A 144,179-nucleotide genomic window follows, 5' to 3' on the forward strand; every position below is an offset into this window, starting at 1 on the left:
ATCAACCATTGTACGTAACACCCATTCCCCTCTTTAACGACTTATGGCCCTGAACGTATTGTAAATAAATAAATAAATAAAGGAAGTATCTTTTTACGGAATTCCGGTGGATCGTCTGCCAGGAAAGCACCCTGATGATTGTAGTGGTGATGATGAAATGACTTACAACATTAAAGCTTGAAGAAATTTCGTGCATTCGGAAAATTTAAAATAGCATATAAGAAAAAAAAAACAACCTTGTTTCTTGTGTCGCTTTCTTTCTGGACAAACTGGTCTCGCAACCGTCTGGTCCACACCGGCGTGTTCCTTGTGGCTACCCTGGTCGTGATAAGGTTCCGACGAGCTCCGCCTGTCTCACTCCTGCTGGCGTTGCAGGCACCTCCACTCATGTCGTTTAATACCTGACGCTATAGTGCAGAAAACGAAACGAACTTTTCGTCGAAGGAACAGGCACAGAAGGGAACGTCTCAAACTCAGCTACGTGTATATTTCCCACGCATCCTCTATATACTCATAGAGTCACTCACGACCACCTTCTACGTAGATGGTGGTTGAGAACAACGAACACGGTTTACTGCCTCAGCTCGCAGCTACAAAAAGAGGCCATGTGATTCGGAGCCGATTATACACCGTTAATGTTTTTTAGCATAGCCACGCGTATGGCCTGGCAGAGCACAGGTGGCTCGCTGAGTTCCGGGCATTGTTAAGGTTCGTCTATTCCCGTCATCTCAGCAATTCGGCACGAGCCACTACGGAATGCGTGTCGAGGCACTGCTTTTCACAAGCCAAAATAGAATGCCTACGTCTTGGCATCCACTGCATGAGCAGCATTTAAATATCGTCATAGCGGAGATCGCAAAGCTTGATCATGCACTCTTGGGGTTCGCACTGTTTACATTGTGCCCACAGCTCCGCCATGAAGTTTTGGGAAGGAGAGTCTGAAAAAAAAAAGGTCCACTTTTATCCTTATAATTCCATCGAGACGAAGAGGCTTTTTTCTTAGTGACGTTACGTTCGAGTATCCTTTAGGCTCTCTAGTGTCAGTATGTTGATGTGAAGTGAGAAATGTTCCTGTCCAATATCATTGCGCCAACCCTTCAAAGGGGTACTTCGGCGTTTTCTTCATAGTCCCCGATTTGCCTAAAACCTTGCTAAACACAGCAACAAAAATCGCTTAAGTATTAACCCAAATATTTGGCCAAAATAACTTTTTTTTCGCGAAGTTATATAATTGACACTTTTGATCTTCATCTTGTTTTTCAAAGTGAAAAGTTCTACTGGCAACATTGAAACAGTGACGCCATGGGAACGCAGAGGCTCAGTTTTTGGGCTATAGACTTTGTTCCCAACTGAGTACTAACAGTTCGATGGTGTCAAATGAATACTTTGGAAGGTCACTCCAACTCCCGCGCAGAAACACGAGACAAATGCTCGGCATAGTTCACTTTTAGACAGCCCGCTTGAACCGCAAGCCTGCCATCCCGTGACGTCACGGCAATGAAAAGAAGCGCGGGTATATTCGAATATTTGTTTTGCCGTCATCTTGATTTGTCGATTTGATTATAACTATTTTGAATTTAAACGAGTACACGAGAAGAGTATTGCCATGTTTATGTCGAGGTGTCCTTGCTCTCGACACTTTAACAGTGCCGCTTTGTTTAATGTATTATTAAAAATGAAATACATGAATTTACGGCGCCTTATCTTGCACAGACAGCAAATGTTAAGTTTTCTTTTTTTAAACTAATCTATGGAATCGAATCTATCATGATCATCCTGTTCAAATCTACTTATTTCCTTCCACTAAACTTTGGGTAATATTTATATACCTTGGTTTTTTGCGCGTGAGGGAACCAAGCGGTATTTGAATATTTCAGTAGTGACCGTACAATGGTGTTCTATACGAAAAGCTTAAATTTATATTGTTGAATTAACAGCGCAAATACGACAGGAAGGAGAGACAAGGAAGACAGGATAGAGCGCTGAACTAACAACTGACGTTTAATGAAAAGGAGAAAAAGGAAGAAGAACCGAAGAATGCTTTTAAAACATGCATAATGAAAACCCGCAAAAACATATGCTATAGACGCTTTACACACGCGCCAAATTACAGCCGCCATTGATGACCTTCAGTTGTCTTTCCCAGATGCCAAGCAACTAAAGCGGGCGTTGACGAGCCTCCACAAAGGTCAGTGCTGTAAAGAAAGACACAGCAGAACCTAAAAGGGCAATAACCTGCCCTGCTGTGGTAATGATCAAGTGAAGTAATTGTTATAAAAGGTAACAAAAACTGAAGGTCACTTATGGCGGCACCCATGCACAGCTGATGCAAAGCGTCGATAGCTTGAGTTGCCTGAAAATGAATCGACTTGTTGAAAACGATTGAGTCCTGGGACGACGTGAATAGAAATTCCGGTAGAAAAAAGAAAGAGGAAGTTTACGTTTAAAATATTCACAGATTCTAGCCCACCAGATGATCGTGATGCAGTTAAATTTATAATCAGATATTAGCGCGTTTCAACATTTGGAGCGGTAACGTGAGCTCTCGTCTTTGACTTTGGCAAATGACTGGTCCTTTCCTACAAGTTGTTTACTTGGCGAACCGTGTAAATCAAGGTTTGCAATTTACCGTGGTCCTGAAGAAATATTGACAGGGTAAATGATATCATTCTCACATGATTGCGATAACAAACTCTCCCCTTTTTCGACAGCGCCGCGAGGCAACTCAACTGCGCGCTTGTTTATCGTTCAAAGCTTCATAATGCCGACATAAGATGGAGGGCAGGCAGCGAAATCCGCCGTTTGTGACTCGTTAAATAAGGCTAATGCCATTACCTCATAAAGCAAACAGCTAAAAAAAAAAAACAACAAAAAAAGGCGCTAATTGCGACGTGCCTCAAAATGCTAGCTGTTTTGTTTCTCCGCGTTCGCATCTGGGGCACCCGAATCACGGCCCACCAAGAGCGGCACTATATGTCAAAATAAGGTTTCTGGTCCACGTTGTTCTGTCGGACCTGCTGTGACACGGGTGGACGCGTGTAGCAACGTACTCCAGTTACATCTCCCTCAATTACCATTGCATCGAGAGTCATTACGTGGCCGGAGCCGAATCGTTGTCCGCATTCGATGCTACCCTTCGGTCACATCTGCGTCCTCGTTCGAGTACAATCGCCAAAGCAGACAACAAACAAAATAAAAAAATGATAAGAACAGAACCGTTCCGTGTAATATCAACCCATATAGTGTACACTGCACCTGTAACTATTTCGCGCGAAGCGTTATTGGGGAGGAGATCGAACAGTCACGCCTCTGGCGGCACGCTTCAGCTGTGGGGACAACAAACCGAATTTTCTTGTTTGTTTTTGATCAGCAATATCGATGGTGACGATTCGAATGGCCGCTCCTCGTGCAACCAAAGCACTGGTAAAAGTGAAGCGCTTGTGTCCAGACCGTACATGACGAGGTTCAATTTCTTTGTTATCCTGTGTTAGTAAACACCGGACTGTGGGGACAACAAGCTCAATAAAGCTCCCCCTATAGTTCGATCTCCTGCCCAATAATGGCTCTGTCTGAACGTATTTCCTGGGAACCTGCGGTGCAGAGATTGAAATGGAGGACAGTCATTATGAGCGTAAGTAACGCAGTGTGCGTTTTATTATGTTCACCTTACAGTGACATACAGGCTAAGAGATGTGTTCGAGGGAAAGGAAGGCTGGGAAGCAGGAAGCAGACGGAAGGCAGAAGAAAAGTGGAAGTTTCCTCCACACATCTCTGGCATTCCCGTCTGCTTCTTTCTCCTCCTCCCTTCCTTTCCCTCGAAAACTTCTTCGGCTTGCTTTCCGGCTAATGCTTTAAGGGGGGACATGGGTCTTCGGAGCCAAAAACGTCCTAGAACTGAATTCTTTTGAAAATGGCGATGGCTGTTGTTCTTCTGAATTTACCAGGCCTCTAATTTTGTGGATGAATATGTGGGCTATAAATCAATTAATAATGCCTATCCGGGCTGAATGTGTATTGAAGTTGATTCTGAAACGTTGTTTTCAGAAGACACAATTTTTGGACTCGTTGAAAACTTGCAGGAGGGATATCTAAGCATCCAGAGCAGATAGAAATATAACCTTTCCTGAAATGTGTAGCTAAATGTGTGAAGCATACAATGTGGAGAGCAGATTTTCTAATATAAGTCTAGAAATTTTTCTATTTGATTTTTTGTTTTATTAATTGTTAGCTATGCATTGAGCCGTGAACTTTAATGTGAGGTAAAATCACTAATAGTGGGTTTATCTTAAAAGTACTTCCAACATTGTATGCTGTGCACTTTGTAGTATCTAGCCATGTGTTAAAAAGGATATTTTGTTGAGCAGTTTTTTTCCTATCATTCCTCTAAACAAAGGCAGGCAAGTTTTAATTACCTTGAGGACAATCCTACTTACTGAGGAAATGACCAGATATTTGAGATCAGCACAAAAAGCTGAACAAGCTTGTGCAGTTTCGTTGGGTTTGGTCATAGAATAAGAAAAAAAGCTCCAAGACCAGTGTTCCCCCTCCCTTAATAGGTCTCCTGCGCTGAAGCTTTGAATAAACTGTGGCGCCCTCACTTTGGGTAGTACAATCTCACCTGATTGGGGCTTGCACTTCTTGCGGCGCCTTCGCTACGCTCTTTTAAAATTTTTTTTTTAGTACTGAGGAACTAAAAAACACAATGTGAACGTCCAAAATCGGCTAAACTCAACGCCGCAAGACAATCGAAAGTATCAGATGCATGCCACCCTTGTTGTTTAGCTTTACTTTATTTATTTTGTAGAAAACAACGATGGGTTGCGCGACCATGCAGGCCCGTAGGTCACCGTTGAAACGCCACCCCCGTTAGGGTACGCGTCTTTTATCTCTGCGTCGTGACGTCAGAACATCTGACGTCCCCCCCCCCCCCCCCCCCAACGCGTGCTTTGCTTTTCCTCTTTTGCTTTTTAAGTTTTGGCTCACGTTATTTTCGTGTCTGCTTTGACCAGGGCTTCGACGGCGTTCAGATTTTTGTCGTTTCTTTCCATTTTCCTCGCGATCGCGTTGCTTACCAAAATAGGCACGCTTCTACATGTGTGACAGTTTCAGACGCTGAAGTTTGAACTACCCAAAAACAAGTCCTAACAGGTCCCGTTTCGCAGCGCCCCCTGGGCAACGCAAGAGGCCTATCTGACTGGCTGCGGGCAAATATTGAGATGCTCGGAACTCACCATGCCCTGCCTTTCTTAGGCTGTCAGTGACTATACAGTATAGATAGACTTAACTCTCTGACGTCACAAAAATCTGGCGTTGTATCTGTCGTCACTGCGCATGCGCAGACGCTTCATTTAACGCGGATCTGGTTTCTGCGCACCCGAACTGTGACAAACACGTTGGGTTTAGCTTGTAAACAATGACTAGGTCTATGGTACTTTCTAGCGGCAGTCTTGAATGAAGCGATTCACAACGTGCGTCCCTGAATGAACGGATGGATGGATCGATGCTAATGGCTGTATCCTTTATAATGGGCGGTAGCGTGCGCCACCTAGCCTTGAAACGAAAAGTCAATGATTCTCCCTTGGCCCCTCCTGAGCTATTTGTTTCCCCTCTGTGGTTTCGTGATTATCACGAGGCGGTGTGGGATATCACAAGAATGACCTTCGGGGGGTCGGGCAAAAAAACAGAAAAATTTCACCCCCCACCTCTTGCCCTCGGCGAGTGAGTCACCAATTTTCCTATGGTCGAACCTAGTCGGGGCTAACCCAGCACCGGGCCCACTGGGTTACATGGCTGAGAATTTGGGCCGGAGCCTTGCACGAAGGCGTCCCAATTTTCCTTCGTCCCGCCTGTCCCCAAGTGTGTTAGTGAGTTACACATCATTAAATTTTCCCTAGATAATTTCCACCAGTCTTTCTATATCCTCTTTGTCAATGAAATACATTCATTCTTCCATTCTTCCATTACCGTATGCAAACATCACGCTCCGGCTAAAACCGCCCCCTCTCCTTCCCCACACCCCCGGTAGTGCTTGAGCAAGCCCTCTGCACCTTAAAGGGATGGTGAACTAAAATCTGGATTCCACAAAACATGCGGCAAAGCGTGCAACGGGATGCTAACAACACAAAAACATCACTCATACAGAAATATCTCGAACAGATGACTGTATTTTTCAAGAAAAGGAGGCGCATTTGACACAAATGTTCACGTCATGTTTTTCCGTGAAGGAGAGGGAACGGCCTCGCGTCTTCTCCGCCTCGCAGCCTTGAGGGGGCGAAGCGAAGAGAGGAGGGAACGAGATACCTTGACGTCACGCGCCTCGTCGGCCCCGTTCAATCTTGACCTCTTTTTCCGAAAATACGGCCGTCCATTTGAGATATCGCCTTACGAGTTGTGTTGTAGGGATTGTAGCGTCCAGGCGGGACGCTACAATCCCTGCATTGTTTTTCTGAAATCCAAATTTCGGTTCACCATCCCTTTAACACCACAAGTTCTATTGTCTTGTCTTCCCCTTACGATGCGGCACAGCGCGTATTCATTTCCTCATACTTTGTTCTATATATTTTAGCCCTCAATTCTCCTGTTCTAGCCTCAAATAACAACTAACTTCCGTGAATCACCAAACCAGTGCTCCGTCATCATTCCGTGTTTCAGATTTTTTTACTTCCCTTTCCATAGATAGAGTCTGGTCTGCCTCGGCACTTGACTGTTGGTATTTGAATTACATTTTCGCTTTCTGTTTGTTATTTTGTGCACGCACTGTGGATGCATAACTGCTTATATACCTTTCTCGCCCATCGTGTATCCTAAATTGTGTTTAGCCTTTGTTGAAATTTCAACTTACTGATCACCTCTTTAACCTCGAAAGATGCCCAGGCGATGTCTCCCTCCACACCTTAAATTGGTGTATTTCCATGCGCCACCAGTGCTACTCTGCCCACATTCCTCTGCCCTGTCTATAAACTCGACTGGACCTCAGATTTGATGTCTAATACCGTATTGCCAAAACACAACCCCGACACCATGACTCCTTTCCATACGGATATGTACGTAATGCGTTACAAGTACCGAGTTACTTCTACCTAGTTATAGTTTTGGTGGCGAGTAACGTATTTTGTTACTTTTTTTAGAAAAGTAACGAGTGACGTACTTAGTTTCTTTTAAGGCCAATGAACGAGTAACTGTATTTCGTTACTTTTGAGGAGTAACGTGTACAACAACGTTTTAACGACCTCGTTTAAATTCTAACCTGAGTATGCGTCTCTTGCGACAAAGGCAGATAAATAACCCGATAAACAGCTAAACAGTATGACAGTATAGGAACGTTTAACGCTGAAAATGTCTGTCCAACTCTACAGCTGGGAATGTCCATCACCCAGCGAACACAACAAGGCTCGTTGGTTGACGCTTCTAGAAGAGTGTGCAGACCGAATGTAGACCCGGAGGTTGCAACGCGGGAAGGTACGTAACCCATTGTCAACTTCGAACTTTAGAAGCAGAGAGAACAGACGAGAGAGAGAGGAAAATCCCAGATTCGGCAGGTCTTCCTGAAGCACAACACTGCCGTCCAATCGAGAGTGTCAGTAGAACGACTCTTCAGCGTCGCCGGAGACTCAAGGAAGCGGAAAGAACATAACTGATGAAGACTTCGAGAGGCAGCTACTGCTTAACTGCAACGACAACTTAAAAAACAAAAACAACAACAACAACAACAACAGTAAACCATTAAATAAAACCAATTGTGTATTTGGTCCTCCAACTAAAGAGAAATGTAATTCGTTATATTTGAGGTAAAGTAACGCGTTCGTTTTGAGAATCACGGTAAGGGATTAACATATTAAGTTACTTTTTGAGCGAGTAGCGATATGTAGTTACTTTTTGGGGGTAACGTGTACATGTCTGTTTTCATATTCCTCAAACAACTTAATATTTATGTAATCTTATAGTGCCCTATGCTTCCTAATTACTGCATTTTCTTTCTGTTGTTCTTAGTGTTGTTTTCCCCCATTCAGTCATACTCATATATATTTATGCTTCTCTACGTGCTCTAGTAAAACGCCTTGCATTTTGAGTGGGTGCCCCTTCTTATCGTTTTCATCATTATTCCCAATTTTTCGCTACTGAATTTCAGGTCCAGTGTGTCTCCTTCCTCTCCAAGGATTTTAATCAGTTCCTGTAACCTATCCCGGCTATCTGGTGACAGTGCAATTTCGTCTGCGTAGAACCATAGCTGGTATAACTTCGTTTACCCTCTCTCCATCTGTGACAAATCAAAACCGAAATTGCACTCTCATAATTTCGTTCCAGATTCTACTTAGGTATACCATAAAAAAAAAAAAAAAAAAAAAAAAAAAAAAAAACAGCAGTGGTGATTGAGAATAACACTTCCTGAGCCCTCTTTTTTATTTCTGGCGGTTTTGTTATTTCTGCTTTCTATGTTATAACAACCGTATTATTTGTGTATATTTGCTGTAAAAACCGAACCAAAATTGCATCTAAATTTTACTTTCTCAGCTGCACCCAGAGTATTTCCCGACTCAGATTTTCGTACGCCCTTTTAATGTCTTGAAATGCTATCCACATAGGTGTTTTTACTAATCTGTACCACATCTATACATCGAGTGAGGACGAATGACTTATCATCTGATCTTCAATTTGTGCGAAACCCGTTTTGCAGCCCACTTAAAGTGTTTTTGCTCATTCTTCCACCTTTTTTACGACCTTCATTCCTAATCTGTACATGACCGAAATTTCTGTTATTGGGCGGTATGATGTTAATCTATTCTTATTTCCCTCGCCTTTATATAGTAATCTTATTTTGCTTCGTTTGCAATCATTGAGTACCTCTCGCCCCAGTAGTTAATCAGTTGCCTTTGTTAACTTTATTTTACTTTTTGTTCCTAGTTTCTTGACTAGATTCATTCCTATGCTATCTGGCCTGTCGCCGTTCCAGTAGAATCTTTACTTTCTGCTCTGTCCCCATTCCCTCGTGGTCGTCTCAGTTGTCCCGTTAGTGTTCTAATTGTGTGGCGTGTTGATATCTTGCCTTGATTGTCCGTATAATAAATTTCTTTGCCTCCTCGCCATCTACGCGTATCCCCTCGTGTGTGTAACCCTCCCGTTTTTCTCCCCAGCGCATTACTGTGCTCCCTGAACCTCTTTGCTGCGTTCCGATCATTTTGATTTGCCACCAGTACAGGAGTGGTTCAACCGATCTTCGACTGGATTAGAGCAGATTTATATATTTTTCTTTACTGAAATTCATCCAACTTGCATACTCCCTCAGCGGGCGTGTCCCACCTTTTCTTCGCCCATCTGTGTTCCCTTGAGGCCTCTTGTCGCCCTGCTATGGCCACCATCTCTATCCCACCAGCTTTTCGGTGTGTGTTTCCTTCTCCTTGTTCCTCAACGTTGTTTTAAACTTTTCCAACTTTTAAAAGTATTTGCTAAAATCATTACGCGTACATTCTCTCTCTAATTTCTAGTTTTATAAATACGACAGTCTCCCATTCGTTCTGATGCTTCCTATAGTTAAGCGTCCTTTAGGACCGAGTTACTTTGTCATTCAAGAATTTGTATCTGTGGTTCTGCTGTACCAAACATTATGCTAAGTCGGTTATGATCATTGTTTAAGCTTCTCACGCCATCCTCATTTATTTCCGCGCGTCCTTAGTTGTTCTACAGTTTGATAGACATTAGAGTGTAATCAATTGGCGAGTGCAAATTGTTTCTCTTCCACGTTATTTTTCTGTCGCATTTTAATTGGGCGTTAACAAACACTAGATCAAGAGCATCGCGTCATTCGCGTAGCATCCTTTTTGTTCAATCTGTACATCCGTCGAAGTCTTCTAAGTTTCCATCCGTGTCTCCTAAGATAATTATTTTCCGAATAGTGACAAATTTGCAAACATCTTTGGAAATACAAGTCAAGTTTTGTGCATTTTACTCTCTCAAATCAGTTCCTGTTTTCAGATAGCCCTATGAGCGTGTCTAAACCTTTCGTATTACTTTTTTTCATATGTGTTATCTGCAGCTTTCCCTCACCCTGCCCCAGCCTTGTCCTTTTGCTACCATCCCCAATAAGCCTCCTTTTCGTTCCCCTTCCCATCGATTGCATCCCGCCCAAAAGTCATCTACCAAGTAGTGTGGCTCCTCCACATACCCAAGATCCGTTTCTGCCAATTCATACAATACAAAAGCTTTACCAATTAATTTTTCAGCAATCTCTTTTCAGTTTATTAAATTTCTGCCCCTTCGCATATTTTAAGTCCCATATTGAGTTAATTACTTTTCCTTATTTTGCAAGACTTCCTCCCACCCTCCCTACTGACATTTGAACCCTCAGCTACCCGAGGGCTCTGCGAGCTCCTAAAAAATCTTTGAGCGACAGCCCATCCTCCGCCCCACCCGCATCGCCGTCATTTCACCACAGCGGATGCCGTCTCGATGAAAGGGGGGGGGGGGAGGAGGGAGAGGTCGGACTCTCTTGATATACCCGAAGACATATGTGAAGTCATATACTTGATATGACTTCATATCCGCCCTTAGGCTCAGTCTTTTCATGGTGCTGTTAGCCTCCTGGACTGGCCTCTTTGAATCTACTCGTCGGCCCCTGACCACCGGCAAGGTGAACATTACAGTGTGCACCATCCCGGGGGTTATTACGCTCAACTGCTTCCTCCTCGATGATTGCGGACAAGTCCCTTCCTCTTCTACCTAAGACGTCACTCAATCCCGCATCTACCACCACAAGGTTTTTCTCCCCCTTGTTCTTAAGGGCGACAAAGGACTCAAGGACTCAACATTTCTTACTGCCGTGGGCATCACGTCCTTCATCCCCTTCCCTTGGATGGCTGCCACCTTCACTCCTTATCTAACCTGACCTTGCTGGCGATCCCCGCTGTGCACATAGGCACATCAGAGCTCCCTACCAGCAACACTGTCTGCCCTCCTTTCTTTTTGTTGTTCCTGCTTCGCAAGTTTGGGAGCTGTCATCCTGGTTTTGATTATGTACAGTGTTGCCCGACTGCACTGGACTGTGAGTTTTCTTATCAGTGGCCAGTGGCAGCCTAAAAGGTGCAATTCTGGACGTTGGTGGGGTCTGAATTGCTGGCAACAAAGAAAGAAAGGAAAGACGTTTATAAATCTCTGCATTGGGAAATGAGAGCGCAGCTCTTGAGAAGAAGGAGGGAGGGAACGGAGTGGAGGGTATGCCCCTCCTCCTCCTCCGTACCCTCTCCACCCTCCCCCCCTCCTCTTGCCGTCCTACTCCTCTTCCATCCGTCCTTTCCCCTTCTCCTCCAATTCAGTTTGCCTGCTAATTTTAGCGGAGAAAATGACGCCACATGACTTGGTGTTACGTCACCTATAAACGAATTTAATTTCTCCGCTAGATTTGGTAGCAATATTGACGGCACGTGACCTCAACACAGTTCAGTTCCTCGCTAAATTTAGTGGAGAATTGAATTGGTGTTGAGGTAACGGGACGTCAATTCTCCCGCCAAATCTAGCGGAGAAGCTGAATTTGTCCGCTAAATCTAGCGGAGAGACTGGTTATCCCCGCTAAATTTAGCGGGGAGTTGAATTGGTGGTAAGGTCTCACGACGGTCAGTTTTCCTGCTAAATTTGGGGCGGTTATGGTTTCACCAACGGCAACGCCAACGCCGCGAGGCTCAGAAACGGGCGCCTAAGAGCTGCGCTCTAAAAGAAGCATATCAAATGTATCTTTGGTTAGTCCGTGCGCGACAGAAGAAAATCAAATGCATCTGGAATGTGTCTTTTATGGCGATTTTTTACGACGCCATACACTCAGCCGTGTGAATCTACAAAGGTAATAACTGTTGAATATATATGACCGCACAAGTTAGCCGAAAGGTATGGGTGCTCATTGCTTACAAGAAATTGAACAGGTCTCACCAATCGAACCTATTGTACGTACGTGTTGCGTTATGCAAACAGGATTTTTTTAGGAAGAGTTGAAATAACAGATCGCATCCAATGTAGAGTGTCGCTGACACTCACTTTACGGCAAGCGGACGAGCTCCGAACTTGTTTTAGGAGAGCTTGTTTTTTGCACAGCACTAAAGCAAAGAAATAGAGAAGTCTGTTCCGGCCCGTATTCCGCTCCGATCAGCATTTTTCTCGAAGACCGCTAAGGCTTTCTGAAGATTATCTCAGCCGAAATAATCCTCGAAGAACGTCGAATGGCATGTGCCGCGCACCAGTCGACGTTCGCTTCTTTCGTTCGTTCCCTGCGAAGCTCGACCAGACTGCAAGGCCTGCTATTCCCTTATTCTCATGGAGAACGATAACTGAATTAGGGTCGCAATAAGGGCTGCTTCATTCATACTTAGTATAATCGACACAGCGCACAAAAAACGAAAACGAAGTAGATGAGTTCACACATGACTACGCTTATCTTGAGTGCACCCCTCTATTTCGTCTTTGTTTGTATACGATGTTACAATATCAGTAAGGAAGATCATACAAAACGTACAAGCATCTTGAATAGGCGAATAAAGTAAACACTTTAGGAGACGCCTGCGAACTCCAATTTCAGATAAGCTGAAGTGTCGCGCTGGCGGAGTTTCAAATGCCCAAAGTGGCAGAAATTTATGGCTAATAGAAGTGGCGACAGTCGCAAAATGGCGGCGACCGGTGGGCTCTTTTTGGAAAGGTCTTTTGCTTCCGACGTTTCCATGCTATCCTCCGTATAAGTCTTCCCCGCGAGGGAACCTCTCTGACAACCTTAACCTTTCTAGTCGGCGACGGACTGGTTGTGACGGGCCTAAAATAATTCCCTAAAATAACGGCTTGTAAACAGCCTTCTCTACATCCATGGGGCGTCATCATTCTAAGATAGCGCCACGCTGCATTCCTGATGTGTCACTATAGCCGTTGTGCCATTTGTAAGCTGGCAGCAGCGCTTCAACGGCAGAGTATGTAATACTTCAGAAATGTGGTTTTAAATAAAATACAGGAAGCGAGAAATGAAACATACTACTTTAGTTCTAAATTACAGTGGAACAATTTCTCTGAGATTGTAATACAATGCTCAATTTACTCATTTTTCTCAGTATCGTCTATTTTAGCCCTGCAGTACAAAACAAGGCCGCTCTTGCGTACAGATTATACTGCGCCATGGTGGCTAAAGGGATAGGTGTGCTATGCCTTCGTCGATTTAATCCAGAGATCTAAGACGAAAGAAGATGACTCAAACATCAAATCTGATCAAAATTTCTGCCAAGAACCGGCTGCCTTTTGCCGCGCTGCCGCATGTGCTGGAATCATCTTTGATGGTGGTCAGCAATACTCAGTTGCCTGCAGCTGCTAATCGATTTCCCACCTATTGCGCTTTGTTTTATTTATTCTAACGATCTTCCGCTACTACAACAGATTGAGGCTTTCATAAGAGCCTTGGCGCGCAAAATAAATGAGAGAATCGAGCAGTTCGACCGAGGAACGACCTGTCACATGATGCTGTCCTCTTAAAATATGTATGAAGCCTTCGTAGAATATTTCAGTATCACGACTGATAACATGGATGTACCGGGGCCCTCTGACTAAACGAAAGTTCATAATAAAGCTCGCAGAATACTGGCCTGTTGTCAAGATAGCTACCGGAGGGTATTTCTTTTCTTGGTTTGGAGGCAGACTTAGTCCTCTGGTGGAGAGAAGAGAAAAATTAACCCGTAAGGTTAGGTGACCGGGATCACCCTGGCGGAGACTGAATGCGTGGAATATTATTTCCCCCTTTTAGACGTCCTTCATCACGTAAAGCACGTTGAAGTTCTTACAACTATACGCACTCGTACAGTGCCCTTCGTAATTTTCTGATTTCACTTTCGTATTGAACGACGGCAAGCAAATCCGACTTTGTAAACGGTGAAAGAGAAAATGTGAGATTCGGTGGCATAATTTGACATTGTGGAGTAGTAACTTATGCAGTGCCATCTGAGACTTAGCTTGGGGTGGCTTCAGAGATTTCAAATGCTTTATGTATCTCCGAACTGGAGAAGGAAGACGGAGCCAGAACAACTGAATTGTTGCTTAACGCTCTTCTCTCCCTCAGCAGTGGTAGCGAAAGCAACCACAAACACAATATTCGTTTTTAAAGCAAGGTGCAAAACAAAAATAACGTAATACGCAGAAGGAAAAACTGAATCTCTTCAACTTGCTATAACGTGAAAAAGGCCGGTAACGTGCTCCCTTATGCTGTGATGACAGAACCGCAGTCCTGTATGATGCCTGCTGTGATGACAGAACCGCAGTCCTGTATGATGCCTGCTGTGATGACAGAACCGCAGTTCTGTATGAATGGTTGAGCAGGTTTTTAACATTTGCATCAGGCTCAGTCCCAGCGCCCCCCGCACTTGTCCTGAAGCCGTCAAATATTTCTGTTTATGTGCTGAAATAAATATAGGCTAGGCGCATGTGTGATGTTATAGTGGGCGAGGGTTCCTAAGTCGAATCATGTAACGTTGGAGCCTGCTCCGATGTGATGTGCTTAATGCAATGCATTGAGATGCTCTCATGTTCTGGCGACAAAAAAAAAAGAAAGAACTACATGACTCTAAAAGATCTGATGGTACAAACGGGTGCCTTAAACTAAACAGATCTGTAGCTCACCCGATATCAAAACAATTTCAGCTCCTTTTTTTCTTCCCGAACCTAGATAATATATTCCCTTATTGGCTAGATCAAGGTGCCGTTTACCTGAATGATAGCATTGGTGCTGCCGTACGGATCGCACGCAGGTGGTGTTTCTGTGACAATGCGGTGAAGCAAACATACTCACCATCACTTCCAGCTTACTACGCTGGACCAGGCAAGGAGCAGACTTCCGCATCCAGCCCACCCTATCTGCGCTCTGTAGGCTCGAATCGCGGGGTAGATATCGCCTGCGTGATGAACACGTTTCTCCTACTTCACATAGTAAAAGAATTCCTGACACAGGAACGAAAGAATACAAAAACGGCAACATCACTACTGCAACAGGAGACTGTTGAGCTCAGTCCAAAATGAGGTACTCTTTGTGTCATCCAAAAAAAACTTCGTAATTTGCATTTATAATGTCTCTGAAAAACAAAAAAAGGCGCAAAAGTGGTGATAAAACTGCACAAAAAATAATGGGTAACCTGGTGTTGTCTCGGGTGCTCAACGGCCTGAAAGTCGTAATCAAAGTCTACATACAATGACTCCGAAATAAATTGACGGCCACTGGACGGCACCTGAGGATCGATGTTCTCTTCTATAGCCAAAGGCCTTCAAGGTTTTTTTTCTGGCAAAGCTGTGTTTCAAGATAAAAGAAAGAGAAGTCTTGCCTGTCTTTCCAGTGACAGGCGCTGTGGAAACACTACATATCTGCGTTACTCCTTGAACAAAAATATATCTATGATGCAACCTTTCACACTTATGATTTAATTCAATATTATCTCTATATGAAGCATACATCTCGAAGTTCTAACCTCTCAAAATTTACGAGTGTACGTTTGTAAATGATTTTGTAGAGTATGAGATTTTCTTTAAGGGTGTGCCTTTTTCTACGCAGATCTGATTATTTTTTGAAAACGTCGTTTGTTTCGGAGCGTATCTGGTATTCTCTTTTCGTGTATTTTTCTTCACGCTTGCCGTGAACTATTGTAGGGGTCCGAGGACTTGCATCATGCTCTACGACGTTTTTCCTCCACACATCATAATTGACAGACTCTCAAGTAGCTTTATCTGCCCGTTTTCAGACACCTTGTTTTTACACTAAATGCGTAAAACATACTCGTTCTTTTTACGTACCTGATATTTTTATCGAGTTTCCTGACTCTGTTTAGGAACTGACATCCAAGAGTAAGCTAAAGGCACCGAAGCGACTGTTTTATACAATTTTCTCAAGATTATTTCTACTTTAGTTTTCTAGTTTTCTGCTCTTTTCCTTAGAGTGATATTTTTATTGCATAGATTTCTACCTTAAGCAACAAAGCTAAATGTTTTTTTTAATGTATTGTGTGTTGTAAGGTCAAGTTTCACAAGCCTCTAAAATCTTCGACGTGCCCGTTTCTTACATGCACGAACTTTATAGCTTGTAAATGCTAATATTAATAATAATAATATTATTATTATTATTAACAATAACTAGGCACTCTTTTTATGCGTGCGCATTTTACTGCCGATAATATTTCACTTGCGAGTGTACAAGAATATTCGTTTTGTGGAATGCTTAGTTTGAAAGCCTTACGTAACTCTGACTTGAGAATCAATAGAGCCTAGGGCGGGTAGATTGGCTCCTCCTCTGAGATTTAGTGGATTTACGTACAACTACGAACAAAGCAGACTCTTTGGGCCTTGACCCCACATGTCATACTAAAAAGCTGCTGTGTCCGCGTTCAGGCCGGCGAACGTCATACGGACGTTTATAACCCTCGCGCGTGACCCATTTCAAAAGCTCCACTGCAATTGTCTAGGAGTGGAAATAAATACAAATAAAAATCTTTACTGAAAAAGTCTTTTTAAGCTGTTTCATTCTGTGCATCTCTCTCGAATCGGCACGATCAGACGAGAGCTTGGACGACGCCTCCCGTTGGAGTTTCAGGGACCTGAACGGTAAGCCGTTACTAACCAGGTAATAAAAACTGCAGAAAGACATGTAGGTACAGTGCTTCCTAAACTTAATCCCAGCGGAAGATTTTTTGTTTACGGAACAATGTGTTTTATTCTTTTGCTGCCAGTCGAACTTCGCACTGTTAATTTGAGCGCCCCTCACAAACCAGCTTAAGGAAAAAGTATAGCTGATGTAACGCCCAATTTAATTTGAGTAGCCGGTAATAGATTATTATCTGGGTAACCGAATGGTGGCGTTAAGTTTGTGAGACATTTTACAAGCGACTCAAATAACCCGGACTAGGGCGTTGCCTGTGCTTTGCACTCGCGCGGGTCGTTTTTCGCGTTTTAGAACATCGGTTAATCATGCACCAAACAGACTATTTCAAAGTTTGAACTGACCATCTCACAGAACAATGCGGTGGGATATTTTATAAATTGCGCGTTCAATCACTGCTGTTATCTGGCTTGTTGTATGGCTTTTAAGATTATACAATCTATTACCGTATATATTAAAGGTTTTATTGAACAGCCGTGATATGCTTTATCGGGCACTACTAAACTTTGTCTCATCCTATGATGGACTAAAGGCCAAAGCCAGGGGCCGCCAGGTCCAATCATGCTTCACGCTAAGCTCTGACATGCCTAACATGGAATAGGGGAGGACGAATAATGCTCCGAATGAAAAAGCGCTGCACCATTCCTATAGCTTCGGCACTGCAAAGAGCCTGTATATCGTGGATTTTATTGCAATGTAAAATTGACGAGTCACTCACTGATATTTGATTTGAACCATTGTCCTCCCATTCCCATCAGTGATCGGAGACGCGGGCACCGACACGCGCGTCGAAGCGAAATACCACGTAATTTCTATGTTGCTCGTGATTGGATCTGGAGGTTCGTAGATTTTGCCTTTAGTCCATCGCAGGGTGAGATGAACTATAGAGCTGATTCGTCAGTGTGTACAGAAATTTTGTTAAAGCAAAACAACACGTACCCTGAGAATTAATTTCACCATAATTCAACAAGATGGCACGGGGTGCAACGAAGAGTTAAGGAGTCGAAAACGAGGTTATCTCATACCGAATGCATGATATAAAACCGAGCTGCATTGCAAGTATCTTTTACATTTTTTTATTTCTTCCATCGGTAATAAAAAGAATGTGCCCAGTATTTTTTAACCACTAAATATAGAGAGACGGAGTGCATTTGATTAATTGCCTGTAGCTATATGAGATAACGCTTGCTGAGTTATTTCATATAGGCACACACGTTCTTCCTTGATATTAATTATTATATTAATTTTAATTTTCATCTGCTATTTTTTTGCTCCAGCTAAAAAAAGTGCACGAAGGATTCTTTAAGCAAGTGCTGATAATTTAAAGAAATAACATCATTGTACAGACCGCAATCGTCGGCATAAAAACGAATTTAAAGCGGCCTGTTTTTACTCATTAATATACAGAAAAAATAAGTCTTCCTATCACAGACCTCTGCGGTACACCGCATCCAACCAAAGCCCTTTGAAGAAGAAGCAGTCTCAATCGAATCCAATTGTGAGCTGTCTTTCAAATAAGCTGTAATGCAGTACATTAAACGTTTATTTATATGTATAACACTCAGTTTTAAAAGTTGTTTTGCATGAGAAACTTTATAGAATCCTTTCGAATAATCTATGATATATCATCAACTCAACCTTTCTTATTCAAAGATGAAGCAATGTCGTGGCTGAATTCCAGGAGTTGCGCGGTGGTTTAAAAATGACGAAGAAAACCATGCTGCTGGAGTCCAATGCTTGAAGTTTCTTCGATATATTCAGTGATACGCTTGTAAACTATGTCTTGGAGTTAGCTATAGAAATATGACAATTAAATTGGTCTGTAATTCACGAGGCTTCGTTTGTTACATTATTTCAACATTTATTTATTTAGTATTTATTGAGATTACCTGCATCGCATCGGAAACATTATTGGAGGGGACGGTTATCAAAATACATTTCAGATGAAAATACAGAGGGAAGCGCATTTTCATTAAGCATACGCCATTCTAATGCTGTTCCAATAAAAAAAAATGATCTACGACAATAGTTAATAGTTGCAACTTTCTATTAATGGTCAACTCTTTCTAACACGTAGAAAGAATATCGGATGCCATATCCTTTATTGGTGCAAGTTTTATAATTAAAGAGACAATAAAAAAAAGTTTTCAACTTAAAATGATCCGTCTGCTTGAGTGCAGTTGGCAGTGTAACAGTTCTTTATAGCCGCGGCGCTTGCTTTGGACGTATAATTATTCAAAATAAATCTGGCCCACCGTCTTTGTACTCGTTATAATTCATCCGACAGACTTTTAGTTTGTGGGGCCCCCCCAAACTATGCATGCATACCCCAGAACTGAACGAACAAAAGAAAAATTATATAAACTTTCCTCAGTTTTATTTATTTTTGTTTTGTTTTGGGCAATGTCGGAAATTGCGACATAAAAATCCTAACATGTTTTTTACTTATTCCTTATAATATTAATATGACTATTCCATAGTGACTTCGCTTGAAAAAATAACACCGAGATAACGAATTGCATCTGTTTTATCAAGTTGATTGGCAATGGGGCATAGCCCATACGTTCTCTATCTTCCCTTTTTCTTGAAAATCTAACTATTTTACATACTATTACATTCAGCTCCATTCGCCAATTGCTGTCCCAATTTGACGCACGGTCGAAGTCTAGTTAAAGTTCAAAATGACCTTTGTCATCCTCCATTGTTCTGTATATGACGGAATCGTTAGCAAAAAGCTCAGATCGTGAAGACATATTGGAGCAGATGTCATTATCATGTGTCAGAAGGAGCAGAGGCCCCAACACCGAACTTTGAGGAACACCAGATGTCACAGTCACGTTATTGGAAGAACAGCCCTTCAAAAGTACACATTATTTTCTATCACTCAAGTAGTTACCAATAAAGACTAAACATCGAAATTTATACCCAAACACTCTAGCTTACTTTTAGTAACATACAATGGTCCACTTCGTCGAATGCCTCAGCCATATAAAAAAAAAAATAGAATCTACCACTTTTCCGGACTCGATTACAAGCGCGATGTTATGATAAAATTCAACTAACAACTTTGTACACGATGCACTGGAGCGGGAACCATATTGCTCTATTGTAAAATAGTTATGTTTGTCTAAATGTGCGATGACGCTTCTTTATACAACATGCTGAAGAATTTTACATATGATCAACGTCAATAGGATAGACTGATAATTACTAACAGCATTTTTGCAACTGCTTTTGTGGTTGAGCATGGCATTTGCAGATTTCAAATCATCTGGAAGCTTGTGTTCACATAAGAGTTTTGTAAAAATAATTTGTAGAAAGCACGGCAGGTTAGATGCGCAGCTTTTAAGCACAACAGCAATGTTGGCAGGCCCGCTAGCTTTCGACGTGTCACAACTAAGCAGCAGCTTTTCGATTACCTTTTAAGTGATTGATAGACAACGACATTGGATTATACCCTAGATTTACTGAACGGGACGTGTATACCCAGCCGGAATCTTGGCGTTGAAAGCGGATTTACAGTGCTCATTTAAACAGTTGGCTATCGCAGTGTCGCCAGTGACATCAGCGCCTTCGAAAGGGGGTGACGGCATGGCTGTGTCAGGCTTCTTGTTGCTCTTCACAAATCGCCAAAATGAGAGGTGGTACCTGAAGCTCTGCAGGCGGCCTCAATAACAAGAACAGATTTTTCGACATGAACCTAGCACCACTAGGAATCTGTATTTTATCTTTCAAAGTATACTTTTTACGGATTTGATTGATCACAATTGCTGGCTATAGTCTATAGCCCACAACTCATGCAATTTTAATGTCTTGTAGTCTATAGCCTATGGGTGTTTTCATCTCAAAACGGGCAGGCTAAAAGGGTCTAATCTTTATTTTTCACGAAAAAAATATACGTTTTGGGGGCATTTCTCAAATGAAGGAGGGCGCAAACCGCATGTTTCCCAGATTTTTAGTTCTCGAGGTACGAGCCGTAGAAGCCGCAGTGGCAGAAACTAGTGTTTTCGCCTGTCGTCGCAGGCCGCATGTTTGACACCCTCTGGTGGCGCTAGTGTTTTGTCTACACCCTTTTAACTTTTCCCCCTCGTTTAATAAGTACTATAAAAATACCTTCACATATTCAAATATCTCTAGTAGTTTGATTGTTTTTTAAACAAAATGTCAAACTCGTTACTCAGGTCGATTTCTGGTCAAACGAGACAGGTCATCACTTTGTCCGTACTTAAGGTACAATTTATTTATTTGGCCCTATAGAAAGCCCTAAGCATGCCTAGTATAGATATAATAATATCATTATGATCTGCTGAGTAGCCGCTCTGCTACCTTCACGTAAGCGTTGTGAAAAATAACAAAAGTTATTTTTGTTATTTTTATATATACAACCAAAATATTGCCTTTCTAGACTGTTTTTTCTTGTAGTCGACTACTATGTCTAAAAGAATTAAAAAAATAAAAATCTACAAAACTGGAGTTTTTGAGAAAATCGACCTTTAAACTTTCAACATTTGTTATTTCTTACAACGTTTACATGAAGGTAGCGGAGTGGCTAGTCTAGAGATCATAATGGTATTATTATATCTATAATTGGCTTGCTTTGGGCTTTCTGTAGAGCCAAAAAAAATTTACCTTAAGTACAGACAAAGTAATGACCTGTCAAAGTTGACCAAAAAGCGACCGCAGTGACGAGTTTGACATGTTTTTTAGAAAACAATCAAATTCCTAAACATATTTGAATACGACAAGGTATCTTTATAATACCTATTGAATGAGGGGCAAACGTTAAACGGGTGCAGAAAAAACACTAGCGCCAGCAGAAGGTGTCACACACGCGACCTGCGATGGCAGGCAAAAACACTACAGGGTGAAACAAGGAGACGCCAGGCTCTTTAAATCGACCGGAAAATTCGGTTTCTTAAGCTATGGCGCTGCAACTTCGCGCAGCGTTGTTCACAGATGGTGTATTTTTTTTTTTTTGTAAAATTTGCGAAGAGCGAACTTACCTGAGGAAAAAGTAAAGGAAGAAAAAGGCTTAGCTCCCATGGAAACGCAGCGACGCCACCGGTCTGCAAACCACACGGCGCCGTTTCGCACGGGAGACAAGAGTGTTGTTAATGTGTACATGTACATCGGTGTTCTTGTTACCGTTGTTTCGTCCTATATATGTGAGTGTCGTAATAGCCGCACCACACGCCTGCTGGTATGGGCTGCTCCACTTATTGCGGTGCCGTAACACTCGCCAGTAGAGTAAGGATTATTATATACTGTTACGATCACACAACCATATTAGGATTTAGAGCTTGCAAATATTGAAAATCACTTTTACTTTTCAATGAACGAGAGCACCTAAAAAGGCAGGGTTTCAGTAGACACACACATTGTGCCCCAAGAGCTGTTTCTCGATTTGTCTGAGACCAGACCTTTAAAACAAAGATACCTTATTACCGCGAAAAGTAAAACACCAATTCGACGAATGAGCACTTAATAATGTCCTTAATAAAGCCCCCTGGGGCATCAAGTCTTCTTCTTTATATTTTGATTTTCTATTATTAAACCAGGAAATGCTCTCAACCCCCACCACCCAATCTCAAAATTTTGTTCGTCTGTTTTTCCGTTCGTGCGTTTCCCACTAAAGTTAGCAAGGAGATTGATGTCAGGTGATTTAATCAAACAATTCAGCTTGCCCGCTAAACTTAGCAGAAAATTTGATGTTACGTGACTTGACATCATCTGAACTTAACGTTTTATACCTTTAAGTTGGCGCCACGTGACCTATACTATACAAAACTGTAAGTAATTTTCTAAACAAATTAACAAAATTACTTCTTAAATACTGAATTTCATGCATTATAGCACTTTAAAAGTAAAGGTCGTTACCTTTTTTTTTCAGAACAGTTGACTTACGATGATTTTTCTGCTGGCTTTCATTGTGCTGGGATCATCAGCATCGACGTCACGCCCACACATTATATTCATGCTTGCGGATGACATGGTGAGCTAGTTGACTAAGATTTCTCCTAGCTGTAAAGTTAGTTTACGCTGAACGTACAGTTTGAGAGTAGTGGAAATGGCGGTGGAAGTGATCACTGGAAAGAGCTGTCAAATTACACGCTGCTGTTATCTCGCTGAGACAAATTGTCGTCTTCAAGTGTAGTGCCTGCTGATTAAACTGAAATCGTTTTACAGCGGCAGCAGTTAACATTCCTTAACGGCGAAAAACAATGATGTTCGAAAGCAAAAAATACCCGTGATCCTGGAGAGATGATGCTCTCTCCCTCTTCGGCATTCCTCGCGTAACTTCCGATGCGGCGAAATGAAGCGCACACCCCGGTGGCACGCCACGAGAAAGAATATACTCAGATGTTTTATTATCTGCCTTCACTATATGTACAGTTTTGTTTTTAGATATTTTAAAATTCATGCATAAAGACGCCCCCCCCCCCCCCTCCCCTATCGCGGCATAGCAGAGTCCGTCGTAGATAGCTTTCTGGCTTACTGAGACAAAAGCGCCCTTAATATCGAGGAACACTGGCGCGGTGATTCTTCGGAATTCCTTTTGTTTATTTGGTCCTTCTCTTTGACCCTCTCCCTATCGCCGCCGCCTATTGTCTTGGAAAGGTGATGATCGCGCTTTTACTGGCGCAATGAAAACGGAGTTCACATTGCGCCAACTCAATGTCTAAAATGCATTAAGCAAAAGAATTCGAGGCAACAGGACAAAAATTACACCTGGTGTAAACAGCCAGTTTTTTATAAAATGATCTAAAACACGGTGAAAAGCAACTGAATTGCATTCACCATGTAAAAAAAAAAAGTCAGCCTTTCCACTCTGGTGAAAAAGGAAGACCAGCGAAGCTGTCCTATGGTGGAAATGAAGTGATGGCCGGCAGCAAGGAAGCCAGCGTGGAAAGGTTGCCGCCATCTGTAAATAAAAGCGGCAACCAGACAACTGGCAAGCCGGTTGTCTGGTTGCTGCCGTCGTTCATAAATAACGGTGCCTGTCCGGAGTGTTGTGACGACATTTATTTGCTGGCGGACACGATCCTGGGGAAATTAGCCACACACAGCTCCGCTCTAAAACATTGAATGAAAAGGAAGATGACCTAAAAAACGTTCAGGGAAGCCAGACTTACGGAATTGATGGTGAAATGGGCAATGCCATGGAGATGCGCAACACTGTACGCCCTTTCCTACAATGGTTAAAGAGCTTTCCATTTTAGCTGCGAAGAAGGTACCACTGCGTCAAGCGTGCGTGGCCAGTCCTCAGGCTGCAGAGCAGAACCTCCACACGCCGTTCCTTGTGAAACAAGTTATCCCACTTTACCAAAATGGCCATAATGACAGGAAGTTTATTATCTCATTTGCTGTTCCACTGTAACTGCCATGACATCAAGAGTGATTTCTTCGTAAACGGTTTCAAAACTTAATGGGGTAAGCCACAAGTTTCTATTAAATCCTTGGCAGATATAGCCAATATGTTGGCTTTCGCATATCCTTTAATCTCAACATGATTCGTAAGCCACCAACAAAGTTTTAGGCTATGTCTGAGTTCAAAGTCTTCATTTAATTTACTTCATACATTTAGGTTAAAATATTATTTGTAGGACGGCAAGAAACGGCCAGTAACACGCATTGAGAAACTACAAACATAATAATTCAATTATTGGACCACATATTGGATAACAATTATATTGTTATCCAATAAGTGGTCAAAAGCTAGCATAACGTCACAGAGCTTTGCGGTAAAGATGATTGCTGCACAGTTAAGTTGAAGAGCGTTATGAAGGAACCAGTATATACTGCCCAACTAACAAATGACGAGGATTTCGACCCATGGGTATAAAATTCATTGTAATCTTTATATGTCGCCTACAATGAAAGGAACGCCTGCTGGAAAACTTGTGGGGATACAGCCCTCTAACTGTAGTTTGTTAGTGTTTATTTGGAGAAAATTGGAACTTCGTCCGAAGGAGCTATTCTGCCCCTGTAATTTAGCACGGCAGCGGTATGAAGTGGGACACGAAGAGAAACACTCTAACTATAAATGCAAAACTTGAGTGGCCGTACAATGCTCCACTTGTTTAAAAAAAAAAAGCCAAGAGAAACGACAGATATAAATGCACTGCAAGCTGGGTTTTGTGGATTAGAATATGCCCTGTAAGCATAAGAAAGACTCAGGTACTGCTTGCGTTTTTCAATATACATATAATGCGTATCGGCATGTAAGTTTTCAACAGGCGGTATGAAAAATGCAGCAGAGGCAAGTTGGTACCTTAAGTGGTGAACTGAATCTATTGCATTTTTAAAGTAGATGTTCATTGCTGAATCATACACGACTGCACCATAGTCAAGGCAATGCCGAGCTAAGAAGTTGTATAATCGTAAAAGACATCACCCGCTTGACCCCCATGAAATCTAGGACAACACTTGAAGAACTTTAGCATAAGAGTTTCAACTCCTTCAAATTGGGCACACAAGTAAACTTATTGTCAAAGTTAAAAAAAAAAAAAAACAGCGCGACTGAGAAAAGGACAAGCAGGCGTAGAGAACGCAAGACAAGGGCTGACTACCAACTACTAACGACTGACAACAACTATCAATTAAACTAGTGTATTATATCAATGACACGTCAAACCTGTCGAGCAATGATTGAAGCCTACAACATCACGAAGAACAACAGCTCGTGTGTGAGAAAACTTCGTTGACACTAACCCCCAGCGAGATTAACTTTCTGGATTGAGGATAACAAGAGCACCTGAGGAAGGAAGGAAGAAAATAATATTTCTGTATTAATGTTTAGGAGATTGCCTGAGATGAAAGAAGACGGTGACATATTTCACGAGGCGCCTAGCAAGCGCGCGAAAATTTGGCTCCATGTTTTATTTTATTTTCTTTCTTCCTTGTGTTCTAATAACAAATCAGTTGTTAGTCAGCGCTTCGCTTGTTTTCATTACGTCATTTTTGTCCTTGTCCCAGTCGGGCTGTTTTTTCAACATGAACTCTCACCAACTTGCGCAGTTTTTTATCCTAATCATTTATTGTTAAAAATTACAGCGAGATATTTGTGTTTCTGTTGAACAGATGTGTATACGTTATTGAGATGCAAAATGAGGTTCAAAGGCGAACCTCGGCGCTATCAGAAAGAGCAGAAGAGTTGTTTTCGTGTATGAACTGGGCACAGTTTTCATCTGCCCATTTGCTTATCCTGTTGATAGTAAGTTGTAGTTGCCACTCGCAACTGGAGAGTTTATATGAAGAGAAAGGTCTCCAGGTCGTCTACATAGAGGGAATAAAATACCGATTTTGGTATCACCTTTGCAAGACTTGGTTTTAACAGCGAAGAGTAACGCTCAGGACTGCTCCTTGGGGGACCCCATTTTGTTGAGAAAAAACACCTGACGGTGTGCCGCTTAAGCGAACCGGAAAGGTTCGTTCAGTTAAAAATTTTTGTATGCATTAGAGCAATTGGTCACGCATGCCGCGGTTGTACAGATCCCGAAAGGGCACGATACCTCCATGCATGTATTATAAAGTTTTTGCGCGCACCAAATATACCTAGACACAGTGCTGCCGGTGTTCAAGTGCCTCACGAACAAAGGTTTTTAAAACAAACCAAATGATCTGTGTCTGTTCGTCCCTCTCGAAATCCAGACTGGTTAATATAAAAAAAAAGTTTATCAGCCTCCAAGTAATACAGAAGATTCCGATTGATGAGCCTTTGATATGTCGGTCCCCAGGAAACTAGTTAGTCTGACGGGAAGGAAGCTTGTGGGGATGGAGAAAACTTTACCAGGTTTCAAGAGAAGTAAACGTGAGCACATTTTCTTCAATGAAGGAAGGCAGCTTGTTTTTACAAGTGATTAACAAAAATCACAAATCGCGAAATGACTCAGGGCAGGTGTCTAAGCTTTCGTAATGAAGTTTTTGTTGGCCTGGTGCGGCCTCCTTTTTTGTAAAAAGTGCCACTTCGGGTTCGCACGTGGTGAGTGGTTTGTTGTATAAAACAGGTGAAGGACCCTAACAAGGAGATAGGCGGCTTTTCAGCAGTATACTGGAATTCCTTAAACTTTGCACTGATTGCCTCGTGATGAGCAGTTAATGTTATTCAGGAACATTTGCTTGGTCATTAAGCGATACAGTAGGGGAAAAAAAGAGGAACTGGAAAATATAAGTAATCTCCTCGGATTTTCCGTAGGCGCTCCCACACATCTTTGAACGGAACAGAGCAATTTAAGGATGAAGTATATTTAACCCACAATGCCCTTTTGTCCTGTTTTCTTGTTCACTTCACCCAGCCTTGGCCCTGCTTTTTTTTAAAATTCAATCTAATTAAGAGCAGCCGGATATCGGGGGAAAATTCCGCAAGACCTATTCTGTTTCTTTTGACTTGACCTGTACCCTCCGTTCAACCAGGGTTTGCATCTCCTACGTGTATTACTAGAGGTTTCTAGGAAAGACCATACAGCGGCATTAAATAAACATTCTGTAACATAAATTGTCGCCTATTCTGCAGATGTACTAGTAAATAGGAATCAATCAAAAAAAAACTTCTGAACGAAATGAAGTCCTGTCGGTGCGGAACTAGTTGCTTCCGAAAAGAATATTTAAAATTTTACACGAAAAGCATGAAAGTAAAGATGGTGATTATACGGAAATATCTATTTAATTGAACGTGTTGCAGATAGAGTTAAAACAAGTTAACTCTCTTTTTCAAAAGGCAGAGTTGGGATGATAATAAAAGGCGTTAAATAACTCCACCGTGGGAAGCTTGAGGAGAACTGCGCAACAAAATGGGGGGGGGGGGGGGGGATTAAAAACACCAGGATTAAAAATGGTTAGGTAGCTTATCTACAAGTCATTGGAGTTTATAGAAATTGAGTGAATTATTATGTAAAAGGTAGAAAAAACAATGGTGATGAGACGATTAAAAGGGACACGAACTGCCACTGCCTCAAGTAGTGTTTGAAGACAAACTGGGGCACACACAAGCCCACTCTGCATTGCCACTGCAACAACACTGGAAGAATTGGGGGAAGGCCGTCCCTCTTAAAACTTGGTGACGACGTGAGATCTGATATTGGTTTTCAGTGAGATGAGTCTCTTGTAAACAGATGGCCGCGATGCAGAGCTCATCAAGAAAAATGAGTGCGTCATCAGTAATACGAAGGCCACGACGGGTCTATTGCATGACAGCTACGTGTTTACTCATAGCAATGTAAAGCTTAAAATAGAAAAAAAAGCTTCAAAACGAAAGGAAGCAGTAGGGAGGAGTTACTGTGATTTAAAATCACACTTTATTCTTGAAGCGTTTTTCTTTTTTGACGTATCTGTCTGCCTCCCAGTTGAGTCACTGGGGCCAGAAATAGAGGACACTGAAGCGATGAGAGAGACCTATCAATTCGTAGCCGTTTGTGCTGTCATTCATCTGCCATCTTGGTGTCACCATGGCTGGTGCTTCCCCACGCAACTAAGCGCTAGTTCTTTGTTTAAGAGAATCGCTTCTGCTGTGCTAACGTTTGTTACAAAGGGTTGCCCGTTTGTGAAAAGGCAAATGTGACATTGACTTTTAGTTGGACAGGCCGACGCATTAATCTTAACATAATATATGCAGTTGTAAGAATGAAAACGACGTGTGCGATAATGATTTAAAAAATACCTTTTGCTCCTCTCAAATCCACTTTTACGTGCTCCAAGAGCTGTTACAAAACGACTTAGACTAATTACATCATTGATAGACAAATATTCAGAAGAAAAACGGGCAGACATAATGGTGCACGGCGTCAACGATCTTCCTTTTAATTCCACAAGTCTCGTTGGCTCGCCTTCCTCAGGGGGACACAAGAATCCAAGCAACCGCTTCCTACCTCAAGGACGACGTTCCGCACTCAAGCGCCTTTATACGCGACTCTGCGTATGGGCCATAACGATTTCGACGCTTGTCATGAAACCGATTGACAAAAAACTACAATATAAAACAACCTGATCCACTGCCATACTAGATTATTTTTACCGCCCGAGCATAGTTCCCTCCTTCTCTCCGCTGCTGAGCTGATGCCACAGCGCTGCATAGCCAAAGCCTGACGGCACATACCGACATTTTCGTTCGAGCGCTGTAGGTACAGTTGCGACATGTAGGCGTGTAGCGTTCTGAAGAGCCATTTCGCCAAGCTAGAACATGCAGTGGCGTTGACACACAGACGGCTGCAGTCAAGAGGCAATAAGAACGTTCTGTCGTCGCTAGAGGCTTACCAATAGTAAAAGAAATCATAGGCCACATGGCGGCGCCCGGTGATAGCGTTGAAGTGGCCGATTTTGGGAGGATCTCGCTGTTTTGCTACTACTGCCCCGCTTGCACCGTCGCAGCTTTAGAAAAACCTGCTCCCGCAGTCCCCACCGCTGCCCAAAACGAGAAACACATGGTGTAACCGAACAAAGAACCGGATACTCCCCGTCGACCGGCGCGAGTGATCACGTGGCCCTCCCTTCCTTTCTCGGCGTCTGATTGGTCTACCGTAACGCGGCGCTTGGGAAAGTTGAGCCAGTCTCTACTCATCTGCGTCGCGCTACAGGATGTTGAGGGACGGTGGGCGTCGTAGCTCAAGCAACCGCTCCTGGACGCAGGGTCTCCGATCCCCATTCAAAAGCTTTCAAATGCAAATGTTCGTATGGGCCTTAAAGCACCGCAAGTAAGTAGAAACGTGCTCAACATCCAGTGCAGCTGCTCTTGCCGAGTGTTCTGTAGTCCGATCACGAGCCGAGAAAAAAATATATAAAAGGAGGGTTACTTGCTCGCCTGCTCCCATCGGCGATGTGCGTCCGGTTTTCCGTTCGGAGACGGAGCTTGCTTTTGCCTCTTGTGGAGCGAGGGTTTTAGGGAAAATGGTTATTCCTGGTTATCTCGCAGCAAGCGAGACCTCCCCGAAAAAGTGCCCACGCCGACGCTGCAGGTGGGCGCCGCCATGTAGCTGTGGTTTTTACTTACAATTGTTGAGCCGCAAGCGACGGTAGCGCGTGTTTATTGGCTCTTGACAGAGGTCGACTGCGTTTGAACGCAACTGTGTACAAGTTTTGTCCAAACGCGCTCCGCAACGTTCTGCGGCCACCTGCAGAAACTGAATGCACCGCGCTCATACACATATGTGTCTATCGGCCTTGACATTTTCATCGGGTGTTTTGCGAACCGCGGAGTATTCTTCGGAATTTCATTCGCGCGCGAATTTTGCTCTAGGACCATGGCGGTGGTGCCCCAACTCTTGCATGAAAATCGCGTGGAATCCACTTGGCGGTAGTTACAGTTTCCCCGAACTTTTGTTCTGAACTACAGAATCTCCAGCCCAGTTGCTAATTTCGGAGGGTGCTTCGGCGTTCTTCCAGGGATGGGACGACGTCAGCTTTCACGGATCTCCCCAGATACCGACCCCGAACATGGATGTTCTTGCTGCCGACGGAATCATCCTCAACAACTACTACGTTCAACCACTCTGCACACCATCGAGGGTGGCGCTCCTGTCGGGAATGTTGCCCATCCACACTGGTATACTCTCGATTGCGGGCAATTGGTTTTAAATGATTAGCTCTCGTAATGCCAAAATCCCGTGAGCGCGCCCATGGATAGCCTCGATGGAACGTGAAATCATGGTGACACGTCACCTTACATCACGTGAACCACGTGATGCCGTGACGTCGGTTGACGTTTTGACGGTACATTGTGACGTAACGTCACGGGACACCGTGACGTCATGCTACCACATGAGGCCACCTGGCGTCGTGTTGCGCAACATAACGCCTCGTAGACTGTAACGTGAGCTGACGCCTTAACGTCACAGTTGACCTATAAATAATATTCATTTAGAGCGCCTTTGTGTCATACCAGAAAATGCAGTGTTGTATACTGTCAGCAGTATTAGAAGCGATATCTTTCAGTTGCAGCCTGTATTGCTGCTTTTGAGAAAATATAATTTAAGTGATTTTACCCCTTCGAATGGGAACAACTTACGTCCCTTGACGTGATTGTGAATCTGTTATACTACGGCCGGTCTAGAGTAAAAAGGCTCACTTTTCTACGGCCTTTACATGGGGGAAGTTCCTCCCTGGCACCGCATCTCGGCGTGGTCGCTACGCCCCCCCCCCCCCCCCCCCCCCCCACTCCCTTAAGAGTAACTGTATAGGCTCTGCTCGTAGAGCGAGAGTATTACGGTCCTTTCCATTTTGCCGCCAACTCTGTTCACGGAGAGACATTCAGTTGAGCAGAGCTGTTTCCAATATTCGAGCGGGAAAGGGACTTTGCAGGCGTCGAGTTTCAGGTGAAGCACGTTTCTCGATTCGCTTTTGCGAAATATACATCTTACACTAAAATCAAACAAACTGGAAGGCTTCTTGACTATTAAACCGTTTGTGTCGCCACTTTGTACTGTATAATCGCGTTTGTATTGTAACCCGTGCGAAGTTTTAAAACATGTTTCTAATGTCTGGGAAGCAGGCGACACAAAGAAGGATCGCGTTGCTCGCGTTGCAGCGCTCGCTGAGCGATAAGCAATATGCCACCGGCACATCCGCGTACCTCTGACCAGACAACAACGTGCAGCTACGGCTTCCTCGTAAACCGAAAGAGAAGTGATGACGTTTTTGGTCGGCCTCTTTGGTCTGCCGAGGGCATAGAAAGAACCAGGAGACAAACGAAGGGAGGACAGCGCTCACGCGGCGAGTCGCCGCGCTATATTTTTTGCTCCTCATGCCGCAGCACGCCGCCTCACAGCCGAGCCAGATGCGCCTCCTTGTCTTCTGCAAAACCGACGGTCGCGTCTCACAACGCAGCCATGGGTCAAATCAAATGAAATTAAATCAAATCTTTATTTTCCAGAAAATTTTAGGGATCGCCAGACAAAAAAGCTCTTAACAAACAGCTTTACTGAGTCTGGGATCCATTTACATAGGCAGCAGCTATGACGCTCAAAAACACATGTTACATAAAAAAAGAGTCACAACAAAAAAATTTAATTTAAAATCGCACCACAGGAAGCGACGCAGAGTAAAAGCGGAAGTCTTTTTTTATTTAACGTGAATATGTTTATGTTGATTCTGATATACTTGTTCAATAAACATGGTAAATTATAATGTAGTGACTGAAAGATATAGTTTGTGCAAGGTCCAGGAAGCAGATATGTTTCCGTACGGCGTGTGTTATCATTACTTTCGTTCATTTTATGTCCTAAAAATTTACAAGAAATTTGCCAGTGCCTCAGGTGAGAAAGAAATCGCCTAAGGTAAACGTTATTCATACATGCTCCCAACACAAAGTAGCGCTCATTGAAGCTGTGTCGGGCACTCTTACGTATTTTGAAACGGCACAAAACGTTGTACATGATCGTAGTCAAATCTCAAGCTACCAAATAAGTTACGTCGGGGTACTCACACCCTATCACCGAGCGTCCTGTGGGCGCTGCCATCCTGTTGCCTAATGGAGAGCTTACTCAATGGGCGACAATTACGATTCAGAAACGCGCCTACCTTATCTTTAAGGAAATGTGTCAGAACTAAGACAATTCTGCTTCGTTCTATCGAGGACTGTTTGATTGTTTCTGTAGAACGAAAATCCGTTTAATACGATTTCAGATATGGCTTCATACTACCGGCAACAATGATTTTGGGCAACAAGATGGCTGAAGGGCCGATACTTTCAAGTGCAATTATAATATTATTTTCAAGATGTGTTTTATACAGGACATAACCATGCCATTTTGTTTTAAAAAGATAAATGTATCATAAAAAAAAGACGTTCGCATCTCGCTTTTTCGATGCTTCTGTCGATATTTGTTTAATTTAAGTTTTAGGTCAGAACAAACACATAAAAAGACTGTGTCGTGAATTATTTGCTTCCTGGGTGCGGATGTTGTCGCCATTGACAGTTTGTTTTCCAGGCCAGGAACACTTCGTGCTTAGTCCCGCCGAGGCAGGTGGTCTGCCACTGCGGTTCCGGATTATGCCGCAATACTTCAGGGACCTGGGCTACGAGACGCATATGGTCGGCAAGGTGATTTCAACGAATCATATGCGTACACGATCAGATGTCTGACCTGGCTTTGATTGAGGCTTGTGGACGCTTGAAATATACGCAATACCTGTATTTGCCACAGAAACCGTATGCTCGGGCTCTGTCGTGCGATGTCTCGCTTTGATGTTTATCGAGGATTATTCTGAGTTTTGCTTCCGATCCGCGGAAATATCTTTGTTGAAGAGATACTTACGTTTTTGAAAAACAAACAAAAAGCTTATGTACCCATGCGATCGATATCCTTACTAATTGAAAAGGCACATGAAATAATCGGCAGTCTTCCCAGTGAAGAAATCATAGGTCAATTAGATGGTTGGCGAGTCTTGATATTGTTGTGCACCATACTTCCTTGGTAAAAAAGAACCTAAGTTGTATTTTTGTTTTCTTGTTTTTAATATTTTCCAAGTGAGGAGAACATTTTGTGCCCAAAAAGAGCGCGAAAGACAAGGACAAGGGGATGACCGGACAGAACAAGAGCGACTACTTATTATTGTCACCTAATTTTCTTGTTTTCTACTCGTCCTTGACGTTCGCTCTAACTGTTTTGAGATATTTTATAAACTGTGTTCTTATAATGATTTAAATGTTCTGTGTTTGTATTACGTGTATAAAATAAGGGAGATGGTTTTGAACCACTTAGAATTGCAAAGTCCGTTGATAAAACTACGTAATGTTTAGGATTCCTTTACATTGATTTTCTGTATTATTGGATACCAGTGGTATGGCTGCATATATTTTTTTTCAGTAGGGAATGCATTAGTCTACTATGGCTAGCACTATAAGAATAGAATTCCTTTCGTTCATTAAGTAAACGGTGTCTTAGCAGCATTACCCCTACACTGCTAGTACCTTCATAAATTTCGTGATTCATTATCTCGACATGTATCCTCTCCCTTGTTCTGGAATTATGATACTGCGACAGTGATAAATTGGGTTGCCTTGTTGCCTCCCAGTCGTAAGTTGCAGTACACCTGTGCACGTTGCATACATCCTGCCTGAACATTGTTTTCTACTATTCATTTACTTTTGCGGAGGGGTCAGAAAGCGTAATATGTGAAACCTCTGCACAAACTCACCTTGTTTTTAGTATATATATGTACAGCATTCTTAGACCTGGTTTTTAATAGCGTGTCCTCAGACAAAGTATTTCGATGACAAGTAATATCTGATCACATAAGGAATGAGAATGTCTCCACTAAATTACACAGAATGTTTTGGCATTCGTTATAAATTATTGATGTTCCTGAAAAATAAATAGAGAATATACTGTTTAATAAACTTTGAGCCGACGTTTTAAAAGGAATTACTAAAGCTACGATTCCCATATAAGTGGAACTCGTAGCTGCTAATGCTAACATCAATATATTGCTCTTTTTCGAAAGCTTGCCAGTTGAGTTGCGAGTGGTTAAGTTTGTTTTCTAAAATTAGTGTCTGATACTTTGATATTTATAAAATGCATCTTCTGAAAAATGCTTAATGTGTCTTATTAAATGTTTATGCACACCTTCCAAATGACGAAGGGGTTGTTAACGTGGCAAAGGTTTTTCTTAAAACAGCTTGCAAGCGACACTTCAAATATACATATATCTGCTTTGTGGTTGTCTCCTACTTTATGCTTTATGAGGTGTATTGATCAGTAAAAGATATAAAAAATATTAATTTTGTTGTCTGGATATTAATTTGCATAAGCAAAATGTTCTTGGTTGCTGTATGTGCGTCTTATTCTTTGAAATGCAGTTCATTTACGTAATCGCGTTATCTATTGTGATCTTAGTTTAACGTTATCAGGAAGTTTTACAACAGCGGGCCCCGACGCTTTGGGTCCCCCATACAGCTTGGGACGTTGCACTGCCTCTGCTCAGCACTTATGCGCTTCGGAATGCGGCACCCCAAGCTGCTCTGTGGGCACAAAGTTGTGGAGCCCCCTATTATAGAGCTGCATGTCGTCATGTCGTGAACACTAACAATTGCCCTCCAGCGTTTTTCCCTTTCAATGCCTTAAAAACAGATACATTACTTTTTGTCTTTCAGTGGCACATCGGATATTCCAGTAAGGAGTATACGCCGACGTTTAGAGGATTTGACAGCTTCTACGGTTACTATAATGGCGCAGAAGATTACTACAATCACACGATAGAATTTGTAAGTCATAATAGCATAACATTCCCGTTGTCCCACTACCATTTCGAATTCGACTAATCAACAATTATTTGAAACAGTAAGAAACTTTCTATAAAATTGTAAACATGTCTTTCCAAATGACGACAGCGTAAATAGACTTGATCTTGTTTCAAATAATCCGCTATGAATAGGTACAATTGATTGTATTGAATGACAATAAGCTTATAAATCTACAAAAATTTTTAACTACAGCAAAATCAGACTGGGCTCGACTTTTGGCTGAACATGACACCACTGTTCAATGAAACCGGAAATTATTCAACTACTCTCTACACGGAACGAGCCAAGCTGCTCATTCGAAACCGGAACACTGCGAAGGTAAGGCATGTATCTATTATTCTATGCAAATGCCCGAAAGCCGTATATTCTTTTACAGCGGTGCCGCTAGGTGCCCCGTCCCACCAGAAAATACTGATGTGTATTACGCACTGACTCATTCTACAGCAGAGGCATTGCTCCCCTTCTCCCCATCGTTCCTTACCTACTGCAAAGATTTCTCTCAATGCCTCCCTTCCTTTTCCCTATAGATGCCGCCTTTCTTTTTCCCGGCGACGCTCTCCCTCTCGTCCCCTTCCCATACCCTCCGGTAGCCGTCGGTGCGAAATTCCCACGTGGTCGCGCTTTGCGGACACGCACTCTCGCCTCCCCACTGCCGCCGCCCCGGTTCCGTTCCTGTGTACTCTCCGCGCCTCAACCGAACAGCTCGCGTACGTGCTTTCGACTAAACCCCCGCTGGCGCGGTCACGGGCGCTCCCGTTCTCAAAACGCGTTTCTGCCTAAAAAAAGACGTTTTTGTGGCCCTCTTCAATACCTGCTACATCTCGCACAGTTGTCCCACCAAAACACACATCTCCTCACTAACGTCTCCTACATAGAGATGCAATAGTTCGTGAAATATTGGATTTCCCGAAAAAAAATTTTTTTCCGTTTTTTTTAGGGAAAATTGGAAATTCGGAAAAAATTGAGATTGCTGCGTGACAGGGTTGGGCAGAAATACTCGAAAATGTATTAGGAAATACGAATACTGGGATACATTAAAATGGTAGCTGAAATAGTGATTCTGAAATATATCTGTAAAGGTGTATCGCGATACGTATAGGAAATACATTTTAAATAGAGGCGAAAAGTATTTGGAAATACAAATATAGGAATACAGTTTAGGGAGGGCTGAAATACAAATACCAAAATACTGATACTGCCATACATTTTTCAAATGTTTTGAGTCGCCAAACGAGATGAAGCTTGAAGTTGAAAGTGGAAGTTTTTGATTCTGAAATTACTTTCCCGTAGGACTGGCACCTTGCCTTGAAGGTAGTGATTTCGGACGACCAGGAGTCTTCAGTGGGTTCGAAAAAACGTTCCATCAAAGACTGACCGTGGTCCAATCTCTGACATCCTGTCTCTCTGACGAATGATGCGAAAAGACTTCGACCTCTGTATAAATTCTTTGTCATCCTAAATTCCATCAAAATGTCACCATGCCCCTGTCCATTAAGGACGCCCCTGTCAACATTTATCACATGACGTCACGGTGGAATGAACTGGTATTCTTTGTCTGTAGGTGTAGCCTTGAACGTGAAACTTTACCGCTCTGTTGTATGAAAGGACAATACGTGCTTTCGTTGTAGGTTGCCTCGTTGAAGATCATGTAGGCAGTGTCATTTGGAATTTTCGAGAATAGTGGACCACCTGAAGCATCCTGCAACACATGTCTTCTGTTACGGTTGATAAAACGATACGGTGGCATTCCTGTTGTGAAGGTCCTTCCTACCAAACCTTCGCCACCGACGAATGGATTGCAGTCCTCAAGTTTCGTCTTGCATACTCCGGATAGAGACCTCGTGGATTGCGACCTGATATTGCCGGCACAGGTGCGAGCTCTCGGAGAAACAGCACGCTCGAGACGAGTCGCAGGTATACGAAGTCTGGGTCGGCACAGCGAGGCCACGTCTGACCTACGTTCTGGGTTTCGGATCACCAGAGCAGCGGGTCACTTTCACGTCGGCTGATGACGTACCCTTGAATCGTGCAATAGCAATATCACGGGTGCAGCCGCAGACGCATTCGAATATGTGTTGAACTTCACTGCGTGAGTGATCCTACTATTTCAAGTCAACCACTGCCAGGCTCCTGCTGCAATGGACTGTGAATCTGTTTTGCCGGCTGGGTGCACTGTGTAAGCTAGGGAAAAAGACACGGTTAGCAGGGGGTTGGATGCTAGCAAACAATGACTCAAGAAACCCCTACCTAAGGACCTGCGGCACAAGATGCTCCGACTCCACTTCTGGCACGCCACCTGGTTCGAGTCCCCGACTACGCAGCACTTCTCAGAAGAGAGAAGAGGACGCATAGAAAAATAGTTTGGAAAATTAGAAGGAACCTTGGTCAGCATGGTAACAATGCCCCAGAATCTCCTTTACCCTAATGTCCTCAAAAGTAAAAAAAAAAAAATGCATTAAGATTTTTTTTTTTTTTTTTTGGGGGGGGGGGGGGGGTATTTTCCAAGAGATGTAACTAAATACATTTCACCCTGATTGTATTGCGATACAAAGAAACATTCAAAACGTATTTCAGTAGAGGAATACAGATACTGGTGAAAAAAAAGTATCGCGATACAGAAATACTGATACAAAATGTATTTCTCAAATACTATCGCGATACATTTGTATCGCGATACTGCCGAACCCTGCTGCGTGGACGCATTTATTACATCGACACAATATGATAAGGCAGGACCATTTGGGAAGTTTCAATAACTGAAATTCTTCAAATTAAGGTGTATGTAATATCAACAGCTTACCAAGGCGAAATACCATATTTTGGTAAGGCTAAATAGCGTTGCATATGTTCCCGAGCACTTGTTATTCCGAGTCGGAATCGCTGGTTAAAGGAAAACTCGCGTTCACGTTGGTCGAAAATTTTTTCAAGTTCAGATACATAGCACATACAGAAGTTTCTTCACACGCTCACGTGCAAGCCGGTTGCGCAGTTTTGTGTGTACATTCCCAAACTGAGACCAGTTTTGTTCACGCGTTTCAAACAATGGGGGAATCTGCAAAAGCCGACATGCCAGGAATATCAATGGCTGGTTAGTGCAGAGTCCTTGCCACCGGGGGGTGGTTCCACATGCTTCGCAGACTCCCAAAGTGCTGCCCTGGACAAAATCTCCGTAGCCGCCCTATATTCTGCGAGATTAGAAAGCAGCTTCCCGATGTCAAGCGAAAGGTACTCAGCCTGCTTTGAGATCCAGTCAAATGTGTCTGCAATTTGTGCGTCATCAAGGTTCCTTCCCCTATATCTTGCATCCAGCAAGTTAGCAGCGACATGAATGGGTCGCAAGCAAAACTCCTTGCGCCTGCTCATGATTTATTTTGCGCGAGCCTTCTCCTGGTCTGTTAAAGTGCTGGTCGCCAGCTTCGTGATCACTTTGGTTTTATGGCTTCCAATTATGTAATGGAAGAGGGAACGGGTGTCACCAGTTTGAAACAGCGGCACAAGGGCTTCCAGAATCTATCCTCGTCCAACATTGCTTGCCGCACTGATTTGTTTACTTTCAGATCTTCCAAGATCACGGTCTCTTTCAGAGCTTCTTTGTTCCTGAGCAAACTTTGAAGTGAAAGGGTAACGGCGCCCCATCTTGTCTTGCTGGGCAGCTTGAGGGTCGTGGAACTTCCTTTGTTATCTATGGACTCTTGCTTTTGTTGGAACGTGGCAGCAACTCCTTGAGTCTGCTTCACATACTTGATCACTTCTCTGGATGTCTGATGTACCTTCTCCAAGGTTTTTAGCCTCATGAGATCATTCAGGAGCAGATTCAGCCCGTGAGCAGCACATCCGATCGTTGCGATGTGCGGAGATTTGCTTGTAACCATTTGACATGCCGCTTGCATGTTGCTAGCGTTGTCCGCGACCAGTGCCACTACCTTTTCACTTTCGACGGAATCAATGACATCCCATATTTCGCCGCTGATAAAAGACGCAGTGTGCCGGTTTGTGCCTGTTCCAACTGACGTGTAGAACACTGGCTGCGGCGTAGCTACGACAGAGTTTATCACCGATTCTTCTCGAATGTTCATTCACTCGAATGTTCATTCAGGCACGTAGCGTCTTTCAAAGTCTCCTCCACATGACTTTTCACCCGCTCATACTCTGCGTCAAGTAGAGGCCCGCTCAATAGGTATCGGCTAGGCGGTGTGTACGATGGTCGAAGCATCTTGAAGGCCGCTTGCCAATGCTCGTTTTCCGCTAAGGAGAATGGTACAAAGTACAAAGGTATTTGCACTTTCTGTATGTTCGTTAATTTTTATTTACATCCTAGTAACTCTAGAAACAGCTCCTACCATATAAATAGCAATGTAAATATTTCTGGGGCTCTTAGGTTGTATCAAAACTATTCTCCATTTACTTGAGCTTTGTCTGAATCATAACAACAACGCAAGACAACAACACGCATAGGACACACACTTAAGAGAAAAACAGCGGTGACTTACAACTTAAATATTTTTGGGGTTCATCTGCGCAAGGAACGAGACGGATAGTAAAACTGCTTCGTACTCTTCGTCTGGCGTGAGATGCGCAACAATATTTCCCGTATCTCACTGGCATCTCATCCCTCCAATTGCCAAAAAAAGTTTCTTTTTGTTTCGTAACGTCCAGAATGGGGCACTGACACTAGCATCTTTTAGCCGTGCAATACCTTCAGCCTCAATGATATCGCTAGTGAGCTTCTGGCTACTTCTGCCTATCACAAAAAATAAAAATAAATCGCGTAATGCCAGTCTCACACCCGCAATCGTGACAGTATAGACCTAAATGTGCGGAAATCACTCTCTGGGTATTATAGTAAATGTTCTCTTAACAGTTTGCTCAAGCAACGTCAGTTTGCATTGTATATTGCTTGCCACATGAAGGAGGAACAAAATAAAGAGCATCGTCCGTGCAAGAAAGAAACTTTCTGCGTTTGTTTTTGTGCAGCGTGTTTGCTAGTTGTTATAATGTTAACTCTTATGGTTAAACTAGACAGCTTGTAAAGGGCCGAATAACTACCTTCAGAGTTCCTCGGTTCCCGATCTTTTCTAGCGCATGGGATACGTTATGAATATAGGGCATGATTACCAATCTTCCTTTTTTTTTGTCTCTACCTGGCTATTGGTGACACCACCTCCTTTTATATTTTTCAGAATGTTTTCAGTCACGGATCTTAATAGGGACTAGGGATACGTGGTAGCCTGCTGTAACGAGCCGCAAAATCTAGTCTTCGAAACTGCATGCGGACAAGATTTTGTCAAGGCTTTTAAAAAAAAGTAACTGCAAAGAAAAACAAGTATTTTTTAACAGCCTAGGTGGGACAAGTATGTCACAACGCAAATCCTCCGCGAAAAGAAAAGAAAAATTAGCAATATTTACGCCACAAGACGTAATTTAGTCGGAGTCAGAACCTCTCCACATTTGAATTTCCCGCTCTTTCAACCCGGGCGGAGAAGTACGCCCTGCCGCTGACCCTTGGATTTGCTCTTGAATTGACTATGCTGAGGAGTTGAAAAACGTAAACAGCATCTCGACTTCCGGTGTGTCATGTCGAAGATACGCCGAGGATCAGAAGAGGGGGGGGGGGGGGGGCAGATGAAGGTGCCGACGATGTACGCTGGAAGCTAGAGCCGCTTTGCTTTCGTTGTTTTTGTTTGGTCAGAGAAAATCTGGCAAAAACGCACGTTCAGCATGGCGTCGGTATTGTTTTGGTTCGACGGGACGCGAGAAGCTCCGGGGTTTGCGAGCACATGTAGCGAAGACGTGACCGGAGAAGTGCCCCTGTGATGTTCCCGGAAGACGGAAAGTATCATTCGTAATTGTCGTGTGTTATTTGAAAGCGGAGGGAGTCACAGGGTCCACGAGTTCGCAACCACAAGCCAACGTTCACCTCAGCGCTGCTCTGACTACGGCGATCTCGTTCTGTTTGGTGTAGCACGGCGATGCGACAAAGAATTGGACCGTTCGTGGTGTGTGGTGCGGGGCTTGAAAGTAGGAGCCCACACTAACACAGAGAGCAAATTGGTTGTTGTGGGGTTGAGGTTCAACAAATTCAGTCCCGTCGCCGTCAGGTAACCCGGTCTTGCTGATCCGGGAAGACGGAGCGAGCGTCTTTAAAAGTAAACCTTCCATCGTAACGTTTCAAAATGTAGACTATTCCAGGCAAATACTGTGAGTAAAAAGCTGCGGGGCGTTTTCAACAAACTTAAGTCGTTTTAATTTAACAACTGACTCCGGATTATTGTCCTAAATCTGCCATTTTTATGCTTCGTGTTGTTGGACTGCGTTTGCACAGCGACGCACACCGCTCGGGTAGATGATTCGGTCCTGCAAACGACCGGTTATACAAAATTTCAGGGAACATAACTCACCAGCCGTCGGCCTGTCATCATGAAACTGTATGATTACAATGAAGACGTTCAAGTACTCCAGAATTGCAAGAAACTGAAAGTGTCGAAGTTATCGTTGTCCAATGATTATTCGCAAGCTACTTTATACAAGAGACGGAACCTTTGGGAAAGTGCAAGTAAAGAAAGGTACCGAAGATTACGTGTGAGGCTTGTACACGATAAGATGCAGATCGGTGATGAGTCGTTTATTTGGAATGGTTCTGTTGGCTGTCGCGAAAAAGACACAGATCCACGAGGTTCACAGTCGGGAAATAAATGACGATCAAAAATTGAGAAGGAAGAATGCCTCCGGCTTATTAATTTGAACACGAGAAGCCTTGTTAATGAAGTGGACGAACTGGAGCACCTACTTCTAGTATATAATCCACATAAGGTTTTAGTTACTGAAACTTGGCTGCACAGCCACATAAGTGATTCCGAGCTTCTTCCGCCAGCCTACAAAATAATCAGGAAAGACAGAGGATCCCATAAAGGTGGAGTTGCTATTATCTATAAGAATAACATAGCCCGCATCTTGATGTCTGACTGCGCTGGTACTAAAAGCTTGTGGGGCAAAATGACGTTTTGTGGGCATACTTATATGATTGAAGGAGTATATAGAGCTCCTGATTCCCCGACTGCGTTTCTGGAGGCTATTCATGATTACCTACAACAAAATGTGACCGATCACTCCAAGATGAAAATTGCTGGTGATTTTAACCTACCCGAAGTAAAATGGGATGACTTAGAACCAGGACCAACCGAAACCAACAATGGCGAACTTTTATTTGGCATCGCTTTCTGTAACAATATCGTGCAGGTGGTTCAAGAACCTACTAGAATAACTGGGCCATCTAGTTCTACACTTGACTGAATTTTTGTCTCTGAACAATTGACAGATTACGAAGTAATGCGTTGAAGACGGACTGTCAGATCACAAGATGGTGTTGCTATCCGGCAAAGTCACAACAACGTGCAGAACCGCAAAGTGCTTAACCATGGAAGTGTATAACTTTAACAGAGCCGATGACATTAGTATTCTCGACCATTTGAAATTACAACTTTCTTCTCTGGAGGGTGTGGAAGACTTCAATGAACTATGGGATTAATTTAAAAGCGTAGTTTTCTACTTTATGGACAGATTTGTTCCGAAGAGCGTTAAGCGCGTAGCAAAACAAAACCCGTGGGTGACCCTAGAAAAAATTTAACTCAAACGTAAGATAGCCCGCAGCCACAAGAATAAATAACTCGTAATACCACACTTATACATGAACTATCGCGTACCCTGAAATGTAAACGAAAGGACGCGAAGGAAAAGTATTTTTCAGAATCCATGCTTGATTTTATGAGGCATCCCCACAAATATTTTGGCGTCATCTCGCGCCGTCACGGGAGGGTGTGGAATGTGTCACCGATAATGACCGTATCATTACTGATCCCGCCAGAATGGCAAACGTGTTTAATACTTTTTTTCAATCTGTTTTTGTAGATAGTGACAACACTCATGAAAGCGTTGACGAGATAAGAGGCGCGCGGCTCTCGGCTATGCGAGATCTGAATATTGCCTGAGCAGGGTATTTTTGCTTTACTACTAGAGATCAACACAAAGAAATCACCGGGACCAGACGAAATTCCCAACGCATTCTTAAAGCGTCACGCGGAGTGGGTGTCCAAGTATCTAGTCGTTATTTTCAGTAAAAGTTTAGAGCGGCATCAAGTGCCTTCGGACGGGCTGACAGCGAGAGTCGTACCAGTGCACAAATCGGGAGATAAGCATTCAAATAAAAATTATAGGCCAATATCGCTGACGTGTGATTGTTGTAAGATACTTGAGAATATTGTGGTCTAAGGAGCTGTAGAGGATTCGTGAAGATTCAAAGATATTTTTTCTAACCATCATGGGTTTCGAAAGTCGCTGTCAACTGCAACGCAGCTTGCTGAAACTGTATTCGACTTTGCCAAAGCTGTTAATGATAGAAGGTAAATTGATGCAATATTTTTCGATCTATCGAAAGCCTTTGATCGGGTGCCTCATTTTGAACTTATTCATAATATACGAAACCTGGGGGTAAATGAAAGCATTGATTTGTGGGTTAAAGCCTACTTTACAAGTCAAGTACACTTTGTGCAAGTAACCAAAAAGAATTCAGCTATTGTAAGTGTACCCTCCGGCGTTCCCCAGGGGTCTCTATTGGGGCCCGTACTGTTTTTGTGTTTTATAAACGACATTACGGAAAAGTTAGGGTTGTTCGCAGATGACTGCGTCTTGTATACAAATGTTTCTTGTCACCATGATCAGCTACAGCTAAATTACTCTTTACAGCAATTACAAGAATGGTGTAAACCATGGCAAATGAAAAGTAATCGTGACAAGACAGTCTTTTCTGTGATAACTAACAAAAAGAAAAACGTTCTTTATTTGTTTATAATGCAATTAAATGCAAAGGTGCAAGCGAGCTGGACAGTAATGATGAAAATAATCCCTGGAGAAGGGGAACAAGAGGGACAAAGGACAAACACAAATCTCCAAACACAGCTAGGTAACTGGTGCGCGACCGAAAAAATCCGCCTGGTCCGGGTATCGAACCCGGGACCTCTCCATTACAGGTGGAGCGCTCTACCAACTGAGCTAACCAGGGGTTAGACGTCAGTAGAGCAAACGGGTTTTATCAGCCGCCACCAGTCTAACACCAACAAGGGTGAAGCTTGCAATTTAAGGTTATGATGATAATGCAATTAAATGCAAAGGTGCAAGCGAGCTGGACAGCAATGATGAAAATAATCCCTGGAGAAGGGGAACAAGAGGGTCAAAGGACAAACACAAATCTCCAAACACAGCTAGGTTTGTTTGGAGATTTGTTTACTAATTTGAGAACCGACCTCTGACTAAAGTTTCTCAAATTAAATATTGGGGGGTTACAATATCCTCTGATCTAAGCTGGAACGCACACATTGACAACGTCTGCTCCGCAGCCAAAGCTGCGGAGCAGACGTTGCCCGAGCAAGCTTTTTCACTTTTGTCGCTTTTCTCTCTGCACTGTCCCTAGTTTCAAGTTGCAGTTTCAGTAGACATACCTACTAGCAGGTATAAACTGCTCTAAAGCAGGTAAAAGTATGGGAAGTCAGGACGGTGCCCGTGCTTCGCGTTTTTCGCAGGGTGACTGAAGAAGTGCTTTTGCGAGGCATGCGGAATATGCAAACTATTTTGTTATGCCCGCCGTCCGCAACCAGCAAAACTAATAAGATGATCTAGAAAGGCACACTCGCAAGTCAAGATTTACGATAACAGTACACATTTACTATAACACTACACGTTCAATTCAAACAACTTTACGTAAGATGATTCGGAAGCCGAGAAAAAAAGATCTGTCGGCAAACGCAGAGTTTAGACGCCTGAAGGCTCCTGCGGACAGCTGCTACGTAATAACCTTGCTGTGCCACATTTTTTACCTAACAGCTGTGTCTCAGTCGTGCACGTTCGGTGCGCACTGTGCGAATCTCGAAGGCCCCCGGAGCGATATGATGAGAACATACCTGGACATGTCTGTCGCTACGCGAACGTCGGATTGCCTCTAGCCAAAGAGCACTCAGCTTGTCATCTTTCGGGGCGACATGACTGTGGGAAGAGTCACTGTTGCGATCACTCATCTGGCACCACTCTACAGAGCAACGGCGCCATTTTACGGAAGCTGACTTCTCCGAAAAATCAGCATTTGCACGTGCAAGCAAAAAACAAAAACAAAAAACAAAACAAAACAGAAAAACAACAACAACAACAAAACATAACAACAAAAAAACACGCTGAGAAAGCAAAGAGGAAAACGAAAGTAACAAACCGCACCATAAAAGCCAAAACCCGCGTCGTTTGCTATCACTAACACCTGCAACAGCTGCTAAACACAAACTACTTCACTTCAGGAAGCCTCACTCAAGCACCTGGGTCAACACAAAACACTGATCACTTAGGCGAAATGACTAGTCGAGGTAGGCGACACAGGCGAGAGCAGGAACTTCGGCGACTGTGAAAAAATGGCGAAGCTTTTTGTTTGTTATGGTATGAATCTAAACGGAAAGGCCCGTTTTGTAAACCTTTTGTAAAGAATAATACTCTAATTACATAGGTTAGTCTTTAAACGTAAAAATATGCCACTCAAAAGGATATTACAACATATAACAACGGTTTAAAACCAAGATCTTATTTGTCAATCAATCTCTTAGCCAATGGGAAGTATAGCAGCCACTCCGTGACGTATAACACCAGCTTTGTGGCTCGCGATTTAAAACGGACGAAATAGCTCTAACCTAATATCAGTCTCGCACAATAAATATTGCTGTAAACATTTTTTTTTTGGTTCGCGGAAAAACACATCTGTGACATGCTTGTCCCAATTAAACTGTTAAAAAACACTTTTTCTTCTTTGCAATTACCCTTGAAGGCACAGATTGAATATGCTTCTCTCAATATAATTTCGAGCTGACATTCTATCAAGCTTCATTTCTGTGTGAATGTTTATTTACACCAGGCAAATAATTTTAAAGTATGTGTCTTCGGAAGCCATTGTCAAGCCACAGAACATTTATTTGATCGTTAAAATGCCATAATCCGTCTCCGTTACCAGAACGCCGTTGCGTCCAGACGAAAGTTTGTCACACGGCTTCGAGTCTTAATCAAATTTGAGATGCGGAGCATCTCTTGCTTGGGTCTATGTCCCGCGGCGTCGTAGTCTGCACTCACACTACGGATGCGCAGCTCTCCTCCTTCCCTCTCTCCAACAGCTGCGCGTTACTCTCTCCGCTCTCTCTCTCTACCAGCTGCGTGCACTTCGCGTGCGTTCGCTTCTACTCACACCGCGCGCGCATGCGCAACTCTCCTCCTCTAGCAGTAGCGCGCTGCGCGCGTTCAGTTCACCCGCTGTTGACTCCACTTCACTACGTTCTTCCGATGAAGTATGATGGAAGCAACAGTCCCGTCAGTTAGTGGGTTGGCGCAAGCAAGCATGACCACCACCCCACAAACTAACAGCAACGCTACGTCCACTGAAGACAAAGCTGCGCAGCGAAGGGCACGCGACGCTGAGCGCAAACGCTTGAAGCGAGCGGCAGACCCTGAGCTACGGCAACGAGAAGCGGCGTCCATTCGTCAACGCCGAGCGGCGGATGCTGAACTGCGACAACGTGAAGCAGCGGCGGTTCGTGAACGTCGAGCAGCAGAACCTGAGGTTCGGGACCGTGAAGTTTAACAACGTTACTAACACCGTTTATAACACCGTTAATAACGATCCGCGATGCTCCGCATCACCCCATGGTTCCCCTCGGGAAGATGGTGTAATTTTTTTAATATTTCCTTTATTGCATGTTTAGCTGCTCTGAAATGAGTTTCTGTTGCACGAGCCGGTGCGCCTAGAAGATATTGAGGTGTGAGCAGCAGCATAACTTCCACTACTAGGTTTTTAATCTTCTAATCGCATGACCAGGATCTTTAAGAACGCATTTTATTGATAAATGTAGTCTATAATAATGATTTGATATGTTAGAGCGTTATTACTATTTTAAATCATTTTGTGTGTTCCATACAGCGTTGAATATCGTCGGAGAGCTAAGGACACGAAGACCGCAATTACTGTAAATATAGTGACGACGTGAATATCCCAAACTTTGCGAGATTTAAAAAGTCGCGTACAATTGTACTTTCAACACGAAATCTAGTGTGCAGCTTCCCCCTGCGTCCTCTTCTTCCTTGTGACCGTGATCCTACACCTTCAAATTTGATGTTCTGTTTTGACAAAATTTTCATCAACGCGGCACTTCAGCGATGGTGAAAAATATTAGTGCCACACATTTATCAGATTTCACAATGTTTTCCAATACAGAACCATTTTTATTTAATTTGTTCCAATTACCGCAAACACGAGGTGGATCACTTGAAAGGTCCATGGGCTATGCGGTTTCGAATTTAGAGCGTAATTTTTAAGTGAAACAAAGCATAAGGTAGCTATCAGCACTTGTTGCCACTGATTTAATCTGTGATATAGTGCCCCGTTGCTTTGAGCGCAAAAATAAAAATAAATGTTCGCGTGCGGAAGAAAAATATAATATTGTTCATTTAAACGTCCCGCCATATTGGGTATTGGCGCGCACTCTACCGGTATGTTTTTTGGTAACTGCGAGTTTACTTGCCTAAGCTAAAAAACCGGAGTCCAACTAAAAAAAACAAAAAAAAACATGGGTCCGACATTGACACAAATTCCAAAGGAAGGACAGTTTTACTTTCCAATGTGTTAAAAGAAATTATAAACCCATTTCATTCGTTTCGTTAACTAGTGCTGCGATTAAACACTTCAGTTTTGAGATCCGTGAAAGACGCATCAAACTTACTTAAGGGACTGGTTTTTATAAAATATATTTTTGGCCGTAAGCCACAATTTCCACACGTTTTCTGCCCAAAGTGGTCCCCATGTGTCTTCCGAATGTCCAGTGTTAGTATTGTTAGCAAAATTAATAGAAATTAATCGTGGTATTAAACAGTATGCTGAATCGTACTTGTTAAAGGTACAACTGAACACGTTTTGTATGGCGTTCGCCGCTGATCTGATGGAAAGGTGGAGGTTATATGTCATTTGGACCGGTCATATGTCGATCTTTTGCTACATGATCATGCTCCCGCCTTCACCTACGTGCAGAAAGAGAGAGAAAGAAAAAGGTTAATGGTCAGGGGAAGTACGGCAGGCGGTTGGTTGGTCCTCCGACCTCGTTGCTACAGTGACCTGTCAGTTTATGAGTGAACGGAGTACAAAAAGGCGGCCGTAAGCCCAAGAACCAGACAATATGAAAAAACAAACAAACTTATAGCTACTTTTGCTTGTGTCGTGTTATATGAGAACGACAATAACTGGATGGCATGAAAGGGATAAGGAGGTGAAGTGGATTCCTTAAGATCCACAACATTCGTCTTTAGGGTAGCCGCACATTAATTTTCGGACGCAAATCTACATATTTTAGATGTTTGACGTGTAATAAAGACGTTCGGAGTATCAACGCTGAGGTATTTCGCTGGTGCCCTCTTCTAGTCCAACAACGTGACGTCACAACTTTAATTTGCAGCGCCGTGAAGTAACTGATTGCAATCATGGCGGCTTATAACAATTTGCATAGCGAAATTTCGCTGGCGCGTTTAGAAAGCACGATTGAAGCTTGGAGTCACCGCGGTCTTAAAATACCACTGGTAAATTCGAGTCTCATGTTGTTCTTATATCCGTCCATGAAAGCATATTTAATCCAGTTGAAAATATCATAATGAGCATTTGGGAAATTGTAGAGTGCCTCAGTGTTGCCTGTCGGCTGTGCTCTGCTAGAGTGGTGACACTCTTTGGGCGGGCAAGTGCCGCTTTTTTGTTTGTTTTTGCAGTGGCCATCATTTTGCCTCTTGCGATGTGTTCACCTCGTATGCATGAGACCGGCGAATCGGCTTGGGCTCGTGAAAATGCAAGGCTGTACAGACACCAAGAGCTTGTATAAATATAATAATTCATTGCCTCTATTTCGCTTCTCAACAAGCATGAAACGATAGTGACTATGGTTAACAGACATCAAACGTGAAAACTGAAAGCTGAACCTCAAATATGCGCCTTAGAAGTCTACATATCTGATGGGAAGTGTGATGTTACGTGTTGTTAAAGTATCCCGTGGTGTATCACCAGTGTTAATGCTGAATATCTCAGTAAATAGCACATAACTGGTTGCCTATGAGTAAGAGGCAATATGGCGGTTCCGCTAGCAGATGTCGGAATCGTACCCACGCAGGAGGGACGGCAGTCTAGCAAGATTGAGGCACTCTAGCCAATCGTGGCCCACAGTGACGCTGTTGGTGGCGCAGGTCGCCAATAAAATTTAAGGTAATACGAGTAGAACCACGTGACACGCATGTTGTCACAATACGCCATGAAGTGACGTAGACTGACTGTCTCGATGCATATTTGTGATGAGTCCTTTCTGGATTTGAGTGTTGTGACGCAGCATAAAATAATGTTTTAGTTTGCCAGCCGTTTTGTGCTAGTACGTGTTTTGTTACGGAAACTGTGCAGTTCAAACAACCTGCGCGCACTAAGGTGGCGTAGATGTTTAGGCCGTTCGATGGGCCCTTTGTTAGTGTTATTCGGAGCTTCAGTTGAAGTGATATGTTATTGCTTCAACGTTGACCACCTGACGTCTGCGCAGCCGTTGTTCCTCTACCTGTCATACCAGGCCGTTCACGGTGGCAGCGCGGCTGATCCACTTGCAGCACCAGAGGAGAACGTCGCGAAGTTTCCCTATATAGGAGAAAGGAACAGAACCTTATTTGCCGGTAACGTATACAATCTTTTATTTACACTAAGGAAAGTTTATTCGTGTGCAGAACTGATAAACAGTCGTGACAGCAGGCTACACACATACCTCGGTCTGTCTACGTGTCTGGGCAATGTAATCGCTTTTTGTTTAGTTTTAGTTTCAATGCCGTCACGATTTTCACGTGTCAAACGTTTGCAAGTCGTAATTTTTGTTTATTATGTTTAATATCATTGCGAATTCATTCGGTTCCAGGTAGGGGTGAACTCCATAAAAGACACAGAGAAAAAAATATTAGAAGTAACAACAAAAGGCATAGCTCATTGGGTTCACCAATAACAAAATGCTTTCACAGGGGTGCAGTTCTTAAATTTGCAATGGACGTTTCTACATTTGAACTATATATAGTACTTCTTGACAGCTGATTCCACACAGCTTTTTTTCATGAGAGAGTACAATAATTTGAGTATTGTTAAAGGACGAAAACTGACCGATAAGTTTTTCGTTGTTAGAACCAGCATTCGGTCGCGACACTGGAGCGATGTAACCGTGTATATTATTTGAGTTAAAGCACTGTATATCATGTACAAAAACGTCATCCTTTTATCCAAGCACCCAGCTACACACGGTTGAAAATTCAGTAAATTAATCATATCAGTCACTATACGATTTGCAGAGAAACCTAGCTTCCATTTTCTTTACTCTTTCGAGATAAGATGTGTTTATAAGCGCGTAGGGGTTGCCTAGATATGGGGCGTACTCTAGACTAAGTCCGACAAAGATCTTGTAAGTTTTAAGCTTCACTTGCCTCGGGGTTCTAGACAGCTTAGGTCGAATTCCCAGAAGAGCAACAGAGCAAAAGTTACGGACGTGGTTATTACAGTTCTAATTTTCAGTAATGGTAACTCCTAGATATTTAGCTGCATGTGGCTCTTTTATTACCTTTTCTCCAGCAGAGTACGAATAGTTTCAAACTTATTTCTTATTGCAAGCCTTATTGGCAGAGCGGCTCACACGCACAAGATTGTTTATACGACGGGATTAAGCTGAGCTAGTTGGTCAAAAATATTGGGTTGGACCAGATGAATCAGGAACCTATGGAGATATAGCCCATAAAGCCAGAATCAAGAATTGTATCCCACTTTAAGAAAATGCAACAAGAGCAGAAAAAAAAACATTGTTAAACAAATACAAGGGAGCCCTTGCATCAAGGTCAAAGTAGCAAGAACCACGAACTATATATGTTCTCAGCCGAGACACACACAGAATGAGTTAACTTTGGAGTATTAAATTAGAAAAAAAAAAAAAAAAAAAAAACATGGCAAGCTAATGAATCAAGGTTTTAGCAAAAAAAAAAAAAAACGCGTGAAGTTCAGATGTCACTTTTTTAGATTCCTAACTTGGAGTACTATCGTTTCTTCAAAAAAACGAAAAACCACACCATCTCTGGATTTTTTTATTGATGTCTAAGACCTGCATTACTCCATTCCGCACACAAACATAATATAAGTTCTCCAGTCCAGCATCAAGAAATAAGGCCTGCTTTGGTTCCGAGATGCGACAGCTGTAAACGTAAACAACGCCTTGGAGCGTTAACGCTTCTACCAGTCTACGACTTTCTCAGACAAGCGGAAGCAGGATTCAGTCTTGCGCTGCCACCAAATGCGCTGCCACCATCATTATTCCTCTGGGAGACTAATGTGGAGGGGAGCAACTTTTCCGCCCCTCCCGTTAGATTGTCAATGTTGAAGCCCCAGGTCTAACCTTTGAACCCTTGCATTTAGGCCGTTGGGACCACATTTCGCACCTTTACATCTAGACCATTGGCACAAAATTTTAGGCCCTTGCATTTACACTCCTGGGACTAAATGTCGCGCCCTTGCATTTAGACCCCTGGGACTAATGTCGCGCCTTTACATTTAGACCCCTGGAGCTGAAAGTTGAGTCCTGACTTTTGGTCTCCGAGCCACTAAATTTTCAATCGTGCTTTTAGTCGAACCCCACAAATCGCTCCCCACTGAAGAAATGTGCCTAGCACGGCAGTACTGGTTGCCCAGTGTGCCGAAATTTGAGTAACAATACGTAGCAGTTCAGATCAAATATTTACTCTTAAAAAAATTAGTAGCATTTAGTATGCAAAATCAAGTGATCTTTTGATCTTTTGGGTGTTGCTATCGCTGCTGCCGCTGTTGCTTTTGTCTATTGGTTGATATTAGAAAGAAGCTAAAAATGGCAGAGGCAGAAGAATGTTTGTCCTGCCATGAAGTCTTGCCAGTGGGGGCGTGCATGACTTGTTCAGAGTGTGGTTTTAGCTATCACATGGGCAAATGTTCGGGTGTGACAAAAAGTGCTCTAAAAAAAATGACCGATGAAACAAGAGAGTCCTGGCAATGTTCAACATGCACCATTGCAAAAGCAAAGGAACAAACCTCATCAAAAGATCCGGTAGAGAAAACCGAGAACCAGTTGGCCGAAATAACAAGAAAACTGAATGTCTTAATGTCGATCGGAGCGAAAGTTGACGCGCTTCTCTCCATAAAAGAAACAGTAGACAAAATCGAGCTGTCTATGCAGCACATGTCAGATCAATATGATGAGATACTTGTGGAAATGAAAAAGCAAAACCAAGATATTAAAGAACTCGGGGAACGTGTTGAAAGACTGGAAAATAGCGGAACCCAAAGAGAAGTCGAAGCTTTAAAACGGGAAGTAAATGAGCTTCAACAATACAGCCGCAGACAGAACCTTGATGTGCATGGGTTTCCATGTCTCCCAAACGAAAACCTGTGGCACAAACTGAAAGAAGTATCAGACCAGCTAGGCGTTGCTGAACTGACTGAAAACGATGTAGAAGCGTTGCACAGGATGCCCGGAAAGCCAGATAAGGTTCCTCCGATTCTCGTTCGTTTCACGTCCCGACTTACTAGAGATCGATGGTTCCAGGCAAGGGCTGTTCTCAAAGATAACGCGTCGGGTATCTGGTTAATGGACAACCTAACAGCGCAAACAAAAAGATTGCTTTGGCAGGCAAAGACGAAGGCAGCGGAAAAACGTTATCAGTTTGTCTGGCAGAAGGGCGGAAGGATTTTTGTCAGGAAGCAACCCGGCGATCGCCCTATCCGAATTGACAATGACAATGATCTAGCTAAAATTGAGTAAACATTCCGGAAGTATAAAGCCACTAAATAAATAGACACAACAATGGCGCGCGATTATAATGAGCCTTCGTACTATGACAGCGCATTATTCAATCGGTGCATCACTGATAAAGCTGTCACTGCAAAAACACTGAAATTGTTTCACCTAAACGCACGGAGTCTGCGGAATAAATCTGATGAAGTATGTCTTTTCCTAGATTCACTTTCTACTCCGTTTGATTTTCTTGCATTTACCGAAACGTGGTACTCAGGAGAATCGGACATTGTGCGATTCCAAGATTATAAATGTGAAGTTATCTGCCGCGAATCTCGTCGTGGGGACGGTGTTGCATTGTACATTCAAAACAAACTAAACTACCATGTACTGCATGATTTCACTTGTATGAATAATGATTTTGAATCTTTGGTTGTGGGTTACGGAGGTTGTATAATAGCTGCAGTTTACCGTCCACCCTCAGGTGCCTTAAATGTTTTTTTCAATTTTCTTGAAGAATTACTTGAGTATGTTATGTCAATAAATCAGAAAATAGTTTTAGTTGGAGACATGAACACTGATCTGTTGACCAATGGACCTGCGAGTGTAGCATTATTAGAAATCGCTCAAGCAAGCGGATGTGAAAATATAATCAGCGTTCCCACTCGCATAACTGAAGGTACGGAATCACTAATCGATATTTGTTTAACGAATTACCAAAAAACGGATGTATTTTCTGGAGTTCTAACTGCAGATCTGAGCGATCACTTACCGTTTTTTTGCTTCTTCCCCCAACACAATTCACAACACAAGCTCCTGCGCAATAACCCAGTATTTTCCAGACTCATAAACGCAACCACTTTGGAAGATTTCTATAATCTAGTTTTGACAGAAAACTGGGATGATGTTTCTAAGGAACCTAACCCGACAAAATCTTACGATATTTTTATATCAAAGCTTCAAGAATATTATAATAAAGCTTTCCCAAAAGCGGAGATTAAGAAACATAAAAAGTCAAGGAAGCCATGGGTAACGCTGGAACTTTACAACCGAATCAAAGTACGTGATCAGATGTTTGCAACGTTTATCAAAACTAAAGATAAGAGTTTAGTTATGGAATATAAAAAAATCAGAAACAAACTTTCCCTTGACATTAAAAAGGTGGAGATAAACTTTTATAAATCTACGTTCTCTGAAATTTATAAAGACCCAGCTAAGCTGTGGAATACTATGAGAAAATTAATGTCAATAAATCCGGTTTTCATCCCTGAAGAACTTAAAATAGATGGTACTCTATATACGCAAGCTTTATTGGCAGATAAATTTAATACACATTTTCTGTCATCTGGTGCATGTGAATCAGCGACCGTATATGATAACCATTACTCATCTGTTCCGGTATTAAGCTCAATATTTTTAGAACCAACAGATGAAACAGAAGTTCGCAACATACTAATGTCCCTAAAAAATAACTGCGCAAGTGGTGTTGATGATATCAAGGTTGCCGCTATTAAAGCAGTAACGGAGTTAGTGTTGCCTCCTCTTGTTGATCTTTGTAATAAAATATTGGCTTCTGGTATATTCCCAGAAAAAATGAAAATTGCTAAAGTCAGTGTTATCCACAAAGGAGGCACATATGAGAACCTTAATAATTACAGGCCTATATCTGTACTACCACTTTTTTCCAAGGTTGTAGAAAAAATAATTAATTCAAGATTTTACAGGTTTTTTACTATTAATAATATTATAACTGACAAACAGTTTAGTTTTCAGAAAGGGAAATCAACCGAATCAGCTCTAATATATATCAAAGATAAAATAATTACTAATATAGAAAATCATGCATATACCATTGGGATTTTCCTGGATTTCAGAAAAGCGTTTGATTCAATAAAACATGAAATTTTACTGGAGAAACTATCGGTGTACGGAATTAGAGGTAACGCTCTAGATTTAATTCGCAGCTATTTATATTCGCGTTCTCAATATACGGTACTTAATGGATTTCACTCTAAACTCGCACCGATAATATATGGCGTTCCGCAAGGTTCCATACTGGGGCCTCTATTATTTCTAATTTATATAAACGATATTGTGAATATACCTGAATCGCGTGATATTATTTTATATGCTGACGATACCAATGTCTTTTTTTCTAGTGGAAATCTGGATCAGCTCGCGGAATTTGCAAATAGTTGGCTCAGTAAATTATTATTGTGGCTAAAGCGCAACCAGCTTAATCTTAACACTAGTAAAACAAAATATGTGTTGTTCAGATCAAAAAACAAACCTATTTCGCGTACATTGAACATCTTTTTTGACGGGGAAAAAATTGAAGGCGTTAAGTATCACAAGTTCCTTGGTGTATGGTTTGAAGAAACACTCAGTTGGACTGTACACATAGAAAAAATGAGGGTTGATATTTCAAGAGCAATAGGAATATTAAACAAATTCCGAGAATTACTACCAAAAAGGGTGAAACTGCAATTATATTATTCGCTGGTCTACTCACGCTTACAGTACTGTATGTTAGTATGGGGAACCACTACACAAACGAATAAGGAAAAACTATTTATTTTGCAAAAGAAGGCTGTTCGATTTATTGAGAACCTTAATAGGTACGAACACTCATTCCCAGCATTTCAAAAGTATAAAATATTAAATATAGACCAAATCCTGCTTCTCAAATTATCTATATTTATTTTTAATAAAACTAGACAAAACGAAGCGCCCTTTCTTTATATCTTCAATCAAACCTCGGCAAATTACAGTCTTAGAAATGCACAGTATACGAAACCCAGGGTTCGAACTAATTACGGTACACAGCACCTTACATATCTCGTACCAGATCCACTAAACAAACACCCAAACATAGCAGAAATGGCCCAAGCACACATTTCGTTTGTCTATTTTAAAAAAAGGATTGTAGAATATGTACTAAATCACTCATGATCTGCAGTTAGGACGAAGTTGACAGTTGTGTGTGTTGTTGTGTTTGTTGTGGATTTTAAAATTGCTGTTTCTTTGTATATTTATTCTGTTTATTTTCCTGTGTCTCCTCCGAGTGCTGTAAAAAAGGGGCTGGAGCCTCGTCAGAAGACAACTCGTCTTCTTTTGCCCCAGCCCCCAGGACCCTTTTTTGTGTCTGAAATAAAGATAGATACATACATACAAGTAACCGCTTGTCACATAGGTTACTTGGGACTTAGTAACTGTAGGTATTAACTGTCAAGCTACTCACGGCTACTAGTTCAAAAATTTAGTAACGGTTCCTATTTAATCCAGTACATTTCACTACCTTTAGCTAGTAACTGACACTAACAATCACAAGTACTAGGTGGCGCTAGTCAACCTCTATTTCAAAATTAGAAAACAAAATTGTTATTGCTGAGATCGATTCGTTTTTACGTTTATTACATTCGTATTTGTATAGTGTTGACGGAAACGCGTTACAACCCCATTGAAAATAACACTTAAGCCCTGATGTTAAGGGACCCTCTCAGCCCATCAAACCCATTCAGTTGAACTCGTTGCATTTTCAAAGAAATAAAGGGTAACGTACTTACGTTACTTATTTCGAGTAACGTGTAACGTGGTTACGTAACTCGCTACTTTTTCCTTCCAAGACTAAAGAAATGTAGACTTAAAATATTTTCGTGTTTTTAGGCTCCAAGCTATGTGAATGTTTGAGTTGTTTTGCGTTTTTCTTGCGTTAGTTCTTTTGAGTACTTAGGTGAAACCGTTAAAAAAAGATCAAGTGATGATATTCAGTTTTTGCATAAACATAATGTTACTTGAAATATGAGGCTTATGCAAACCTGCAACCTCGAAATAGTAAACCGTGTTAATTCATACTTAAAGGAAACGAACGGAAAAGTAAGGTGCGTGACGTTTTACCGTTAAAGCGTTTTTTTAGGTAATGTAGGACGGTAACGCGTTCTTTTAGAGCGCAGCTCTTAGGCGCCCGTTTCCGGCTTGAGCGGCGTCGGCGTCGCCGTCGGCGTAACCAAGGTCATCTCAAGGTCACGGGACTCCCAAGGTGACCCCAAGGTGACCCCACCCCTCCAGGTCACGTGACCTTTGGGGAGTCACTTGACCCCCCCCAAGGTCACGTGACCTCTCCTAAGGTCACCTCAAGGTCACGTGACCCCCAAGGCGACCCCCACGTGACCTCCTGAAGGTCACGTGACCCCAAGGTCACCCCAAGGTCACGTAAACCCCAGGTCACGTGACCCCTCCAAGGTTATAGGACCCCGAGGTCACGTGGCCCCTCCCCAAGGTCACGTGACCCCCGAGGTCACGTGACCCCTCCAAGTCACGTGGCCCCTCCAGGCCACGTGACTCCCCGAGGTCACGTGACCCCTCCTAAGGTCACCTCAAGGTCACGTGACCCCAAGGTGACCCCCACGTGACCCCCAAGGCCACCCCAGGTCACGTGACCCCCGAGGTCACGTGACCCCTCCCAAGGTCACGTGACCCCTAGATCACGCCTCCTCGAAGTCGCGTGACCCCCCCTCTCCGAAGTCACGTGACTCCCCCTTCCCGAGGTCACGTGACCCCCAGGAGCATATTAAAGAGTGAGGGGAGGAGGAGGAGAAGGAGGAGGGGTCTACCCTCCCCTCAGTACCCTTCACTCCTCCTCCTCAAGAGCTGCGCTCCAATTCGGCGTTACAGGGAGTTGTAAACGGCTTTCACTTTTTTAGAGCGCAGCTCTTAGGGGCCCGTTCCCGGCTTGAGCGGCGTCGCCGTCGCCGTTGCCGTCGGCGTCGCCGTCGGCGTAACCAAGGTCATCCCAAGGTCATCTCAAGGTCACGTGACCCCACGTGACTCCCAAGGTCACGTGACCCCTCGAGGTCACGTGACCCCTCCCAAGGTCATCTCAAGGTCACGTGACCCCAAGACCCCACGTGACCCTTTGAAGGTCACGTGACCCACGTCACGTGACCCCTCTGAGGTCACGTGACCCCCGAGGTCACGTGGTCTCCTCCTCAAGGTCACGTGACCCCTCCCAAGGTCATCTCAAGGTCACGTGACCCCAAGGTGACCCCCACGTGACCCCCAGGTCACGTGACCCCCCCTCCCCGAAGTCACGTGACACCTCCCCCCCCCCGAGGTCACGTGACCGCCCCCTCGGAGCATATTAAAGAATGAGGGGAGGAGGAGGGGTCTACCCTCCCCTCAGTACCCTTCACTCCTCCTCCTCAAGAGCTGCGCTCCAATTCGGCGTTACAGGGATTTGTAAACGGCTTTCACTTTTTTTTATTTGCAAGTAATGAGGAACGTGTTTCGTTCCCCTCTGGAACGCCCACAATACTGCATTGGCACAGCTCTTATTTCACTTTTGCACACGTATTATACATTTAACATAGACAGGTAATTAGAACACACCTGACACACAAGCACAACACACACGCGACGACACGCTAATCCAATCGCCGCCACCAAAGATTAGCCATGCGCCTTTGATACTGATAATTTTGAGAAAAAAAAAGTCGTTTGGTCAGTGATCACCTCGTACGTGAACGATGTTACAAATATGATGCCGCTTTCGCACCAACATAATTCTCAAATATTGTGAATAAACATTCCAAGAATTGTGTCTCTTACTCAGGAGTTACGGTACACTCAGTAAGTATTTGCGAAAGTCTATAAAACAACGTCCCCATAGGTTCCCAGCAGCCATGGATGCTTTCCGCTTCACCGGAAAGACTGGCAAACTTTGCGCATGCGTGTCTCCGTGGCAACCGCATCGTCGCTTGCAAAAGACAAATATATTTTCAAGGATAGAAGAATAAACAAAAAAACCTTTTTTTTTGTCTCTGGAAACGTTTTTAGCACCTGCAACGTGGCTACTATCATCCCACCTAAATTCAAAACTAAAATATTAGCGCTTCCAAAGAATGGAAACGGGAAGACATGCTGGGCAGGCCAGGAAGCCGTAAGCGCATAACATGCCACTACGGCGGAAGCTGCTGCCCCTGCGTGACAGTCTGGAGAACCGGGGAAGGCACGCGACTCCGCTCCTCCTAGGTGGGACAAGCTACCGCCCGTTACAAAGCGTATATCCCTTAACATCTATCCATACATCCATCTAACGTATTGCCAGCTTGCGCTTTTACTGCGAAGAAGTGGCGGGTGTATCGCTGCGTCATGCTCCAATTTGTGAGCGTTGCGCTCGTATACGTGGCACATATCGAAGCCGTCGGAACGCAATGTAGGGCGTAGCCTTCAACCTTTGCCAATTTACACCGAGACAAGGTACAACCGTGGGTTCTCACTTTTGCTGGCGCCTCCTGGTCGGGGGTAGCTGGCGATCAAGAAAATAATCTGTAGTTATAGGTGTTCTTTTCTTCTTCTTTTTTTTGCACGTAATTGCATTTAGTTAAAGTTGGGAGCCATCTACGACGTTGGACACCACGATAGGATAAAATTAAGGTCATTTTGCAAAAGTTAACTTTTCAAATCGCGATAGATATTGCGAAACACTGTTATCGCCCAGTATATACTGGGACACGGTAATAAACATGGAGAGCGAAATCAATTACATATATCAAGAAGAGAACGTGGCCCAGACCAGCACCTCGCGGAACACTTGACAAAGTTGCACCTTTTAAGACAACGTTTTGATCTCTTCCAAGTATATAAGTTTGAAGCCATAAAAAAGTGTCTGGAATATGACCTGTAGTTAAGTTTTGCATTAACTGACTACGTCATACAAAAACAAATGCCTTGCGGAAGTTTAAAAAAAATTCAGACAACCTGACTGCTAGAGTTTATTGAAGCAGCGAGGGCATGGGTGAACTCTACTAATAGACCTATTGCTAAATTACCCAATCATCAAGGAGAATGCAGGGATTGGTAGTCGACGCGCCGCACGTGCTGGACTCAGCAGTAGTAACTTTTCTAAAGCAAATACAAATGCCTAAAACAAAGTGCATCTTGCACGAGCGTTCGTCAACGCTTTTTTTTTGTTATTTATTTGGAATCTTTTATACGGGAAAGGCGTGAGCGTGTTGTCGCGTGGAACACTAATTCCTGCATTCTCCTTGATGCTTGGGTAATTTAGCAATGGGTTTATTGTGTGTCACAAGAGAATCCCTTCTTAAACCCTTGTCGCGTTGAGTGGAAAAAGGTCTCATCGGGATGACCGATTCAGTGTAAATAATGTGTTCTAACGTCTTACCGGAAATGCTTGTTTTGATCTGGATAATGACCGCTTCAATTCCATGGCAGTTCCAATGCGATCGCTGCACTTTCCCTTTATCCTACTGCCTCCGGGCGACGATGGAAGTTATGAAAAATCTCTAAATGCCGCGCCCAAACCCCTGTACTCTCTGCACCCGAAGCATCTAAAACGTGAAACGGAAGAGAAAGAGAGCAGAGCATTGCAGTTGCTTGACATGCTCTCGTTCTCTTTCCTGTTGCTTATCCGTCGGCTCAGTCGTCTGCTACAACTGGCTCTCTAACTACTGTTCCCGTCATATCTTTCGGCACCGCGGACGACGCTTTACGTTTTCCAGCGGGTTCAATGTTCTTGCTCTGAACTCACTTGGTAACTCAGCACAGGGGAGGATACGCATCTGCTCACTGCTGTATAACGAGCACTCATTGGTCTTTGTCTGAATGTCGTTTAAATTGGATGGTTCGCCTTGCAGGTATGACGGACGCGCTGGACGAGTCAATCGGGGACGTGTTCGAGGCCCTGTTTGAGGCGGACATGCTGGACAACACCATCCTCGTGATGAGCAGCGACAATGGCGGCCTTCCCTTTGGACAGGAGTCCAATAGTGGCTTCAACTTTCCTTTACGTGGAGCCAAAGGCACCCTCTGGGAAGGGGGAACCAAGGCCAGTGCCTTCATCTGGAGCCCTCTTCTCAACCAGAGGCAGAGAGTGTCGAACCAGATGATGCACATCACCGACTGGCTACCCACTCTATACTCTGCAGCCGGTACGCATCGTCCAAGATCACACGCCGTACGTAGCCAAATACCACCTAAAAGAGAAGGCCTGCGTATAACCTCATCCTTAGTGGTTGCCTGCAGAGCCGTACATTGGGAGAGTTTGGACAGTAGGTGTGGCGACGACGGCGCAGGAGAGGAGAAAAGTGAAATAAAGGGAGAGAGCGCCGAAGGAACGAGAAGGAGGAAGCAAAGAACGCCATTTTGGTACGACAGGTTTTCAGTGCAGAGCACTGTTGAAGCTACGAGTCCTCTGCTCCGGGCCGACTCTTTTTCGCCTAAATAAAAGTGGGCAGTCAGTCTTTGAGAAGACTTCATTTGTTAGCTTTTCAACCCACCGAAGAATAACACTATATTATTTTCCTGTCAGAGCCAGCGAAATATAAGGAATTGCTGTTTGGATGTCCAGTTTATTCATTCCAGTAGGCGAATGAATGAAAATAGATGCCCTTCCCGCACAGCTGCGAGCCGCCGGGAGTTCACGCGCACGTGCTCGCGCCTCTCACTCTGCTCCGTGGGCCGATTGGTTCACTCGCGAGGGGGGCGTTACGGCGGTGAGATTATAAACTGGCCAAACTCTCCCAACATACGGCTCTGGATCTCCGGTCCCCGACCCTCCCCAAGCGACAAACACGCCGACGCTTGACGAACGCCCCCACAAAATTGGCAAACGCGTCCGTCTTCATATCGCCGCGTGCTAGCATCGCCTTCGTTCTAAGACGCTGCAAGGTGCTCTGGCGTCGAGGCAGACGCAAGCTAGGTTGCGCTGCATGACTGAACAACTGATGACGCTTGGGGGCAAAAAGAGCAGGCCTTCTCCTCTAGGCGGTGTTCGCATAGCTCGCCTAGTCGTTATAGTCGGTGCAATGATGTATTTGTTTTGTGTGTCTTGTTTAGACTGCAGAAAGTGATTTGAAAGGGAACGGACGAGCTCTCCCAACGATTCGATTAAGCCGATCAAGCCAACACCACCTAGACAGGAGGGTTCCGCATGGGCTCCTTTCCCTCTAATAAACGTCATCAGGGTCCAATCGCGCTAACTAGGCTATTGGGCTTGAGCCCGACCTGCGACGCGCTGATTGCACAAGAGCCCCAGCGGAACACCTGACACGGCACTCGTGCGCAATCTCACGCCTCGGTCGATCTGACTGGGATGAGGCGTGCGGAGGCCTTCTGTCTAGGTGGTGTTGATCAAACGGCGCCAAAAGCGCGGTGTCATGGCTCTCGTTGTCTTTCTGAGTTTGCCATCACTCACTGAACCGATCACCGTTACCCCCGTTACCCCCCTTCCCCCCTCCCCCCACAAAAAAAAGAGAAAAACAAAGAGCAGTTTTGCGCTAATTTAGAGTACAGTGACCGGCATCGCGTTCACCCGCCGTGAGAGGCGTGGACAAACCCGTTCGGAACAAAATAGACATCTGATTTGTTCCGAACGACTTTCTTTTGTTATTTTTTACATAGAATTATTACAATAAACGCTAGAGGCTCAGCTGGCGCTAGTGTGCTGTTGCATTTTGAAGCAGACAGCAAGCAGTCAGAAATTGACTACCAGTAATGCATTTCTATGGGAAAAAACGAGTGCATTTTCTCTCTGCGCTCGATTATAAGAGCAAATATCACGAATAATTTGTACGTACTAGGCATATTTCGGAACATTTGTCAGTCACGCAGACGAAATAATTGGTCAGTTACAGTATTTTTATTGAAAATTCGCGGCATGAAAAACGGTGCTAAAACCGCTTCGTACGTGTATTTATGTGCACTGTCGGACACTGTTAGCTCGAACTCGGCGTCGACGCTTTCTAGCATGAGGGATATACGTGCCAAACGAACGAAGGACACGTGAAAAACCAAGAGAGACGGCAAGAACTAGGCAGTAACACTGGATAAGTAACTCCCTGTGCATCCAGACGATCAAAATAATTTGAATGCCATGTAAATAGTCTGATTTGCAGTAAATAAGTACTGCTTTATTCCTGCTCATGAATATGTGCGAAGATGGTTGTTCTGGGACTTCAAATCATCACCCATCACCCGCACGCTCCAAATCTTTGCAGGAGTCAGAGGGCAGGTGCCCAATAAAAAGTGCCCGACATAGGAAATAATAAATAGACACTTCTTTCGTAGTTCATTTGCTTTATTTTCTGCGGTGGAATGTTTTTTTAACCGATCGTAAAGATGCACGACGGAGTCATTTTCATCCAATGACAGGACGGGCATATTAGCAATATATAAGCACCACCGAAATGCTAGCAAACCTTGAACACACTCTACATTCCTTTCGATCGTTAGTTTGCTTAGAATCGTCGCTCGTTTTTACATACCTTCCTTGAACAGAGGTTTGGATCTGAAATAGAGCGAAGTTTAACATAGTTCAGTAGTAAATAAAAATGCTGTAACTAAAGCAATTACGCTTTCACAATACTAATAAAGGTATATACTATCCGGTACAACCGAAATGACAAAAGTTTTTTATGTTATTTTCCGGCGAAGAGACAAAATTCACGCGCGTTTTCCCATAGGAATACATAGGTAGGCTGGAAATATAGACTGCATGCTGTCTGCTTCAATTTGCAACAGGAAGTCTTATAGACACTACCGCCAGCTGAGCCTCTAGCGTTTATTGTAATAACTCTATGCTTTTTCATTCTGAACATTTTTTTTTATCCGGAGCAGGTGAAAGCGTGTTTTCCGGCACGAGCTCTTGGCATTGACAGTGTACGCCGGCATTTTTCTATAGGCTGGTTTTTATGTGTTATTTTAGAAAGCGTTTGCAGTGGGCATTGGGTACTACAAAATTCCTAAGTTTAAAGTGGTTTTTTTTTAGCATTGTATGGCGTGTCTTTTGTGCAAAGAGAAATAAGCGCAACAATTTTGCGAAAATTGAGTGCTCTGTATATTATTTGGTAACTAAAACAAACGGTATAAGAAAAAAAAAAAAGCTTGTGAAATGGTTCACACACAACGGTCCCGGGTTCGATTCCAGCAGGCGTAGAGCCATTTTTTACAAGTATTTGGAGACATCAATGCTGATGTTGGAGTTGCCACCGGCAACAGCAACATCACCAACGACAACAAACTACACCAATTTCTACTACAACAACTGACGTCATTTCCAGCGGAGTTAAGAGCCAGCACGGCCTGCTAGACAATGCCGTAGTGGTGACATTTTTGCGTTATCGGGCGAAGTCCAATGTTGGACACGAATTGGAAACGAGTCTGCGTAAGCATTGGGCTCAGACATTAGTGAGAGTAGACGACCGCGCGATGGTATGGGGATTTTAGTTTTCGCAGCATGTGCTTCGAGCTGCGATGCGTTACCACACACGGTCCCTGATCTTCCTTGGCCAGGGCAGTAGGAACTGCAAGATGTATGAAGAAAGTGTACTGAGGCTGTCGGAGATCCTGATAAGTATAGACATACAAAAACCGAAACCGAGGCGAATGAAGGTATTCGTGCGTTCTAAGTTCTGTCATATGTGTCCACTCATTTTTCCCGCCTCGTACCTTCTGGCTAACGGTCAAACGAAACCTGGAGGTGTTCTGCAAAATCTGTGTGATTCATTGTGGACAAGACGGAGGTACGCGATCTACCTTGTCAGATTGTCTTGCGAGAAGGTGGTTTAAGGTTGGTGACTTTTATAGACACTGCCGATCGGTGATTTTTTATGTAAGGTGTGGGCAAAATAGTCTACAGAAATCTTCTTCGAGGGGCTATGAACAACTAAAAAATCATTCTTAAGGTTCTGGACTTGAGACCTTTAGAAAAAGTGAGAAAAAAAGTGTCTGTGCGACATGGATGCCTCGAGGCACATTACCAACTAGAAACGATTTTCAAACGTGCATCTATTTTGGCACTCTGACCACGAAATAGCTTCATTCTTCTGAGTCGGCCATATAAGACTCGCGACGTAAAAGTGCGCTCATTTTATACAGCATAAGGTTTATTTTGTGAAACTGGTTTTAAATATCAGCGCTTTATTATGCTAGTGTTTTTTTAAGGACGTCGTCGAACGTGCTGTAATAGGTAAGGTATGAGTCCTGACTGGCATTCCAGCACTTAAACTGCTGATGTAAATTACATTTTTAGCTCGTTCATGCTTTCAAAAATCTGACATACTCAGTTCAACAAATTGTCGAAATCTTTCCGCTTCGTGATTGATAATGGGTATCTGAAAATAAGGCTATTTGCTGTATCACCAGTTTACGTTCAATTTTGTTTCAATTAACATATTGGCGCTTGCATGGTGAAGTTGGCAACGCGCGTGACTGACACACAGACGACCGGGGTTTGAACCCAACTGGGGCTCAGATGTTTCTTTTATAGTTCTGTACTTGCCTGGAAAGTCCCAGCCCACTCTTGGTTGGCATCGACTGTTCTGGTCCGGGACATTCCACGATAGCAGTGGCAACTCACAGCTTCAGGAAAGTTGACCCTCCCTCGTCAACGCATAATTCTTGAAACCTCTTGTTTTAGTTGTAGTCCCATGTTCATGCCTATTAATGCTTTCTTCAAGTTCTACATAGATCTGCTTGATTTCATGCGCGAGAATATAAATAAAAGTAACCAGCTCCCATCATTGGATGTAGGAAAAAGAAACTTTTTACTGAATAAACGTTTCGGAGGTACTTCAAAGATTGTCTCAAAAATAGAACAAAGACTATGTTAGGACCAATTGAAAACGAGCGTGTTGGTTAATAGATACAAAACTTGAAAGTATAAAAACAGCCCGGACGACGACGGAACAGGACATCTTTCATTTAGCAACAACACAGAATGGCACAATGATAAAACCGCCCCCCAAAAGGTTCAACGCTCTCAAAGAGGGAAAGGAGGTTATTGTGTAAAGGAAAGGGAATTCACTGTAAATATAAAAGTTAAAAACGGTGGCGTCAGTACAGGGTATCAACAATATAGTTATCTCCGATTACTTGGATATCGACCTTTGTCATTGTCAATGATAATGAAGATGCAGAAATATTGTTGTTTACAGTCCCAAAGGGAAATGTACTATAATATAAAAGTTTAAAAAGCTCTGGCGTCACGACGAGGTGTCAGTAATTTAGTCATCTCTGGTGTTAGGAATTCGACCTCTGTCGTCAGTGATAATGAAGGTGCAGAAATGTTGTTGTTTACAGCCCCATGGCAAATGATTCAATGATTTCTCTCCCAAACCTGTTGTTGTGCCCACCCAGTGTTATAGTATCATAGAAATAAGAAGTACAGTCATCGCACGTGCGGCTGTGAACGACAATTGGGTGATAGGACTCATTTGAAGCCTTGATGCTTCCAAGTTGTGTTCTCTGAGTCGATGGTTGACGCATCTCCCAGTCTGTCCGATGTACTGACTGCCACAGCTTAGCGGAATTGAATAAACCTTTCTTTCTTCACATTCTACAAACTTTTTGGTATGCTTTACGTTGCACCCTCTGGGACTGTCGCTCCTATTAACCATTTTACACATCTTTTTTAGGCGCATGCGACAGTAGAAAACGACACTCGTGTCGAACTTGGACGCGATAGATCTTAAACGGTGCGCGGAATCGTGCGTGTAGGGAATGACAGCGAAACGACCTTTCTTTTTGGAAACAGCTTGCGGAAATTGTGCTTTGAAAATTAACCTCTCAAGGGTGGAACGAAGTAGGTCAGCAGGAAAGCCTGCTTTCTCCAACATCTGCTGCTGGAACTTCAGGCTACTTTCAGAGAAATGCGTGCACGATTTGGAGTATGAGGACTTGAAGAGTGACCTTACTACGCCATGCTTAACTGACTTGGAGTGAGCACTGGTGAAATGGAGGACTGGCTTCTCCGACCTCTGCAGGAAGACCCAACAAAGACCTGAGGAATGAGGATGCAACCGTAAATTAAGGAATTGTAATCCTTCCGTTGAAGGATTTTCCCGGGTAAAAGTTAGTCCGGCCGCACAGTCTTTGAAAACTTCAAAGATGCTGTCAGCGGACACCGCGTCTGGATAAATGACCAAGTAGTCATCAACGTATCTAAACACTAGGCAACCCTGGAAAGACTTGTCCAACTGATCATTGATAGCCCTGTCAACAAAAAGAAGAAATATCTCACTAAGGACAGGCGCAAAGCAAGATCCTATACAAACTCCCTTCTTTTGTCTGTAAATCTTTCCTTCGTATTCTACTAAAGTGGACTGCAAGTAAATATCTATCAGGTCAATGAAGCCCTCAACCGAAACACCGGAGGAATTTTGAAAGTCGCAAATTCCGTGTTCATGGATCGCATTAGTCACATAATCTAGGATGAGTTTTGGTTCTAGGCTGTAATACATATCTTCTATGTCGAAAGACATAATTTAGTGCGGAATAGAACTAAAATGGAAGCGAATCGAAGCGGGGGATTAATTCAAAGGAGTTTTGAACTCTAAAAGGCTGAGGGAGGATGATAGTAGACAGATGTTTTTGCAGATAACGACCCAAGGATTTTTGCGAACAGCCAATTTCTGAAATTATACTCCTGAAGGGAACTCCATCCTTGTGAGTCTTTGCAGTAAAGAACACAGACAAATACTGTTTGGCAGGACTACCAATGACGTTCTTAAAAGATGTCAAGTTCAAGGAGGAACAAAGTTCCTTTGCCCTCGAGCGCAGTCTACCCGAAGGCCTAGTTCCTAGGGGCTCAAAGTTCTTTGACAGGGCATAAAGAACCTTATCATTAAAAGCGCTTTCCTCCAAAATTACAAAAACACCCGGCTTTTCCGATTCCAGTAATTTTTTATGCTCTTGGCAAAGTTCTTGCACAGCCGCACGTAGTGGAAGCCTGCTTGTCCGAGGGGGTGGATGGTGACACACTGCGCGCACTGCCGAGCCCAGAAAGTCTTGCCGTTGATGTTCAGGGATAGACGACGCGACTTGATGCACGGAGGCTAGCTGGTCCACCTTCAACGAAGGAAGATGTGGAGCAAACTTTTGTCCCCTCGACAGCAGATCCGTTGTGGCAGCGGAGAGTTGTTTCTTGGAAAGCATCACGGGAGGTTCAAACTTGGTGGTCTTTACCTGTATGCACGAGGTGTTGACTTTCTTGAGCAGTTTATTCCATGAAGCTTGAAGCAGACTGGCAGCAGCATCCATGAGGAACTTGTACTCCGTTCGGGCACTGAATCCTCGCCCGAAACGTTTTTCCATTTGGGAGGGAAGCACTCTTTCCATCACGTGAATTTCATGAGAAATTTCCTTTCTTGTAATCTGCATTACTCGGTAGCATGAAGCCCAGTTGTTGCAGCGGAACCCAATTGCGAGCTCTACAGAGGGATGAGGCAAATTCTTGCGAAGGTAGAGTCCCAGCGAACGCAGTCGGAGGCGAAGTTGGGTCATCTTTGAAATAAAGAAGGCAGCTTCCAGAAAGGACACCGGGTTGAAAACCGAAGAAACGCAGTTGGGGTTTGGACGAAACATGGCTCGAAAACGTGGCAGTTACAATTGAAAAGGAGCGTGTTGGTTAATAGGTACAAAACTTGAAAGTATAAAAACAGCGGGGACAGTCAGTACATCGGACAGACTGGGAGATGCGTCAACCATCCACTAAGAGTACAGAACTTGGAAGCATCAAAGGCTTCAAATGAGTCGTATCACCCAATTGTCGTTCACAGCCGCACGTGCGATGACTGTACTCCTTATTTCCCTGATACTAGAATACTGGGCGGGCACAACAACAGATTTGGGAGAGAAATCATTGAATCATTTGCCATGGGGACTGTAAACAACAACATTTCTGCACCTTCATTATCACTGACAAAGACAGAGGTCAAATTCCTAACACCAAAGATGACTAGATTACTGACACCTCGTCGTGACGCTAGAGCTTTTTAAACTTTTATATTATAGCACATTTCCCTCTGGGACTGTAAACAACAATATTTCTGCATCTTCATTATCATTGATAATGACAAAGGTCGAATTCCAAGTAATCGGAAATAACTATATTGGTGATACCCCGTATTGACGCCAGCGTTTTTAACTTTTATATTTACAGTGAATTCCCTTTCCTTTACACAATAACCTCCTTTCCCTCTTTGAGAGCGTTGAAACCTTTGGGGGCGGTTTTATCGTTGTGCCATTCTGTGTTGTCGCTAAATGAAAGATGTCCTGTTCTTGTCGTCGTCCCCGCCGTTTTTATACTTACAAGTTTTGTATATGTTAGGAAGCACTTCTTATAGCATAATTGCAGGCGGAATAGCAACCCCTTGACTGGATAGGACCACACCCGACCTTGGCGTATTTTTCGTTTTTTTCAGGAGGGAGTCCCGCAAGTTTAGGCAAAGTCGATGGCTTCGACATGTGGACTCAAATATCCTACAACCTGCCTTCTTCGCGCTACGAGGTCCTGTACAACTACGATCCTGTCGATTTGTATTCGGCCCTTCGGTACACGACCTACAAGCTGGTTTTGGGGACTTACAACGGTGGGGTGTACGACCAGCGATTTCGAACGCCCGGAGGCTCGCGTCCGTACGGAGACCTAGAAATCCTCATGGCACAGTCTAAGGCAGCCAGGATACTCAGGGGCGTCTACAACACAGGAAGTGTTTTGCTGCCCACGAACTGGAGACAGCGAGCGACAGTCTATTGCAACCAGAACGTACAGAGGAACTTTGTTTCGCAGGCTTCGCCCTACTTGTTTGACCTGGCGAACGATCCGTGCGAGCAGAACAACATCGCAAGCGCACAAGTTGGAGTGAGTTTGCAGCACTATACTTCGTATTTCTTTGAGAAAAAAAAACACAGCAAACTGCCCCCAAAAAGCCACAATTTTTTCACTTTAGTTGAGCGAACGCGGGAGAGAGGGGGAGATGAGAGGATAAAACTAATCACGTCGAGCATATTTTGTGGGAGAGTCTTGCCCATGTATTATAAATCTGCAACAGACTAGTCTTTTCTCTCTTGGGTTCACTTTAGTTCTTCACTTAGAACATAATCTGGATGGTTTCACAGATAATAATGCATCTTACCGGGCTCTGACGGGCTTCGACGCGGACCATTGAGTCACACTGAATCATTGTTGGCGGCGCCACCTCCCGATAGCTGCAGCAAGCAGTGGTCACTCTTTCGTCTACTTTCAACATACTTCTTGTTGCGCCTACCTAAAGACGGTATCACAAGTATGACTTTCTGGGGGGAGTGTCTAACCGTTGAACAAAGCACTTTCGCAGCGGATATATACAGCAAGCGTAATGTACTCACATGCTTCAAAACAATGTGTGACTAAATGTGGGTCACAGAATACCAAACTTAATCCTGCCGAATCAAGAATTGTGCATAAAAGATAACAGCCTGAAACTTAGCAGAGTGCCTGTAGCCGCAAAGCAACCCAATCTAAATGCAACGGCTGGCATAGTGTTGAATATCAAGGGCTCTTTAAGCGTAAAGTTTACTCAGTGCTATGGGATGTATGGTTTCATTCGCAGGTTGAAGCTTATTCACACATACAGCACGGTGCCCCTTCAGCGCTATTAAAGAAGTAGGAAAACATAATTTTAGCACTTTTCCTTTTTTTTTTTTAGTTGTGGTCTTTGTTAGTCTCGCAGCCCAGAAACACTAGCCTAGACAATTGCTTCTGTGCTGGAGGCAGAGAAGTAAAAAAGTAATTTTAAAACGAATAAACAGATTTCAAAATTGCGTCTGATGGCGGCCCGTGAAGCTCCGTTGGAATGCCACGACGTCATGATTGTATTGCATTGCATTCTGCGGCGCAATCTCTTTGAAACGAGAGTCAAGGTTGAGCACGCCGAAAAAGTGAGAAAAAAAAGGAAAGAAGAAAGAGGGGGAGAGGGGGGGGGGGGAGGTCGTCAGGACCCACTATTTGTCTTCGGTGACCCCTGGTGGGCGGAGGTAACAGCTACAGGATCACGGTGGTTCAATCGGTAGGCAATGATTTCTCGGTGCGCAAATCGCCGTCGCACTTTCAACCACGCCTCCAGTCTTTGCCTAGAGCAGACCACGTGGTCACGTCCATTCGTGAAGCCGAGTGCCTGCTGGATGCGGGAGTCCCCGATGGGCGCTGGCAGGAGCCTCTGGAACGTTAGCAGCAAATGCTCGGTGGTCTCTTCGTCTTCTCCACAGGCGCTGCATGCCATGTCCGTCACGGTACTGTCACACTTTCGACGGTACTGTCTGGTGCGCAGGGCACCGCCGCGGGCCTCGATGAGTAGGCGAATTCCCAGCGTGTTCCTGCAGAAGTTATTGGAGCCATCTCTGTCTTGAAAGATGCATGCAAATGCATGCTAGCATGCATTTGCATGCATAGGAGATTGGGTGCGCACTTTACGCACCCAATCTTTTTCAGCTTGAGGCTCATTACTCATGCAAAAGGCTCCATACTTTGTGCCGAGGCGGGTGACACGATTCCTCCACGTCGAATGGATGTTCTTGAGGTGAATGTAGATAAAAAGTCGCCGTGCCCAGCGGTCTTCGTTCATATGAGTTCCTAAGAAGCAGCGCCATCTCGCGGCGGTATGGCACGCTCGTGGAGTTACTTATTCTTGAATGTGACTTGGCGGAGAACGCTGACGCGTTTATACTCCGTTTATCCATAAGCTCGACCTACAGCCAAAACTACAACTGCGAGCAAGCAAAAGATCTAGGCTTTGAGAAATGCATGTCTAGAGCGAGCGCTCGGTCTGCGGAAGGACGCTTCAATGTAGCGACCTCAAGCTCTCGCCTCCGGATATCACTACAAGTCGAGATTGTCACGTGTTGACGCCACCGAGCAGCATGACTCGCCACTACAGTACCCTTGACCATGCACGAACTATTAGAGAGTTTTAGTAGATCGTTCCGATACCTCCGATAGCCCCGATAACGATACTATGCATGCGCAAGGGAGGCGGTGGCGAAGTATCGGGATATCGTTATCGGAGTCATGGGAACGATCTACTAAAACTCTCTATTGACGTCACGGGTGCGATACGCATTGCGGTTCTTGCTGGCCGACTTTGAAGCGAGGAGCAGTGAGCTCGTCGCTCACGTAATATCGCTTCCCTACCCTTTTAATGCCTGTTCACACATGCTGCGGAGTGATACAAGCATAGCCCTGACCTCGCGCTACGAGCGTGCTGATGGGAGCGTTCACCAGCTTTGTATCGCACCGCCAAAACTGTTGCTCATGGCAGTCTAGAAGTGTTAACCGGCCTCTAGTCAGCACTGAAAGCAGCGCGGATCTTGCTGATACTGCGCTCATTTGACGCTACAGAAAAGATACTGCGCTGACAAAGTGCTGCCTCAGAGCTTAGTTCCGTCCTAGTCGGCTCTTAATCGTGCTGTTCCTAAATCCCGTTCACCCTTGAGCGTTAGACCAGCAATATGGCTCTCTTTCGCCACGTGACTACGCACGCGCCTATCCCCGCGCACAGAGAGGAGGCTCAGGCCATCAAAGCGAGGCAGTTGATTCGTCCGATGAGAGCGTAGCTTTCACTGCACTTTGAGCTAAGGGGCGAACAGTTTATAGTGTTCTTATAGCGCTTCGACGTATGTGTGAACCGGACTTTGAGGGCAGTTCTCCGGATTGTTCTCCGCATAAGCTTGCACTGCGGATGAACATTTTTCCGAGCTGTCACTACGTGCCTGGAAACTTGTTATTCAAAATTACACGAGGTATGCGAAGCTAGTTGTTTTATTGCGAGAATAGCCCACATATTTTTCCGAACTTCAGAGTGGGTAACACATTTCTGGCTTCCTAACCACGTGTCCTGCTTTCATTTTGATTCAGTAAGCGGTATGCCGTTAGTATAATTCGAACCCAAAGCCATGTGATGTTATTTTTAAACTTTAGGTTATCACTTGCACTGTACGAGCACGTGTGTATTGTTGTCCTGAACTTTCGAGATTTTTTACACTTGATTAATGTGAAACCTGATAAGTATTCGAGACGCCGGCTGGGAAATGTTTTTTGAAGCTTCGAAGCCATATTATTTCAAAACAAATATCTGGAAAGGTGCAGGATCTCTTGGAGTGATCTCAAATTGACCCTCGGGAAACGGGGATTTACTGGGAGCACCGATTTCGCTTCCTAAACGCTTTGCATTTAGTGGAAGTGTATCCAGCCTCTTCTGTCATTAGGAGTTCGGAGCACAGCGAGACTGGAAAAAACACAAAACAAAGACAAGAAGTGTTGTTGATATTTTTTTGTTGAGTGCTTTCCGCTAGAAAACAAGAAGCCTTATAAAATAATCTTGGTTGCCTCTTAAATAGGAAGCAAAAAGTAAATTGAAAAATGAAGGATAGGAACAAACAAAGATCAAGTAATATTGTTGTGAACTTACAGCCACTAGGTGGTGTCTTCGGCTACCGGCTTAACCAATTAATTGTATTATTAGCTGTTACCATAATCAATATTTAAATAAGTTCAATATATTCAACCTTCTGAGGGACGCTAGACGGACGCTGCCCGAATTCCAATGGAATAGTTTGCCGAATCGCTCTGCTTTCGGTGGAGTCGTTTCTGCTTTCTGCTTCTTTAAGGCACTACATAACGAACACTTAATGAATTGCGGCTGTATATCCTTGTTCTTCAATTTATTTCATCAGTGAATATAGTTAAATAATCGGCTAACCTAGGTGTTTTGACAGTGAATCAAATTCTAAATCTAACTATAGTATTTCTTTTCAGCTCGTAAATTTTCTCAACTCACGAATACAGTTCTATGCTTCGTCCTCGGTTCCTCCAATCAATAATCCGATTGACCCCAGAGGATTGCCCAACAACTTGAATGGAACATGGGCCCCTTGGCTTCCGCGATTCTAACAAGAAGAGTCCAGGCGATATTGAATTTCTTTGCATTGTGTGGTGTATATTTTTTTACCGAAAGAAATAAAAGCAAGATTTGTATTTTGTTATTAGCTTCAGTTGTTTGGTAACAGAGTTTGAGACAGTGTTTTTCATATTGAAAACAGCATTAGTAGAAGCCAAGACTTTTTAATGGAAGACTTAAAACAGACGAACGACAATAAATATATTAATCCCTAGAGAATTGTAACAAAGGACAAACACAAATCTCCAAACACGGCTAGATGATTGGTACGGGACTGATTCCTGATATCGAACCAGGAACCCCTTCATTTCCAGTGGAGACCTCTACCAACTAAGCTGACCAGAAGTTAGACGTCAGTAGAGCAAACAAGTTTTAGCTACTCTCACATGTCTAACACCAACAAGGGTGAACGGCCAGCATTTTAAGGTTAAGATGATAATGCAATTAATGCAAAGGTGAAAGTGAGCTGGACAGGAATAACAATAATAAACCCTGGAGAAGTTGAACAATGGGGACAGAGGACAGACACAATTCTCAAACTGAAAAAAAAAAATCTTGTTGTAGCTGTTAAAACCCATCTGCTCTACTGGAATTTGACTCCTGGTTAGCTCGGTTGGTAGAGCGCGCCACTGAAAATGGAGAGGTCCCTGGTTCGATACCAGGACGAGGCGGATTTTTCCACTCGTGGACCAGTCACCTAGCTGTGTTTTTAAATTTGCGTTTGTCTTTTGTCCCCTTGTTCACATACTCCAGAGATTATTATCGTTATTCTTGTGCACTTCGCTTGCACATTAGCATTAACTGCATTGTCCTGTAGTGTACGTTGTGGGGCTAGTTGGTTCATCTAAGTTAAACATATGAAAGAGCGCAAAAAAAAGGCAAGGACATATAAAATAGCACTTTCCCTTGTTTATTGGTCCTTGTGTTTTTGCGATATTTTATGTTTAATTAATTGCATTATCCTCTTAAACTTGAAATGCAGGTCGTTCACAAATGTTTGTGTAAGACATGTTGTAGCTGTTAAAACCCGTCTGCACTACTGACGTCTAACTCCTTGTTAGCTCAGTTGGTAGGCGTTAATTGTCAATTAATTGCATAAGCAACATAAGACAGGCTTAAAAAATAATTTGAGTGTCTTGAACACCTTCGGTTCACAGACGACTCAGTATATATTGCCTATTTATTCTCTACTACCACAACGTGAGAACTAAGACTATTTATTCTATTTATTTAGCCGTGAACAAGGTAGTCATTTTCTATTCTATTTATTTATTATATTTATTTAGCCGTGAACAAGGTAGTCATTTTACATGTAACTAGCGGTAAGCATCAGCGGCACAGTGAAGTGTATTGTTTTAAGCGTCACCAATGTTTAGGAAATATATGGCTAGAGATTAATGACGGGAAGGCCATGCTGGTGTCCGATGTTTACCTTGCCATTTTAGGGTGGATCATTCTCATTTTTATTCTGTATGATGCCACTTACTGTTGCAGACGATGCCGGCCGAACGAGATTACACGCAAGAAAAAGTGAATTTCAGTAATCAAAAATAGGCGCCGTTGCACCGGTCAGAGCGTGCTTGAGGGGAAATAGAATTCAACTGATGTCGGCCCTCTAAGACGACATGACCACCAAAGGAATCGTACAATTAGGTCGACAAGTAGCAAACATTATAGTAAGTGAATCACCAAAATAGCTTTTTTTTTTAACCTTCTTTTACCATTGAGCGTAAGCAATGAGTCACAAAGGAACCTTCTTGTCAACTTGCGGTACCGCAGAAGACCAGTGAAGTCCTTATAGAAACTTTTTTTCTGTTGAAAGAAGATGCATGGTTCGTAACACTCCAGTTGCGCAAAGCCGTTGACCTTAAAGCCTAGAATAATATTTTCGCGAAACCTCCACTTGTGATAGACAACCATACCTTTTTTTGTGTGTCCTATCTTTTAGCGACACTTTAATGTACAGTCTCTAACAATATGAAAGACCCATTCGACGGCGCGGCTTCAAGGCGGATGAGCTGGATTCGCTTTGGCCAGGCCCCAATTGCTTGTAATCGGGAAGTAAATGAGCGTCTATTTTAATATTGCTCGAAACAAAAAACGTCTCTGGCTAAACTGTTCACATGAGCGCCGCGGCGAATGAGTCTTTTGTATTCTGGGAGTGCACACTGCGAGACACAGATGACGGGAACATGGAAATGGCGGCTTCTCACTCAAAAAGGGCACTGACGGACACATAGGGTTGCCGTGTAATAGAATGGCCAGGTTTTTCATTTTGTGCCACAACTTTGTATGATGGCTTCTAAGTTCCAAAGAGGAAGTAAAGGCGATCTTTTCTTTGAGCTTTTCGCGCCCTGTACAACTTGATTGGGAGGAAGGGCTGCTTGAAGAAAGGTGAATACAGCACGAAACGTCACCCTTTCAGCAGTAAGACCATTATCTGCTACACAAAACCAATACCACCTAAAAAAGAGAGCCTGCGCATTTCGTTTCCAAACGTCATCGTTAATGAATCGTAATGAGTCCGAATAAAGGCCGGTGTGCATGTAAAAAAAATCGACTGCCAACCGACACTATTCTGTGTATTCTGCTACTCTAACTTGCGCGGTGGCTCAGGACACGAAAGTACTAGAGCAAGCTGGAAAACACGGCCGCCGCCCCACATAAAAGTGACGTAAGTCCAAATTAAAAAAAAAAAAAAAAAGTGTCAGTGAAGCTTTTCAACAGAGAGACACCCGCCAGGAATATGAAGGTGAACGCCGGACGATCGACCACTCCGTGCTATTAGCGCCATGACGCGGCTGCCGTGGCGGCTCGCTTTCTTATCGTGCGCTTCGGCGAGACTAAGCGCGTGGAACGAGCGCTGTTTTCAGATCTGCTGCTACTCCCTGCAGAAACCGTGGAAGTGGGTTTCGATTTCGGCATCTCTTTTTGTGGGCGCGGCTAATATAACATAGTCATCGTCGCGAGTGCGACGCGGTTGCTGACACATCACACAAATGAAACGTTTTTTTTTAAAGAAGCGGAAAGTATAAGTTACTATTTTGATTTATTTCGCAGCCTTCCTGTTTGGCACATATCGCGACAGAAAACTGCTAAATCACATTCTCTACCTATAGATTCTGAAAGGCTTCTTCCACAATCTTCGCGCTTTTTGCGGGGAGTAGCGGCAGAGAGAGAGAGAGAGAATGTTGGCCCCATTCGAATTTGTGAAGACGCTGTGAAACACGCCGAGCCCGCTTTCGGCCATTGGCGACACCTTATTTGCCTTCTATACTTCCCAACGGATGGCCAAAGTATCTAAATATACGGCTCTGTAGTCGTGTTTGTGTTCTAGTAGTCGGATTTCATGTTGAATTAGTTCAGGCGGATGGCCACCGGGGCAGAAAGTTTCTGATTGCTGCAGCGTAACGAAACGACTCTCGATGACTTGGATTTCTTTGAGATATATTCCCACACCTTCTAGAATTTTCGTAGGAGCGGTGAAGAGTCTGAGATTGTTCTGCCTTACAACCTGAGTGAAGAAAAAATATGACAAATGGCGCCAGGCAATTTCCGCGTTAGACACACTGTTCTGGACTCATTGGAATACCTCGGTGGCACAAACGGAGGAATTGGCCCAGGTCTCTGCAGATGATGATGTCTAACCCGCCGAAAGGCCGTAGGTATTTGTAAGCGATGATGCTGAGTCGCAAGTCGACTGTTTCAAATAAGTCGAACAGACATTATGCTAACAATATTGATAACCACGCACCTGACGTTATGAGTGCACACCGGAATGTGTCCTACTCAATCTACCGCAGTCCGCCGTCCTTATTGACTGTAAGTCTGAACGCGGCATGTACAGATATTCCGCAAAAGGGGAACTGCCTTTCCAGTTGTGGCACAGGCAACATCGGCGTTTAAATTATCTGAACCAGCAGGTTACGGTATCTGTTATAGACGTTCATGATGAGGCGCTATACAAATATCTATCGGCGCCCAGCCACTCCCGTGAAGAAAATTTGTTGTGGCGGAGAGTTCGGGATAAGGAGTCGGTACACGACCTCTCGCACGATCTGGTATTGCTTGGGTTGTGCGCACGTTCATACAACCTAGACCTGGGCCTTCCTCGACGGGCGACGAGTCTCGCAGCTGTAGATGGGAAATTTAGCCAGTGCAGTGCAACCGCGAGCCTAGGGTCTTTAACGTGCATCACGAAGTACTGATACACGGCCGCACGCCGGTACGTTGCTCATCCAGATCGAAACGGGCAGTGGTCGGAATTGAACCCAGGATCCTGTGTTCTGCAGCGCGAGCTTTCTGTCGATGTATATGGTATCGCTCCTCATTTGTCCTTCGCATGGCAGCCAGGTATTGATATCTCCTCATGGCATATTGGCGCATGCACACGACCGGGCTTTGCATAACCAGGGCGTTGTATTCGACTGCAGCGATGTCTAGGAGATACAAGTCGTTTTCTATGCCCCCTGGGTAGCAGTCATACATGTGGAAACACTAAAGTTGTCCATGTTGCCAACGTCATTTGATAGACGTATTCATTCACAAACGGCATGTATTTGTATATTGTCTACAATGTTGTTGTAGCGTGTTTTGTGCTCTAGAATCACATCAATTGTTCCTCATAAAACCGCTCGAAAGAGCTTTGGTTTAAGATGTCCACCTATTTTCGGAACGGATAGTCGGGAAAGACATAATCCCGCTTGAGTTTGACTGAGTCGCCTAAAGAGTGACCGCGGTAGCGAAGTATATGTTGCTAATTTCTCTACCTGCACAACTGGATGTCGTAGTCCGTAGCAAATTTTGCGGATTCCAATTTGGGGACGCGGTCTCTGTAGCGTTCGATCAGCGTTCATTTCCAAACATCCGTGCTGGATTCTACCAATTCTTCCTGTGCCATCTGAGCGTTGGCCTTCCGAATGTTCCTCCTCTTCTCGGGCTAGACAAAGTCCAAATTGACAATTTTCCGAATCGCCTCCGACGTGTCCTGGTTCAGCAAATACCAAGCGACTTTATGTGTGGACAGTTCGTTGATATTAAGCATCTTTACTACCAGATGTCTCAGTGCCTACGTGAAAGCCATGTCAACCCTCGTGTTGACAATTTATTGCACTGCCGGGTTGAGGTTAGGCATATCGTGGTTGGCCTTGTTTACGTGTTACCCCACGTAGGCAGCAGAATCGTACGCGTCGAGGGTGATTTGAAAATCCATATTAGACTCAAAAGTGAACACCACCCCCACTTTTGCTGCAGGGAATAGTGTAGTATTTTTTTTAGAACGAGAAGTGCCTGCACGGAGAACATCAATGTAGTTCGCCTAGTTTGTTATGCCATGATGATCCCGAAAATGCCCCACGGAGTCATAATTTGTCATGTTCATGTTCAACTTCCAAAGTGACCATTCAGTTTTGAACATGCGCTTCCGCTTCTGATCAAGTCTGAGAGTAACAACTTAATGGTCAGAAAAGGTTCTCAAATGCCTGTTTGAAAAAGCACCTGAACTCTGAACTATATCTAGACGTGCATGGCCGGGGCATTGTACCTAAGTGAAACGATTAGCAGACGTATGGGACGCACTCACGTCCCTCAACTATTGTAGGCGTACAAGGCAATTTAATAAGATGCTACTACTATCATGTCTTTGGCTCCCCGTCGATCGGGCATAGGTTTCACATGCACAGTTAAAATCGCCAACTATAAGAATACATTTAGCGGTAACAAAGAAACAAGCAGCAACATAATGATTCTCTCACGACATGGCTAACACAGACCTCATATCTGGATAACAAGGGCTCAAGTGCACTTGTGACCTCTTACTCTAGCCTCGTTTGCTCAATCACTACAAAGTCCAGCTGCTCGCATTGTTGGAGCAGATAGAGTTGCACCTGTCTCGCACGCCATCTCAGTTCTTGGACATTCAGTGTTGTGAAATTAACAGGATCGGGCATGACTGTGCCTCTTTAAGTTGGCTATGCGTCGATGTCCTGGAGCTCCTCTGCCTTCGGGTTGGCTCCAGGCTTGGCGTACGACTCGTTATGCAGAGACCTCGCCAAGGCCTTCCAACAAGTAGAGACAGCCGCGCGGCAGTCCACTAACCTCTGACGCCGCGACATCATCGAGCTGCAGTTTCTTGAGCACTACATTGAAGTGTGGGACTGTGTCTGTCTCGGACTTTCCCTCCAAGCAAAGCTACGAATCTTCGACCGGGTTCGCCTCCTGTATCACGTCGCCCAAGGCGGATGGACCACAGCCCTCGAGGGCTATGCCGACCCGTAGTCCACTTACCTCCTCGGTGCCCCCAGCACCAGAGCAAGCCGAGCCCTCAGACGTGACTGCCCCTAGACTTCACCTCCAAGGCCCCCTAGCACAAAATCTACTAGAATATCCGCATCCCCCAAGAAAAAGGGAAAAAAGTAAGGTGAGTGACGCACCTTTCGTCACACTTCCTCCCGCTGTTCAACCGCCTCAAGAATGTGTAGCTCTCTTACAAGAACTCAAGGCAAGCAGGGTCCCTCTAAAAGACTTTTTTACGTGACAGGCCCAGCTCAGCCATACGTGACAAATATTGGCGGGGTGCCTACTTACGCAGTTGTCCAGGACCTCCTTCCTGAAAGTGACATTTGAGCGCAAGCTGTCACAGAAGAGGGCCTTCTCTCACAAACGCCAGAAGACACCCTGCGCTCAGACGACCTAGAGTTCCTTGTGACTACTCAGTCTGAGGACGACACTTTAGCCATAGGAGCCGAACCCATTCTTAAATGTCTAGAGACGCATGACATCGACAAAGATTTCGATGAGACCACTGACGATACACCAGACGACGACGATACGAGGCGTTCCGCCGCGCGCCCTCCAGGACCACCGTTCCGCCCCGTCCGATAAAGCCTCCGCCCCGTCCGATAAAGCCTCCCCCCCGTGTCGACTGGACTAGTCTCGGTAACACAATCGAATGCCACCCACCCGCAGATCCAGCCAACCTAAAGATTTTGTGTAATAAGTCATCAGTGGTTAATAACCAACCACCACACCAAGATTAACTACCTGTCCTAATGAAAGCGGTAGCATTAATGCTCAAAGCGGGAGTAATAGAAGGGACTAACCGCGGGCCTTACCTTAGGCCCATCCAGATTGTCCCAAAGAATGCGACAGAGAGCAGATTTGTCCTCAACTGTGCCGCTCTCACACCGTATCTTAAAGCACCTAAATTCCAGCTTCCACTCCTCCCTGTCTTGATACAGACTAATCACCTTCCAAGAAACGCATACTTTACAAAACTTGACCTTGCCGAGGCGTATGACTATTTTGGTTTGTACCGAACTGCAAGACAGTTGACCACTTTCCGCCTTGACGGACGTACTACAGTTTTACGGTTTTACCCTTCAGAATCTGCCCGGCGCCTTTCGTCGTGCGGATGCTGGCAAATGCCATAACAAGCCACATCCGCAGTCACGGTTTATGGGCTTGGAGACACCTAGACACCTTTTTATTAGCCCACAGTGAGCCCTGTGTGCTCCTGCAGCTCACCGACCACTTGGCGCGCCTCCTCCGAAACCACGCATTCAAACTGAACATGAAGGACACTGTCCTCCTCCCCACCCAGCAAATCAAATTCCTGGGATTTTTCCTTGACGGAACCAACGAGACCCTAAAGCACACCATCAGCCGCCTACGAGATAGCGCGACCCTAGATGTGCTCGCGACACCTCAACAGAAAAAGACCTATTAACGTATAACCGGACACTGGGCCTTCTACTTTTCACTCTACAAGGCACATTACCATGCCCCCAAGCCCATGTTCAAGGCCGCTACAACAGGCTAGCCGGCTGTCCCTCAGTGGACGCTGAAGTTTAGGGGCATCTGGCAGGAGCTTCCCCGCACTGTCCCGTGGAATACTCCGGAGCCTCTCCGAATCGCTGCAGCGAACGCCAGTGACACTGGACTCGGAGTATGTTTGGACTCGGGCAACGTTGCCATCATTAGCCGTAAACCACAGGGCCTCCGTGAGCTGTCGGCACTGTGCATCGCTGCCCTGCTCGTTCCCCCGACACAACCATCCCCCCCCGGGGTGTCTCTGTGGGCTAACAGGTTGTCCCGGGGTGTCCCTGTAGGCTAACAGAGCCGAATAGGGATCATTACACTTCAACTTCAACTAGTCTTTTAACGGTTTTAATCATCCTTTCAACTTCGGCGTTCGCCTGCGGAAACCTCGGGCTCGATGTGACGCTTCTGAACCAGTAGTTTCTCGCGAACTGCCTGAATTCCTGGCTAACAAATCGTATGCCGTTATCCGTCACCAGAACTTCCGGTATGCCAGGCCTCAAAAATATACTTTTAAGTTTGTTCTACAACATGGGATCTTGTCAAGTGTTCAAGACGGCACAGTTCTGGAAAGCGAGAGAGGTAATCTACTACTAACAAATCGTTACTTCCTTTCATGTGAAAGATGTCTGCTGGCACCCTTTCCGACGGCCTAGCCGGAGTCTTAGTCGGCATCATAGGCTTTGACGGCTGGTCACGGTACTCTGCACAAACCCTGCAATTTGTGACAACTGAAGCAAGCTGCGAGCTTAGGCCAGGCCACCACACGGACTCTAGTGCTCGGGCCCTGCACCGGACAATACTTTGATGCCCTTCGTGGAGCTGCTTTAAGACCTCGTTTCTTAGTGGCTGGAGAACCACGAGGCGACTGCCTTTCAGAAGGACGCCCTTACGAATACTGAACGTTCCACGCTCATGCCAACAAGGCTTTAGCATGGCCGATAAAGAAGTTATGCTGCGTCACCCTTCCCGAGTAAAGGGAATTAACTGTTGGCAAGTCTCATCACACGCTTGCTCTTTGGCAAGTGATCTGAAGCTGTCAGACTCGCTCAACTCTGACATCGAACCTGCCACAAAACTGCTTACTTCTTCTACTGAGAAGCAGTTCACCATTCGCTGTCTCCGAGGAGGTGCCCGCGATAGTGCATCAGCAATCACAAGGTTTTTACCTGGCACATACTCGACATCGAAGCTGAAACGCATCAACCGCATCCTAAACCTTTGAATGCGCGGTGGAAGCAAATCCAGTGGGGAGTTTGCCAACCAAGTCACCAACGGCTTATGGTGAGTTTCTACAGCAAAATGCAACCCCCTTATGTAACTTTCGAGGCGCTCTGCGGCCCCAGTCAGAGCCAGCGTCTCCTTCTCAATTTGCGGATAACGCATTTCCGTAGGCGTTTGAGTTACGCGCTTGCTGGACCAGGCAACCGCCTCCCTTTCATCACCTGACCCAGCGCCTTGCCCGTGTATATGGATGGCAACACGTGTCTAAAGATGGGCATAGGAATGATCTGACAAGCAGGTAGCTTCCATCCTGCTGTCAGCTTAAGAACGAAAGGAGTATGGCCCTTCCCGGAACGAAACGACCGCAACAGCCCCTTTCGGTGCTGATGTCCTGTCAGCGTGACTAATCTTTATTTTTCAGGATTGGCGGTTATATGCCGCTTAGATGCTTAGCATGCGACAAGGACGTAAAAAAGTGAGTAGAAAAGTGGAGGGGAAAACGAAGGAGATAAATGTCGTCTGCCAGAAAAAAAATTATTTTTGCGCCCGGGCTTCAAGACAAGAAGCTGCCAGAGATGCACTGTGTCATTAACGACACTCATCAGAGACGCCTAAAAACTGGACTAAATTATGTCTATAGCAATAAAGCGTAGCCTCTTCCAAATATCTAGGCGTAGGCTCTGCCGCACATGAATTATGTATCTCGTAGTTTCCCGGTAAAAAAAGTGGTCAGAATAGACGTGATCCAGGCGCCCGGCGATGTCATCCGGCTACACACGGGAAGATAGAAAAGAAAATAACACCATTCACACTGCTGGACTTGCAACTGTTTAATGCTCCCATTTTCCTTCTTTCGCTTTTCGAGAAGTTAATATATATATATTTTTATCGCGCAATTAATAATTTGTTTTTTTCTTTAAGCCCCTTTTTAATTTCAGCTTTTTTGGGACCGAGGCGGTTGCGCATTCCTTTTCATTTTATCCTTGCCCGACGCCATGGCCCCCGCAGGAACGCTTTCTACTCGGGGTGTTGTGCAGCTGAAAGGTCACTGAAACATTCCTCACCCTTGTCCTTGATGACAAGGGCTTCTAGCAATTTGCGTGTGAGTTGATTACCGTCTGCTCCCACTGTCACCTTCGTGCAGTCTTGCTTTGCATTCGCATGTGCGGCAGTTAGCTGCTAGGTATCCTGCTGCTGTAAATGTTCGTAATACTTCGGCATGTCCCTTGTTCTATCGTCTTTACAGAGTCCTGCTTGGCCTAGATAACATTTCTCGCACGTTATGGGAATGTTTTAGGTGACCTCTTATTGACAATGAGCGCGCTTTGTCATGTGTTCTATGTCACATTGTGTTTCGTGTGTGTTTTGCGCCTTGTTGATCTTGCCATGCATGAAGTATGCCTTGTTCGACGCGGAAAATACAACGTGTACCCTTCACCGGCTTGCTATGTTTAGCCTCTGAGTGATGCTATGAAAACATAGCGCTACCACTATGGGTCTTCCAGGCTTTTTTTTTTGTTTATTGTACGTTTCCGAGACCGTGCTTTGAATTCTCGCGGATCTTTTCGCATATTGACATCAGACGCGAGTTCGGATAGCCAGCGTCAAGAAGCCAAAATATTTCTATTTCGAAACTTCTATCAACTTGGTGACCCCTCGTCTTAAGTATTTTGAATGTTCTTAGTCAAACCGTAGAAATCCTTTGCAGGAACTAGCTTGAGACTTCCAACAAACGTGGCCTTCTTTGAATTTTAAGGTGAGATCGAGAAATCGAATAGTTTTATTTACACGCAGTTTATGAGTGAACGTAAATCCTGTATAGTTTTGTTTAAAGCTTTTTATGGCGTATTCCCGGCACCCGTTACTTGGCTCTTCAGCTTTTTTTACAAAGAATCAAAAAGTCATCAATATACCGAAACATGACTCAAAGCGGGGATCTTCCAAAACTTGATGAATGGTGATTTTCCAGCTTGCGAGAAACACGTCACTGAGGTAAGGTGCTACTCTAGTGACGATTCAAACCCCAGTCTTCTCAACATATTGATGATCTTGATGGGTTACTACCCTCGCCATACGGTAAGCATACAGCCGCTCCAAGAAACTGTCGTTAGGGACATTCCCACCGCGTTTTAGAATAATGTGATGTCTTGCTATTTAATGGTCTCTCAAAGTACGTTCACGAGTCTTGCGTGTACAAGGGAAGGGTACATCTTGGATATCCAGAAGAAAAGCAGAGGCAATGTTGCACCATTTTCTTAAAACAAGTAGATCACTTTTTCTTTATTTAATATATTGAAGGGGTCTTGTGCCTGAATTTGATATAGTTGTTTAGCTAGAAAAGTTGATACTATGCTTGCAAAGTATTTCTTTCTTAGACGATGGCCCGAAACAGAACGCCTTCTTTATGCGTCTTGGCATAAAAAAAGACTGACAATTTGTTTAGTTTTGTTCCCTTTATGTTTGTTACGAGGGGTTAGGTTCATGTATTTTCGGGATAGCCATTTTTTGTAATTGTTGCCTTTTTTCACCTGCCGCAACGAAATTCTTGGCGATGGCTTGATTTGCTTTTTCTGCTTACTTCCTCAAATCGAGGACGACGAGTCCCCCTTCTTTGTCAGATACGCATGGTTTTAGATTTTTTCCTGCAACTCACGCACTGTGAGTCTGAAACTCATATTTTGGTGAACAGGTATTCTTAGGCTTCCAAGGCAATCGACCCCTTCATCGGTAATCTGTGTTGCCTTCTCTTCTGGAGCTTTGAATGCCGTGTGCCTAACTAGCGCATATTTGTCAACGGACCTAGGCACCAGTTAAATTACACATCTATGCCCTTCTCTAGTAGCTTTACAGCTTGTGTTGAAAGGATGACCTTCCCGATGACCAGAAGCGATGGTTTTTGAGAGGTTGCCATGAGGTCTGTTGGCAAGAGGTGTTTCAATGCTGGGAAGAAATATTGGGTTCATAGGCTTTCCGTTCTGACTCTTGTCATTTCCAATTGGTGCAGAAGCGGGTTGTGTTTGAGACATTTAGCTGATAGGAAATTATTGAGTAGGGGACCTGTCGCCATGATGCTGATTGAAGAATCCTCCTCACTCCTTGCACATGTTCTTCATATGGTTCGCACAGCCCAAAGAAGCGCGCACGTTACCCAGGCTGAGTTTTTTAATACTGCATGAGAGCATCCTTCCTCGGCAGGTAGGGGTTGAGATTAAGAGTCAAATTTCTTGTGGTTGAACAAGGTTAAAAGACATAAAGGCGTGCTCGGATAACTAAAACGATACCTTGTCACGGGCTTAAGCTCAGATAGTTGGCTCATTGGTTTCGATGGGCCAGCTGAACAAATATTAAACACAAAATAAACACCCTTGACACTTCCGAACTTTCAACTGTTTAATGTTCCTCTTTTTGTTTCTCCCTTTCTGAGTAATTATTATTTTCTTTTTGTTCATCGCGTAATGTACAATTTGTTTTCTTTTTTTTCTTAAGCTGTTCCTTAAATTTCCGTTTTTTTTTTTGCGTTGAGGCGGTTGCGCATTTTTCTTTCTTTTACTCTTGCCCGGACGCCGTGGCTCCGCGCAGGAACGCTTCCTCCTTGGAGTGGAGTACAACAGAAAAGGCGCTGAAACATTCCTCTCCCTTGTCTTTGTGGCTAGGGCTTCTAGCAATTCACGTGCGAGTTGGTTTCTCTTTGTTTCCACAATGTCAACTTTGTGTAGTCTTGCTTCACATTTGAATGTACGGCAGTTAGCTGCTATGTGCCCTGCTGTTGTTAAGATTCGTAATGTTGCGGCATGTTTTTTTGTTCTATCGTTTATACAGCGTCCTGTGTGCCCTAGATAACATTTCCCTCTCGTCATGGGAATCTCATAGATGATCTCTTTTTGACGCTGGCATCGTTGGTCTTCTGTGCTATGTCACATTGTTTTTCGCGTGTATTGTGCCTTGTTGATCTTGCCCCACATAGAATATGCCTTGTTCGGCGCGGAACATACAATGTGTACCTCTTTCCGGCTTGTTATATTTTTGAGCCTGTGGGTGATGCCAGTAAGATACGGCTCTACAACTATGAAGCGTCCAGGCTTCTTTTTTGTTTGTTGTACATTTTCCAGACCGCCCTTGAAATTTTTGCAAATATTTTTACATGTTGATATCAGAAGCGCGTTCGTATAGCCAACTTCATGAAGCCTAGACGTCACGACAAGCTTTCAACACAGTGGGATCGGATAGACGTTCACTTATGAACTACTTGTAAATAAAACTATTAGGTTTCTTGATCTCACCTTAAAATTCAAAGAAGGCCACTTTTGTGGAGGTATCAAGCTCGTTCCTGCAAAAGACATGTGCCGTTCGACTCTCAACATTCAAAAAACGTAAAACAAGGGGTTGTCACCACGTCATAACGTGCGCCATAAAACGTCATGTGCATACCAAGTTGATAAAAGTTTCGGCATACAAATATCCAAGCTACTCGAAGCTGGCTATTCGAACGCGTTTCTGATATCGATACGGAAAATATCCGCAAGAACTTGAAGCGCGGTCTAGACGGGGTACAAAAAAAAAAAAAGAAGCCTGGAAGCCCCATAATAGCAAAGCTAAATCTTCATGGCATTACCCGCAGGCCAAAGAAGATAGCGAGCCGGCAAGGGGTACAAGTTGTATGTTCCGCTTCGAACAAGACATATTTCATGTGCGACAAGGCACAAAACACGCACAAAAAACAATGTGGCATAGCACACAAGACAAGTTACGCCCAATGTCAAAAGGAAGTTGTCCATAAGATTCCCATGACGTGCGGGAAATATTATATAGGCCGAACAGGACGCTGCACAAACGATCAAAAAAAGAGAATCTGCAGCATTTGTACGAACCTAAACATGAGCAGGACACCGAGCAGCTTATTGCCGTACATGCGAATGGCAAGCAAGACTACACGAGTTTGTAGTCTTGCTTGTGGAGTTTGTAGTCTTTGCTTGTAGAGCAAGACTACACGAGTTTGTAGTCTTGCTTTATGTTGGTTCCCACATTGTGGGAACCAACATAAAGCAAGTCGCGCGTGAATTGTTAGAAGCTTTAGCCACAAGGAGAAGGGAGAGGAATGTGTCAGTGCCCCTTCTGTTGCACTCCCCTTTAAGGAGGAAGTGTTCCTGCAGGGTGCCACGGCGTTGGGCAAGGATAAAAGAAAAAAGAATACGTAACCTCCTCATCCCAAAAGAAGCAGAAATTCAAAAGCGGCGTAAATATAAATAAGAAAAAATGAAGTACACAATCAAAAATACGAAAAAAACATTAAGTACTAAAAAAAAAAAGAGGAGCATTAAATGGTCGCAAGTCCAGCAGTGTGAATCGCCTTTTTGTGTGTGTGTATGTACATTTGGTTCAGATGGCGCATTGAAAGGGTCGAAGCCACAATACTCTACGATGGGGCTGGCGCGGCAGGTTATGAAACCGTATGTCAAGTGCAGCAGTATCTCACAAAAATGCACACGGTTGTCATGGTGGGCGCTGACACGCGCACGCAACACACGCGAACGACGATAAACACGAACCACAACGTAAACCTTCGGCGAACACAGGACGAGGAGCCGTGAAACGACAAACGACAATCCGGCAGACCCAACGTTGCTACGGTTACCAAGCGGCAGAATAACGGATGTATTTGAAACCGAAACTCAATCGCAATCACGTGATGCAGTATCATGCAAATACTATAGGAGCGTCAATAAATGATTGCTTTTATCATTTTCAATTTGTTGTTTGAACATAAAAATGCATATTTGTTCCATTTTATATGTTACTTATGATGACGTTTTTTGCCTCTAGTTCCTTCACGGTGTCGTTCAATCGTTGGAGGATCTTTAGAACATCGGAATTCTAAACGCGATTAATAAAATCCACACGCAGTATTTGTCCGCAAAACTGATCAAACATAATATTTGACCTTTAATAAATGTAAAACAATTAAGACGAGGTTGATACGTTTTTTTCATGACCCCTTTAAGATTATTTATTAATTGATACCGGAGGCAACACATTTCATAGCCTTTCAGACGATGTAAAAGGTATGCTTGCATTTTGTGTTTTTACTGAGCAATCAATGATCTAATCGATACGTTTCCCGATATTGATCGATGCTGCGCGCTTAAAGGGAAGATGGAGCACTTCTACATTTGAGAAAAAACGCTTGAATTGCGTTCATTTGGCCTTTAGAATAACAGATATCAAAATTACATTTCAATGCGACGCGCCGGAGAGCCACAAGAGCAATTTCAAAATAGAGCTGAAGCCCCGCCCCCCTAGCCTTGGGCAGCCAAAAGAGCCGTCGATGACGTCATGGACAGCGACTGTCTTTCGCGTTTTTCTCGCGTTTAACAATACTTACGCAGCAAATGGTTTGGGTATTCGGGTTCACGGGGTAAAAATACACTAGAATTCACTTCTAACTCATTTTTTCCAAGAAGCTCCGTAGCTTCCCTTTAAAAAAAAAGAAGTGATCAAAGTAGGTTGTTTGTTTATTTCTCGCTTCAGATTCTTTTGACATGTTTCTATTATCCCGCACATAGTTCGCAATGATTAAATACTTAGAATTAAAGTGCGCAGCCACTATATATGGCATAAATCATAAACCACCGATGACTCGTTTTTGGCACTTGCAGTGCGTGCCACGTTTGAGTAAGTCGGAAAGAAGCCAATGGGGTACGTCACGTATACATCTTAAGTAAGATTTAATTATACCTTTGCCTAACGTAGCACCAAAACCAGCTTCCTGTTGGCGGCTGAATTTTTAGGAAAACATGCTAATATGTTTAGGGGACAATGATTCTACTCGAAACATTGAATTTGCTCTACGACATTTTTTATGAATATCTGCTCTTTTAAATATGCATAATATAAAATGAACTTAATTAACTTCAGCGACTCTTGTTTTTAGCGCTTGTTGACATTAAGTTTTTAATTATGAAAAAGATATATCGTTCGAAGTTTATTTATATTCATCACATACAAAAAATATCGTTTTTATTTTTTTTTTGAGTGGCATCATATTTGTTTATATATTCACCTTACCTCAAAGGCCCAGTTAATGGCATCCCATGAGGGGGTTACATTCAGTGCAACCATCAGTCAGAACAAAATTGCAAAAACAAAGTCAATAAAACAAAATATAATAATACAGACACCCACGCGCACACCGAAAAAAACACAATATTTTCATTGTTTACTCGCCAAAAAGTTGTTTAGTCCTAAAACATATTTTCAATGTACAGGGCCTCTAAAGACGCAAAACTATTTTTGGCAGCAATATTCTAGTGGCTGTCGTCTGTCTCATGTTAGAACGCAGTCAACAATATGACTTCATTTTAGCTGGCATTAATACTCTGCAGAAAAAAGTGAGTCTAAATTTCCCTTTGATTTTAATTTTAAAATTATACATTGCATGTTTAAGATTGTCTGGAGTAAAACTGATGAAAGGGTGGCTTCCAAACTATTTTTAGGGCCCGCACTTCAATCGAAAATAGTCCTGAATGAAAATATATTGTGAGAACTTTCGAGACTTATTGAGGCAAAACAATATTTATTGGTTCCTTGGTTGACATAAATGGCACGTATATATTTTCCAGTTTGGCATGTCTTTATTTTCCAATAAGCATCCCGCTTGCAGTACATACAAGGCCAACCGCATGGATTTTGTGGACACTAAAAATAAAAGCATTATTGCAATTAAGTTTACAATTAACATAACAAGTTTAAGGCAAATCAAACATACTTTTATTTATATTTTAAATTACATATTTTGTGATACCTACAAAGAATCAGAAATAAGCGAAATTCAGAACATGTGTATTAAATGTGAAAAAGAGATACTTGGAAACTGCTCTTTTGCTCACAATTGATTTTGTAAGCACCGTAATTTTTCAAATTCAAAAACAAAGTTGTGTTGGACAACCCACTTATCCATTTACTGTTACTTCTGACTCAATTTTGGCACTTGCTCTGCATCAGATAACGTGTACCCAGGAATGAATATGGTGTGATAAGAAGCCTTCGGATTTTTCAAATAATTTAACACGTTTTCCTCTAGCGAACAGAAATTCGGAATAAATTTCGGGTCAACTCCAGTAAAACAAATATTTACCTAAATTTTGAGTTAGAATAAATGGTGAGATGGCAGTGTTGTTTCAAACAATTTGCGCCTGATCCAAGGATTTATTTTTCTGACGTACTGTGCGTTTAAAAAAATCTCTATGGTTAGTGGTGAGAGATTGATGTGGGGACCAATTGAAAATATAGAGTAGTGACACTGGATGCAATAATTTTTTTTTAAATTTTGGCACACTATACCTATTGATTGCCTATGTTGCAGGCTAATCAAAGCGACATTTCTTTTTGTTCGTCTCTATTTAGGCACTCAACCTCTTAAAGCCTAGGAAACCTCAAACGGCAGAATTTAGTCACAGCATACATGTTGTTTCAGAACATGTTTCTAGGTCAAAATGAATACTGATATCCGGTATTCTTAATTATTTGATAAAGGCTGTCTGAAGAACATATTCAAGTGTATTCAAAGCTTTGCGTCACGAAACAAGGAGGGTTACGACAAACTCAGTGAGGGGTTGCGAGCCGACTTGGGAACCAAAACGCCAACAGAAATAAACGCAATAGACTTTTCCGCGGTCCGGGTCACGAAAGCAAAGTACAGGTGTCAACACAACAATTAAACCAGAATTGATAGTCCTGGTGTTAATACCGTGGTCTTGTTTTTTGAGTCTGAGCTCTGACAAACGAGGTCACGTCACTGGTAGCAGTCATTCCTGCTGGCATGTTTTTTTTTAATTTTTTTTGCACTGGTTTTTAGTTTAGACGGTTCAGATTGACTACGGGCTTCGCCAATTAAAATATGAAACAACATTTTATATATTATACCTTATGTACTCAGATTCAAAACTTGTGGCATCGCGAATATTGCTACCGGGGGGGGGGGGGGGGGGGGGGGCGGAGGGGAGGTCGCGACTGAATATTTATAGTTTGAATGGGTCACAGTGTAGCAGAGTTTCGGAAGCAGTCTCTTCATTTTTTAACAAACATACTTTATACAATATGTATGAGGCGTTACACTTATCGTTTGCTTATATAAAAGGCTGGAAATTCAGGCTCAAAACTCAGGATGAATAATGGACAACGTTACCTATAGCTTGCTTCGCGGTATCGGTTGCATTAATTGTATCTTTATCACGAAACCATTCAAGCGATTTTAGGTCAGATTAAGTTTCTTTGACGGGAGCGATTAATTGACACTGCACTTAAAATGAAGTGGGGAAACGATGTCCCACTCATTTGCTTACGTGTAACTGAACGTCGAAAGGTATCCATTGTTAAAACTTTTTTTTACTTTGAAACTGTTTAAAATTATATTAAGTTCTGCAGATTTAACCAAAAAAAAGCTAAACATTTTGGAGAGTATGCTTGGAGTGGGGGCCGGAGACTAAGTAATTTAGATTTTTCATAAGAAAAACATCGTGGAATTAATCCTCATTCTGCAGAAAGTGTCATGACGGGTGATCTCGTCGTTGGCTGTTGCTGCTATTTGCAGTTGGGGCATCGTTTGCGGTAGCAGATAGACCTAAAGTTCCAGATTATTTTGAATGTGCTATTTACATAATAATTTAAAGCAAATTTTATGCAGTCTACTTTCACAGTGCAAAGCGAGATTTTTCTGCAATTGGTGGAAACATAGAGGACCTTGTCTCTTGGACATTTTGGTTAAAGGCCGACGACCAGTTCGCGCTTTCCACTTTTTTCTCGTTTCCTTCTCTCCCCCTTCTACCCTGTCCACCGTTGCCTCTTTCCTCCTCCCCCATGGTGAGGAGGATATTCTGCCTTGCAGAATCTCGAGTCTGGTCATTGGCCTTTAAGCAGAGTTCCCATGTTAGGTATAGAATTCGTTAAAATGGTTAGAAAAATGTTTCACTTGCTCGAAATGGTAGAAAAAAACGCAAATTCCAGAGAACATATTTATTTCTCTTCGGTGCGTTTAGCCAAAATATATTATGATCATTATATTTTGACAACCAGGGTAAGAGGTTTTCAAGGTCTTTGTGTTTAAATTTGAATGACATTTTCTAGAGTTTTCTCGCACACTTCAAGCTAAACTTTGATTAAAGTGTAGTAGATAATATATTTTATTTTAATCCTAGTCTTTGTTCTTATTTTCTTAATATGACAAAACACTTAGTTAAAGCGATGGCTCGCGGAAATGGAAATCGCTTTTCGATCACGATTGTTATGGTTTCTATGGTCAAAGCCGTGATTCGAAGCAGTTGGTTTGTGATTCGCAGCAACGAAATTACGGATGCAACTTGATTAATCATCGTTTATTTCGTAGAGAAAAAACATTAAAAAAAATTCCACATTGTTGTGCTGAGCGGCAAAGTCGCCGGGCGACATCGGCACACGCAAGACACTGGGACGTAAGCGTTCGTTTCCAAGCGACCAGCTTCTGTATGGTTGTGCTTTATTCGTTTGGCTAGACTTTTACCTTATAACCCACGGATGGCAATAAGCAAGAGGACGGTCACCACAATTATTATTATTATTTTTTTTTTGTTTGTGAACGCGTTTAAAATTGAAGCGTTCTTTAGAGCCCGATCGTAACATTCAGGTGTAAAACTCACTCTTCAACGCATACCCCTGCCCATACATAATTGTAAAGATTATGATCGGCGAAATTGTGAAATATGTTGGATTTCGTATTTTCTCGCAATATTCATACATTCTGACGTTATTGTGTGCATAGTTATCCCACAAACCGTATTTGTCTATTTGTGTGCAGTGTGTATGTTATACAGCCTGAACTTAGTCTGCCTCAACGGGCAAATTGTCTCTCGGCTGTAGATGAGACATTTAGCCGCGCAGTACAGCCGCTACCCTGGCGTTTTCAAAGTGCACCACGCAGTAGCGATACATGACCGCACGCCGGTACGATGCTCATCCATATCGAAACGAGCAGGGATGGGGATTTAACATCCCTGGGTTCTGGAGCGCGCACTTTCGCTCCACGTCTTCGAGCTGGTGTGGGCTAGCTCACTCGGCAACCTGTCCTCGCTATTTTCTTTATTTTGTAGAGAAAGTAGAGAAAGACAGACGAAAAGCGACTACGTCTGACGCATTCCAAAATCAAACTGGTCTGGTTTTTAATTGCACGCGATCTTCTTGTTTTCCCAGTGGCTATCGCCACATAGCCCCCCCTTTGGAGACGGATGCGTCCCAGTGAACTGTCCTGGAGTGTTTGATGCGGGTCGCGGGTGCTACTGTAGAGCTCGAGGTAGCTTGCACACTGGGAAGATCAGCCGGTCGAGTGATCGTATCGCTCTCAACAAATACCGGCTTGAGGCGGTCAATGGACACGACCGTGTCGCGGCCATTAACGCGCTGCGTGAATGTTTTTTCGCCACGTGCCACGACGAGGTGGGGACCAGTGTAAGGTGGCTCGAGCGAACGGCGCACGCTGTCGACGCGCAAAAACACGTAGCCACTGTTGCTCAGGTTGCGATGGAAGAAAGGAGGCTTGCTCTGGCGTGTCGGCGTCGGCGTAGCGCGCACGTCACCGAACAGATGGGCTAAATCCTCCGCGTAAGGCAATCCTGCAGTCATCATGAGGCCGCCGTGGATGGGAATGGTAGGGCTGACCAATTCAGCCGGGAGGCACAGCGATGTTCCATAAACTAAATGTAATGCGGCACATCCGAGGTCTTCCTTTATGGCTGTGCGCAACCCTAGGAGGACGATGGGTAGAGACGTGGCCCATTTATATGGTGTGGCTTGGGCCATGAGGGAGGCCTTGAGATGGCGATGTAACCACTCGACCAAACCATTTGCCTGCGGGTGGTAGGCTGTGGTCTTCAGGTGAGCGATGCCAAGAAGAGTTGTCAAGCTTCCGAAAAGGGCCGACTCGAATTGGCGTCCGCGACCGGTCACGATTTCGGCGGGAACTCCAAAGCGGGAGATCCAGGTGGACAGAAGCGCAGAGGCGACAGTCTCGGCAGTGATGTCTTTGATGGGACAAGCCTCCGGCCAGTGCGTGAACCTGTCGATGACGGTTAGGAGGTACCGGTAGCCCTGCGATGACGGTAGGGGTCCGATGAGGTACACGTAGAGTGCCTCGATGTGCGTCTGTCATAGGGTGAATACACCCATTGTTCTATTGAAAAACTGCCTGCGCGTGCCAAATGGGCCTTGAAATGGCGCCAAACCACCGGGCGGAGCTAGCCGCTCGCTCCCAACGAGATCAAAGCGCGTGCATTCTGGGCACAGAAATGGCCGAGATGCCGCCACCCTAAAGCGCGTTTCACATGTAGCGGTTTTTGCCCTAGAGCGGCGCGATTTCTGCCGTCGCGGCGCTCTGGCCAACACCAGCGGTTGAGCGGCACGAGCGCCACGACGGCAGAAATCGCGCCGCTCTAGGGCCAAAATCACTGCATGTGAAACACGCTTAAGACACGCGTGGCGAATGTCTATGAAGGCTCCCTAGGTCCACGTGAATGGTGGCGAAGCGCGTGTCGGGGAGTGCAAACTTTGCCAGAGGCGTGATGGTGTGCCGGGACACCTTACTCTGCTGACAAGCAATACATGCTCTTGCCCACGCGCGGAATTCAGTGTTCATGGCAGGCCAGACAAATCGTTCCGCGATTAGATCTTGAGAAGCGCGGATGCCTGGGTGTGAGAAAGCATGAAGGTTGTTGAAGATCTGACGCTGAAGTGGTAAGAGCAGATAAGGCCGTTTCCGTCCGGTCGCCGGGTCGACGTCGCAAACGATGTTTGTGCCCAAGTTGGAGAAGTAAACGTCCCCAAGATGGAGAGAAGAGGTTGGGGTAGAGCGAAGATTTCGGAGCTCTTCGTCACTCTCCTGTAGATCCGGGAGTTGTCTAAAGTCACACCCGCCGTACTGAACTGCGGAGACGCGACTGAGGGTGTCGGCCGGGACGTTGTGGATGCCCTTGATATCCTGAATGTCGGTAGAAAATTCAGCTAGGACTGCCAAGAGTCGCGTCTCTCTCGTAAAGTATGTGGGCTAAGATGATCTGAAGGCATTGGTTAGTGGCTTGTGATCTGTGAATACCACAAATGATCGTCCTTCCAGGAAGAATCTGAAGTGTTGATGGTAAGGTAAGCCGCGAGGAGTTCACGGCCGAAGGCACTCTCTCGTTGATCGGTTCGTGTAAGTTTCTTGGAAAAGAAACCGAGCGGGAGCCACTCGTTGTTATGAGTTGTTGCAGCACCCCTCCTTCTGCGTATCCAGAAGCATTAACCATTACGCTCGTGGGGGCGTCGTGCTCTGGATGAACTAAGAGGGTAGCAGAAGCGAGACGCTCCTTCATGGTAGTAAAAGCGTTGGCTGCGGCGTCAGACTAGTCAGAAGTGTCTGTTGTACCCTTCGTAGTTTGAAGGAAAGCTTCTAGGGGAAGTAGTATTGGCGCGCAACCTGGAATGAACCGCCTGTAGTAATTCACCAGGCCCGGAAAACGGCGGAGCTGGCGGAGTGATTCTGGACGTGGGAAATCGGTGACCGCTTTTACCTTGTCGGGAAGAGGTCGGGTGCCATTGGAGTCTACCATGTGGCCCAGGAACTCCAACGACGGGACGCCGAATGCACATTTTTCTGCGTTGACGATGAGGCCATGTTTAGTGAAACGCTCAAATACTAGGCGCAGGTGGCGTAGATGTTCCTCCGGCGATGAGATGGCGACGAGAACGTCACCGGCGTAGAATGCGTCAGATGTAGTCGCTTTTCGTCTGTCTTTCTCTACATTGGTGACTCGGACGTGATATTCTTCTTTTCCCAGTGGCTATCGCCACAATTTCAACGGAGGTAGCAGTAACATCAGCTTTTTTTTTGTTGCTGGAAACCAGGTTTTAGTACGACGTCTTCCGAAATTGTTTATATTACCGTACAAGATTTAACGATCAGTAGTGCATTTACTATAATGATGTAAGGAAGAGAGGGGCGGAAGGGCTGATTGTGACAAAAATGGCAATCGTCGAGTAGAAAACGACTACCTGACCTTGATATTGTGTCTGCTCTTCTGTTCCAAGCATGAGCGGTGAAAGTGGGCGCTACGCGGAGCTCGCCGCTTGCCGCAAGGCAGGCCACAGCCGCAACGCGCGACTTTATATCATCCAGATCGGAGCAGTGCGGCACCGCGCGGAAGTGACGTAGGGACGCCCGCACTGGTTGCCATGGATACTGGTCCGCGCTTTTGCGCGACTCCCGTTTTCATCGCTCATGTGTCCCCAGCTTTAGACTAGGCGTGTTGACTGGCTTCTAAGTGCGATGCACAATGTAGGAATGTTGGCGGCAGGCACCATTTTGACTATGCCACTCTCCTTTGAGGAGCACACATAAAACGATGTGGGTAACGATTCTGCAGTAGTTTTAGTAACATGTTACTTTCTATGGTTAATTTATATTACATGGATGTTCACTGCGTTCCTGTAAGTCGCAGTGCGTACCTTAGAATGTTGGGTTTCTCAGAAATGCATAGTTGTGACATGGTAACGGCACTGAAACACAAGGAAGAGGGGAGAACGGGTACACCGAGCGGGTGTGGCTTTATCTTTGTATATTTACCTTACCAATTGTACTATCCTTAGACGATTAAAGAAAGACTAAACAAACGCTGGGACGTTTAAATGGTGAGTATCTTTCTTTACACTGTGCCTCCAATCAATAGAAATGGGGTATTGAGACCGCACAGATTATTTAATATTTAAAGAAACAGCAGAGTCACTTTTCGTTATGATGAACGCCTCGGTTTGTCTAGGGTCATAGGGTGTTTCAAGTCACCTGGCTCGATCTAAAATGGACCGAGAAATCGGCGCCTGCACGTAGCAATCTCAACTTTTCGTCAAAGGTGTAGTTCGCAGGTCGGTGTCACTTGCAAAATTACAAAGCGTTACTTCCTTTCTGTAAAAAATAGGGCCCAAAGACTTGCCAGAGTCAGCTGCGGGCGGCGACGCAGACGACCAAGTAGAGTGGCGGAGCGCGTTTGGCGCTTGGATTGAATTGATAAATGACACCACCTCTTTGTTCCGGCTTCTTTGAAAGATACCTTTGGCTTAAGAATAAATGCGGACAATGAGAGCAAAACTTGAAGTAACAAAATAAAAGCGTCTGCATGGCGTCTGCTTTTGCTCGGGTGCAGTGTCGGAGCAGCGACGGAGCATATAACCGGCTAGCGAAAGAAAGCAGTTGACACCTAGACGAAATCCGTCGGCAGCAAGAGCTCTGTCGGCGCCGTCGGTATGCAACTGCGTGTTCTTTTATTTTTGTAACTTCAAGTTTTGCTGTCATTGTCCTCATTTATTTTTCAGCCAAATTCATCTTTAAAAGCAAGGTGGAACAGGGAAGTAACGCCATCAATCAATGCAAGCGCCAAACGCGGCCCGTCACTGGACTTGGTCGTCTGGCAGAAAGGGACCTACGCTTTTTAATTTTGAAAAAAAAACAAAAATGTAAGACTTTGCGGTTCTCTGTAATGCCGAATTAGAGCGCATCTCTTGAGAACCAGGAGGGGAGGGTATGGACGGAGGAGTATGCCCCTCCTCCTCCTCCGTACCCTCCCCTCCTCCCCGCTGGCTCCCCTATTATTTAGCATGAACTTTTTGCAAAATTTTCCAACTAAATTTAGTGGGAAACGTTTTCCGCTAAATTTAGCGGGAAAATGTTGCCACTAAATTTAGCGGGAAAACGTTCCCGCTAAATTTAGCAGAAAATTTCTTCCGCTAAATTTGGCGGAAATATTTCTCGCAAAGTTTAACGTAAAACATGTCCGGTAATTTTAGCGGGAAATTTTTCAGCCATATTTAGCGAAAAATTCTCCCGCCAGATTTAACGGGAAAATTTTACCCTCGTTGACGTCACACGCGACGTCACGTGTTACGTCATTATGAGAAACGTGGCACTATCCAACGCGCGGTTACGCCGAAGGCGACGCCGACGGTGTTCAACCCGGTAACGGGCGCCTAAGAGCTGCGCTCTAAAACCGACTTGCGAAATACATCTTTGACGAAAAGTTTAGAATGATACTTGCAGGCGTCGATTTTTCGGTCCATTTTAGTGGGAGCCTTGTGACTTGGGACACCCTATAGTTCATAATGTGAGTCGTTCGTAATGATGAATGATGTAATGATACAGCGATAACTGTTATGAACCCTTCCTACCACTAGAAATAATCAAGGCAGCATAATATATTCAGCCAACTTTGGTCTCAGCATGGTTAAGGTGGCCCCATATGGTGCCAGCTTGACCAGTCTAGAGCCAGCATTTGATAATGCCGGCACTAAACTGCCTACATTACGGCAACATTTGCCGTTTCTGCCGGCGTTCAACCAATATGTCGGCATCCCGGCTACATGACGGCTATATTTGCTATTTCTGCCAGCTTCCAAACATCGCTGCATGCCGGCTACACGACGGCTACATAACGGCAACATTTGCCGTTGCATCATCGCTGCCGATCGCGGGCTGAAGACACTGACGCAGCACTCGTCGACCGGCGCCAAGCCACGTGGTTGATCGCATCCGTCATCCGGGCAGCTGGACTCGGTGCCTATAACAGCTGATCCCACGGCTCTCTTCGGCGCAGTCGGCGGCCCGTCACCATTGCACAACTTACTTTGCCTTCCTCGGCAGGTGAAAACCTGTATACTTAAGTCTTGCTGGCGTCTATTTCTGCCGGCGACTGCAACAAGTGTATTCGTGAATTTTGTTTCCACTTTTGAACGTGCGTGTCCATTTAAATTTTGTTCTAAACTAGTCATGGCTGACAACGAGTGTATTGCATGTTTGAAACTTGTACCGAGTGATGGAGTGTTTATGAATTTCTCTTCGTGTTCACATGCTTACAATCTTGACGCGTGCTCCGGCATATCAGAGAGAACTTTCAAGCCCATGGGAACCGCAAAGCGCGAGAAATGGAACTGCCGCACATGCAGAAATCGCGAAAGTAGCTTAAGCCTTGAAGCGGGAGTCGAGGTGGAATCGCCACCCGACGAAGGTTCTGTTTCCGCTCAACTAGAACAAATAAACAGAAAACGTGAGCTGCTGTACACCTTGAAGGCTAATGTAGATCGGCTCTGCGACCTTCCCGCTAAAATGGATGACTCTTTGAAGTCATCCGTAGAGGCAATGAAAGAAACGATAAAGGGCCTACAAGAATCGGTCAAGAAGTATGAATCAATGATGGAACTCGTCAGTGGAAACGATAAGGAGGTGAGGTTACTTCGATCCGAAGTCGGTGTACTTCAGGGCAGGGTGACAGATGAAACCGTCATGTTTGAACAGCTCCATGCGAACATAAATTCAACCGAACAATACAGTAGAAGATGCAATGTGGAGATTCACGGTATTCCGTTCACGAGAAACGAAGAGCTGAGGGCCGCCACGCAGGACCTCGCAGAAAACTGGATATTGGGAGCCATACCCCTGCCGATGTTCTAGCCTGCCACCGCCTGCGTTCGCGGCGCGAAGGGGAAGCCCCGATTCTGGTTCAATTCACTTCAGTCTCAGTAAAAGAACAATGGATGGTGCTCGCAAGAAGTTAGTCACTCTCCCTCGATCCGAAAACCAACATAAAATATACCTTAACGACAACCTAACACGGTCAAACAAAGAACTCTTCTGGGAAGCTCGAACCAAGGGCAGAGAAAAATCTTACCGATTTGTATGGGTTAAGGACGGCACTATTTTTGCTAAGAAGGACGAGAGCCCTTCACCGGTGCGTATCGCTAGCACTAGGGATCTAGAAATAATTAGTTAGAACTGGAGAGTACTGTAATAAATTCTGATCTTTCTTCGTTTCTCGACACCTTTCCTCCTAGTGCTGGCACGCTTACGGTCCTTCACGTGAATATCAGAAGCCTTAAAAAATAATGGGACAAATTCCAGCTCATTGTTGGTGCCCTTGAGACCGCTGTCGCTATTTTCGTTCAGACAGAAATAAACGTTCGGGACGTGGGAGTCGCGCAAGGCCAATTTTCTTTACCTGGTTTTGAGACTTTTTTTCTAACTCGTAACGATTCTAGAGGTGGGGCAATAGCAGTTTATCTTAAAAATACATGGTCAACAGTTACATTACAAATTCCATTCAACTATGCATTGTGTCTCTCTTTAAAACTCTGTAAAAACAACTTTCTATTATCGATTTTAGCGCTTTCTAGACCGCCCTCGGAAAGCGCACGTAATTTTTTAGATGAGTTAGACACGAACTTAAAAAATATAGTGCCTACGGATAAACTCTGTATTGTAGGTGAAATCAACATCGACCTTCTTAAACCTTCGAAATCTAGTGTTTGTGAATATTTAAATGTCCTTTCAAACTATGGTATTAAAGGTACAATTCAGGCACCTATTAGGGAGGAGTATTTTTCTGATAATTTAGTTATCTCCTGTTTAGATCATATCAATATTAGAGTCTTGGCTGCTCCTAATAGACCCACCGTTATTACACAAAAGTTGGCAGACTAATATTTTGTTGCCTGTCGTCTCAGCATTGATATCATTTCTGAACCAGTTGAACAATGACAAGTAACAGTCATTCATTCACGTCTCTTCGATAGACTAATTTCTGCCTATAACTGGGATATGCTAATTGAAAATTGCAACTATAAGGTAGCCTACTCATAGCTGATCGATAGTCTTTCAAACTTTAAAACCATGAGCACAAAAACATTAATATAAAAAAAAACGAAGAAAGAATCGGCCATGGGTAACTACTGACGTACAGTGCTAATCACACTTGTCTATAACGCGCGAGCGTGCGGCTTTCTCCGGGGAGCGCTAGACTGGTGGCATTCGCAGAAACTGAGCTAGTCACGTGGCGCAACATGGAACGGCCCGCTCGAGGGGTGTCCTGCCCACTCTATCAGCTTGATAAGCGATAAAAGTAAAGTTGTTTATGATATATTTTTTGTTTTGTTTTTAGGACGACATTGTTGATACGCCTTCATGCTTTAGTTTGTTTATTGTTCGAGCAACGATGTTTGCAAAAGCGTGCGAGCAGCCTTCCGCGTTCGCCGCCAGCTGATAGAGTGGGCAGGACGCCCCTCGAGCGGGCCATTCCATGTTGCACCACGTGACTATCTTAATTTCCGCGAATGCCACCAGTCTAGCGTTCTCCGGAGAAAGCCGCACGCTCGCGCGTTATAGACAAGTGTGATTACCACTGTACTTTCCGCCATCAAAGAGAAATATGTTTTATTGGCACGGTGGTCGTCGTTTTCCAGATAATAAAGAATTGAGATTGCAATATCAAACTCAAAGGAATCGTGTCAATGCCTTTATCCGTTCCAGAAAACGTCAGCATTTTCACGAAAGGTTTTATCGCTCTCGTTTTGACGCTTCTAAAGCTTAAGCTTTAGAAGCGTCAAAAGGATGCTCTGCTGGTTCTATTGATGACACAATAAAAAACATTTTAAATCTGCTATCACATCGATCGCTGACAGCTTTAATCGCTTCTTCGCTTCGGTGTCGGGCGTATCGCATGATGAAGCCATTTCACCCATTAATCTGCAACTTTCATGTTCAGAATCTGCATTTCTGCCGAATATGACTATGGAAGACCTTCGTGCGATATTCTTTAATTTCAAGCCGAATAAAGCACCCGGCTCGGACAGTATCCCCGTTGGCGATAATCGGCGGAATTTTGAAGTCTTCGGCAATGTTCTACTATATATACTGAACGAGTGTATGAGCTCCGGAGTTATCCCTGTTGGTTTCAAAAATGCGATCGTTAGGCCAATTTACAAGGGCGGTAGGCGCGATGACGTCAAAAGCTATAGGCCCATTTCTATTCTTCCGTGTCTGTCCTTGGCAATTGAAAAACACATATTAAATGCAATGACCGCGTTTCTGGAAAAGTTTAGTTTGTTATCCCCATCCCAATACGGCTTTATTATGGGGCGTGGCACCCAATCACTTCTTGAGGAACTCGTGGACACCTTAAACACAACTTTCGACAAAAATAAATTTGCCTGCGCACTCTTTCTAGACGTCTCCAAAGCATTCGACTCTATTAGTCATAAAATACTACTGGAAAAAATTTACGACTATGCTTTGAGGTGACCATTTTTTCATATTCTTAAATATGTTTTTTATCTTGTGGTTTGCAATAAGTTTCACTTAGTAATGCCCGTAGTATTAGCGTCCTTTTGAAACCCGGTGTACCTCAAGGATCTGTTTTGGCACCCTTATTGTTCAATCTATACGTGAATGACCTTGGTAAAAGTGTTGCTGGATGTGAAATCTACCAGTAAGCGGACGATACGTTATTACTTTCACCCCATATAGATCGATTAAAGGGGCGATGCACTGATATTTGTATTTTGCGCAAATTCCGCTTAGAACGAATTCCTGACGTTAATAATCTGTGAAATACCCGTTCGTTTTCACCACACGCAATCGAAGTCGCAGAAAAAAATAAACAAAAACGAGCAGAATTCACCCCCTCAACTCGCAGCCAGAACAAGCGGCCCCGTGATCTGGAGCCGATTATATGCCGCCAATGTTGATCATAGCCATGCGCTGGGGTTGGCAAGGCACAGGACAAGCGCCGAGTTCCATACATTGTTATGGTTCGGCTGTTGTCGTCATTGCAGCGATTGGACACAGGACACTAACCGAATGTTTCTCGAGCTATCGATTATCACGAGCCCAAATCGAGTGTCCACGCCATGCTCGGGTCCAATCTATGAGCCGTATTCAAATTTCGTCACTGGGCGGTACTGCTACCGCCCAGCTATGTCATCAGGTTTTTCGAAGGAGAGATTGAATGAAAACAGTCGGTTTTGTCCTCGAAATTACAGCGCAACAAAGGAGTTTCTTGGTCAGTGGCGTTGCGTGCGAGTATCCTTGAGTCCCACTAGTGCCAGTATGCTCGTGTAAAGTGAAAAACATTCCAATTGAATATCGTTGCACCGCCCCTTTAAATCCAATTTCTTTATTACAAGACAATGCCACTGGGGTATTAGACTGGTTGGAAGCAAACTGTATTAAAGTGAACATTCACTAGACGCAAGTAATGCGTTTCAACAATTCCTCAAAGCGGAAATGCCCAGTCATTCCTTTCGTGTTCCATTCGTCTAAGTGCGCGCAGTGCACATGTACTCCGCTTGAGTTCAATCAAACCGTTAAGTGCCTAGGAATTTATTTTGATAGTGATTTATCTTGGGACTCTCATCTCAGTTACATCGCCAAAAGATTGCGAAGTGTCTCATGCATGTTATATTCTACAAAGACGTTTCTACATTTTCCAATTCGAAAGATGATAGTCAACGCGCTGGCTTACGGTTTATTGCGCTATGGAATTATTGTTTATGCCAACTGTTCTATGCTCTGGCACAACAAGATTGATACGATTTTAAAAAAGTATTCTCAAGGGAGTGGCCTACACCTCTTGGTCGACGCCAAGTGATGCGTTGTTTGAGTCTTTGTGTCTACCTCGTTTTTCAGCCGTCTTTAAAAGATGTGTAATTAGGAAAAATTACTGGTTAAGTTCCTTTAAGATACCCCGTGTCCTAGAACGCAATCCGAGAGAAGGTGAACGTTTCGTCATTCCGCGCGTCTATACGAAGTATGGAAAACTTCATCGCTCATTTTATGTTCCTGATATGTTTAATAGCTTATTAGATTTGTTTTCAGATATTGATTCAAAGCGACAGTTAAAAAAAGCTTTAAGGACAATATGCTAAAATGATATTCCCTGTGGTATGAGTTTAAATCTTCTCGTCCCATTTTTCAGCTTCCTTCGTGTGCACTGTATATAGTGAACGAACAAATTCAGAATTTAGTTTTACTTTGTTTGATCTTGATAAAGTCATACAGTTCCTTGATGCTTTCAATTGCTTTTCATCAGTTGTTGATAGAACCTGCAACTTCGGCATCGGGTTACTTTTGTTGTGTCTTTTGTGGTTCTCTCTCATTTGGTGGTTATATGACAATATCCTGCATGTGTTTTATGACCCGGTGAAGTGCGGGTGATCCAAATTTTATTTTAGTTAGGTTTCCAATATAAGCGGAGTTTTATGTGGGTTTTAAAAAGAAAAAAAACAAGAAAAAAACGCAAAGTTAAGGTTTAGAAAGAGGAGGACGTATTAAACCACAGTTGGTAGTCCAGCGGTTTGCCTGTCTTTTTCTCTCTATATATTATAGACGCTTTCAGCGAGTCACTCACTCGAACTGCCACCAGTCGGCGCGCCCTTGGCGCGCTTTCCGGGCTGCCATAGCCTACCTTCAGTTTGTTGCCGGTGCTCCGCGTTGTGTGCTGCGCCGGCCACTACCGGAGCTTCCTTTTCGTGTTCTTTTACGTTGCGCGTTGAAATCTTGTATTTTCTTTAGGTCTTTTCGATATTTAGGACTTTCATTTAATCACTTGATATATATACATCGATATAGCTCTTGTATTTTCTTATTTATGGAATGGAATCGGACAGCGAATGGGTCGACGATACAAGATTATGAGGCTTCAATGACCATGTACTTTCATCCCATTCTTACGTTTTTGTCGCTAATAAAGGGCAGTCAACACTATTGCGACATATGTAAATTGCAACTGACGCAGTAAGGCTATCACAGTCTTGCTTTTCGCTGCTTGTGCGTGCTCGTTTCCGTAAAGCCGATCCGCATGTAAGCAATTTAGCGTGCAACGAGACGAGCGACGGAGATTTTTCACTGCCGCCCGTCGCATTGCCCAGTTTGGGGATTTCTAGAAAACGTCGCTCACTCTCTTGGTCGCTTTCTCCGTCGCTTCCATGCGGTTTCCCTCGTGGCGCGACTGACTGAGCGACAGCGAAGCGGGTCGCCGTCGCTTATCTGGACGCTCGCCAAATCGCTTACATGCGTTTTATGCTCAATTAATTTCTATGCACACACCAGTGAACCATTGGCGCCTCGATATTAAGTATAAACCGCATGCAAGCGATTCGGCGAGCAACGAGACAAGCGACAGTGACCCGCTTCGCTAGCGCTCGGGCAGTCGCGCGACAGGCAAACCACATGGAAGCGACGGGAGCAAGTGACCAAGACGGTGAACGACGTTTTCTAGGAACCCAAAAAACCGAGCGATGTACCAGGCGACAGTGAGAAATCTTCGCCACTGACTCTCGTCGTTGTCGCCATCGCTCGTCTCGTCGCACGCTATATCGCTTACTTGCGGGTCGGCTTTACGGAAACGAGCGCGCACATGCAGCGAGAAGCACGACTGCATGCCCTACTGCGTCAGTTGAAATTTGCAAATGTCGCAATGGTGTTGACTACCCTTTATCAGCGAGAAAAACGTTAGAATGGGAGGAACTTACATGGTCTCTGAAGCCATAATCTTGTATCGTCGATTCATTCGCTATCCGATTCCATTTCATAATAAGAAAATGCAAGAGCTATGTGGAAATATATATATCAAATGATTAAATGAAAGAACGAAATATCGAAAAGACCTAAATACATACACAGTATTTCAACGCGGAACGTAAAAAAACGCGAAAACAACGCTCCGGTAGTGGCCTGTGCAGCACACAACGCGGAGGAACGGCGAGAAACTGAAGGGCGTCTATGGCGGCAGGGTCACGTGACGTCAAGATGGCGGCGACCACGAAATGTTGCCTGAAAGGGTCTATATTTTCCTAAGTTCAGCTGGCCCTTTTTAGTTTTAGTAGGTTTTCCGACCCGTGACATCTTCGGCGTATTTATGATCAGTCTCTAAAGTTCTTCAAACGTCAAAAGTTACGCGTCCAGTTTCATTTGAAACAAAGTCTACATTGCAATCTCCCCCTTGCCGTTAGTTTCTATGCCAAAATGACCTCGGCGCAGAAAACTGGTGTGACCATATGTTCTGTGAGATGTTTGCAGATAACGTGTTTGATTGCGATGACAGGGACGATGTCTGTGATTTGCAGTATACGTAGGAAGAGTAGGGCAAGTGACTCATTTGAATAGAAAACCCCCAGAAACCGAGCCATTGTTTAATGCCTAGATGCTTTCTTTCTCTGAAAAAACAACAACAAAAAAAAAATTAAAGAAGCTTTGGATGTAATCTTTCACCCCAGAGCTTCACTAGTTCTCGTTATTTTTTGCCTTCCAGGAATTTTTTTAGAAAGCTTGTCGATACGAAAACAAGAAAACGAAATTATCTGTTTACCCTGTTTTAATTAAGCAATCGGTCTTTAGTTCGGAGAGAGTTGTTCTATATTAGCGAGGCAAAATTGGGTGGGGATAGATTCGATATATTTGTCTATACACCAGAATACCCTCATTAACGGGGTTCAAATTAAGGAGACATGACTAGTAATTTAATATGCTATAGGGATTTCCCAAAATACAACAAAACTATCGAGCTGTTTACTGGTTTGTCGCAGTATTTCTCAGCTTCTCTGTAGTAGGCATCATTTCCTCTCCAGCATGTCTCGACTAGTTTTGCACTGCGGAAAACAACAGGATAAGTCGTGCTCAGTTAAACCTAGAATTGCGAACAAATCAAACATTGGCGAACACGGTTGGATAAGTATAAACGTCAATGTGAATGATTCAATGATAAGACTGTCATTGTTCTTAACTAGGCTCGGTTTTGAGTGATATTCTCAAACACAGTATGTTTCTTCGAACTTAAGTTAAAAAAAGAGCAAAAAAAAAAAAACACGTTGCTCTCTCTACACCGTTTTACCTTATGTAGTACCGCAGCGAAGGTTGAAGCGCGAGCTCATAGCGTTGGCAGCAGTCCTTAGTGCACGAGGACTTGTGCCGCCGAGACATGCCCTAGAGCAAGAAGCTCACGCTTGCAACGTTTCTTGCGGTACATCATAGCGTGAAATAGAGTATAGATTGTTATTTTAATTTTGAAAAACATCATACGTGAGATTTCGTTAACCTTTTATTTAACCCGGTGAAGTAGACGAAGATATGAGTATTGACACTTGTTTTAAATATTTTCTTTTAGCATACACTAAAGCCTTGATCTTATGCCGAAAAATAATGAACCATCATTGAAAATAGACTCAACGGCATATTTCAATAAAGTTTTGTTTAATGTAGACTAAAGTAAAAAGCCTTGTCATATAATTGTTTAACTGCATGCTCTCTCAAAGCGCATTAAAAGGAAGAAAAGCGAAGTACAGATTAAATTAGATTGCTTGCGATCACACTCATGATATTAATTTTATTTTCTTTAAAATCCTGCGCTTTTAATGACTGAATGAATTTATTGAAATGCATCATTAAAATGCCAATGATTATGTATGAACACTCACGTGACAAGTAGAGAAGCGGCGATTAAAAAAAGCGTCGTGGATCTCATTTACCGTCCGTCGCTGAGCTTCTCTAATGTTTGAGGTGGACAGAACTACAACAGGGTAAGAGGAAGACCTCCTGCTTAAATAATTCCTTGGTTTTGAAAAGTTCTTTCAGAGTTCAACGACTGCTTTAAAGTGCGCATCTTGTCTACTCCTAACTGTCTACAACAATCACGACGCCATAGCGCGGGGCCCTGATTCCGGTTCGCACCAGATGCGTCTGAAAGGGCGGAACCGCAATCACTAGCAGATGCGAATAAATGATGTTTGAAATGTCTTTTTTTTTTTTTGCGAAAAAAAAAAAGTCTTACAGAAAACGGGGTTTGGTTACTGTATCAAACATCACGTCAAAAATAATTTTACTTTCGGAGTTCTTGCAAATATTAAAATAGAATAAGAATGTCTAAAATATATTTTTGAGTTTACATTTAGGTTGAGAAGAGGATTTGTCTTAGGTCCTAAAACGTTCTCAGGTGAGCGAACAACTAGTGTGTAAACATATGCTACTGATCCATAACGACTAGACCTTTAATGGACGATCAATGTTCTTGGTTGGACAGTGTCGTCCTATTTCTGCCATACTCGTTAAATTGTACTTGGCGTGCAGAAGTTGAATCAAATCCGTCCTGCGATTATGAGTCAGTCAGCCACCAATTTGAAATGTATTAAGAAAGGGTCCAGGTGATTTTAAGTAATTAAAGAAACACTTAACAATCGCCTATACGAGATATAAGCATGGCGGCATATCGTTGAACGGAAAATCAATTCTACTGAAGTGTCTCCAGGTACGCGTACAGTTAAAGTGAACACCGTTTAAAATAATGCACTGACTGGGTTAAAAGTTCTGGACGAGTCCCTTCCTTCCTTTAACAGTTATTTAAGTGGAAAGACATAACTGTGCTTCGTTAGATTACAAAAAGTACTGGAACGATAAAATACTTTCTTGACAAAATACCCGTTCAAGAAACAATATAAATGATTTTGAATGATCTGGGGTCTAGTCTTGCTATGACAAGTTAGTCATTAACAACTAAACTTACATCTTCTGTCAGGAACAAAATCGCAGGCTGTAGGTTAAACTATGGACGAGAATCGAAGAAAGGGTCTTCTGCAAAATGCATTGTTAATTTCCAGTTTATAAATATTAGTCCTAATAATAAATCGAATGAAGTCGAGGATTAAGGTATAACTTCGTAAACGTTGTGAGGGGGCTCATTGTGAAAAAAGCTGTAACTTCCAGCTTGACTTCCCCTCTGTCATCGTCAATCGGGAAAAGAGAGAAACGACGCCCATGAGTGGATCAAACACAGAAGAAATTATATATTTACAAGAATGAAGATAGGAACGTGTCAGAAGCGATACAATAGGAAAAGAATTAGCAATAAAAAAAGCAAACCACTGAAGGCAGTTAAAGTCACGTCAACACACTCATATCCCGTTCCCGCTACCGTCCTTGCCTGAAGTTCAAGTCTTTCCCCTCGGTGCCTTGCGGAGCGTCGCCGCTTGATCTGATGATGCAGAAGCCGGTGTCTCGTACTCCCCCTGGAGTTGCCCGTAGCAGGCGTTGCCGTCCGTAGCGGCTTGTCCTCCCTCCGAGCTCTGGTCGTCGCCGTGCGTCGCGGCCCGACCCTGGCTTTCACCGCTGCTTCTCCTCTCGCGCCCGCCGTTCTCTTCTCGCGCTCGCCGTTCTCTGCTCGCGCCCGCCGTTCTCTGGAACGCTCTCGTTCCCTTCCGCTTCTTTTCTTCTTCCACCCGTAATAATCGTCACAAGCACGTGACACCCTCGTACTGCTGTAGGTGCCAGGTCCTATACCAAAGGAATTACACCAAACCATAAATAAATATTACGGAACAACTGAAATTCGCTTCTCTGTACAAAGGAAAACAAGACAAAAATAATTAAAATTATTGCGCCAAATGTCAGAAGGAAATAAAAAAAGGACAAGACATAAAGCGCAAAAGTGTAAGCACAGATCTTCCAAAGATAGTGCCAACTCTACTAAAACCGGCAATGCGTTGCGGCAAAACTGACGATCTCCAAGATAAGGACGTTTCGCTTCTCGTCTGTCTTCGCGACCTAAATTTGTAGGTTCACGAGCTTGTTTATTAAGTTCAAATAAATGACCGCTGTTTATCGCTGCAACAACGAAGTAAGAGATTCATTGCATCCATCCGCCGTGTTGCAGCAAAAAGTTCAGAAACATGGCTTCTACCGTCTATTCCTTGCGTTCACTTGGCGTGTTCCAGCCCCGAAAACCAATTACCGGTCTTCACAGTTTATTCACCGCATCCATCCGTCATACAGCTGCAGCGATTTCCGACAACTGGCATCATCTTCTGTTCACTGCGTTCCCTTGGCGTATTCCAGCGGCAAAAGCCACTAACCGCAATAACCGGTCTTCACACTTTATTCACCGCATCCATCGCTTAGACAGCTGCCACGTTTTCCGACAACTGGCATCTATTATCTATTCACTGCATTCACTGGGCGTGTTCCAGGTTTGTGCAGAAATACCCTAAAAGACAGTTAAGATACTAATACTGAAATACATGTATAAAAAGGTATTGCGATATTCATCAGAAATACTGTTGAGTATAAAAAGGATATTCTGAAATACAAATACCGGAATAACTATGTCTGTGATTAAAGTACGGTTTAAAGAATATATTTTAATCACTATTTTGCCTATAATATTATCCCTTGGAAAACTGGCTGTTTTCGCGTTCTATTGTATGCGAGAAACAAACACACAAAAAAGCATATATGATCAGCAATACTCTCAACAATTATATAAAACCTTCTTTAAAATCGCGTTATTACTGACTGGAAGTTTAAACCGGAATTTCGACGTTGTCGTTCTTGTCATAGAAAAAAAAAACGGGAGACAAGGAGCTAAAAAGCACAAGAACAACACCGTCTTAAAAAAAAGAAAAAAGAAAACCGGCACAACAGTGATTTTTTTTATTTGTTGAGAGAAAAAAGGATGCCAAAGAAATTTGCCGAGAGCCATCTCCTGACTGGCCACTCTGAGTAGGGAGGGGGAATTGGGGGTATGAGAGATAAAGAAAGAAGTAAAGTATCACACACACAAAAACAAATAGTAGGAAGATTGGAACTTGTGCAGCTTTAAAGTCTCTTGTCTAGGCCTGTCTCCGACAGGAACCTGACGAGGGCGTTCGTGGCTCTTGCAGCAAAAACTCATTTTCCCAGGGACCTGGTATAACTTTCATGGTGAGGGAAGTTCCAGGAGATACGTTCAGCTGCACGTGCAATTGAAGTCGTTCCTCTTCGTATTTAGGGCACTCTGTCATTTTATGTTTTAAATCCTCAGTAATGCCACATGTAGTGCAATTTGGAGAGTCCATTTGCCAAATGCAAAATAGGTAACGTTTTGTATGCGCAACTTTCAGGTGTATCCTATGAAACACAGCCTCACGTCGCCGTTTAAGACCTGCAGGTGTTCGAAATGTTAAGTGTGGGTCAATGATTCGCAGGGATTTCGTCTTGTCAGCGGCATCTTCCTAGAGACGTGCGGCGGTTGTTTTTCCGAGAGTGTTCACAACGCTTCTAATGTCCGTCCTGGTAAATGGGACTTCCATTAGTTCAGTGGATGTTTCAACTCGCTTTGCAACAGCATCAGCCATTTCGCTGCCCGGAATTCCGCAATGGCTGGGTATCCACTGAAAGCACATCGAGTGGCCTTGACACACTCTGTCGTAATGTAGTTGAAGTATTTGTAATAGCAGTTGCTCATAAGGGCTGTTCTTGCTTGGGAAGTGAAAAGACTGCAGCGATGACTTAGAGTCTCTAATTATCGTCCAGGAACGAGGAGGCGTTGCAATAATAAAGCTTAACGCTTCACGAATTGCTACAAGCTAAGCAGCTGTTAAAGACATTCGATGTGAAATATTATAACCCTTTGTATGGGTGAGTGCGAGAATTACAAAGGCAATAGAGGAGCTAGTACGAGTCGTGGATGCATTCGCGCAGATCTGGCAGGAAAAGGAATGTCGTGTGTATAACACAGAGAAAACTGCCGCAAGACGACTGCAGAAAGTGTTACCTTTTTAAATATTCCTGGGCTAGTTGTATATACATGTTGCCGGAAGAGGAACCATAGGGGCGTGGTAGGTAGAACATATTCTTGAAACGTAGTCGGTATGCTGTGAGTGTGGTCTAGAATCCGCTGTCAATTACGGCTGTAAAAACACCTTTCTAGTAAGTCAGCCACGTGATGAGCGCGATGTTTTGTTAGGTGTAGAATTTGATTCCGGACAGTGTCCTGGGTACGAATGACTATTATTAGAAGGCAGTGAGATTCGGCAATGGTGTCAAAGGTGGATGTAGATTTAGGGACTCCGAGACATATTTGATTGATTATGGGCTTTCCGGCGCAACAGCGACATGGCCATACTGCGCCAAACTTAGATATTTACGCAAAGCAGAGAGTGCTATTTAATGTAGAAGTAAAAGTCAAATAATCTTGCAGATGACAAAATGCTGAGAAGGGCCCAATTATCTGTGGTGATCACATACTATAGAAAGAGCATATTGGAAAAGCTAGAACTTATGCAAAAAACCTGTTTTCTCAAGGAACATAACAACACGTTCAAAAGGAATGATCGGCTGCTCGCCAAGCACTAGTAGAGGATGAAATGGAATACAACACATTGCGAATTTCGGAAAACAGGAGCGTCTTTCTTGTGCAAGGGCAGAGCAGAGACGAAGATTATGCCCGACCGTCAGGTTATCACCATAGTGTTCGCAAAAACGTGGATCTGCCCCATGCAACAATTACGCATAGGTGGCATAAGAATGACCAAACCTCAAGTGACAAAGTAATATCTCACGAGACCGGGCTTTATGGGAAGAGCTCTCCCATATTCCTTAAAGAGGCTTGATGGAGTGCAGCTTATTTACATGCTGTTGACTCCATTCTGTTTGTCATTTTAGGAAAATGGCTGCCCAAGAAATAGGTTTCAGGTTTTGACGTGGTAGCTGCAGGCGTGTTTCCAGCAAGTTTTTGGAAGAGGCCGCAAGCCTGTCAGCCTTCTCATTGCCACTGAGCCCAACGTGGCTGGGTACCCAGCAAAATATGATGTCAAGCTTCTTTTGTAGGCCCTCATTTATTTTTGCACGCACAAGCTGGATAGATTGCGCTTTGAATCCTTTACAGAGCTGATTGCAATTATAAGACTTTGAGAATCAACAAACACGACGGCCTTCACTGTATGGCATTCTATATTTTAGTCCAGTGTTTTTAATACACTTTAAAGTTCTGCAGTGATGATACCAGCAACGCTGTTCAACCGCTGAACGCTTGTAAATGATTCAGAGTACACAGCAGATCCTGAGCTGAGCTGAGCGGCCCCACAATACTAGGCTTATTTTGAAAAAAAAGGGGAATAACTAGAGTAATGCACACAGCGGTATGTTGAATGGTTAGGGTTGGACAGGACTTTGCAGGGGTAACAGGCACGTATCCAGGAGGGTGGCCCATGGAGCCCGGGCCCCTCCCGAAATCTTCCATTTTGCTGGGGCCTCCTCTCCCCCCTCCCCGTCATAAAACATTTTGTCATGGTCGGCCCCCCCCCCCCCCCCCTCCCGAAGCAAAATCCTGGCTACGTGCCTGAGGCGTAAAACAAGCTAATATATTGCCGTCTTTTTTCCAGCGATATCTGATTTGTGTCTACATATCAACTGAGGATTGGTGATGTCCAAAAAGCCCCTTTGGCAAGTCGAAAGCCAAGGTGGTGAACAGAATCAAACATCTTGAGGGCCGATCACCTGGCCGATTCGTAAGCTACTGCTCCGTAATTAAGGCGGGACCTGACGAAGGAGTTATACCGGTGCAGCAGACACTTTCTGTCAGATCCCCATGACCTGTGTGACAAGACTTTGAGGATATTAGCAGATTTGCGGCATTTAAGTGTTAGCTGTTTGAAACGTGAAATAAAATTTAGCTTCCTATTAAAAATGAGTCCTTAGAACTTGTGTTCATTTCGGGTAGTAATGGGAGTTCTATTGATTTCTAATGATGGATCAAGCGTTATTCCACGTTTTAGAGAGAACGGTATACGCACACCGTTTTCTCAGTTGAGAACCCAAAACCATTTTCTTCGGCCCACTTACTCATTTTATTTATTGCAAGCTGCAGCCGGCGTTCACAACTGGGCAGCTTGCAAGAAGAAGCTGATATTTGAACGTCATCAACGTACAAGGTGTAAGACACGATGCGTGGTATTACCTTCGAAAGAGAGTTGATCTTCACAGCAAATAATGTAACGCTCAAGACACCCCCCCCCCCCCCCCCCTGTGTGGCACCCCATTCTCCTTAATAAAGAGGTCAGAATATGTGGCACCTCGTGTAACTTTGAATGTTCGGTCAGACAGAAAGCTTTTTATAACACAAAACTTGCGACCACGTGAACCCCATGCGAACAGGTCCCTAAGTATTCCATACCGCCATGCCGTGTCGTACGCCTTCTTCAAGTCAAAGAAGACTGACACGCAGTGCTGCCTGTTTACAAACGCGTTACGTATTGTCGTTTCCAGGCGCACTAGGTGGTCAACATTTGACCGCCCTCCACGAAATCCACACTGGTTTCGATAGAAGAAACCCTGCATTTCAAGAACGTACACCAGACTCCTATTGATCATCCGCTCAAATATTTTGCCAAGACTGCTTGTAAGTGCAATAGGGCGGTAGCTGGATGGAACTGACGAGTCTTTACCAGGTTTCAACAATGGGATAACATGGGCCTGTTTCCAGTCTTGGGGAAAGTATGCCTGCGTCCGCAGATGATTCAAGAACCAAAGCAAAGTTTCTAGAGATTTTGGGGCCAGCTGACGAATAATCTCGTAATGAATCCTCTCGGGGCCACGGGCCGACTCTTTTTTAAGACTAAGAGCCAACTTAAGTTCGTGCATCGTAAAAGGTTTGTTGTATCCTGCAGTATTTGCTCCAGACATACTAATGCGATGGCATTCTGCACGAGCCTTGAATTGTCTAAATTCTGCCCTGTAATTATCGCAGCAAGAAACATTGTGGAACTGCTCTCCGAGGAGATTAGCCACATCTCTGTAGCGAGATTGTAGGAGAATGGAAAAGAGGAATCACAAAAGCGTGATAATCACCCTTGATTTTGGGGTATCGAACCCACACTTCCTTGGACGAAAGAAATCTGTTGACTGAAGAGACATACTTCAGCCATGTTCCTCGTTTAGCTCGTTCCCTCGTCCATCGAGCTTTTGCTTTTCTCCTTTTGAACTCGATTCTATTGAGAAGATTAGGGTACCCTCTGAACGTATTCCAGGCTTTATGCAGTTCTTTTCTCGTAGATGCGCAGTCTTTGTTCCACCATGGCTTCGGCATGTTTTCAGAAGTCTGCGGAATAGCCTCAAAAGCTGCATTAAGAATATGTTCGGTGATAGATAATGTGGCATCCTCTGGAGACAAACTTGCCAGGAGTGAGGTATCCAGTGTTGTCTTTAATTTAAAAAGCCCCCAATCTGCCTTTTCTAACTTCCACCTAGAAACGCGCTTTAAAATGGTGGGAAGTGCGACGTCGCTTTTTAGAATGACCGGAAAGTGGTCGCTCGCAGAAGGGTTTTTTAGAACGTTCCAAGAAAAACAAGGAAACAATGAGGGTGACGAAATAGACAGGTCGATGGGTGTGGAAGGGTTATGAAGTGCATTGTAAAGTGTTGGTTCTTTGTGATTTAAAATGCACAAACCTGATGACAGTAAAAGACGCTCTATGACCTTGCCAGGAGAATCAAGTCGGTCACTGCCCCACATAGGATTGCGAGCATTAAAATAGCCTAAAATTAAGAAGGGCTCTGGCAGTTGATGAATAAGACCTTCAAGTTCATGACTATGAAGTGGAACATGTGGGGGAAGATATAAGGACACAAGGGGAATGAGACGGTCAACTAAAACACGAGTTGCCACAGCTTCAAGTGGTGTACGAAGAGGAACCTCAGCACATGCTACTCCTCTCCGTACAACCACAGCAACACCACCAAAAGACAGGGCTGACAAACGATCTTTCCTAAAAACACGGTGACGACGTAAAATATCAGTGTGAGTGTTCTTAAGATGAGTTTCCTGCAAACAGACAGCAATAGACTGCAGCTCGTCCAGAAAATAATGAACGTCATCTATGTTTTTTATGTTTCGTAGTTGACCCCGACAGTTCCACTGCAGGAAGCCAACGTGACACATTTGTTTGCTTGCTTAAGAGCTAAGATGTGGGGTTCGTAGCTGTGATCAAGTGAACAAAGGTTAGCTCTGGTTGGTTGGGGCAGTAACACGTGGAGGCTTTTTCTTCTCATCCTCTTTCTCAGGGGCAGATTTTATGCCTCCCTTGACAGGTGGAGGTGGTTCTGTCGCATCGACAGATACCTCCATGGCCTCCTCCTCCCGCTGGGAAGTGGAAGGAGTGGGCCCCTCGCTACTGTGCGAGAGAGTGGCGTCCAGCACCACTCGAGGCTTCGGGCCAAGACGATGAGGCATCGTCTTGGTACGTGGCAGTTTTGGTGGAGCTGCCGGGGTCTGTGAACCCACAGAGGCCTCGCTTGAATTGGGGGGCTGGTGGAGCAATCAAAGTCTGGAGGACTGTACTGAGTGCCCACCGATTCCTTGAGAGGCGGCGCTGCCCCCCTGGCAGCCGCCTCGGCATAGGTGCCTTCCGCGCCCGTAGCGCACCACGCACCACGGAGTCCAACAAGGGAATAGGTAACATCTCATAACAGGTTTGTCTTGTCCGAGTATGTTACTCTATCAGTGCTTCCAGGATGCTATAACCAAGTGTGGGTCAAGAAAGAGTTTTGTCGCCACCCAAGGTTAGCCCTTGCCGCCAAAGTAGGTGAAAGCGAAGAATAGGAGAAAGGAGGAAAGGAAGAAAAGAGGGGATAGAAAAAATGACTACGTAATGAATCATCCTGGTCGGGTTAACCCGGGACACCCATCTGCGGGAAGCGGGGGCCGAAGTGGTGTATTGCCTCACCCGGGGGCCCCGGACGGTCCACACCTACCCCGGGCTCGGCTGAACCACCAGGATGCCTTTTTCCCCGGACCCAAGAGTGCCACACACAGCCAGACGTGGGCAGGCGAAGCCGCATGGCTCGGGGTTCGTGGAGACGCCACTTTCCAAACACCTGCTTTCTCAGGTTCCTTCTGCAGGGGACTGCGAGACATACTCTGAGTGCTTGTTCTTGAAGAGATTGGAGTTTTCTCAGGTTGGTAGGACTAAGTCTATTCATCACAAGAAGGCTGTAGCGAAGAACTCCAACAAATAAGGCGTTGTATAAAGGAAGGAGTGCCGCTGTTGAAGGACCCCAAGTTGTGCCGCTTATAAGGCGTCCTAAGGTAATAAACGCTGAAAGTCTGTTTTTGGAGATGTGAAAAATTTGAGCTCCATGTTAACCATTTATCGATATAAACTCCAAGAAATTTTTGAGATGGAACGTGTGGAATAGTAGTACCGTCAATTGATAAGGTGTAACGATCTACTTTCTTCGTAGTAAAAGCAATAACAGCAGATTTTGCAGGGCAGAACTCAAGGCCTCGCATAACCAAAAACCTTGATATGTTCTGGAGAGCAGCTTGCAGGCGTAATTGTATTCTCTTAGGAGACGCTGCTTACGTCCAAAGACACACGTCGTCATACAATGAGATATGTATAGAATACGGGATGAGTGCATGTAGACCAATGAGGGAGTTATTCAAGAGGACTGGACTCAGAACCCCTCCTTGCGGAACATCTTTGGCGAGAATATGGTAGCTGGTATCTCCATCACTCGTGCACACGAAGATTGTCCGATTGTGGAGGTAGTCGGCAATCCAGTCATAAATACGACCTCCGATACTTATTTATCTTAGGCCTTGCAGAACTGCTGACTGCTGAACATTATCAAAGGTTCCCCGAATGTCGAGAAGCACGGCCGTTGTGTGCTCGCCACGGAGCTTCCGATCATCGACATGAGCAACTGGGTCCATGACATTGTCGATAGAGCTTCGGCGTTGTCTGTGTCCTGTCACTGAATCCCGATAGAGTGAGTTGGATTTGAGAAATCCTTCCAGGTGCGAAAGAAACATTCGTTGCCGGCATTTTGCGATACAGCTTGTAAGCGCAATAGGTCTGTAGGATTTGATATCTAAAGGAGACTTACCAATTTTTAGGATGGGTACAACGGAAGTGTTTTTTTCATTCCTGAGTGGCACAGCCTGACAGTCAGGAAGCATTAAATACGTCTAAAAGATGTTGGCGGGCTTGAGGTCCAAGGTGTCCACGTGTGCCATACGTAATACCGTCTGGTCCGGGCGATGAAGAGTAATTGAGAGATGCCAGAACTTTATCGAGTTCAAATTTGCTAAAGATGTTGTCCGTCACTCTTGAAGTATGATCAGCAACATCTTCAAATCTCACCATTGTTGGATCGATAGTATTCACTGTTGACAGGCCTAAAATGAAGCACAGAAATCTTCAACACTCGCAAGAGCTGGCCTTCGCAAGAAGATTGAGAGAGCATTAAATGCTGTTCTCTGCTGCGGTGCACACCGTACCCCTGGGTATATGCCACATAAGTAACAAGGGGGCAGGTGGGACAAAAGAACCGCAAAAGCTTCTCCACGTTTTCTTTGAAAGTTTGTTAAGATGACGGCGCATGTGCTCTTAAGTTCTTCTACCATTGCGAATATCAGCAGGTAATTTTGTGAGCCTTGCACGCCTCACTGCGCTTCGGCGAATTGCCTGCAGTCGCTCATATTCTGCTTTAAACCGTGGTGCGTGACGCCGGAAGGTGTGCAGCTTTTGCTGCTTCCTTTCATGACAGTTGGTTGGCATATATAAACTCATGATAGGTACTAGTGTTTTAAAGGCGAACTTCTACGTCATTTTTAATTTCTTTCCAGTCGGTGTATGATACAGAATGACGCTTGGTGTTGACTTGGAAACCAGAAATTGTGGTGTAGGTTGGTACCACTCGAGTGCCACTGCCATGGCGCTCGACGTCTACGAACTAGGAGCTCCGTTAGAGCATCTCGCGTGGCACAAAGGCGACGTGTAAACAAGTACTGCTAGGGGTGGCTCGAGCAAAAGTCGGTAACCAATCATTCAAAACACAAAGGTCATGATCGCCTGCCAGATCAAGTAGCTCTTTTCCGCGACGCGTAGTTTTTGCCCTCCCCCGGGCCGCGTTATGAGCGTTAAAGTCTCCTGTCAATAAAACTGACCCTGGGCACTGTCTAATAATATCATCCAATCTAGCAACGTCAAACAGACAAACGGGGCTACATATGAAGCAATTATGGTGAATGAAGCCTTCCCCCTACGAACAGTTACACATGCGTATTCATTATTCGGGTGTGATGAGACATCATGGTGAACATTCGTGAAGTCTTTCCGGTGAGCTAGAAATGCCCGACTAATGCCACAATCCTTAGCCGACTGAAACACCTCGTATCCGGATAGGCGAAAATCTGCGGCTACACGCGATTCACATTTGGCTAAGATCGGGAACCGGTACTTGAATGCACACTGTCTGAAGACTGAAAGACGTGAAGTTAACCCTCTCGTATTCCACTGGAACACTGTGGCTTTTTTACATCATCTTCAAAAGAAGAGGTATTAGCCATTAGACTGATGCAAGCTGGTGATCATTGTTAGAATTGCGGGTGTAAAGACCATTATTCCCTGGAGGATGCTTTTAAAGGTGCAAGATGGCAGCTTGGAAGTAAAGCTTTCAAGGGCAGAAAAGATAAGACTTATCACGTCGGCGACCGTCATAAATCTAAGCGCTTTGAATAGGGGCTATATTGTGGACCGAGAACAGGCATCTGTGTTCCTGTTAGGCTGCTTGTTGCGTTTAGATGCAGGCGGCGGAGCAATTCTTGATGTCCCTGTAGCTACTTGTGGTTAATTGGTGGGCTCAATCTGAGCCCCCCCCCCCCCCCTTTTTGTTCGATGGAGTATGTTTTGGCTTAGCTTTTCTAGGGGTCCTCTGCTCTACTTGCTGCGGAGAGGCCGTCGAGGTTGATGATTCGTGAAGAGCATCCAGTGGCGGGAAAGACGACATAGGTGGAGTGTAGTCCTCAATAGAAGGGGTCAGTCGCGGGCCATGCACGAAGTTCTTTCTGTTGTTGAGCGCAGCCAACCGTACTTTACAATTTGCGTAGTGTGCTGGATGCTGTCCGCATTCGTATTCAACTTTTTTTAGACACATTTATTTCAGCATGATATAAAACCTTGATCTTAAGCCTAAAAATTAATGAACCATTATTGAAAATAGATTCAACGGCATATTTCAATAAAGGTTTTTTAACGTAGACTATTGTAATAAGCATTGGCATATAACTGTCGAACGGCATGCTCACTCAACGCGCATTAAAAGGAAAAAACCGAAGTACAGACCAAATCAGATCCCGTGCAATCACACTCATGATAATAATTTGTTTTCTTTAAAAATCCTGCGCTTTTAACGATTGAACGAATTTATTGAAATGCATCATTATAATGTTAATGATTATGTAGGAGCATTCACGAGACAAGTAGAGAAGCGGCCATTAAAAAAAGCGTCATGGATCTCAATTTACCGTCCGCCGCTGAACCTCTATAATCTTTGACGTGGACAGAACTACAACAGGGCTAAGAGGAAGGCCTCCTGCTTAGATAATTCCTTGGTTTTGAAAAGTTCTTTCAGAGTTCAACGACTGCTTTAAAGTGCGTATCTTGTGTACACCTAACTGTTTACAACAATCATGCAGCCATGGCGCCGAGCCCTGAATTGCGGCTCGCAGCAGATGCGTCTGAAAGGGCGGAACTGCGATCCCTAGCAGATGCGAAGAAATGGTGTTTGAAATGTCTTTTCTTTTTTTTTTTGCGAAAAACCCGAAATAAAAACGGGGTTTTGTTGCTGTATCAACCATCACGTAAAAAATAATTTTACTTTCGCTCTTCTTTTACAGGTTAAAAAGGAACAAGAATGTCTGAAATATGTTTTTGAGTTTTTTTGAGGTTGAGAAGAGGATTTGTCTTCGGTCCTAAAACATTCGTAGGAGAGCGAGCAACCACTGTGTAAAAATATGCAACTAATTCATAACGAAGAGCCCTTTAATCAACGATCAATGTTCTTGGTTGGACAGTGCCGTCCTATTTCTCCCACACTCGTTACATTGTACTTGGCGTGCAGAAGTTGAATCAAATCCGTCCTGCGATTATGAGTCAGTCAGCCACCATTTTGAAATGTATTAAGAAAGTGTCCAGGTGATTTTAAGTAATTAAAGAAACACTTAACACTCACCTATACGAGATATAAGCATGGCGGCATATCATTGAACGGACAATCAATTCTACTGAAGTCTTTTCAGACACGCGTAGACTTAAAGTGGACATCGTTTCAAATAATTCACTGGCTGGGCTAAAATTTTTAGACGAGTCCCTTTTTGCCCTTCAGCAGCTATTTAAGCGTAACGACATAACTGTGCTTCGTTAGATCCATAAAAGCCGTGGAAAGGTAAACTACTTTAATGTCAGAAACCCGTTCAAGAAAATAATTCCAATAATTTTGAATCAGCTGTGTCCTAGTCTTGCTATGACATGTCAGTAGTGAACAGCTAAACTTACATCTAGGGCCAGGACAAAAATGAACGACCCTAGGTTAAACAGAGGACGAGAATCGAAGAATGTGTTTTTCTGCAAAATGCGTTGCCAATTTCACGATTATAAATATCAGTCTTAATAATAAAGGAAATGAAGTCGAGGATTAAGATATAATTTTTTACGCGTTGTGAGTGGGGTCATTGTGAAAAAGGCTGTAATTTGCAGCTTTACTTCCCCTCGTACTGCTATAGGTGCCAGGTCCTATACCAAAGGAATTACACAAAACCATAAATAAATATTACGGAAGAACTGAAATTCGCTTCTCTGCACAAAGAAAATCAAGACAAAAAAAAATTAAAATTGCTGCGCCAAATGTCAGAAGGAAATAAACAAAGGACAACATATAAAGCGCAAAAGTGTAAGCACAGATCTTCCAAAGATACTGGCGACTCCACTAAAACCGACAATGCGTTGTGGCCAAGCCGACGATCTCCAAGAAAGGGTCGTTTCGCTTCTCGTCTGCCTTCGGGACCTAATTTTGAAGCTTCACGGACTTGTTTATTAAGTTCAGATAAATGACCGCGGCTCATCGCGGCAACAACGAAGTAAGAGATTCATTGCATCCATCGGCCATGTTTCAGCAAAAAGTTAAAAAAAAATGGCTTCTAGCGTCTATTCCTTGCGTTCACTTGGCGTGTTCCAGCGACAAAAAACAATAACCGGTCTTTGCAGTTTATTCACCGCATCCATCCGTCATACAGCTGCAACGAATTCCGACAACTGTCATCAACCTCTGCTCATTGCGTTCACTTGACGTATTCCAGCGGCAAAAACCAATAACCGCAATAACCGGTATTTACAGTTTATTCACCGCATCCATCGGTTATACAGCTGCCACGTTTTCTGACAATTGGCATCTATTATCTATTCACTGCATTCACTGCGCGTGTTCCAGGGTTGGGCAGAAATACCCTAAAATGTACTTGAAGATACAAACGCTGGAGTGCATGAAAAAGACAGTCAAGATAATAATACTGAAATACATTTATAAAAAGGTATTGCGATATTCATCAGAAATGAATTGAGTATAAAAAAGATAGTCTAAAATATAAATGCTGGAATAAATGTGTCTGTGATTGAAATACGGATTCAAGAATATCTCTTAATCACTATTTTGCATATCCCTCGTAAAACTGGCTGTTTACGCTTTCTATTGTATGCGAGAAACAAACACACAAAAAAGCATATATGATCAACAACACTCTCAACAATTATATGAAGCCTTCTTTAAAATCGCCAAGTTATTACTGACTGGAAGTTTAAACCGGAATTTCGACGTTGTCGTTCTTGTCATAGAAAAAAAAAACGGGAGACAAGGAGCTAAAAAGCACTAGAACAACACCGTCTAAAAAAAAAACGGCGCAACAGCGATTTTTTTTTTTTTATTTGTTGAGAGGAAAAAGGATGCCAGAGAAATTAGCCGGGAGCCATGTCCTGACTGGCTACTGTGAGTAGGGAGGGGGAATGAGGGATATGAGAGGTTAAATAAGTAAAGTATCACACACACAAAAACAAATAGTAGGAAGATTGGAACTTGTGCAGCTTTAAAATCTCTTGTCTAGGCCTGTCTCCGACAGGAACCTGACGAGGGCGTTCGTGGCTCTTGCAGCAAAAGACTCATTTTCCCAGGAGCCTGGTATAACTTTCACGGCGAGGGAAGTTCCAGGAGATACGTTCAGCTGCGCGCGCAATTGAAGTCGTTCATCTTCGTAGTTAGGGCACTCTGTCATTTTATGTTTTAAATCCTCAGTAATGCCACATGTAGTGCAATTTGGAGAGTTCATTCGACTAATGCAAAATAGGTAACGTTTTGTATGCGCAACTTTCAGGTGTATCCTATGAAACACAGCCTCACGTCGCCGTTTAAGACCTGCAGGTGTTCGAAATGTTAAGGGTGGGTCAATGATTCGCAGGGATGTCGTCTTGTCAGCGGCATCTTCCTAGAGACGTGCGTCGGTTGTTTTTCCGACGCTTCTGATGTCCGTCCTGGTAAATGGGACTTGCATTAGTTCAGTGGATGTTTGAACTGGCTTTGCAACAGGATCAGCCATTTCGTTGCCCGGAATTCCGCAATGGCTGGGTATCCACTGAGAGGACATCGAGTGGCCTTGACACACTCTGTCGTAATGGAGTTGAAGTATTTGTAATAGCAGTTGCTCATAAGGGCTGTTCTTGCTTGGGCAGTCAAGGGACTGCAGCGATGACTTAGAGTCTCTCATTATCGTCCAGGAACGAGGAGGCGTTGCAATAATAAATCTTAACGCTTCACGAATTGCTACAAGCTAAGCAGCTGTTGACGACATTCGATGTGAAATATTATAACCATTTGTATGGGTGAGTGCGGGAATTACAAAGGCAATAGAGGAGCTAGTACGAGTCGTGGATGCATTCGCGCAGATCTGGCAGGGGAGGAACGTCGTGTGTACAACACAGACAGAGAAAACTGCCGCAAGGCGACTGCAGAAAGAATTACCTTTTTAGGTATTCCTGGGCTAGTTGTATAGACATGTTGCGAGAAGAGGAACCATGGGGGCGCGGTAGGTAGAACATATTCTTGAAACGTAGTCGGTATGATGTGAGTGTGGTCTAGAATCTGCTGTCCGGTGCGGATGTAAAAATACCCTTCTAGTAAGTCAGCCAGGTGATGAGCGCGATGTTTTGTTAAGTGTAGAATTTGATTCCGGACAGTGTCCTGGGTACGAATGACTATTATTAGAAGGCAGTGAGATTCGGCAATGGTGTCAAAGGTGGATGTAGATTTAGGGACTCCGAGACATATTTGATTGATTAGGGGCTTTCCGGCGCAACAGCGACATGGCCATACTGCGCCAAACTTAGATATTTACGCAAAGCAGAGAGTGCTATTTAATGTAGAAGTAAAAGTCAAATAATCTTGCAGATGACAAAATGCTGAGAAGGGCCTAATTATCTGTGGTGATCACATACTATAGAAAGAGCATATTGAAAAAGCTAGAACTTATGCAAAAAACCTGTTTTCTCAAGGAACATAACAACACGTTCAAAAGGAATGATCGGCTGCTCGCCAAGTACTAGTGCAGGATGAAATGGAATACAACAGATTGCGAATTCCGGAAAACAGGAGCGCCTTCCTTCTGGAAGGGCAGAGCAGAGACCAAGAATATGCCCGACCGTCAAGATCTCACTACAGTGTTCGCAAAAAGGTGGATCTGCCCCATGCAACAATTACGCATGGGTGGCGAAAGAATCACTAAGCCTCAAGCGACAAAGTAATATTTCAGGAGACCGGGCTTTATGGGAAGAGCTCTGCCATATTCCTAAAACAGGCTTGATAGAGTGCAGCTTATTGTCATGCTGTTGACTCCATTCTGTTTGTCATTTTAGGAAAATGGCTGCCCTAGAAATAGGTTTCAGGTTTTGATGTGGTAGCTGCAGGCGTGTTTCCAGCGAGTTTTTGGAAGATGCCGCAAGCCTGTCAGCCTTCTCATTGCCACTGAGCCCAACGTGGCTGGGTACCCAGCAAAATATGATGTCAAGCCCCTTTTGTAGGCCCTCATTTATTTTTGCACGCATAAGCTGGATAGATTGCGCTTTGAATCCTTTACAGAGCTGATTGCAATTATAAGACTTTGAGAATCAACAAACACGACGGCCTTCACTGTATGGCTTTCTATATTTTAGTCCAGTGTTTTTAATACACTTTAAAGTTCTGCAGTGAAGATACCAGCAACGCTGTTCAACCGCTGAACGCTTGTAAATGATTCAGAGTACACAGCAGATCCAACAAAAGAGGAGGTCTCTGCGCCGTCGGTACAAAACTGTGCATAATCTTTGTATTTTTTTTAGTACCTGATCAAACTTCTGCTGGATGATTTTTGGAGAAATGTTACGTTTGTTGAACCTGGTGAAACAGTAATCGCAGGTGACTGGCAGCAGATCCGAAGGCGCAACAGTGTAGGTCCTTTGGAGTAAGCATATGTCATTCAGTTCGAGACTAAGAGATTTACGGATGTCCCCAAGGCGAAGACTGAGCGGCCCCACAATACTAGGCTTATTTTGAAAAAAAGGGGAATAATTAGAGTAAGGCACACAGCGGTATGTTGGATGGTCAGGGTAGAGAGGACTTTGTATGCGTAACAGGCACGTATCCAGGGGGGTGGCCCAGGCCCGGGCCCCTCCCAAAATCTTCCATTTTGCTATTTATTTACAGGCACGTATCCAGGGGGGTGGCCCAGGCCCGGCCGCCCCCTCCCCCCCCCCCCCCCCCCCCCCCCCCCCGAAACAAAATCCTGGTTACGTGCCTGAGGCGTAAAACAAGCTAATATATTGCCGTCTTTTTCCAGCAATATCTGATTTGTCTCTACACATAAACTGAGGATTGATGTCCGAAAAGCCCCCCCCTCCCCCCCCCTTTGGCAAGTCAAAAGCCAAGGTGGTGAACAGGATCTAACATCTTGAGGGCCGATGACCTGGCCGATCCGTAAACTACTGCTCCGTAATCAAGGCGGGAACTGACGAAGGAGTTATACCGGCGCAGCAGACACTTTCTGTCAGATCCCCATGACCTGTGTGACAAGACTTTGAGGATATTAGCAGATTTAAGGCATTTAAGTGTTAGCTGTTTCAAATGTGAAATAAAATTTAGCTTCCTATTAAAAATAAGTCCTTAGAACTTGTGTTCATTTCGGGTACTAATTGGAGTTCTATTGATTTCTAATGATGGATCCAGCGTTATTCCACGTTTTAGAGAGAACGGTATACGCACTCCGTTTTCTCAGGTGAGAACACAAAACCATTTTCGACGGCCCACTTTCTCATTTTATTTATTGTGAGCTGCAGCTGGCGTTCACAACTGGGCAGCTTGCAAGAAGAAACTGATATTTGAACGTCATCAACGTACAAGGTGTAAGACACAGTGCGTGATATTACCTTCGAAAGAGAGTTGATTTTCACGGCAAATAATGTAATGCTCAAAACACCCCCTTGTGGCACCCCATTCTCCTTAATAAAGAGGTCTGAATATGTGGTACCTAGTCTAACTTTGAATGTTCGGTCAGAAAGAAAACTTTTTATAACACAAAGCATGCGACCACTTAAACCACATGCGAACAGGTCCCTAAGTATTCCACACCGCCATGCCGTGTCGTACGCCTTCTCCAAGTCAAAGAAGACTGACACGCAGTGCTGCCTGTTTACAAAAGCGTTACGTATAGTCGTTTCCAGGCGCACTAGGTGGTCAACAGTTGACCGCCCTCCATGAAATTCACACTGGTTCCGATAGAACAAACCCTGCATTTCAAGAAAGTACACAAGACTCCTATTGATCATTCGCTCAAATATTTTGCCAAGACTGCTTGTAAGTGCAATGGGCGGCAGCTGGATGGAACAGACGAGTCTTTGCCAGGTTTCAACAATGGGATAACATGGGCCTGTTTCCTGGCTTGGGGAAAGTATGCCTGCGACCGCAGATGATTCAAAAACCAAAGCAAAGTTTCCAGAGATTTTGGGACCAGCTGACGAATAATCTCGTAATGAATCCTCTCGGGGCCAGGGGCCGACTCTTTCTTAAGACTAAGAGCCAACTTAAGTTCATGCATTGTGAAAGGTTTGTTGTATCCTGCAGTATTTCCTCCAGACATACTAATGCGATGGCATTCTGCACGAGCCTCGAATTGTCTAAATTCTGCCCTGTAATTATCGCAGCAAGAAACATTGTGGAACTGCTCTCCGAGAACATTAGCCACATCTCTGTAGCGGGATTGTAGGAGAATGGAAAAGAGGAATCGCAAAAGCGTGATAATCACCCTTGATTTTGCGGTATGGATTCCAAACTTCCTTGAACGAAACAAAACTGTTGATTGAAGAGACATACTTCATCCAAGTTCCTCGTTTAGCTCGTTTCCTCGTTCATCGAGCTTTTGCTTTTCTCCTTTTGAACTCGATTCTATTGAGTAGATCAGGGTACCGTCTGAACGTATCCCAGGCTTTATGCTGTTCTTTTTCTGTAGATGCACAGTCTTTGTTCCACCATGGCTTCGGCATGTTTTCAAAAGTCTGCGTAATAGCCTCTAATTTTAAAAAGCCCCCAATCCGCCTTTTCTAACTTCCACCTAGGAACGCGCTTTAAAATGGTGGGAAGTGCGACGTTGCTTTTTAGAATGACCGGAAAGCGGTCGCTCGCAAAAGGTTTTTTTTTAAACGTTCCAAGAAAAACAAGGAAACAATGAGGGTGATGAAATAGACAGGTCGATGGGTGTGGAAGGGTCATGACGTGCACTGTAAAATGTTGGCTCTTTGTTATTTAAAAGACACAAACCTGAAGACAGTAATAGACGCTCTATGATCTTGCCACGAGAATCAAGTCGGTCACTGCCCCACAAAGGATTGTGAGCATTAAAATCGCCTAAAATTAAGAAGGGCCCTGGCAGTTCATCAATAAGACCTTCGAGTTCATGACTATGAAGTGGAACATGTGGGGGAAGATATAAGGACACAATGGTAATGAGACGGTCAACTAAAACACGGGTTGCCACAGCTTCAAGTGGTATACGAAGAGGAACCTTAGCACATCCCAAGCAGCACGGATTTTGTCAAGCAATGGCCAGTGTCTGGCGATGGTCTTTTGGCCAGTGGCCAGAGAGTGGCCATTCATTGGCTAATGCTTGGCCGATGGCTGATGGCCAGTGGCCATTGGCCAATGGCCATATAAAAGCCAGTCATCAGCCAGTCTCTGGCCACGGTGGCTCGGTGGCTGTGCCACAACGCAGACCACTAATCCGTTCAACTTTTTCGTGCAGATGTTCTCCTTCATTCTCCTCCGCGCTTTGCTCCCGGTGCTGGCTTCCTCGGACGGCACGACAGCATGCACAATCTGGAACAACGAAGACCAAGCAAGCAGCTACCACCCGGCCATCAGCAACGCCTCGTCACGTCCGGCAGACTCGTCACTCAAGCAATTGATCCTCGGCCAAGTGTGGAGGGCCCCATCGTCATCAACAGCCGCTTACCCGCCCACTATAAACCAGCCGACGCAGCCGATGTCGCTCTGTGGGCTCGGTGGCTGTGCCACAACGCAGACCACTAATCCGTTCAACTTTTTCGTGCAGATGTTCTCCTTCATTCTCCTCCGCGCTTTGCTCCCGGTGCTGGCTTCCTCGGACGGCACGACAGCATGCACAATCTGGAACAACGAAGACCAAGCAAGCAGCTACCACCCGGCCATCAGCAACGCCTCGTCACGTCCGGCAGACTCGTCACTCAAGCAATTGATCCTCGGCCAAGTGTGGAGGGCCCCATCGTCATCAACAGCCGCTTACCCGCCCACTATAAACCAGCCGACGCAGCCGATGTCGCTCTGTGGGCTCGGTGGCTGTGCCACAACGCAGACCACTAATCCGTTCAACTTTTTCGTGCAGGTTAGTAAATCGTGCAGTCTTTTCTCTAAAAAAACAAGTAACTACTTTTTGATACAGCTGCCGAGCCCGCAGTGTTGCGTTGTCATTTCGATTGAGTGCTTCCATGTCATCCGTTCCTTGCTGTTGCAATCGGGGGACATCGAAACTAATCCTGGTCCTGATACTAACGCCATACTAGCCGAGCTAAAAAAAACTATCCACCGGTCAATCGAAATTACTTGCAGAGGTACAAGACCTTAAAACCCAGCTATTAACAACAGATAAAGCGATATCAGATTTAAGCGGGCGCATGACTGCGCTCGAAAACCATTATCAAAATCTCGCCCCCGTGCGCACCGAATTAGAAAATGTAAAAATCGAGACGGCTCAGACGGCCCGTTTGGTCTGTGGCTTGGAGGCACGCTTCGACGATGCCGAAAATCATTCTCGACGCAACAACCTCATTTTCTATGGCATCCCTAACTCCACTGGACCAGAAACGTTTGCCCAATCAGAACAGCTCGTCATCCGGCACTGTCGTGATCACTTGAACATAACCATAGACCCCAAAGAAATAGAGCGTGCACATCGTCTTGGACATCACACATCTGACCGCCCTCGCCCAGTAATCGTTAAATTCACGTTCTATAAGACAAAAGACACCATACTATCTAATGGCCGCAAGTTCAAAGGAACAAGTTTCAGTGTTGGCGAAGACTTTTCTCGACCCGTACAAAATGCTCGCAAACACCTACTTGCGTTTGCAAAAAGCAAAAATACGCCGTTTTCTTTACGGTTTAAAACACTACTTATGGGCCCGAAACGCTATATTTTTGATGAACCATCACAGACAGTAAGGGAAACAGCATAGCAATTGCCCCGTCAGAAGAAAATAACAGCCCCCTCTCGGAATTCTACCAAAACTAATCTTTCATTTTCCGTAATCTTCACCAACGCGCGAAGCTTTCTTCCGAAACGAGAAATTTTGTCTAATCTCGTGTTGTCCTCTTGTAGTAATTTGTTGATATTAACCGAAACCTGGCTGTCTAAAGAAATCACTGATGCTGAAGTTCTGGCCGATTTGCCGGACTTCCGCCTTTATAGAAATGACCGCCAAGCCACACGAGGAGGAGGTGTTCTCATCGCCGTACACCAGCAGTTGTCATGTTCTATTGTTAACATTACATCCGACCTTGAAATACTATGGATCATATGTCGCGCTTCACCTCAGACGGTTCTTTTGGGAGTCTGCTACAGGCCTCCCCATTCTTCTCCTGACTTTTCTTGTAAACTTAATAACATCTTTAGTGAATTCGCCTTAACGTACCCGAATGCGCATATCCTTCTCTTTGGAGACTTTAACTACCCGCAAATAGACTGGAGCAACCAGATCCCCTCAGCTATAGGCAATGAAGCCGCAAGAGATTTTATTAACGTATGTCTTGATTTTAACCTTGTTCAACTAGTATCCGAACCCACACGTGTTTCACGGGATTCTGCAAACATCCTAGATCTAATACTAACCAGTCATCCCGAAAGCCTATCATCGGCTACTTATCTCCGCGAAGTCAGCGACCACAAAGTAATCCATGCTACCTTCAACTTTTGCCCGGTACGACACCAAACAAGCGATAAAAGAATTCGTCTATATGATAAGGGAAATTATGAAGTAATAAACAATGAGCTAAACGCCTTTCTTCCAATTTTTGAAGCATCATTTTCTAATCGCTCTATTAATGCAAACTGGATAATGTTCAGAAATAAATTAAATGAACTTGCAAATAAATTCATCCCACTAATTACGTTCCGTGAGAATCGACAGAAACCCTGGTTTACAAAGTCTTTGAAAAAACTAGGTAACAAAAAAAAACGTCTTTTCCGCTCGGCCAAGCGGAATGGAAACCCCTGCGCATGGGAAAAATACTACGCAGCTGAAGACTCCTATCTGGCATTTATACGTAACGCAAAGCATTCCTTTTTTTATGATGACTTACCAAAGATCTTAATTAACAATCCTAAAAAATTTTGGCAAGTTATAAATCCCCAAGAGACGCGCATCATTAGCCTGACAAACGGAGCGGGCGAAATAGTCACTGACACCGAGTGCGCCAACGCTTTTAACTCCGCCTTCTTTTCCGTGTTCACCGAAGAAACCGATGTCCCTCCCTCTTTAATACCTTCTAACGCAGTATCTACTATGCCAGCTCTCACATTCTCTGTAGATGGCATCTCATCATTAATTGAAAATATCAAACTCTCATCGTCAGCCGGCGTTGACGGAATTAACTCAAAACTTTTAAAAAATACCAAACGTGTATCTGCTGTGTACATGACCATGTTGTTTTCACAATCACTTTCTACAGGCATCTTACCGGACGACTGGAAGGTGGGAAGGGTCGTTCCGGTCTACAAATCGGGTAACAAGGACTCCCCACTAAATTACCGTCCCATCTCTTTAACAAGCGTCCCCTGCAAAGCCATGGAACACGTCATCTACACTCATATAATTAATTTCCTAGACTCTATAGACTTTTTCCACCCCTCCCAGCACGGTTTTCGTAAGGGCTTCTCTTGCGAAACTCAGCTTGCACTCTTCGTTCATGACTTGCATTTTAATCTTGACCATAACCTTCAAACCGACGCTGTTTTTTTAGATTTTGCCAAAGCATTCGACAAAGTACCGCACCAGCGCCTCCTACTAAAACTTTCCCAATTAAATCTAAACACTGCTATTGTTCAATGGGTCCAGGAATTTCTGTCTAATCGGTCTCAGTTTGTCTTTGTTAACAACCACTCATCTAACCCTCTCCCAGTAACATCAGGCGTCCCACAAGGATCTGTCCTCGGCCCGCTCCTGTTCTTAATATACATAAATGACTTACCATCGCATCTGTCATGCCGCATTCGTATGTTTGCGGATGACTGCGTTATTTATCGTACAATCACTAACAGCTCCGACCAGTCATGCCTGCAGAATGACCTTAACCATGTGCAAGAATGGTGCGACTATTGGCAAATGACCCTTAATCCCAGCAAATGTAAACTTGTATCATTCCATCGTCGCCGTAACCCCTTTCTTTTTACGTATACAATTGCTAGCGTCACCGTCGAATCTGTAGAATCATTTAAATACCTAGGTGTAACACTGTCGAACGATTTATCTTGGCGCGCGCATACCACCAACGTCATATCAGCCGCAAACAGAGTCCTTGGATTTCTAAAACGTAATCTACGCCATGCCCCGAAGCACGTACGTTTACTTGCGTACAAATCACTTGTTAGATCAAAACTCGAATACGCATCTGCCATCTGGAACCCTCACCAAGCATATATTACTAACGAACTTGAATCTGTTCAAAATCGATCCACTAGGTTCATTCATTCTGCCTACTCATACGATATCAGCGTTTCATCCTTAAAAGCAGAATGCGGCCTAACACCTCTCTCTCTTCGCCGTCGCACTTCCAGCCTCTCCCTCTTTCACAAGTTTTACTACAGCTCGCTCAACCATGCACCTTACATTGTGCCCCCATCACGCATATCTCTGCGCATTGGTCATCCACTTCAAGTAACACTCCCACGTGCCCGCACTACTACTTTTTTAGCCTCCTTTTTTTCTCAGGCAGCTGCAGACTGGAACGGCCTTCCCCACCACGTCGCCGCCATCACATGTCCGTCCGTATTCATGGAGACTGTCGTCAACCACCTTCCGACATGAATGTCTGTTAAAAATGCTTTTATGTGTAACCCACCCCTTATGTAATACCCCTAACGGGGTCTTTAAGGTAATAAAATGAAATGAAAAATGAAACTGTCTGGCTACTTGGCCAAGGACCATTGCCAGCCATTGGCCAATGATTGGCCAACTCTGTGCTGCTTGGGATGCTACTCCTCTCCGTACAACCACAACAACACCACCAAAAAACAGGGCTCACAAACGATCTTTCCTAAAAACACGGTGACGACGTAAAATATCAGTGTGAGTGTTCTTAAGATGAGTTTTCTGCAAACAGACAGCAATAGGCTGCAGCTAGTCCAGAAAATAATGAACGTCATCTATGTTTCGTATGTTTCGTAGTAGACCCCGGCAGTTCCACTTCAGGAAGCCAACGTCACCCATTTGTTTGCGTGCTTAAGATGTAGCTAAGATGTGGGGTTCGTAGCTGTGACCAAGTGGACAAAGGTTAGCTTGGGTTGGTTGGGGCAGTGACACGTGGAGGTTTTTTCTTCTGATCCTCTTTTCCAGGGGCAGATTTTATGCCTCCCTTGGCAGGTGGAGGTGGTTCTGTTGGATCGACAGATACTTCCATGGCCTCCTCCTCCCGCTGGGAAGTGGAAGAAGTGGGCCCCTCACTACTGTGAGAGAGAGTGGCGTCTAGCACCACTCGAGGCTTCGGGCCAAGACGATGAGGCATCGTCTTGGTACGTGGCAGTTTTGGCGGGGCTGCCGGGGTCTGTGAACAAACAGAGGCCTTGCTTGGAATCTGGGGGCTGGTGGAGCACTCAAAGTCTCAAGGACTGTACTGAGTGCCCACCGATTCCTTGAGAGGCGGCGCTGCCCCCCTGGCAGCCGCCTCGGCATAGGTGCCTCCTCGGAGGAAGGAAAATCGTTTCCTTGCCTCAGGGTATGTAAGATTCTCTTTTACCTTTAACGCCAAGATCTTCTATTTTTCTTGAAATTTCGGACAGGCTCGAGAGTAGGTTGGATGGGCACCGGAGCAGGTGACGCACTTGAGAAGTGTACCCTCGCATGTGTCAGCTGGATGGTCTGTAGCTCCACACTTCGCGCACGTCGTTTTTCCGCGACACGTGACCGAGCTGTGACCGAATCTCTGGCACTTAAAGTATCGCCTCGGGTTAGGTATATAAGGGCGCACTTTACAGTAAAGATAGCCGGCTTTGATACTCTCGGGCAGTACAGTAGAAGCAAAAGTGAGAACTAGATACTTAGAGGGTTCTCCTGTCCATATCTGCGTATAGAGATTCGTCGCACGGCGACCACTCTTTGCCCAGAAAGGCCCTCCAAGATCTCGTCCTTGCTAGATTCTAGCAGGTCATCCTCCGAGATGACTCCCAGACAACTGTTCAAGGTGCGATGGGGGGTGACGGATACTTTGTAGTCATAATATCTTGTTTATATCCAAAAGAACCCCCCTGCGTAGTCTATTTTCTACTTCAACGAGCAGGTCACCGGATGCTAGTTTTTTTGCTTTAAGGTTTTGACCCTTTAGGCTTTCTAAAGTCTTTGAAATAAGGAAGGGTGAGGGCTTAGCAAGTGGTTTTTCATTTTGTTCCGAGTGCATTACCAGAAAGCGACTGAAGCTATTCTGGGCTGTGGCTGATGTCTCTTTGGTGAATACTTCGGTCGGGACAGTTTCAGAGTCCAATCAGAGGAGGTGTTTTGTTTGGAACCCATATGAAGGGCAAAAACACTTCAGCGGCCGTAGCGCACCACGCACCGCGGAGTCCAACAAGGGAATAGATAACATCTCATAACAGGTTTGTCTTGTCCGAGTACGTTACTCTATCAGTGCTACCAGGATGCCATAACCAAGTGTGGGTCAAGAAAAAGTTTTGTCGCCACCCAAGGTTAGCTCTTGCCGCCAAAAAAGGTGAAAGCGAAGAATATGAGAAAGGAGAAAAGGAAGAAAAGAGGGGATAGAAAAAATGACTACGTAATGAATCATCCTTGTAGGGCCAAGCCAGGACACCCGTCGACGGGAAGCGGGGGCCGAAGTGGTGTATTGCCTCACCCGGGGGCCCGAAGGGTCCAAACCTTCCCCGGGCTCGGCTCAACCACCAGGATGCCCTTTTCCCCTGACACGAGAGTGCCACACACAACCAGACGTGGGCAGGCGAAGTCGCATGGCTCGGGGTCCGTGGAGACGCCACTTTCTAAATTCCTGCTTTCACAGGTGCCTTCTGCAGGGGACTCCAACAAGGCTGTAGCCAAGAACTCCAACAAATAAGGCGTTGTATAAACGAAGGTATGCCGCTGTTAAAGCACAAGTTGTGTCGCTTATAAGGCGTCCTAAGGTAATAAACGCTGAAAGTTTGTTTTTGAGATGTGAAAAATGGGAGCTCCACGTTAACCCTTTATCGATATAAACTCCAAGAAATTTATGAGCTGGAACGTATGGAATAGTAGTACCGTCAATAGATAACGTGTAACGATCTACTTTCATTGTAGTAATAGCAATAACAGCAGATTTTGCAGGGCAGAACTCAAGGCCTCGCATGACCAAAAACCTTGATATGTTCTGGAGAGCAGCTTGCAGGCGTAAATGTATTCTCTTAGGAGACGCTGCTGACGTCCAAAGACACACGTCGTCATACAGCGAGATATGTATAGAATCCGGGATGATTGCATGTAGACCAATGAGGGAGTTATTCAATAGGACTGGACTCAGAACCCCTCCTTGCGGAACATGTTTGTTGAGAATATGGTAGCTGGTATCTCCATCACTCGTGCACACGAAGATTGTCGGATTGGGGAAGTAGTTGGCAATCCAGTCATAAATACGACTTCCGATACTTATTGATCTTAGGCCTTGCAGAACTGCTGAGTGCTGAACATTTTCATAGGTTCCCCGAATGTCGAGAAGTACGGCCGTTGTTTTCTCGCCACGGAGCATCTGATCAGCGACAGGAGCAACTGGGTCCATGACATTGTCGACAGAGCTTCGGCGTTGTCTGTATCCCGTGATTGAATCCGGATAGAGTGAGTTGGATTCGAGAAACCATTCCAGGTGCGAAAGAAACATTCGTTCCAGGCATTTTCCGATACAGCTTGTAAGCGCAATAGGTCTGTAGGATTTGATATCTAAAGGAGACTTACCGACTTTTAGGATGGGTACAACGCAAGTGGTTTTTCATTCCTGACTGACACAGCCTGACAGTCAGGAAGCATTAAATACGTCTAAAAGATGTTGGCAGGCTTGATGTCCAAGGTGTCCACGTGTGCCATACGTAATACCGTCTGGTCCAGGCGATGAAGAGTAATTCAGAGATGCCAGAACTTTATCGAGTTCAAATTTGCTAAAGATGTTATCCCTCACTCTTGAAGTATGATAAGCAACATCTTCAAAGCTCACCATTATTGGATCGATAGTATTCACTATTGACAGGCCTAGAAGGGAAGCACATAAATCCTCAACAATCGCAAGAGCTGGCCTTCGTAAGAAGATTGAGAGAGCATTAAATGGTGTTCTCTGCTGCGGTGCACACCGTAACCCTCGGTATATGCCACATAAGTGACAAGGGGGCAGGTGGGACAAAAGAAGCGCAAATGCTTCTCCACTTTTTCTTTGAAAGTTTGTTAAGATGACGGCGCATGTGCTCTTAAGTTCTTCTATCATTGCGAACATCAGCAGGTAATTTTTTGGCCTTGCACGCCTCTGCGCTTCGGCGAGTTGCCTGCAGTCGCTCATATTCTGCTTTCACCGTGCTGCGTGAGGGCGGAAGGTGTACAGCTTTCGCTCATTCCTTTGCTGACAGTTGGATGGCATATATAAACTCATGATAGGTACTAGTGTTTTGGAGGCGAACTTCTACGTCATTTTTAATTTCTTTCCAGTCGGTGTATGATACAGAGTGACGCTTGGTGTTGACTTCGAAACCAGAAATTGTGGTGTAGGTTGATATGTGGTCACTGCCATGGCACTCGACGTCTACGAACTAGGAGCTCCGTTAGAGCATCTCGTGTGGCACAAAGGCGACGTGTAAACAAGTACTGCTAGGGGTGGCTCGAGCAAAAGTCGGTGACCCATCATTCAAAACACAAAGGTCATGATCGCCTGCCAGATCAAGTAGCTCTTTTCCGCGACGCGTAGTTTTTGCCCTCACCCGGGCCGCGTTATGAGCGTTAAAGTCTCCTGTCAATAAAACTGACCCTGGGCACTGTCTAATAATATCATCTAATCTAGAGACGTCAAACAGACAGGACGGGGCTACATATGAAGCAATTATGGTGAATAAAACCTTCCCCCTACGAGCAGTTACGCAGACGTATTCATTATTCGGATGTGATGAGACATCATGGTGAGCATAAATGATGTATTTCCGAAGAGCTAGAAATGCCCGACTAATGCCAGAATCCTGAGCCGATTGAAACTCTTCGTATCCGGATAGGCGGAAATCCTCGGCTACGCGCGATTGAAAGATGGTTAGGATCGGGAACCGGTACCTGAATGCAAACTGTCTGAAGACTGACAGACGCTGCGGACTTCTAACTCCGATTCCCTCAAACCCTGTTCCCGGATGAACATGACACAGCAATACTTCGCTCTCGGCAAACGGGTTTATTCACTCACTTAATGCCTGGGGAGGTTTCGGGATCTGGGAACGGTGATCAGCGAGGCCGGAGGGGAGAGATCGCTGCCAGTGAAGCTTTTCCAAGTCCCAGCGGTGGTCGTCCACACCGCGTCATGGGGACGTCGTCGTCCAGGGCCGCCGTCCGGTCCGTTCGTCGAGTCCGCCACTCGACGTAGTGCCCGCACTCCCCGCGCCAGTGTCCACCGCCGTCCGAGCTCGCCTCCGTGACTCGTTGATCCCCAAGTCGGCAGCAAGAGAGAGCCTTCCTTTGTCTCCGTTCCCCTTTTTATATCCTCGCCCCACCACCGACCACGTGCCCACCACGACCAGTCCACGTGTACACGCACGCCCCTGCCACGGGCCCCGCACGATCCAGGAGCGGGGATTACGCGCCGTACGGTGACGCTCCCCCGTCCAAGGATCCGGGTGAGCAGGAATGTTCGGCCCTGGCAGGGCGCGGGTAGAACGGGCGAAGGAGCGGGGGAAATGCGGGAAAGACGGGACTCCAGGGTGGGGCGGCCGGACGGATCCACACAACGTGAAGGTAACCCTCTCGTATTCCACTAGAACACTGTGGCTTTTTTACATCATCTTCGAAAGAACAGGCATTAGCCATTAGACTGATGCAAGCTGGTGATCATTGTTAGAATTGCGGGTGTAAAGACCATTATCACCTCGAGGATGCTCTTAAAGGTGCAAGATGGCAGCTTGGAAATAAAGCTTTCAAGGGCAGAAAAGATAAGACTTATTATGTCGCCGACCTTCATAAATCCAAGCGCTTTGAATAGGGGCTACATTTTGGACCCAGAACGGGTATCTGTGTTCTTGTTAGGCTGCTTGTTGCGTTTAGATGCAGGCGGCGGAGCAGTTCTTGATGGCTCTGTAGCTCTTTGTGGTTCGTTGGTGGGCTCAATCTGAGCCCCCTGCGTTTTGTTCGATGGAGTATGTTTCGGCTTAGCTTTTCTAGGTGTCCTCTGCTCTACTTGCTGCTGAGGGGCCGTCGAGGTTGATGATTCCTGAAGAGCATTCAGTGGCGGGAAAGACGATATAGGTGGAGGGTAGTCATTAAAGGGTAAGAGCAAAGAAAAAAAAAGTGTTTTTTTAAACAGCCTAATTGGGACAAGCATGTCACAAAACAAATGTTCTGCGAAACAAATAACTTTTTTTTAGCAATATTTACGTCACAGGACGTAATTTAGTCGGCGTCAGAACATCTCCACATTTGAAACTTCCGCTCTTTCGACCGCCGCGGAGGAGAACTACGCCCCGCCCCTCACTCTTGGATTTGCTCTTTGTTGTTGACTTGGCTGCTGAGTTGAACGACGCAGCGTCTCGACTTCCGGTAAGATCTGACATCAACGCACGCTAACCATGGCGCCGGTATTGTTTTGGTTTGACGGTATACGAGAAGCTGCGGGGTTTGCGAGCACATAGTGAAGACGTGACCGGAGAAGTGCCCTGTGATGTTCCCGAAAGACGCATTGTAACATTCGTAATCGTCGTGTGTGCTTTGAAAGCGAAGGGAGTCACATGGTTCATGAGTGTGCAACCACAAGTCAAGATTCACGACAGCGCTGCGTTGACTTCGGCGATCTGGTTCTGTTTGGTGCAACACGGCGATGCGACAAAGACTTTCGCTGTCCTTGTACAGATTTAAATGGAACGAAAATGTCTGAAATATGTTTTTGAGTTCACATTCAGGTTGAGAAGAGGATTAGTCTTCGGTCCCAAAACATTCTCAGGTGAGCGAACTACTACTGTGTAATGCTACTGATTCATAACGATCAGCCCTTTAATGAACGATCAATGTTCTTGGTTGGACAGTGCCGTCCTATTTCTCCCATACTCGTTACATTGTACTTGGAGTGCAGAAGTTGAATCAAATTCGTCCTGCGATTAGGAGTCAGTCAGCCACCATTTTGAATTGTATTAAAAAAGAACGCACGTAATTTTAATTAATTACAGGAACGCTTAACACTCACCTATAAGAGATATAAGCAAGGCGGCATATCACTGAACGGAAAATCAATTCTACTGAAGTCTTTCCAAATACGCGTAGACTTGAAATGGACATCGTTTAAAATAATTCACTGGCCGGGTTAAAAGTTGTGCACAAGTCCCTTCCTTGAGCAGCTATTTAAGTGGAACGACATAACTGTGCTTCGTTAGATTACAAAAAAAGCACTGGAAAGATAAACTACTTTAATCTCAGAAACCCGTTCAAGAAAAAAAATACCAATAATTTTTAATCAGCTGCGGCCTAGTATTGCTATGACAAGTTAGTCGTGAACAACTAAATTTACATCTTCTGTCAGGAACAAAATCACACGCTATAGGTTAAGCTACGGACGAGAATCGAAGAAAGGGTCTACTGCAAAATGCATTGTTAATTTCAAGTTTATAAATATTAGTCCTAATAATAATGCAAGTGAAGTCGAGGATTAAGATATAACTTTGTATGCGTTGTCAGTGGTGTCATTGTGAAAAAAAAAAAAACTCTAAATGCAGCTTGACTTCCCCTCGTACTGCTGTAGGTGCCAGGTCCTATACCAAAGGAATTACTCAAAACCATAAATAAATATTACGGAACAACTGGAATTCGCTTCTCTGCACAAAAGGAAACAAGACAAAAATAATTAAAATTACTGCGCTATATGTCAGAAGGAAAAAAAACAAAGGACAACATATAAAGCGCAAAAGTGAAAGCACAGATCTTCCAAAGATACTGGCGACTCCACTAAAACCAACATTGCGTTGCGGCCAAGCCGACTCCAAGAAAGGGTCGTTTCGCCTCTCGTCTGCCTTCGCGACCTAATTTAGAAGCTTCACGGGCTTGTTTATTAAGTTCAGATAAATGACCGCGTCTCATCGCTGCAACAACGAAGTAAGAGATTCACCGCATCTATCGGCCATGTTTCAGCCAAAATGACATCTACCGTCTTCTTCCTGCGTTCACTTGGCGTGTTCTAGCGGCAAAAACCCATAACCGGCCTTCACAGTTTATTCACCGGATCCATCGGTCATACAGCTGCCACAAATCCCGACAACTGGCATCAACCTCTACTCACTGCGTTCACTTGGCGTATTCCAGCGGCAAAAACCAAGAACCGCAATAACCGGTCTTTACAGTTTCTTCACCGCATCCATCGGTTATACAGCTGCCACGTTTTCTGACAACTGGCATCTATTATCTATTCACTGCATTCACTGGGCGTGTTCCAGGGTTGGGCAGAAATACCCTAAAATGTACTTGGAAATGCGAATGCTGGAGTGCATGAAAAAGACAGTCAAGATAATAATAGTTAAATACATTTATAAAAAGGTGTTGCGATATTCATCAGAAATATAGGGAGTCTAAAAATATATTCTGAAATACAAATAACGGAATAAATGTGTCTGTGACTGATCTACGGACTTAAACAGATATCTTAATCACTATTTTGCATATAATATTATCCCTCGTAAAACTGGCTGTCGGCGCTTTCTATTGTATGAGAAAAACGAAAAATGCATATACGTATGATGAACAAAACTCTCAACAATTATTGGAACCTTCTTTGAAATCGCCAAGTTATTACTGACTGGGAGTTTCAGCCGGAATTTCGACGTTGTCGTTCTTGTCAAAGTAGAGAAACCGAGAGACAAGGAGCTAAAAAGAACAAAAAACAACACCGTCTAAAAAAAAAAACAAAAAAAAACAGCATAACAGTGATTTCATTTGACACATTCTTCCTTCTTTTCTTCAGATATCACGAGCACAACCCCTGTGTAAGGCCGTGGTAAATAGTGTGCATGTTGCGGCTGCTGCGCCGGCGGGTGTGTGTTCTTTTATTATTTGTGTTTGCTCCCGACGCCGTCGGCCCGAGTGTTTGGAGCGCGCGTGTTACCCGATCCGGGCAGTCGGCGCTCAGGCGCCTGCCAGGCGGCGAACAATGCACGGGCCGATTAGACAAGAAATTTGGTTTTGGCGGTCGGAGAACTAACGGGGTGTTATATTTACTGTCGGATGTTTATTGGACATGTGTATACAACGTGATATCTTTCGGTTTTAAAATTATTGGTCGGTCCTGGCCAGAAGGTGGGAAGGACCTTTCCTACAAAGGCACGTGTCGGGCGAGCGAAGGGGTATTTTGGCGTATGAGCTGGTCGCGCACGCAGACTTGGAGGCACGCCGCAATGATATCGGGTCCCTGACTTTTTGTAACGAACATACAGAGTCAGTAATTATTGGGACTAATAAAATCCTGGAGAACGTCAACCATCTAACGGCTCCTGATTTCGGTGGCACCACCAGAAGACGCCGATGACCATCGTCATCAGAGACGTACGAAGAACCAAAAAGAGACCTTTAATGACGCAGCTGAGAGGATGGTCATCGGGCGTCACAACAACAAGCCGTCGGCCTGCAGGGACAGCTGAAGACGAGGCACTAGAACCGCAAGGGGTGCCGTTCTTCGCCTGCTGTCGTTATACCTGCGGCAGGCCTCAAGCTCTAAAGGACTCGCTGGAGCAACGCACCGTCCGCTGCGGGGGACCAGGAACCGTAGCAGTTGAGGCTCCAGAATCACGAGGGGGGCTGCTCTTCTGCTGTCAACAACAACAAGCGGTCGGCCTGCAGGGACAGTCGAGAGCGGGGCACCAGAGCCGCAAGGGGTGCCGTTCTTCGTCTGCTGTCGTTATACCTGCGGCAGGCCTCAAGCTCTAAAGGACTCGCTGGAGCAACGCACCGTCCGCTGCGGGGGACCAGGAACCGTAGCAGTTGAGGCTCCAGAATCACGAGGGGGGCTGCTCTTCTGCTGTCAACAACAACAAGCGGTCGGCCTGCAGGGACAGTCGAGAGCGGGGCACCAGAGCCGCAAGGGGTGCCGTTCTTCGTCTGCTGTCGTTATACCTGCGGCAGGCCTCAAGCTCTAAAGGACTCGCTGGAGCAACGCACCGTCCGCTGCGGGGGACCAGGAACCGTAGCAGTTGAGGCTCCAGAATCACGAGGGGGGCTGCTCTTCTGCTGTCAACAACAACAAGCGGTCGGCCTGCAGGGACAGTCGAGAGCGGGGCACCAGAGCCGCAAGGGGTGTCGTTCTTCGCCTGCTGTCGTTATACCTGCGGCAGGCCTCAAGCTCTAAAGGACTCGCTGGAGCAACGCACCGTCCGCTGCGGGGGACCAGGAACCGTAGCAGTTGAGGCTCCAGAATCACGAGGGGGGCTGCTCTTCTGCTGTCAACAACAACGAGCGGTCGGCCTGCAGGGACAGTCGAGAGCGGGGCACCAGAGCCGCAAGGGGTGCCGTTCTTCGCCTTCTGTCGTTATACCTGCGGCAGGCCTCAAGCTCTAAAGGACTCGCTGGAGCAACGCACCGTCCGCTGCGGGGGACCAGGAACCGTAGCAGTTGAGGCTCCAGAGTCACGAGGGGGGCTGCTCTTCTGCTGTCAACAACAACGAGCGGTCCGCCTGCAGGGACAGTCGAGAGCGGGGCACCAGAGCCGCAAGGGGTGCCGTTCTTCGCCTGCTGTCGTTATACCTGCGGCAGGCCTCAAGCTCTAAAGGACTCGCTGGAGCAACGCACCGTCCGCTGCGGGGGACCAGGAACCGTAGCAGTTGAGGCTCCAGAATCACGAGGGGGGCTGCTCTTCTGCTGTCAACAACAACGAGCGGTCGGCCTGCAGGGACAGTCGAGAGCGGGGCACCAGAGCCGCAAGGGGTGCCGTTCTTCGCCTGTTGTCGTTATACCTGCGGCAGGCCTCAAGCTCTAAAGGACTCGCTGGAGCAACGCACCGTCCGCTGCGGGGGACCAGGAACCGTAGCAGTTGAGGCTCCAGAGTCACGAGGGGGGCTGCTCTTCTGCTGTCAACAACAACGAGCGGTCGGCCTGCAGGGACAGTCGAGAGCGGGGCACCAGAGCCGCAAGGGGTGCCGTTCTTCGCCTGCTGTCGTTATACCTGCGGCAGGCCTCAAGCTCTAAAGGACTCGCTGGAGCAACGCACCGTCCGCTGCGGGGGACCAGGAACCGTAGCAGTTGAGGCTCCAGAATCACGAGGGGGGCTGCTCTTCTGCTGTCAACAACAACGAGCGGTCGGCCTGCAGGGACAGTCGAGAGCGGGGCACCAGAGCCGCAAGGGGTGCCGTTCTTCGCCTGTTGTCGTTATACCTGCGGCAGGCCTCAAGCTCTAAAGGACTCGCTGGAGCAATGCACCGTCCGCTGCGGGGGACCAGGAACCGTAGCAGTTGAGGCTCCAGAGTCACGAGGGGGGCTGCTCTTCTGCTGTCAACAACAACGAGCGGTCGGCCTGCAGGGACAGTCGAGAGCGGGGCACCAGAGCCGCAAGGGGTGCCGTTCTTCGCCTGCTGTCGTTATACCTGCGGCAGGCCTCAAGCTCTAAAGGACTCGCTGGAGCAACGCACCGTCCGCTGCGGGGGACCAGGAACCGTAGCAGTTGAGGCTCCAGAATCACGAGGGGGCTGCTCTTCTGCTGTCAACAACAACAAGCGGTCGGCCTGCAGGGACAGTCGAGAGCGGGGCACCAGAACCGCAAGGGGTGCCGTTCTTCGCCTGCAGTCGTTATACCTGCGGCAGGCCTCAAGCTCTAAAGGACTCGCTGGAGCAACGCACCGTCCACTCCGGGGGACCAGGAACCGTAGCAGTTGAGGCTCCAGAATCCCGAGGGGGGCTGCTCTTCTGCTGTCAACAACAACAAGCGGTCGGCCTGCAGGGACAGTCGAGAGCGGGGCACCAGAACCGCAAGGGGTGCCGTTCTTCGCCTGCTGTCGTTATACCTGCGGCAGGCCTCAAGCTCTAAAGGACTCGCTGGAGCAACGCACCGTCCACTCCGGGGGACCAGGAACCGTAGCAGTTGAGGCTCCAGAATCCCGAGGGGGGCTGCTCTTCTGCTGTCAACAACAACAAGCGGTCGGCCTGCAGGGACAGTCGAGAGCGGGGCACCAGAACCGCAAGGGGTGCCGTTCTTCGCCTGCTGTCGTTATACC

General features: G+C 44.6%; 1 protein-coding gene and 1 pseudogene across 1 annotated transcript; both read left to right on the plus strand.

Moving 5' to 3' along the window:
• Positions 1–22,550: 22,550 nt before the first annotated feature.
• LOC115318820 (arylsulfatase B-like) lies at positions 22,551–100,012 on the plus strand. The gene is made up of 9 exons (XM_040211272.1): positions 22,551–22,637; positions 30,020–30,179; positions 32,563–32,675; positions 34,728–34,838; positions 35,070–35,195; positions 49,508–49,634; positions 60,403–60,696; positions 68,968–69,407; positions 99,686–100,012. Exons 1-9 carry the CDS (start codon positions 22,551–22,553, stop codon positions 100,010–100,012), a joined length of 1,785 nt encoding a protein of 594 aa, XP_040067206.1.
• Positions 100,013–128,597: 28,585 nt separating this feature from the next.
• Positions 128,598–130,108, plus strand: LOC115313020 (annotated as a pseudogene).
• The last annotated feature ends 14,071 nt before the right edge of the window (positions 130,109–144,179 follow it).

This window comes from Ixodes scapularis, unplaced genomic scaffold, assembly GCF_016920785.2.
Source record: "Ixodes scapularis isolate PalLabHiFi unplaced genomic scaffold, ASM1692078v2 PGA_scaffold4__175_contigs__length_147842914, whole genome shotgun sequence".
NCBI lineage: Eukaryota > Metazoa > Arthropoda > Arachnida > Ixodida > Ixodidae > Ixodes > Ixodes scapularis.

Bases quoted from the DNA above. Each gene is read 5' to 3' on its own strand.
- LOC115318820 (XM_040211272.1), top strand. From the start codon at position 22,551: ATGATTTTTCTGCTGGCTTTCATTGTGCTGGGATCATCAGCATCGACG. The intron at 34,839-35,069 runs GTAAGTCATAAT...TTTTAACTACAG, and splicing joins ACAATCACACGATAGAATTT to CAAAATCAGACTGGGCTCGA. The intron at 60,697-68,967 runs GTACGCATCGTC...CGTTTTTTTCAG, and splicing joins CACTCTATACTCTGCAGCCG to GAGGGAGTCCCGCAAGTTTA.